Consider the following 144179-nt stretch of genomic DNA (forward strand, 5'->3'; position numbering starts at 1 on the left):
TCAAGGTGAAAGGATATCAGTAATAAGATACGCTAATGACATTTCTATCCTCAGTGAAAGTGCAGAAGAATTACAGGATCTGCTGAATTAAAGTAACAGGCTAATGAGTACTCGAACATGGCTTAAGAGTAAATAGAAGAAAGCAAAGGTAATGGGAAGTAGTAGGAATGAGAACAGCTAGAAACTTAATAACAGAATTGGGGATCACGGACAATGTTAAAGGTTGTTATTATGTAGGCAGCAAGATAACCTTTGATAGACGAGGAAGGAGGACATAAAAAGGAAACAAGCACTGGCAAAAACATCATTCGTCGTCAAAAGAAGTCTGCTCGTATCAGATGTGATAGGCCTTAATCTGAGGAAGAAATTTCTGAGAATGCACGTTTAGAGCACAGCATTGTACAATGGCTATACATGGATTGTGGGAAAACTGGAGTAGAAGAAAATCGAAGTATTTAAGATGTGGTGCAACAGAAGAATGTTGAAAATTAGGTTGACTGATAAGGTAAGGAATGAGGAGGTTCTGCGTAGTATCTCTGAGGGAAGCGATAAACGGAAAACACAGAAAAGGAGAAGGGATGGGATGACACATCAGCTAAGCCCATAAGGAATAACTTTCATGTTACTAGAGGAAACTGTAGAGGGTAAAAACTGCAGATGAAAACAGAGTGGAATATATCCACCAAATAATTCTATTTAGAATGTTGCAACTGCTGTTCCGAGATGAAAAGTTTGGCCCAGGAGAGGAATTCGTAGCGGACTGCATTAAGCCAACCAGAAGACTGACAACAAAAAACAGATGAATCTGCGGCAGACACCCGTCATCCAATGTAACAGCTGTGTTTGCAACGAACGTTATAGGACTCGCGTTAGGCCGGTATTACACTATCAAATTTCTTTGTCAGATATCTTTGTCGATTATCTTTGTCAAAGATATTTGATGGTGTAATAGGGAACTTCGACAAATGTCGTACAATATTTGATCAAATCCAGAGCCTCGCTGTAGATTTGATCAAAGAAGTCGCTTGTCTTCTGTTCACTGCAATGTGACATGTTACCACATGGAGCGCTAGCATCGCTGCATTCTGTCGTCTGTAGTGTTTTTGTAAATGTTGTGGGTAAATACAATTGGCGTGTGCCGATAACTACAAAGATAACAGAGATGTATGAAGCTGATGAGGCTCTTTACAACGTGAGGCACGCTGAATATAAAAATAGATTACAAAGGTTGGTGACCTAACCTAACCTACTGTAGCAAGGAATCGGAGTGTTACAGTGGGACTGTCTTCTGCATATGTAGCAGTTCTTAAGTGAATATTGTGCTTTGTTATATGAGGATACACTTCATTGAGCACATACAGAAACATATTTAACTACAGACCTATATCATTGACGTCGGTTTGCAGTAGGGTTTTGGAGCATATACTGTATTCAAACATTATGAATCACCTCGAAGGGAACGATCTATTGACACGTAATCAGCATGGCTTCAGAAAACATCGCTCTTGTGCAACGCAGCTAGCTCATTATTCGCACGAAGTAATGGCCGCTATCGACAGGGGATCTCAAGTTGATTCCGTATTTCTAGATTTCCGGAAAGCTTTTGACACCGTTCCTCACAAGCGACTTCTAATCAAGCTGCGGAGCTATGGGGTATCGTCTCAGTTGTGCTACTGGATTCGTGATTTCCTGTCAGGAAGGTCGCAGTTCGTAGTAATAGACGGCAAATCATCGAGTAAAACTGAAGTGATATCAGGTGTTCCCCAGGGAAGCGTCCTGGGACCTCTGCTGTTCTTGATCTATATAAATGACCTGGGTGACAATCTGAGCAGTTATCTTAGATTGTTCGCAAATGATGCTGTAATTTACCATCTAGTAAGGTCATCCGAAGACCAGTATCAGTTGCAAAGCGATTTAGAAAAGATTGCTGTATGGTGTGTCAGGTGGCAGTTGACGCTAAATAACGAAAAGTGTGAAATGATCCACATGAGTTCCAAAGAAATCCGTTGGAATTCGATTACTCGATAAATAGTACAATTCTCAAGGCTGTCAATTCAACTAAGTACCTGGGTGTTAAAATTACGAACAACTTCAGTTGGAAGGACCACATAGATAATATTGTCGGGAAGGCGAGCCAAAGGTTGCGTTTCATTGGCAGGGCACTTAGAAGATGCAACAAGTCCACTAAAGAGACAGCTTACACTACACTCGTTCGTCCTCTGTTAGAATATTGCTGCGTGGTGTGGGATCCTTACCAGGTGGGATTGACGGAGGACATCGAAAGGGTGCAAAAAAGAGCAGCTCGTTTTGTATTATCACGTTATAGGGGAGAGAGTGTGGCAGATATGATACACGAGTTGGGATGGAAGTCATTACAACATAGACGTTTTTCGTCGTGGCGAGACCTTTTTACGAAATTTCAGTCACCAACTTTCTCTTCCGAATGCGAAAATATTTTGGTGAGCCCAACCTACATAGGTAGGAATGATCATCAAAATAAAATAAGAGAAATCAGAGCTCGAACAGAAAGGTTTAGGTGTTCGTTTTTCCCAATCGCTGTTCGGGAGTGGAATAGTAGAGAGACAGTATGACTGTGGTTCGATGAACCCTCTGCCAAGCACTTAAATGTGAATTGCAGAGTAGTCATGTAGATGTAGATGTAGATGTATGCTCATTCATTCTTAAGTAATTTATGTACGACTTGACGTCCTCCACTATAAGCTCACGTAACAAGTATTGTTGAATGCTTTTATCATGTCGTCGTAAAACCCACGGCTTCACCCAGGTTTGTTTCCTTTTTTTCCCCAGCTTCTCATCGACATATGCACACAGTGCAATTGTGGTACATACAACTGCTGCGGTTAATAACCAATTGTTGTCAGCCATCTTGAACTTTGACGAAAAATATGATGACAGTGTATTACCCCCTCTAGCGCTACGTCAAAGATCTTTGTCAAATATATTTGACGGAATATTTGATCTCATCTTTGATCAAATGTTTGACAAAGAAATTTGATAGTGTAACACCAGCCTTACCCATTACACACCTGACACGGATTCGACAGAAAATGTTTGTAACTACCTGGTATCTGGAGTAGAACCTAATAAACAAGTTTGCTAAGTTAAGAACATGGCACTGTGAGCTTCACTCATTATGTGCTCCAGCTGCGTTCATGTTCAGCGACACTAGATGCAATGTCTCTTCCTGGTTCATTGTTCAGGCTTTTACTTCTCTAATTGCAAAAATGGTTCTGAGCACTATTCGACTTAACTTCTGAGGTCATCAGTCGCCTAGAACTAATTAAACCTAAGTGACCTAAGGACATCACACACATCCATGCCCGAGGCAGGATTCGAACCTGCGACCGTAGCGGTCGCTCGGTTCCAGACTGTAGCGCCTAGAACCGCACGGCCACTATGGCCGGCTCTCTTTAATTGCAGTACCACCGCACTGCCGAAGATGACTTTTGCCTTGTGCTGTGCTTCAGTCTATATAAGTAACGTGCCGGAAGAATGAGATATAGCTATTTAAACTGTATGTATATAGTACGTATTCCCATAATTTATAAAGGTGTCGAGCAGTGGGACTTCCGTATGTTACGCTCGGTGCCACTGTTGTGGACACACAGCTGAGAAAGATTCTTGGAAAAAGCCAACGGCCGGAACTGGCACGCAGCTTACGGGCAGCAGATAAGCCAGAGCCGAACTAACGCTGACTCAGACCCCTGCAGTACAAAGACACTCCTCGGAAACAAAGCGACCGTGGGCGTAAACAAGCGACCGCCGGAGTGCGCGCTGGCGTGGCAACTGAGCAACAAGTGTCTGGCGGCCGGTTGCTCCCACGGACGCACGTGTGTAGTCCACAGTACAGTAGGCGCAGGGCGTAGTGCGGTGTGGAGGAAGAGGGGAGGGGTTCCCCCCCCCCCCCCTCCAAGCCCCTCCAGAGTCTTCCTGCCGTCGACCCCGCCCCCTCTTGCGGCGTTCCATATCTGGGTCCCCGGGCCGGCGATGACACGCGTAGCGACATGCCTCTTCAACGACAGCCGAGTAGCTTGCCGGGACGACGATAAAGAGGAGAGGAGGTAGTAGTGGTGGGAGGGTTGGAGGGGCGCCGGGGCACCGTCGCAGCTGCTCAGGCAGGAGTGCAGTGCATACCAGTCACCGACGACGCAGCCCGCGAACAGAGCAGCTGACACCGCAACGCTGCTATGACGCCAGCTGCTGTTCTCAGCAGACGCCGCCTGTAGGTGAGTATGAAAGACGCCACGCTTACCTTGCCCCAGTATATGCAGACAGTCATTCCTGCTGTAGTTCAGCTCCACCCGCTCTGTACGCGCTGTTGTTACTACTGCAGAGAAATTACAGTTTTCATATGTTGTCTGTACTGCTTGTAGTAGAGAATAAATCTACATCTTCACGTCACAAGCCACCTTACGTATGTAATGAGGGAACTTCGTTAAGGTGGCCGTATTTCTGAGAGTCGAGGCTGGGACCAGTTTTATAATTGCTCACTGTTCGGAATGTAACAATCCTGAACTATTACACATTATTAAAGCTTACAACGAGATCAATAGCAGTCACTAGAAGCTAACGTAACAAACATAATTTACAACCTACGCACATTCATATTTATTATATAGTTATGTTGTTGTTGCGGTCTCCAGTCCTAAGATGCAGCTGTCAAAAATGGTTCAAATGGCTCTGAGCACTACGGGACTTAACTTCTAAGATCAGCAGTTTCTTAGAACTTAGAACTAATTAACCCTTACTAACCTAAGGACATCACACACATCCATGACCGAAGCAGGATTCGAACCTGCGATCGTAGCGGTCGGGTGGTTCCAGACCGTAGCGCCTAGAACCGCTCGGAAACTCCGGCCGGCATGCAGTTGTCACCACAACTTGTAGTCCTCTGAGTCGGCTTACTGTATTCATCTCTTCGTATCCCTCCAGGACTTTTACCCACCACTCTTCCCGCCAATACTAAATTGGTCATTCCTCTTATGTCTCTGAATGTGTCCTATTATCGATCCCTTGTTCTAGTTACATTGTGTCACAAATTTCTCTTCTCCTCGATTCAATGCAGTACCTCTTCATTCACTACATAATCCATCCATCTAATCTTCAGCACTCATCTGTAGCACCAAATTTCATAAACTTCGATTCTCTTCTTGTCGGAACTCTTTATCGTCCACGTTCCACTTCCGTACATGACTACAATGAAAACGAATACCTCCAGAAAAGACTTTATAATACTTAAATCTATATTCAATCTTAAAAAATGTCTCTCCTTCAGAAAGGCTTTTCTCCCCATTTCCAGTCCACATTTCGTATCTTCTCTACTTCGGCCATCAGCAGTTATTTTTCTGCCCAAATAGCAAAATTCGTTTACTACTTAAGTGTCCCATTTTCTAATCTAATTCCCTCAGCATCATCTGATCTAATCCGACTAAATCCTTATCCTTGTCTTGCTTTTGTTGATGTCCATCTTATATCCTTCTTTCAAGGCTGTCCATCCCGTTTAACTCCTCTTCCAAGTCCTTTTCTGCCATCGGTAAACCTCAAAGCTTTTTTTCCATATTTATTTAACTTCAGTACAGCAGTCAATCCATAGTGGCACTAAATTACGGAACGTTTACATGATTAGTTTCGGTAAAGTGCAGCCACCATTACCAAATGCAATATTTATGAAATATTCGGGTTCTCATAGTTTATAACCGACTTGATCCATACTACCAACATTTGGTAATGGTGACTGAGCTTCACCGAAACTAGTCATGTAAACCTTCTGTAATTTAGTGAGAAAGGAAATTTGTGGTATGGTCTTATGGGACCAAACTGCTCAGGTCATCGGTCTCTAAACGTACACACTACTTAATCTAACTTAAACTAACTTATGATAATGACAACACACACACACACACACACACACACACACACACACACACACACACACACACACACACACACATGTCCAAGGGAGGACTCGAACCTCCGACAGGAGTAGCGGCGCAGACCGTCACCAGATGCCTGAGACCGCGTGCCGAAATTTAGTGCGACTATGGCTTGACTACTGAGCTGAACTGAAATAAATGTGAAAAACTTACATTTAGTCGCACTCCTTAACACAGTCATGTCTCCCTCAAAGTTTTATTTTTTCTCCCTGAACATTGACTACTACCCCGCAGTTTTCTTAGCTTTTCTTTACTGTATAATTATAACACGCCTAAATGTTGTAAGTTAATAAACGCGACAAATCTTTTGCTTAGGTGTCGACACATGGCTCTTAAGACTCATTTATGCCACCATACTTCTGCGATGAATTAATTTGATTCGGCTGATATTCGTTGTCCTTTAAGTTTAAGAAGTCATAGAACTCCGAGCAACTGTATTTCAAATTATCTTTCGCTATCATTATAGTTTTGACGTCCGTATCTTATTCGTTAAAGGAAGTGTACGCTCGACTGTTGCATTTGTACCAGGAACGCATAGCACAATGTCCACAATGGTAAAAATATCTTCATAATATACATGTTCGAATATGAAATGATATAACATTTGTATCCAATGCTCATCAGCGGCAGTTTTTCCTATGATCCATTTCCCTATGTGCTGCATGTTAATGCGCTTTGGGAAAAAGTTATTGTCATTAGTTTTGCAGTTCGGCAACACATTTGTAAGAGCCTCTTAGCATTTTTGCACTTCAGTCAATGGAGGTAAGTACTGCGAAAGACCCAGTTACAGTCTGAAAAGACGTGAAAAGATCCGTCCATTGCTCAGTGTACTGCTGTCATAAAATTCTCACTCCGTTTCACTGTGATTAATAACGTTTGTACCCCCCCCCCCCCTCCCCCTCCCTCTCAGACCCCAGTTTGCTTAAAGTGGCTCTTCTAACGCGTGGCATCAACCTGGTTTTTCGTTTTTCAGTCATATTCATTCTTAAATCATAAAGTGCTTCTCCAACCTCTAACGTTGTTACATGGTGTCCAGCCTTAAATGCACCTGCATAAGTACTACAACACTCTTGCGAAAAGAATTACATGTGCAACCATTAGCGTTCCCGTTAAGGAAATCCAGCTCGGTAATGCCAACTTCAACCAAAGTTCTATTGAAGACCTCGAAAGAAATTTGTAATACGGCGCTTCACGTATGTTAGGTTAGGGTTACTATGCTGAAATAAAGCTGGAAATAGTAGCCTTTGCGGAAACCTCACGTGACTGAGAATGTGATTTGATTTCAAAAACCGGAAACATTGAGACGTCCCAGCAAAGCCCGATGGGGACAAGGGAACTGGATTGCAAAAATCGGAACTTTCCCAGCCAAAATGCGATGTCTCTTCACTTTAACTCTGTGGACTGCTGCCACATCTACCCGTTTCCGTTCCATCTGCGAATGTTTCGCGAGAAAAAAGTCTTTTGCTAAACCTCCGTCTGTGTTTGAACCTCGCTAATTTTCGGTTCATGATCTCTTCGCGAGACAAAGGTAGGGGGAAGATTGACTCGTAGGAACGAGTGCTGACGGAGTTGTGGCAGGGAAACCATGCTGCGATTCAAAATGCCTCTCTTACAGTGTTTGCCATTAAAATTGGCTGAGATTCATCTTGACGCTTTCGCGCTTTCGAAACGAAGCTCCAAGCTAAACGAGCTGCTCTTCTTTGGACCTCCTCTATTTCACCTGTGAATCCTATCTGGTGTGGATGACATATTGACGAGTTATGTTCAAAAATTGAAGGAACGTGGACTTTGTAAGATACCTATTTCGCTTATGGACTACACATTCTGATCATTCCTCCAATGAATCTATCTGCGATTAGTTTTACGTGGTCATTCCACTTGAAATTGCTCCCCTTGATATGCAATGGACGCCACTGCTTCCAGTAGTTATTCGAAATCGTTTAATAATAAAACAAAATAATGACTTTCAAAGTGATGGAGAACAACAACCAGTCATCCTTTTCTTTAGGGCATTATTAGAGTAAACCTATATTTCGCCTAGTAACCACCCATTATCAGTGCTAAAAAACATAAGAAGTACACGGTCACGCGATACCATAAAAAGTTACAACTCGTGGCATAACTTATATCGGTTATGCATTATATTAGGTACCAGTATTTCAGGGTTTTAATACATGTTGTAGTACGTGAGTCCTCTGTTCTTCGGGCTCCTGTCACAGGTCGTTGAAAACTACTGACTGTATAATGAAGTTAGGCTTTACGGAGAACACATGGCGCCTTCTTAATGAACTACTTAATATGTAACATGGATAGTAAAGCAATTATGGTTTCTACCGACAAACAAAATTGTTCATAGGAATAATACAAAATAATATATAACTAAAATTATTTGTGTCTGTGTCAGACTTTCTGCCACTTCGAAGTTTGTTGTCATGTTCTCCTGCCAATTGCCGTAGAAACAAGACGACCACTCTAGACTGACTTTCGCAATAGACTCATCAGACCAAGCGAGAATCCTCTACACAAATCTAAATGTTCCGGATCATTGTTTGCAGTGCCCGTTCCTATTCGCATAGGCTGCTTTTTTATCAGTGGTTATCTTACGACGAGACCGTCTCAAGTTCTTACCCTGATTGGTCCCAATCAACAAAAAATACATTGTGGGGTTTATATTTCCTCTTTCTGAAAGAGGTAATACATCATGCGAAACAAATATGTATAATATGTACTTATCCACGAAAAGAAAATAAATCACTGATGCCGTCAACATTGTCTTCTTATAAAAGGACATTGCGTTGTTTTTTATCAGGCAAAGTACTGGTTTCCCTCTTCATAGTAATTTCTGAGTTTACTTTCTTTCGCAACATTTGCGTTGAGAAATTATACTACAACAGCATGAGGTGACTTGTATATCTTCGCCCGGTAAATTTAAGCAGTATGAATTCCCACTAAGTATCTAATCTACATCTGTTTCTATATAGATAGTCTGCAAACCACTGAGAACTGCAAGGCAGAGCGTACTTTCATATGTACTACATATTATAGTTTCCTCCCGACCTATTCACATACACTATGTGATCAAAAGTATCCGGATACCCACAAAAATATACGATTTTCATATTAGGTTCATTGTGCTGCTACCCACTGCCAGGTACTCCATATCAGCGACCTTAGCAATCATTAGACATCGTGAAAGAGCAGAATAGTGCGCTCCACGGAACTCACGGACTTTAGGTGAGTCATGCGTCTGTACGCAAGATTTCCACACTCCTAAATATCCCTAGGTCCACTGTTTCCGATCTGATAGTGATGTAAATCGGAGAAAGACGAAGGTAATGAGAAGTAGTAGAAATGAGAACAGCGAGAAACTTAACATTAGGATTGATGGTCACGAAGTCAATGAAGTTAAGGAATTCTGCTACCTAGGCAGTAAAATAACCAATGACGGACGGAGCAAGGAGGACATCAAAAGCAGACTGGCTATGGCAAAAAAGGCATTTCTGGCCAAGAAAAGTCTACTAATATCAAATACCGGCCTTAATTTCAGGAGGAAATTCTGAGGATGTACGTCTGTAGTACAGCATTGTAAGGTAGTGAAACATGGACTGGGAAAACCGGAACAGAAGAGAATCGAAGCATTTGAGATGTGGTGCTATAGACGAATGTTGAAAATTAGGTGGACTGATAAGGTAAGGAATGAGGAGGTTCTACGCAGAATCGGAGAGGAAAGGAATATGTGGAAAACACTGATAAGGAGAAGGGACAGGATGATAGGACATCTGCTAAGACATGAGGGAATGACTTCCATGGTACTAGAGGAAACTGTAGAGGGCAAAAATTGTAGAGGAAGACAGAGATTGGAATACGTCAAGCAAATAATTGAGGACATAGGTTGCAAGTGCTACTCTGAGATGAAGAGGTTAGCACAGAGGAGAATGTCGTGGCGGGCCGCATCAAACCAGTCAGTAGACTGATGACAAAAAAAAAAAAGTGATGTGGATAGGTGAAGGGACACGTACAGCACAAAAGCGTACAGGCCGACCTCGTCTGTTCACTGACAGAGACCGCCGACGGTTGAAGAGGGTCGTAACGCGTAATAGGCAGACATCTATCCAGACTATCACACGGGAATTCCAAACTGCATCAGGATCCTCTTCAAGTACTATGACAGTTAGACGTAAGGTGAGAAAAGTTGGATTTCATGGTCGAGCGGCTGTTCATAAGACACACATCACGCCGGTGAATGGCAAACGGCGCCTCGCTTGGTGTACGGAGCTTAAACATTGGACGATTAAAATGTGCTCTCCGCTGGCAGGGTGTGGGTATGGCAAATGCCCGGTGAACGTTATCTGCTAGCGTGTGTAGTGCAAACAGAAAAATTCGGCGGCTGTGGTGTTATGGTGTGGTCGTGTTTTTCTCTGCTGAGGCTTGCACCCCTTGTTGATTTGCGTGGCACTATCACTGCAGAGGCCTAAATTTATGTTTTAAGCACCTTCTTGATTCCCTCTGTTGATGATCAATTCGGAGATGGCCATTGCATCTTTCAACATGATCGAGCTCCTGTTCATAATGCACGACAATATGATCCCTGTAATGGACTGGCCTGCACAGAGTCCTGCCCTGAATCTATAGAACAATTTTGGAATGTGTTGGAAGGCAGACTTCGTGCCAGGCTTCATCTAAGTGCAGCACTCCGTGAAGAATGGGCTGCCATTCCCGAAGGATCCTTCCAGCACCCGATTGAACGAATGCCTGCGAGAGTGGAAGATGTCTTCAAGGCTAAGGGTGGGGTACAACAAAGTATATGAGTAGACTTCCAGCGTTACCGATGGAGGACGCCACGAACTTGTAAATCATTATCAGCCAGGAGGCCGGATACTTTTGACCACATAGTTTATGATACAGCGAAAATAATGAGTGAGTTGGTTGATCTAGTGTATTCTATGCTGGGGTGCTATGTACTGCAGACAGAAACCGCCATTATCATAATCACACCTTATGTGTAAATTATCGAGGATCAGTTCTGTCAGCTGCAGCGGGACATTACGCGGAATCAGTGGCGACGAGCAAAAATGAATACTGGACCGGCATTCGAACCATGGATCTCCTGTTAAGTTAACAGATGCGGTAACCACTGTGCCATCCGGGACAGCGTTATCGGAACTGCATGGACTATCTCAACACGCCTCACTGCCGATCCACTCTCCCACCGAGCGCCACCTAACCGTAGTCCCTGTCCATTGTACTCCAGCTCGCTACTTCGAGATTCCCACAGGAGATCGGGCGTATTTGTGCATCCGCACTGTAGATTGTGCATCCATTGACCAGCTAGTCGTATCAATTAATATACACTACTGGCCATTAAAATTGCTACAACACGACGATGACATTACTACAGACGCGAAATTTAACCGACAGGAAGAAGATCCTGTGATCTGCATTTGATAAGCTTCTCAGAGCATTCACACAAGGTTGGCGCCGGTGGCGACTCCTACAACGTGCTGACATGAGGAAAGTTTCCAACTGATTTCTCATACACAAACAGCAATTGACCGGCGTTGCCTGGTGAAACGTTGTTGTGATGCTTCGTTTAAGGAGGAGAAATACGTACCATCACGTTTCCGACTTTGATAAAGGTCGGATTGTAGCCTATCGCGACTGCGGTTTATCGTATCGCAACATTTCTGCACGCGTTGGTCGAGATCCAATGACTATTAGCAGAATATGGAATCGGTGGGTTCAGGAGGGGTAATATGGAACGCCCTGCTGGATCCCTATGACCTAGTATCACTAGCAGTCGACATAACAGTCATCTTATCCGCATAGCTGTAACGGATCGTGCAGGCACGTCTCGATTCCTGAGTCAACAGATGGGGACGTTTGCAAGACAACAACCATCTGCACGAACAGTTCGACGACGTTTTCAGCAGCATGGACTATCAGCTGGGAGACCATGGCTGCGGTTACCCTTGACGCTGCATCACCGACAGGAGCGCCTGTTATGGTGCACTCAAATACGAACCTGGGTGCATGAATGGGAAAACGTCACTTTTTCGGATGAATGCAGGTTCGTTTTACAGCATCATGATGGTCGCATCAGTGTTCGGCGACATTGCGGTGAACGCACATTGGCAGCCTGTATTCGTCATCGCCGTACTGGTGTATCACCCGGCCTGATGGTATGGGGTGTCATTGGTTACATGTCTCTGTCACCTCTTGTTCGCATTGACGACACTTTGAACAGTGGACGTTACATTTTAGGTATGTTACGACCCGCGGCTGTACCCTTCATTCGATCCCTGCGAAACCCTACATTTCAGCAGGATAAAGCACGACCGCATGTTGCAGGTCCTGTACGGGCCTTTCTGGATACAGAAAATGTTCGAATGCTGCCCTGGCCAGCACATTCTCCAGATCTCTCACCAACTGAAAACGTCTGGTCAATGGTGGCCGAGCAACTGGCTCGTCACAATACGCCAGTCACTACTCTTGAACTGTGGTATCGTATTGAAGCTATATTAGCAGCTGTACCTGTACACGCCATCCTAGCTCTGTTTGACTCAATGCCCAGGCGTATCAAAGCCGTTATTACGGCCAGAGGTGGTTGTTCTGGGTACTGTTTTCTCAGGATCTCTGCAGCCAAATTGCGTGAAAATGTAAATACATGTCAGTTCTAGTATAATATGTTTGTCCGATGAATACCCTTTTATCATCTGCATTTCCTCTTGGTGTAGCAATTGTAATGGCCAGTAGTGTGTAAATGCGTGGCGTCTGTTCTTTTGGACATGTCCGATGGAACACACACCGCGGATTCATGTAATCAACATAACTATTTAGTACACCGTTCCTCCCCTTGCCCCACTCCCAGATCTCTGAGATGCAGCAACATATATGCGAGAAGTTGGCAATAACTAAGTGACATAAGTCGATAAAGAAATTTCAAGTAGAGTAGCATTTTGCAATTTTGTGCAATGGCTGATAAAAAATGATGCACCTAGAAGGGGAGGAAGAAACGAAATGAAACTCCATGAATTGAAAGGGTTTTTGATATTATTTCGGTAACTACATAGGTGGGTTAAATTTATAAAAAACTTCAGTATGAGAATACTTTCCAGTTGGACGTTGCAGCCCCTCTGTTATGAATACATGCACTGATTCATTTGACAAGGATATCATAAAGCCCTTCTATCCTTTCCTGAGGCGAATTAACGCACATACTTCTTGGATACTTGCACTGGAACGTAGTTGACGTCGGAGTATATTCCATATGTTCTAACGATGTCAGATTTGGGAATCTTGCGGGGCACGTGAGTGCCTCAACATCACGCAGACAGCTAAGGTGTCGGTGTTTTCCATACATCCCTTCCCTCGTGCGTCTGCTTATCATCTCCTCATGGCTTACCCTATCAGTCCACTTAATTTTCAACATTCTTCCGTAGCACCACATATAAAATGCTTCAATTCTTATCTGTTCTAGTTTTCCCACTGTCCAATGTTTCAATACCACACTATGCTGTCCAAATGTACATGATTAAAAAGTTCTTACCCAAATTAAGAAGTATGTTTGATAGTAATTGACACCCCATGGTCAGGAATATCCTTTTTGCCACTTCTAGCCTTCTTCTTGTGTCCTCCTTGCTCCATCCGTCGTGAGTTATTTTTCTGCCTGGCTAGCAGAATTCCGTAAATTCATCTACATAGTGATCACTAATCCTCATGTTAAATGTCTCGTTCTTTCCACTTCTGTTACTTCTAATAACTTTCGTCTAATTTCAATTTACCCTCAGTCCATATTCTGTACTCATGAGACTATTCATTCTGTTCAGCAGATTCTGTAATTCGTCTTCACCTTCGCTGAGGATAGCAATGTCATCAGCGAATTTTATCACAGAAATCCATTCACATTCAATTTCAGCCTTACTCTTGAACCTCTCTTTTATTTCCGCCATTATTTCTTCGATGTAGAGATTTCAACAGCAGGGGCAAAATATTACATCCCTATCTTACACTCTTTTTAATTGGAGCACTTCGTTCTTGCCCCCCACCCCCCTCCCCAATTCTGATTGTTCCGCTACGCTCTAATACACATTGTATGTTAACTTGTTGCCATTCAGTTTACGCTCACTTTTCTCAGAATTTGCTCCACGTGGCACTGTTGTTCCTATGAACGTTTCTTGATTTTTCTTTAATGCTACTTCCATTATCAGACGTGCCTTTATCTTTCTTAAAACGAAATTTGTTCGTCATGTAACACATCGTCAGTTTTCAGAATGAGATTTTCACTGTGCAGTGGAGTGTGCGCTGAATGACATATTAACTGTGTGCCGGACCGAGACTCGAATTCTGGACCTTTGCCTTCCGCGGGCAAGTGCTCTACCATCTAAGCTACCCAAGCACGACTCACGCCCCGTCCTCACAGCCTTACTTAAGCCAGTCCCTCGTCTCCTACATTCCAAACTTTACAGAAGTTCTCCTGGAAGACTCGCAGGAGAGCTTCTGTAAAGTTTGGAAGGTAGGAGACAAGGTACTGGCGGAAGTAAAGATGTGAGGACGGGGCGTGAGTCGTGCTTGGGTGGCTCAGATGGTAGAGCACTTGCCCGGGAAAGGCAAAAGTCCCGAGTTTTAATCTGCCAGGAAGTTACACATCATCAATTTTCTTTTTCATTCATTTGCATTTGTATATTATTTTCGTCATCAACTTTTATGCATGAGCTGTTAAGCTCATTGTATGACAATACTGGCATTTGTTGGCTCTTACAATCTTCGGAATTGCGTGGAAGATACTTTTCCAGAAATCAGATGATATATCATCTTACTCACACATTCCACACCAACGGAAATAGCCGTTTTGTTGCAGCTTCCCCGAGTGACAAGTCTTCCCCCTAATAGAGGCCTTCAGTGTGCTCCTTCCACCGATACACTCTCTCCGTTACATTAAACAGTGGAATTCCCATTGATCTCTTAACGTCAGTTTCACCGAAGGTTGATTTGACTTTGAGATATGCTGAGTCAGTCCTTCCGACAATCATTTCTTTTTAGATTCCTTCACAGTTATTAGTCAGCTTAGCTTCATTACACCTCTTATTTATTTCATTTCTAAGTGACTTGTATTTTTGTAATTCTGAATTCCCCTGAACTTCCTTCTTTCACCTATTAACTGATCTATTTGTACTGATACCCATGGTTTCTTCCCAGTTACCTTTGTAGTAGTTATGGTTTTCTTTCCAATTTCTGTGATTGCCTTTTTAGAGACATTCACTCCTCTTCAATTGAAATGCCTGCTGACCTATTCCTCATTGCAGTATCTGTAGCCTCAGAGAACCTCAAGCGTATTTCTTAGTTTCTTACTACTTCCGTGTCCCACTTCTTTGCGCATAGACTGTTATCGGATTAGTCTCTTTAACCTCAGCCTATTCTACATCGTTATTAATTTGTGATCTGAGTCTGTATCTGCTCCTGGGTACGCCTAACAATCCAGTATCAGATTTCCGTACCACTACCTGATATAATCTAAAAGAAAGCTTCCCAGACCTCAGACGTGTTTCCATGCGTCCCTCCTCCTCTTGTGAGTGAACTGTTATTAGCTGAAATTTATTGTGAAATTCAATAATTAGTCTTTCTCCTCTCTCTGATTCCTACTACTAAACCCCGTAACTATTAGATTTTCATCTTCCTTTATGTACAGAATAACCCGTTCAATATCCTCAAGTACTTTCTCTATTTCTTCATCTGCTGCTTTCGACGCCGGCATATATTTCGGAGCTATCATTATCGGTATCGGTTTGCTGTCGATTCTAATGAGTAGAGTCCAGTCACTGAACTTATCACAGTAAATCACTCTCTGTCCAGCGTTCCTATTCATAACGGGTCCTGCTCCCAATGTATCATTTTGACTGCTGTTGATATTACTCTATACTCATCTGACCAGAAATCCTTTTCTTCCCATTTCATTTCACTGACTCTCACTGTATCTAGACTGAGCATTTGCATTTCCCTTTCCAGATTTTCTAGCTTTCCTACCGCATTCAAAATTCTCAAATTCCACACCCCCGAGTAGTACAACGTTACCCTTTCTTTGGTTATTCAGTTTTTTCTGTTGGTCCCCTCCTCATTGGTAGTCTCGTTCCAGAGATCCGAATGGGTTACTGGTCCGGAATCTTTTGCCAATGGAGAGATCGTCACGAGACCTTTTCACTGATAGGCCACATGTCTTGTGGATACATATTAAGTTCCTTCAATGTAGTGGTTTCCATTGCCTTCTGCATCTCATGCCGTACATCATTGCTAATTCTCCCGCCTTTAGGGGCAGTTTCGCACCTGAAGGGCTAGAGAGTGCCCGAACATGTCTCTTCGCCTCCTCTCTCTTTGATGAGCTCATTGGCTGAATAAGGGTGACATCTTATGCCGGAAATCTTTGGCCGCCATAGCTTTGATTACTGATAAAAGACGCCGCCCCTAAACCACAAGTTGAATCAGAGGTAGTACAGATCTTCAACTCTTCGGTGTGCATAATGAGACGCCATTCATCAACAGCCCATTATTTGCGGTCACGTATCTCTTCATGGCTTGTATGCATGGGACTATAATTGCCTTGTTCGCCTGCTCCTAGTCTGCAACTAATGACAGGTGTCCGTTACCTGTCATCGGATGGTAGGAGCAAATGTGAAGAGGTTACGATGTGCTTGGTGCGCAATACGGCGATCTTTCCTTGTGATGTTTAGTCATTTTCAGCGCTAACTTCCCCATGTAGTCCTACACCAGGTCGTTGTGACATATGAATGCCGACGAACCTTGATATTGAACGATTCGACCAGTCAGTCAAATGGAGACCCACAATGGGACTTGTTTCACACTCTGTCAGGTTGTCGCACACGAGTATGCTGCATTGCACTTTCTGGCCTACCTTCACATTTAGAAGCAATCCTACTTCAGTTTTATCATTTTCCGCTGCTGTTAATATTACCGTTTATTCGTGTGACCAGATATCCTTGTTTCCATTTCACTTCACTGTCTTCCAAGATATCTATGTCAGTGTTTGCATTTTCGTTTTCAAATCTTCTAGGGCAGGAGCTTGTGGCAGGTCCATCAGACCAATCAAAATGTAGCTGGTGACTATAAAAAAAGGAAAAAAGTTTAAAAAAAGACCTCTCAATGTTACCTCCCTCTTCGCAGTCACCTCTTAGGGATCCAAATGGCGTACTAATCCGGAAACTTTTGTCGATGTCCAATAACTGACCACAATCTTGCGAATATTCACGCTCCAACCATATCAATGTGACACCTGTCATTAGCCTGAATAACCACGTTTTGCAGCCCGGACGCGCAGCGATATAGTCAATGAGGTCCTGGTATCTACCGAGAGGGAAGTAAGAGTCAAGCCGACTGCAATTCCGTGACATAATTCACTAGGATCAACAGCTGAGGATCCACGGCGCAAGTATCCTCATTGAGGTGATCACAGAGGTCCTCGACTGGGTTTAAATCTGTGGGGTTAGGTGAGCAGGGCAGTACGGTAAACTCACGCTGTGAGCTGTGTGACGTGTTGCATTGTCCAGCTGCCATCGTGCCGAGATGCATACTTGTGTTGATTGATCATGAATTCCAGAATGGCGAAACCACCCCAGGGATGCCACAACATTCCCTAGACCATAACGCTGGACCCATCTCTCCGATGGAGCACAACACGTGATTCTTCTGGAAAGGTCACCTGTTGTCACTCACTGGACGTCCAGTTCCTGTATTGGCGGGGAAACGCCTGCCTTCGTAGCTGATGAACAGCAGTCAGCATGAGTGCATGCACCAGGCGTCTTCTTTGGTGGACCAACGCTCACTAAACGTTTAGGGGACACTGTTGGTAGCTCCTGGGTTCATATGGGCGCTCAATAGTTGCACATCTATTCACCCAGTCACCCACCTCGTGGGGAAACCATTGATTACCCTACTTAGTACACTTGTGATGCGCATTGTGCTTAAACATTTCGGTGTGATCTTCTTTCCTAGGAAGCAGAAGGCTTTGAATCATTCTACTTCTCCTCCAGAACTGACCAATCATATGTCGTAATTTTACCTTCTAATGTCCTTTCTCGCATTCATATTCGATATGTGCGCATTTAACCTTGGTTCTATGCCAAGGAAGCAATCCGGTCCACTGAAAAACTCTTCACATATACTCCTTAATGTTAGGCAAAATGGGTAAGTCGCCTTCTAATCTGAGCGTGGCATCGCTTATGAAAAGCGGAAAGATTGTCTCTGGAGCAGTCGATACCCTTTACAGGCAGCATTTTAGTCTTTTATAAGGGGTTGTTCGCTACACCGTCAAGTTGCGTGTTTATAAATGGCCGCCTGTGGCGAGGAATAAATAGCCATTATTTGAGTCAATGAATGAGAGAGGCCATGGAAGGTAAATTAGTTATGCCACAGCACTACTCCTGTGCAAAATAAATGAGAGTGAGGGAATAATAAAATGCTCACGATACATTGCCAAGCTATTGGGAATATTCTTAACTGAATAGACTATCGTGCACATGTGGCATTTTTATAACTACAGAAGACCCTGGGGACATGTAAGCCAGATTCTTTCTGAGATGTAGTCAGCCCAGAAGGCGGTGGTCGCCTTTAGGTAACGTAGTTTCGTAACACAACGTAACGTAACGTACTGCCGTGACCCACTTTCGCCGGGACAGTCCCGGCGCGACTGCTTCCTACTTCCCCTGAGCCTCGCGTCCGAATACGCTCTCTTCCTTGATGGATCCACTTTTCTCATCATGGAAGAGCACCACTCCACAGGGACCACCAGTCGCAATACTTGTTCCGCCACACGTGATACGGTTCCACGAAAAAAGTCGTTAAAGTTAGGCGATAGAAGTACACTTCAGGCAAAATAACGCAACATCCTCATGGACAAGGATGTTTTCTTGACAAGTGAGGTGACGAGTAGTTATTGGAGGAATATACGACAGCAAATTCAGAACAATGAAACACAAATGGTAGAGTAAAAGGCGCCCAGAAAGTCCCACCAATTCACCGTGTATAGTTCAAATGGCTCTGAGCGCTATGGGACTTAACTTGTAAGGTCATCAGTCCCCTAGAACTTAGAACTACTTAAACCTAAGGACTTCACACACATCCATGCCCGAGGCAGGATTCGAACCTGCGACCGGTTCCAGAGTGTAGCGCCTAGAACCGCTCGGCCACAATGGCCGGCAATGCACCGTGTACCCACCCCCCTAACCACTGCCCTCCCTGTCCGCCCCCCCCCCCCCCCCCCGCCCGACCACTGCCTCTTTCGGTAACGCAGGCGTGTATTCTCGGATGTAAACAAAAACGATAGTAAGGGTACCAGATGGACTCACCGAAGTGTTGCGACTCGGAAACGCTTCTTTAAGGGAGGTGGTCTTCAGTCCGAAGACTAGTTTGATGCTGCTCTCCATGGTGCACTATCGTGAGTGAGCATCTTCATCTCCGAATAAACTGAATTGTAATTAAAGTTCAGGGAGAAGAAATAGGAAGTTTGAGGATGGCCGATGACATTGTAATTCTGTCAGAGACAACGAAGAATTTGGAAGAGCAGTTGAACAGAATGGACAGTGTTTTGAAAACAGGATACAAGGTGAACATCTACAAAAGCGAAACAAGGGTAATGGAATGTAGTAGAATCAAATCAGGTGATGCTAAGGAAGGTAGAATACTAAACGAGGCCCTTAGAGTAGGAGAGGAGTTTAGCTATTTGGGCAGCAAAATAACTGATGATTGCCAAAGCAGAGAGAATGTAAAATGTAGACTGGGAATGGCCAGAAAGTCATTTCTGAAGAAAAGAAATTTGTTAACATCGAATATAAATTTAGGTCCTAGCAAGTCTCTTCTGAAGGTATTTGTATGGAGTGGAGCCATATTTGGAAGTGAAACATGGATGATAAACAGATTAACAAAAAGAGACTTTAAGAAGTTTAAGATTAGATGGGTAGATTACGCAACTAATTGAGAGAAACTGAACAGGATTGAGGAGACAAGAAATTCGTGGCACAAGCTGTTGAGAGAACCTATTCTCGAACATCGAGGGATCACAGTTTAGTGATGGAGGGAAATATATGTGTGTGTGTGGGGGGGATCGTAGAGGGAGACAACGATTCAGAAGCATATGGATGGCAGTAGTTATTTGGCGTACCCACATCCCACACGGCGGGCTGTTTACTGCTCTTGCTGGCAAGGGCAGTTGCTATGCACCACGAAGAGCAAGTTGTGTCGTAGCAGCTGTATGTGGACGTGTAGTGTCATGCTGAAAATGCACATCTCCTTCCTGTTGAAGAAACTGCAGCAGCAGTGTAGTAACAACCTTTGCAATGTAGCAGCCACTGGATACTTTACCCTACCCGAACACCGAATATTAAATCACTGAATGAGACCGCAGTCTGTAATTGATGTCCTTCCCCCTACCACCTGCCACGCACACACACACACACCATAAAGCCAGGGATGGGATTTGGGTGACGTGGACAAATGTGCTCTGGAATATGGTATAGGCAACTCACCGTGCTTACACCATAGACGTGTGTATCCAATCACTTACTTACAGACAGACACTCTTCACTGAAGACAACAGGGCGTCATTCCACTCTACAAACAATTCTTTCACGATACCAGATACCATGCTTGGCGGTGTCGTGGCCGGAGGCACAAGTGATGATCTTGACGTGTGTCTGAACTACGCGGACGTCCAGAACATGGTTTACCTGGTGCAGGAATGTTCCATAGGCCAGTACTGAAAGCAGCGGCACACAATCGATATACTGTGCCCAACACGTGCAGCAATCCATCGATGCATCCATCTATCTTCCGGCAGGCCCACAGTGCGATCCCCATTCAAATGGCTGTTACTGTTCAACAGGAGTACGTACTCGGGCCGGTGGCGCATAGCACTACCCTAGAATGAATGTTGCAAACACTGTTCCGGTCAGCGCAGCTAGTGCCTGCAGAGACAAAATAGAGGACGCACAGACGGCTACCCTGAGAGCCACATGATCGCCGACAAATTAATCACTAGCACTACAACTCCTCAGTTTGCACATATTACACCCCGGTGCTTCTGAACGCAGTACTGTTGGGTGTTGCACGTTTTCCCTGCTGTGTATATTACAAATTGTGTGTAGTTGACAGCATAGGGTGAATGGAACATTGCATACAAGCGTGAAGTGCTACTTCACAACTAAATATTTGTGACGGCCAGAATATCGGCAAAGCTGTCGAACGTACAGTTTTAATTATGGACCATATATAGGGTGTTTAACGTTCAGTGTCCCTATTCTCAAGGAGGATAAGGCTAATCAAAAGCAGAAATATACGATATATCATTACCATCATCATTATCATACTCCTTCCAAGTATTAGGCCTCGTTACTGTCTCTTCTTTTCACTGCCATGTTTTCATTGGACCACCTAGAGATCTTACACCACAGGAGTCTTGGTGTAACAAGAAGTGTAGGATCCTCCTTGAGCTCATTCGCTGTACATGTTTTGTTCAGTTGGTCTGGTAGTTTCCAACATGATGTATGATGAATTACTAATGTCATGAAATTTACCAACAGCCGTGTAACTTAAAATGTTATTTTATTTTGAAGGCTACCAGTTTCAGTATTTCACTATGCCATCTTCAGGCCGCATATGCAACTCTCCAAATAAACGAAAATGTCATATAGAGCCATAAAAATCTTGACATCGTGAATTTAGTCGTTATACTAGTGCTTCAATCGAAAACTTGAGAGCAACTCAAGCTATCAGGTCTTCAAATGAAGCACTAGTGTAGCGATTGAAATCACGAGATCTAGTGATTTATAGCTCTATATGACATTTTCGTTTATTTGGAGAGATGCATACGGGGGCCTGAAGATAGCATAGTGAAATGCTGAAACTGGTAGCCTTCAAAATAAAATAAAATAGCATCTTAAGTTACCCGGCTGTTGGTGAATTTCATTGACGCTGACAATTCCTTAACCAGTCGATGTCTGCCAGAGATGTACCAACAGAGATTGATACATGATGGGTTCCTTTCTAAGTTCCTTCAATATATCTTCATTTCTCTTGTGATTCCATTGGGTCTAGCTATCTATTCGTCTCAAGACTTTCATTTAACGGGCTGTTAGTTTTTGTCCAGGCTTGTCCAGCCTAGATATTACAACGATCGTACAAAAGAGTATTCCGGTGTGCTTCTGTGGTAGGAAAAATTTCATTACATTAATAATGACTCCCATTGTTTTTGTATACCTCGTTACTTTTTCAGCTCGGTTTGTTTTCTACAGAAAGGGCAGTTCATAGCTTAAATCTATGAATGATTTCACTCCTCCCAGAATTTCATTTTTTTGGCATATCTTACTTTGTCATTTACCTTTGAGACCGTCCTGTTGCCGAGGCTCATTTGGGTACTGGGAGTAGTCTGTGTTTCCTGACAGTTGGTTACCAGCCATCTGCTCAACCCATTCAAGGAGGACCAGGATTTTCTTTCGGTGAAAGAATGGAGAGTGAGAGACTTCCCTTAAAGGCAAGAAATTAAATTTGCCATGAGAGAAGAGACAGAAGAAGACCCCGACAGAGATGGGTACCGTAACAGGCAATTCCTGCCTAATACCTGAAGAAAAGATGAAGATGATCTTACTTTGTAGCGAATATTTTCCGCAGAAGGCCATAGTTTTTGTGTTTTCAGGGTTGATATCCAAGATATGTTACTCGGATACCACCTGTAAATTGTGTCCAGAACACTCATCGCTTGCAGATGGTATAACAGCTAAATCTTCTACATAAAGTAAATCATCTAGCTTTGTGTACCGGTTCAGTGGAATGAAGTCGTGTGGCATTTATCTCACTCTTGGATGATTTTACTGATATGACTAATAAATAAGAGTCGTGAAAGGTCACATCCTTGTTGCACACCTGCATACCTTCCTTCTTGGCACTATTTAATTTTGTTGTGCAAATTTTGATTGTAATTTGTTCCTAAACTGCAACCTAAAGAAGGCGCAATACCTCGTTTTTGCTGACGTTAAAGCAGTTGATTATTCTTATGGCTTCTGAAGGAGCCTACATACCAGGTACTCGGTTTTTGGAAGAACAGATCTGGCACACAAAAATGCTCTGTTTCATCCGAAAGGAAATTTTTTGATTCCACTGTTTGACGTGTGTTTAACTGTTTCAGTTAAAATTTATGCCTGAAAATGTTTATAGCTTTTGCGACATGCAGAGACAAATGTGTGTGTGTGAAATCATAAAGGACTTAACTGCTAAGGTCATCAGTCCCTAAGCTTACACAGTACTTAAGCTAAATTATCCTAAGGACAAACAGACACACCCATGCCCGCTGGAGAACTCGAACCTCAGCCGGGACCAGCCGCACAGTCCATGACTGCAGCGCCTGAGACCGCTCGGCTAATCCCGCGCGGCTCGCAGAGACAAAAATCTTCCACCTTACAGCAATCGGAATTGTAGCTGTCATTGCTGAATTTAAATTGGGAGTCAGAAGCTAAAATGTGGGCCTTAAAAAATTTTGTGTGTGGAACCCATTCCCTCGAACATACCGAAAGAAATTAACGTAAAGTGGCACCTGTAAAATGGGATGGCTGCCCTTCACCGCCAGGTTGGAAACGTTTCAGTTTGCCTTTATTCAACGTTTCTTACACCATGTTGTTTACAAGCAGACTGTGTACTGCAGAGTTGTTACAAGGGCAGTGTGCAATTGGAAAGAGTCCAGGGGAAGAAGGGCACTGGCTTTTGTCACTTAGATCTCGGGCAGCGGTGTGAACCAGCAGCAGTGAGATGTTATGTTATGTTATGTTAACCGTGGACCTAGAAACGACGGAGAGGCTCCGCCCCCGCTGCAGCCGCTGTTGTCCGCAACCCCACGACGACTACCGCAGTCCACTTCACCTCTCCGCCGCTCCACACCGAACCCAGGGTTGTTGTGCGGTTCGGCCCCCGGTGGACCTCCCAGGGAAAGTCTCAGACCACACGAATGTAACCCCTATTATTGCGAGGTAGAGTATGGTGGTGTACACGTACGTGGAGAACTTGTTTACTCAGGAATCGCCGACATAGTGTAGCCCGCATTTGCCGAGGCAGATGGAAAACCGCCAAAAAACCATCCACAGATTGGCCGGCTCACCGGATCTCGACACAAATCCGCCAGGCGGATTCGTCCCGGGGACTAGGCGCTCCTCCCCGCCCGGAAAGCCGTGCGTTAGACCGCACGGCCAACCGGGCGGGCAGGGCAGTGAGATGAGTCACCCGCGTCGACCTTCGGACACAATGAGGCTGACACCGGTAACCACCAGTACGTACAGAGACTTTCTGTTGCGGCGGTGGCGCCTGCTCTGCTTATGGGTTTGTGCGTCATTTGTCGCTATTAAGCAATTAAATACCAGGTGGTTACTTTTAAAGTTTACCTACTTATGAAGGTCCAGTGTGGGTTGTAATTGTGTGACAGCGAAACTTGGTAGATTTCGTTCAGATGGCTCTGAGCACTAAGGGACTTAACATCTGAGGTCGTCAGTCACATAGAACTACTTAAACCTAACTAACCTAAGGACATCACACACATCCAAGACCGAGGCTGGATTCTAACCTGCGACCGTATCAGTCGCGCTGTTCCGTACTGAAGAACCGCTCGGCCACCGCGGCCGGCCTGGTTGATAAGCTAATGTGTTAATACGTAACCGAATTACGCTGAATATTTTAGCCACTACGTGCAAATCTGATACTTCACAGCATGTCGTCTATGTATTTGTTGCCCATATTGAGCAAATGGTGTAATAACAGAATTGACATTATACCTTTCTCGCTTTTTGACCTTTTCTGCCTGATTCAGTTTCTAATCCTTTAGACGTGGAGACATTTCCATACGCATTTCTTGCATTCATAGTTCAGATTCGCACCTGTGGCCAAAATTAGAACTAATTTTCTGTCCATCGTAAATCCGTTGCGCGTTAACGAGCTAGAATAGGCCTATCTGTCGACTTTCACTGACATATGATAACTACAGCCCATACTGTACTTCTGTGATTACCTGTAATTTAATTGTAGCCACCCAGCAAGTATTTATTAACTCAATCGAGAATGGGAGTCATTTTACTGATGACTAACTTCTGTTTCTCTCTCTAGGTGGAACTCCCTTCGATGGCAGTCCCAGACAGATCGCCATCCGGACCCTTTCGTGTTCCATGACTCATACGTGTTCCTTGTTCAGATGAAATACTCGTAAGAGGCGCGTCAGTAGTGTAGGTCGAGTATACGAATCTCACATGATTGATACTCGTAGAGAAATTCTCGCGAAGTTTCCATTCCTAACTATTAGCTTTGTGACGGAGAACGAAGAACAACTTGTCTCTGCCGACGTTGTACGCGTTTCTTACTCTCTTGGTACATTCGCTCAGAGGAAATGCGCTTCTCATTTATCCGTAATTCTCTTATCGATTCTAAAAGTAGTAAGCACTGTTCCGAAAGCTTAATTTTGGTTCAAATGGCTCTGAGCACTATGGGACTCAACTGAGGTCATCAGTTCCCAAGAACTTAGAACTACTTAAACGTAACTAACCTAAAGACATCATACACATCCATGCCCGAGCCAGGATTCGAACCTGCGACCGTAGCGGTCGTTCGGTTCCAGACTGTAGCTCCTAGAACCGCTCAGTCACTCACGCTGGCAGCTAAATTTCCAGTACATTTATTGCACGAACGGAAGCTTTGTGTACGGAACTTAAGAATTTGAAAGTGGAAGATTTTACTACACAATATTCGTTTCACTGTACACAGGAAGACATTGCAGTAATTTAGTGCTTTCTGCTTCCATGCTGCACTCATGAAACGTAGTGACTCAAGTCATAGCTATGTATTCTTGATTCTGAATCTGCGGAAGTATAGCCTCGCTTAATCACTCTCTCTGTCCGCCCGAGTAGCTGAGTAGTCATCGAGATTGAGCGTTTCGGAGGACCCAGGTTCAATTGCCGATACTGCCAGAGAACTTTCCTTTGTGAAGAAATGGAAAAGAGTGCACGTAAGCCTTGTGATGCTGAGAAGCTACTCGAGCGATTAGTAGCAGCTCCAAGTCACGAAACACGGTTGTGGCCTGGAGAGAGGTGTGCTGCAACCAAAGACGCCACTGGCGAAAGATCGCACGGGGGTCGGTCTAAACCGACGAACCTGTCAGGCCTTGTGAACGAAGTTTACGTTTCTGCTTCAGCCTCTTACCTGCGGCGTTTCGAAATCTTGTCGTGAACGTCACGTTATCATTGGACCTTGCCTATGGCCACAGGATGTGTCAAGCCTGTTTGTCTCTTCGATAGAAGCCCACACAAATAAACCCGAACAGCTGATGACAGTAGTTTTCCAAACTACAGACCGTTAATCGCCAAACCAGCATAGCTTCTGCGGTACGTCATCTAAAAACTTACTAGTCTCTTGAAAACAAGGTGTTATTTTCAGAGAAATACTTTTGATTACACTAAAAACTCATACTTGCGGTACATAGCGAATTGGAGTAAATTTTCTTTGTTGCTCGCATGACGACGAGTGGGAACCGAACATTCGCTTTCACCTTCCAGCCTAAAGGCCATCATTACAGGAATATGTTTCCTTTTTTCATTTTTACTTAACCACTATACTTCGTGCTTCATATTCCGAAATATATAACCTGCAACGATGAACCAATAGCTTATTAGGTACAGACAAAGTCGTACGGCATGAACGTCTGGGAGACGCCGAAGTGCAGGCGAGCCACCTAATTGAAAAGGTTTTTCCTATCCTTCGCGCCCGCAGGCACCATTTCTTCGCGAAGTATGAGCTTTGTATGGAACTGTAGCTATTAACTGCAGGTGACTGTAATAGTTACGTGTGTGTGTGTGTGTGGTTAGTGCAGCGTCGTGTTCGTGTTGGAGTTGATAAGAGAACGAGAGGGTAAAATGCGGTGCCGACACACAACCTACTCCTCTCGGAGACCACCAAATGGGCCTCCGAGCTTCTTAACATTCAGACAGGACGGAGGGATCACCTTCAACAGCGTCGCGTGCCTTCGCTTCGCGAGACACTGCGCAGAGGTTTAAATGTTTGAAACAAAGGCTAGGACATCTGCGCCGGTCGGGTTGACAGAGCGGTTCTAAGCGCTACAGTCTGGAACCGCCCGACCGCTACGGCGGCAGGTTCGAATCCTGCCTCGGGCATGGATGTGTATGATGTCCTTAGGTTAGTTAGGTTTAAGTAGTTCTAAGTTCTAGAGGACTGATGACCTCAGAAGTCCCATAGTGCTCAGAGCCATTTGAACCATTTAGCACATCTACTCTAAGATTGGTGTGTGGGACTCAACACCACCGCCCTCTCGCCTCTGTCATAAAGGCAAAGGTAAAATTGTCAACAGCAAGCGGCGTACCAGGGCGTTCGAAATACAAACACTGGCCACACCCAATGGTGCTTCACTTGATGTTCTGACGGGAAATCGCTTATATTTATGTTGCACAAAATAAGTTACAGCACAATCGTAACACGAAAAGTGTCAAAGCGTGACATAGGTTCTAGTATTTTCAGAATTATACATATAAATCAAAATCTGTGACCTGAATATGTCTAGTATAGTGAGCTTCTAACATATTATTGCACAGAGTGAATTTCGTCATCTTTCTTTACATTTACCTGCTCACTTTCGTTTTAATCCCGATTTCCACTGTACATACGTGTCTACGGCCCAAACTGCGTAATGGCATCACAGCCTTTAACGAAGTAAATTTTTTTTTAAAAAATTTCGAATTTTCTCCTTAACACAACTAGGAATAAGTTCCGTTCCCCATTCACTGGAATTAGTATACTGTTTTACGCCATGCCTATTTATATGACAGAGAAAGAGAGGTCATCTCGTGTCAACAAGTTTGATTGAGGCAAATATGTCGACGCTTGCAGCCGTACTCGATGCTTCATACACACACACACACACACACACACACACACACACACACACACACAAACGCGCGCGCTCGCGCGCTACCCAGTATCTTATATGATACTATGGCGCGCTGCTCGGGTGAGATTCCCTCAATGAAACTGAGAGGAAGAAGGTGCTAGAGCCGACCGGAACATCCCGTACTCAGAGGTTGCGACGACATGGTCGACCACATCCTTACTCGTTATCCTTCCGTTATTCCCCGAGGATGTGCAACAACGCATAGCATTATGCAATATCCTTTCAGTTTAGTACATTTCGCCACAAGGACAACGTGCTTAGTATGTTTTCACGTGTTCCAAAAGTATCTTACTTCCTGCTGAAGTGAATAACGACACTGAAAGTACACCGTTTAAGTTTTTATATTGGTAACGCCACGTAGCGCTCTGTATGAAGATCACTGGCTGTGCTGTGTGCAGTCTGTGGCTGGTTGGCATGAAGATTTTTGTGAGGTAAGTGATTTGTGAAACGTATAGGTTAATTTTAGTCAGGGCCATTCTTTCGTAGGGATTTTTGGAAGTCAGATTGCGTTGCGCCAAAGATATTGTGTTTCAGTTTAAGCACAGTCGTGTATAAATTTTTCTAAGGGGACGTTTCAACACTATCCCCATTATAACCTACACTTCTGCTCCCAAGTAGGTCCAAGAAATACACAAAGGTTTTTAAATCTTTACAAGACACACCAGTTTTTACGTCTGTAATTAACTATCAGATTGCCTATCGTGGAGGGTGCGTGATGTGGGAGGGGGACGGTGGAATAGAATAAACACTTGAAACGAGGTAAGGCGTGACCCTGACAAAGTGAAATCAAACAGTCTATGCAGAAGACAAAGATTTTCTACAAAACGAAGGATTTCGTTTATTACTACAACGGCATACTTCCTGAACAAGAGAGTACGCTATTACTGGAAGCAGAAGATATGCAATAAAAGTGACACGATTGCGTAATCGTGACAAACACAGTTCTGGATTACCTAGTGGAAATAAACAGGTGGAAAAACGTCTTATAATAGTGGAGAAACTGAGAGACACCTTTATCTAGACAGGAAGATGGCCGTAAGATATTGCTGAAAATAACAGACGACCACTTCTGTTGCGGACTTCAAAAAAAAAAAAAAAAAAAAAAAAAAAAAAAAAAAAAAGGCTCTGAGTGCTATGAGACTCAACTGCTGTGTGCTGTGGTCATCAGTCCCCTAGAACTTAAGAACTTAGAACTACTTAAACCTAACTAACCTAAGGACATCACACACATCCATGCCCGAGGCAGGATTCGAACCTGCGACCGTAGCAGTCGCACGGTTCCGGACTCCGCGCCTAGAACCGCGAGACCACCGCGGCCGGTGCGGACTTCAAAATTTTGGGAATCTTACTTGACGATATATTCGAAGATTTCTGCAATAGAAATTGTTATTGTTGTGGTCTTCAGTCCGAAGGCTGATGTGGTGCTGATCTCCGTGCTACCCTATCCTGTGCAAGCCTCTTCATCTCCGAATAAGAACTGCAACTTCTATCCTTCTGAACTGCAAGCCTTTCGGAAAAATTACGGTTGTAGTTTCGCCTTGCTTTCAGCCGTTCGCTGTAGCACCACAGCAAGGTCGTTTTGGTTGATGTCAGATCAATCATCCAGACTGTTGCCCCTGTAGCTACTGAAAAGGCTGCTGCCTGTCCTCAGGAACCACACGTTTGTCTGGCCACTCAATACACTCTCCTCAGTTGTGTTGTACATACACTCGCCGTACTGAAATAACATAAAATATATCTGCTATATACTGAAAGTTTGTCTTAAAGCCAGACAGAATATATGTAGAGCTTAGAAGGTCACGGTAACATAAATCTCATTCATCGTTACTTCATTTCATTTATTTAGTTTCTTGGGATATTTGTAAATAATGGATACCTGTAATTGTGTACTCGCAAAAGCAGTAATTGCAGTGAGGATATGAACGTTTATTATTTCGCAACACCAAATAGCCTACTACTTTATCCAATCTTCTCCTATCTAATTTATTGTTATGAGCTTCATGCTAAAAACAGATAACACGTTTTGGCCACCTATTATCCAACTACATACGATGATCTCTCGAAAGACCACATATCGTCGATGTCGCAGGAAGTTCAACATAATGTTCTCAATTTGGTCTCCGCGCAATCTGCAATTTCAAAGGAAGATGAGGACTTTAACGTCCCTCCGTCGACAAGGCAGCTGGAGAAGGAGCACAATCCCGTTTGGTGGACAAATGCGGAAGGGAATAGGCTGTTTCATTTTAAAGCAACCGTCCCAGCGTTTAACTTGAGCGATGTAGGGTATCGAAGGGAAACCTAAATCATTGACCGGAACCGCTACTGTACCCGAAGCGAGTCCGATGTCCGATCCTGTAAATTCTGTGTTTTCTCTATGAACGCGATCTATGGCTCTTCGGACCATACTGTCGGTGTTTATCCTGTATGTCTGAGCTACATTCCACAAGTAGCCGCTCTTCAGATCGACGCCACACGAACAAACGAAATCTCTGACCTGCTCTAAACAAGACAATCATGTCTCCATTTCGACTGTAAACCCTAGCAAGCGGTACGATGATGAAATGCTCTGTATCTGCGTGTACGCTATTCAAGCTAATTTACGGGGTGTGGCAGTGTGTGCTTCGTGTCCACTTGCCGCTTACACTAAGCTGACTGGTTGTAAAGCTCTGTACGACCTCTAATCTCTCAATTTTACGTTTATGGTCTTCTCGCGTAACCTAAGTTAGAGGAAATAATATACAGGTTAGTCAACAACAGCATGAGAAGATTGTAAAGGTGTTGCAGGGGAGGTTGTGCTGAGAAATAATTCTTAAGAAAAAAAATTCCGTTGTGCCATTTCCGAGATATTTAGCATTGAAGTTAGAGAATCAGGTCGTCGGGCACAGAGATTCAAGCAGCCACCAGAGACAGTGTCACAAAAAGTGCTCCCCGTTTTGTTTCGTCAAATGGAACAAGTATAGTTTTGGCTCACCTACCTTAAATGCATCACTTCCGAAAAAGGCATATTTTAACTGGTAATGAGCATTTAAACAAGTGGTAGGTCACGGAACACGGATGTCTGTGCGTTACCACATTTTAGCTCGTGCAAATGCTTGAATTTGTGCATCCAACGACGTGATTGACTTACATCAGTGCTTAACAGCTCTGCAACGGTGCAACGTATCTACACTGAGGAGGAATAGGAACTAGTACAGCTGCCTAATATCATGTAGGACCCCCGCGAGCAAGCGGAAGTGATGCAACACGAAGTAAAATGGACTCGACTAACTTCTGAAATAGTACTGGAAGGAAATGACACCATGAATCCTGCAGGGTCTGTCCATAAATCCGTGCGTGTACGAGGCGGTGGAGATACCTTCTGAACAGCACGTTGCAAGGCATCTCAGATACGTTCAATAATGTTCATGTCTAGGGTGTTTGGTGGCCAGCAGAAGCGTTAAAACTCAGAACAGTCTCTCTGTAGCAATTTGGACGTGTGGAGTGCCGCATTGTCCTGCTGGAATTCCCCAAGTCCGTCGGAATGCACAATGGACATGGGTGGATGCAGGTGATCAGACAAGATGCTGACGTATGTGTCACCTGTCATAGTCGTATCTAGACGTATCAATGCTCCCATTTCACTCCAATTGCACACGCCCCACGAGATTACTGAGCCTCTGCCTGCTTGAACATTCGGCTACTGCCATGCATGATCCATGGATTCATGAGATTGTCTCCATTCCCGTACACGTCCATCAGCTCGATACAATTTGAAACAAGACTCATCCGACCAGGCAACAGCGGAATGTCGGTGTTGACGGGCCCAGGCGAGGTGTAATAAAGCTTCAAGGATACACGAGTCATCAGGGATAAACGAGTGGGCCTGCGGCTCCGAAAGCCCATATCAGTGATGTCTCATTGAACGGTTCGCACGTTGACACTTGTTGATGGCCGAGTATTGACATCTGGAGCAGTTTGCGGAAGGGTTGCATTCTGTCATGTTGACCGATTGTCTTCAATCCTCGTTGGCCCCGTTCTTTCAGGATCTTTTTCTGGCCGCAACGATGTAGGAGATTTTTTACCGGATTCCTGATACTCAGGGTACGGGAAAATCCCCACCTAATCGCTACCTCGGAGATGCTGTGTCCCATCGCCCGTGCTCCGTCTGTAACAGCACTTTCAAACTCACTCCAGATAACTTGTCACTGTAGCAGTAGTAACCGATGTAACAACTGTGCCGGGAACTTGTCTTATACAGGCGTTGCCGATCGCAGCGCCATATTCTGCCTGTTTACATAACTCTGTGTTTGAATACGCGTACCTATACCAGTTTCCTTGGCGCTTCAGTGTAATTTATTTCGTAAGATTTATTTCTCAGCATAACCTTCCCTGAAACACACTTCCAAGGTTCACAGACTATTTCTGACCATCCTATATTAGCTGACTTTCTAATAACTTATGCTTTCCAAATTTTCTAGTAGTAAACTACACCACAACGCCGGTCCTGTGGCATTTGCCATTGTAGCTGAATGACTTTCCTCATGACACTTTCGCACTTTCTAAACAAACTCTTGACTACTTCCGTTATGCAAAAGGAAGCTCGCGAACTGCATGTTTTTATCGTAGCTTATGCTTCAGCAAACTACATAGTACTCAAAATCTTCAACTGAAAACGGAGGACTAAGTGAGCAATATATTATCCAGTATGTTGTCCTTGTGTTTCCATTTGTTCTTTGACAAATCCAGTATATGAAGTCCAACTCAGGACTTCATGTTTACCTGAATGGTACACTGTGGCACGTTTTTGAACATTTTTTGAGGAGAGAAAGTAGATTACCCTATAATACGTACATGATGATGTTTGAAAAAACGACGTACTACTGTAGGCTCGTAATGAACAAAATTACAATAAATGTTAAAATCATGTAGTTTAATGTTACCCTGGAAGGTGAACGTCTATTCCTTCATGCATTATTTTATTTTCCTTCCGGAGAAAAAGTTATTCTAAGTGGCATCGATAAAGGGGGCGCACTGGACGTATATTTGCCGTCGACTTGTGTAGTTCTTGTTCTTCTTCCATATGAGTTTCTCCGTAGTATAATTGAAACGGAACATTGCGCTTTCCTTCTATCAGTAGAAGGACTGAGGGCCGGTAGACCATGACCAGTCTGTGTGCTTCAGACAGAATCACTCCCCTTATCTCTTAATTCTTCTAAACATCCAGATCTCTAGGTACACCACAGAGATCTATCCTTTTGATGCCTCAGCAACAGCTGCATTCAAAAAAGTAGCTTGGTCAGTTGGGATCAATTTCAATGTGCAACGAGAAATAAATGTGTGTATATCTTTATTACTCAGTTTCACAAAATAACATCGTTCGCTAAGTATTTAACTACCCAACACCACTGCATTCAGTTATTCCAGAAGTGCTTCGTACGTTGCTTGTACCTCTCACGTTCGATTTCTTGTCATGTGCTTTTCATAATTCTTTTTTAAAAAGGTTTCCTGTTAGTAAAAGTCCCCTTGATTTTACCGCAATAAAAGATAATTTCCTTTTCAGTATCTTCGTCTCCGTGGCATTTTAAAGATTCCGCGAAGCGCTTTTCTAGACCGGCAGCATCTTCCATCTCTTTTGGAGAGAAACGTTAGGCTGTTTACGTAGCAGCAGGTAAGAGCAATAGACCGGGCCTCGTCTTCGATTTCCGAAGACACGGCTCGGTAAGAAGGGGCTTTTACTATTGGCGACAAACACAGGAGTCCCCGCTTGTCAAACAGGGCGTTTCAGTTTCTCGGAGAAGCAGCTCTCTTCAGCTGTTTCACCTATATAGCTACTATCCATTGTTTTCCATGTGCTCTAGCAGAACTCTGTGCAAATCCTGCATTAAAAAGTCGCATATTTCGATGTCTCGACGGTTCCTTCAGCGTTAGCGTACGTCATTAATACCTGAAACATTTTCCATTGAAATGTATTAATCGTTTCTCACTTCAATAGATGAAATGTACGTCATAGCAGGACTCAAGAGCGAAAATTTAGTTCTACTAATGTTATACACACAGCAATGAAACGGATAGTGATATTATAAGGAGAACTTCGTACCCTACCACACAATGTCAAATGTGACACTAATGTGAGAACACTGAACGATCAAAGCAAGAACTGTTACAGTAAAGTATATTATCGTTAACAACCGCAAAAAGTAGTTGCCTAAGGCACAGATACAGTAAATACGTTAGTGCCCCGGCAGTAATGTAATAAATAACAGTTACTTAAATTACATACACCGAACACTCACGGCAGCTGCAGAAAACTCATTACGATGTTTTCAATGAACTTACAGAGTCTCATTTCCTGTTTCTGTTATTTTTTGTGTATAATTTTTCCTCTTTACAGGTCTCGTGAATAAGGGACAAGAGTGACAACACATGTTTCTGTTTTACAGGGAACACGTTAGTGAGCTTCATCTGATTGTTTGGCCTCAGTGTACATCATGCTGATGCTCGACATGACTCTCAAGGTCAGTTATAAAATCTGTTTTCATTTTTCCTTGAGAAGAAGTGAAATGAAGAATAAACTGATATCTCCCTACCACCACACATCTTTTAAAATGATGTTATCAGTGTCTTTTTCATGAAACTAGATTAAAAATGGCCAGAGATTTTCAAAAACTAGAGCCAAACTGACGGAAAGAAATCACAACTCGAAGGAGGAGTTGTGCGACGTAAACAGAAGTTGGTAGACATGTTTCTACGTCTGAAAGATGATGTCCATTCAAGCATGGCGCCGGTCACGTAAGAGTGGCGCTAGTACCGCCCAAAAGACAACGATACATTACTCTCTTTTAAATTCTAAAGGTGGCAGGGGTAAAATACAGGGAGCGAAAACCTATTTACAATTAGTACAGAAACCAGATGGCAGTTATAAAAGTCGAGGGACATGAAAGGGAAGCAGTGTTTGGGAAGGGAGTGAGACAGGGTTGTAGCCTCTCCCCGATGTTATTCAATCTGTACATTTAGCAAGCAGTAAAGGAAACAAAAGAAAAATTCGGAGTAGGTATTAAAATCCATGGAGAAGAAATAAAAACTTTGAGCTTCGCCGATGACATAATTCTGTCAGACACAGCAAAGGACTTGGAAGAGCAGTTGAACGGAATGGACAGTGTCTTGAAAGGAGGATATAAGATGAACATCAACAAAAGCAAAACGAGGATAAGGGAATGTAGTCGAATTAAGTCGGGTGATGCTTAGGGAATTAGATTAGAAAATGAGACACTTAAAGTAGTAAAGGAGTTTTGCTATTTGGGGAGCAAAATAACTGATGATGGTCGAAGTAGAGAGGATATAAAATGTAGATTGGCAATGGTAAGGAAAGCGTTTCTGAAGAGAAATTTGTTAACATTTAGTATAGATTTAAGTGTCAGGAAGTCATTTCCGAAAGTATTTGTATGGAGTGTAGCCATGTATGGAAGTGAAACATGGACGATAAATAGTTTGCACAAGAAGAGAATAGAAGCTTTTGAAATGTGGTGCTACAGAACAATGCTGAAGATTATATGGGTAGATCACATAACTAATGAGGAAGTATTGAATAGGATTGGGGAGAAGAGAAGTTTGTGGCACAACTTGACCAGAAGAAGGGATCGCTTGGTGGGACATGTTCTGAGACATCAAGGGATCACCAATTTAGTATTGGAGGGCAGCGTGGAGGGTAAAAATCGTAGAGGGAGACCAAGAGATGAATACACTAAGCAGATACAGAAGGATGTAGGTTGCAGTAGGTACTGGGAGACGAAGAAGCTTGCACAGGATAGAGTAGCATGGAAAGCTGCATCAAACCAGTATCAGGACTGAAGACAGCAACAACACATTAGTTTTAACAATTCTTCTTACTTCTTGACCATACATATGTTTCTCCAACAACCTTATGCGTTTCGACTTTCCGTCATTTTGAAAGGTTACAAAATACAACGCAAGAACTGCTATCAGAAGGTATGGAAATATTATACATTTCGCCCTTGATACCAGATATATCATAACGACTAAAATATGGCTTCCTAGCTTATCAGTGTTATGTCAGTCATATAAAATTGATCGTTAGACATATAATATCCCATAAAGGTTCCCAATCACGAGACAAGTGCAAACTGATACCAAGGGAAAATTTTGGAAGTTAAGGGGTGTAAACCGCTAGGTGGCGTTGAGTACGTGGTACACGCAGCAATTTGTTTCTGTTTACAGCCACAATTTTCATCGTATAAAACAGTTTCATCTGCATCTGGATGGATACTCTGCAAATCACACTTAGCTGTCTGGCAGAGGATTCATCGAACCAAATTCTCTATTATTCCAATCTCGTATAGGGCGCGGAAGGAACGAACATGTATATCTTTCCGTGCGAGATTTTATTTTCCTTGTTTCATCATGGTGATCGTTTCTCTCTATGTAGGTCGGCGTCAACAACATATTTTCGCATATGCAGGAGAAATTTGGTGATTGGAATTTCGTGAGAAGATTCTACCGCAACGAAAAACGCCTTTGTTTCAATTATGTACACCCCAAACCTTGTATCAATTCAATGACACTCTCTCTCCCATTTCGCAATAATACAATACGTTCTGCCCTTCTTTGAACTTTTTCCATACACTCCGTCAGTCCTAGCCGGTACGGATGCCACACGCCGCAGCAGTGTTCTAAAAGGGGAGGGACAAGTGTTGTGTAAGCAGTCTCCTTTGTAGATCCGTTACATTTTCTAAGTGTCCTGCCAATAAAACGCAGTCTTTGGATAGCCTTCCCCACAACATCTTCAACGTGTTCTTTCCACTTTAAGTTGTTCGTAATTGTAATTCCTAGGTATTTAATTGAATTTACAGCCTTTAGATTTGACTGATTTATCGTGTAACCAAAGTTTAACGGATTTCCTTCAGCACTCATATGGATGGCCTCACTTTTCGTTATTTAGGGTCAATTTCCAATTTTCGCACCATACAGACATCTTTTCTAAAGCGTTTGGCAATTTGTTTTGATCTTCTGATGACTTCAATAGACGATAAACGACAGCGTCACCTGCAAACAACCTAAGACGGCTGCTCAGATTATCTTCCAAATCGTTTATATAGATAAGCAACATCGAAGGGCCTATAACACTACCTTGGCGAACGCCAGAAGTCACTTCTGTTTTCTCGCTGCTTTCCGTGAATTACTACGAACTGTGACCTCTCTGACAGTAAATCACAAATCGAGTCACATAGCCGAGCCGATATTCCATAAGCAAGCAGTTTGTGTGGTACAGTGGCGAAAGCTTTCCGGAAATCCAGAAACACCAGATCACCCGTAAACTTGTGAATCTCTTTACAATATTTTACAAGAAGGTATAACACTACAAAACAATGTGCAATAGATTTTTTAAATTAATGCCATGGGAGAATGTTCTGATTAGCGTTGAGGCCAACTGTCTGTTAACTAACAAACGTTATGTTTTTTACAGCTTACAGCACATAAAATACTATCATCAGTGAAAGTACGCGAATAAAAGTTAGTCATGGAGCTAAGTAGGGAATTGGAAGGGAACTGGTTAAACGTGGCATACGTAAAATAAAGTACCTAAGATCTTTTGTGGTTGTATGACCATAAGACTCTTTTCTATGAACAATAACATTGCAGATGACCACGACGTAATTGAAGTACAGGGCGAGGGGTACTTTGGTACACTACATTAATCTTGACATATTAACAATTCTTTTAAAGCTATATACGATACTGAAGCTACAAACGTTTATAAAGTGACAACTTAAATAAAATAACGCGAAGCCTTTATGAAACAGCTATACAGGCGCTGTTGTAACAGTTTCTAACTTGTGTCATTCATCGTGAAGCCCTGAGCATCTGCTTATGACACTAAATATGACACTAAATATGTAGTAAATAATTAAACGTTTCATCATCTTGTGCACAACACGAAATGCGGGAGAAAGCCACACGAAACTGTACAGTCTTGGGGGTAAAATACAGAATGGGAAGCCACTTATCACAAAAAGAATACTGTCTAGCGGCCAGCTGTAGTGCGTCGCCCTCTACTGAGGCCCCAGGATAATGGCAGAACTATAAGTGTTCCGTAAACAAACCGAAAAGCCAGTTCTTGGTGAAAATTATTTGCTCGTCAACTATTTACACGAAAATTTTGTTTTTCTCTGAGAAATCTCCACTTCCTGAAACGCATTTAATAGCGGCCATATCGGGGCGTTGTGCAGAGTTTTAAACAGTTTTACAGGATTTTTTATGTGTCAAGATTAACATTGAGTATTCCAATCACCCCCCCCCCCCCCCTTTAATTTGAGTAATGGTGTTCTCCAATGCTTGTTATTCACAGAACACAGTTTTATGGTCATACAGCCACAGAAGATCTTATGTATGTTATCTTAAGTGTTCCAACTTTGGCCAGTTCCCTTCCAACCCTCTAGTGATGCCTAAAACATTTATTAGTGTACTTTCACTCATGATAGTAATTTATGTGCTGTAACTTGCGAAAAAGGAAGATTTGTTAGTTAATAGACTGCTGGCCCAAAGGCCAATCAGCGCGTTCTTCCAGTGTAGTATTTTTGTAGAGTACTGTCTTTTACAAAACACTGTAAAGTGATTTCCATGTTTACTGATGAAATTGGTTTACGCAATGAAAATTGTGGTTGTAAAGAGAAACAAATTGCAGTGTGTACCAAGTACCCAGCGCCGCTAAGCGATTTAGTACACCTGGCTTCCAAAATTTTCCCTTGGTGGCAAATTGCACTTGTCTCGTGATCGGAAATGCTGATGTGACGCAATATATCTAAATACCAAGACAGACATAACACCAGTAACTAGAAATCCACATTTTAGTCGTTATAATATTCCTCTTATCAGTGGTGAAATGTATCGTATTTTCATACCTTCTGATACCAGTTTTGTGTTGTATTTTGTAGCCTTTGAAAATGACGGAAAGTTGAAACGCGTTCTAAGATAATTGGAAAAATAAAAGTGTGATGAAGTGATAAGAAAGGTTGGTAAAAGAGCATCCAAATGGCAGTGTCGTCTGACAACATTTGAAAGCTAGTTGCAGCAAATCAGCTTTGTTTTAAATACACGTTGTAAAGGTTGTGACTATTAGTTACTTTTGAGACCGGACGTGGTGAGTTGCTGTTAGGCAACAATTCCTTTAAGGCGACAAAAACGACATTATCGACATTTCACTGAGCTTAAACGAGGTCGTCAAAACAGCTCCTAGAACTTACTTAGCGGGAATGTAGCCACTGTACGTTCTTCCTGGTAGTGGTGGTGACGTGAATGTACGGTCACAAGAAGTTGAAAGAAGAGAGGGATTCGTACGGCCACGTGACACTACCGAGAGGGAAGACCACCGTGTTCTGCGCATGGTTCTGGAGCATCGCACTGCATCTGCAGCAACAATTTGAGCAATAGCTGGCACCAACGAGACACAAAGAACTGTTATAAACCGCTCAAGGACAGCTCCGAGCCAGACGAACTGTAGTGTACATTATACTGACCCCAAGCCACTGCTGGTTGCTACTTCAATAATGTCAAGCGGGAGCTCATCGGAGGGCAGAGTGGAGGTTTGTTGTATTTTCTGAAGAAAGCTGGTTCTGCTCCGGTGTCAGTGATAGCCGTGTGATTTTTAGAAGGAGACCTACTTGAGGGCCTGCAACCAACATTGTTGCGTGGTAGACACACTGAGCCTACGCCTGGAGTTAAGGTGTAGGGTGTGATTTCGTATGACAGCAGGAGCACTCTCATGGTTATCCCAGGCTCACTGATTGAAAATTTGAATGTCAGAGAAGTGGGAGACTTATTGCGCTGCCATTCATGAACAGCATTCGAGGAAATGTTTCTCAACAGGATAACGCTCGCCCTCATACCGCAGGGGGCCCATATCGCTCCAATTGCACACACCACACACTATTACAGGGCTTCTACCATCTTGAACAGTCCCCTGCTGGCATGGAGGTCCATGGATTCATAAGGTTGTCTCCATTCTCATACACGTCCATCCGCTCGATACAATTTGAAACGAGACTGATCCGAGCAGGCAACATGTTTCCAATTATCAACAGTCAAATGTCGGAGTTGACAGGCATAGGCTTTGTGTCGTGCGGTCATGAAGGGTACATGAGTGGGCCTTCTGCTCCGAAAACCAATATCGATTATGTATCGTTGAATAGTTCGCACGCTGGCACTTGTTAATGGCTCAGCTCTGAAATCTGCAGCAACTCCCTTTAGCCGCTTTCTTGTAGGATGTTTTTTTCTGGCCGCAGCGATTTCGGAGATTTGACGTTGTACCCCACTCCTGATATTCACGTACTCTCGTGAAATGGCCGTGCGGAGATGCTGTGTCCCACAGCTCGTGCGCCGACTATAACACCACTTTCAAAGTCACTTAATTCTCGATAACCTGCCATTGTAGCAGTAGCAACCGATCTAACAAATGCCCCAGACACTTGTTGTCTTATATAGGCGTTGATGGCCGCAGCGCCATATTCTGCCTGGTTATATATCTCCATATTTGAATATGCATGCCTATATCAGTTTCTTTGTTGCTGCAATGTTATATGACACGTTCCACATAGTTACCATTAATCGTGACAATGATACATTATTAATGGACTGAGATCCGCCTCGATTGCGAAAAAACACCTAGTGTTTACCTAGGTTTCGGTGTAGATAACTACACCTTCTTCAGAACAATAAACTCAAAAGTGTCTATAAAGACCTTTGTCAATAATTAAAAGCTCAGCATAGCTATATATTTATAAAAGAAAAAGATGACACATAAAAGTACATGTGAACAAAGTCAAAAGAATAACTTAACTTAATGGTGTACACTCCACCTCACATCAGCATGTGTTCGATGGGCCGTGTCCCGTCGCAAACTGCGGCAACCAAACGGTAGCTCGCTTACCAGCTAGACACGCTATCTATGCACATGCGCAAGAAATAGGAAGTTACTTAATCGCAATCGAGGCGGATCTCAGTCCATTAATATATTAACAAACGATTGCTGACGCGCTGCAATGTTGAAGGTTCTTAAAATGATACATTAAACATGTTGTTGTTGTCTTCAGTCCTGAGACTGGTTTGATGCAGCTCTCCATGCTACTCTATCCTGTGCAAGCTGCTTCATCTCCCAGTACCTACTGCAACCTACATCCTTCTGAATCTGCTTAGTGTATTCATCTCTTGGTCTCCCTCTACGATTTTTACCCTCCACGCTGCCCTCCAATGCTAAATTTGTGATCCCTTGATGCCTCAAAACATGTCCTACCAACCGATCCCTTCTTCTAGTCAAGTTCTGCCACAAACTCCTCCCCAGTTCTGTTCAGTAGCTCCTCATTGGTTACGTGATCTACCCACCTAATCTTCAACATTCTTCTGTAGCACCACATTTCGAAAGCTTCCATTCTCTTCTTGTACAAACTATTTGTTGTCCATGTTTCACTTCCATACATGGCTACACTCCATACAAATACTTTCAGAAACGGCTTCCTGACACTTAAATCTATACTCGATGTTAACAAATTTCTCTTCTTCAGAAACGCTTTCCTTGCCATTGCCAGTCAACATTTTATATCCTCTCTACTTCGACCATCATCAGTTATTTTGCTCCCCAAATAGCAAAACTCCTTTACTACTTTAAGTGTCTCATTTCCTAATCTAATTCCCTCAGCATCACCGGATTTAATTTGACTACATTCCATTATCCTCGTTTTGCTTTTGTTGATGTTCATCTTATATCCTCTTTTCAAGACACTGTCCATTCCGTTCAACTGCTCTTCCAAGTCCTTTGCCGTCTCTGACAGAATTACAATGTCATCGGCGAACCTCAAAGTTTTTGTTTCTTCTCCATGAATTTTAATACCTACTCCAAATTTTTCTTTTGTTTCCTTTACTGCTTGCTCAATATACAGATTGAATAACATCGGGGAGAGGCTACAACCCTGTCTCACTCCCTTCCCAACCACTGCTTCCCTTTCATGCCCCTCGACTCTTATGACTGCCATCTGGTTTCTGTACAAATTGTAAATAGCCTTTCGCTCCCTGTATTTTACCCCTGCCACCTTCAGAATTTGAAAGAGAGTATTCCAGTCAACATTGTCAAAAGCTTTCTCTAAGTCTACAAATTATAGAAGTGTAGGTTTGCCTTTTCTTAATCTTTCTTCTAAGATAAGTCGTAAGGTCAGTATTTCCTCACGCGTTCCAACATTCCTACGGAATCCAAAGCGATCCTCCCCGAAGTCCACATCTACCAGTTTTTCCATTCGTCTGTAAAGAATTCGCGTTAGTATTTTGCAGCTGTGACTTATTAAACTGATAGTTCGGTAATTTTCACATCTGTCAGCACCTGCTTTCTTTGGGATTGTAATTATTATATTCTTCTTGAAGTCTGAAGGTATTTCACCTGTGTCATACATCTTGCTCACCAGCTGGTAGAGTTTTGTCATGACTGGCTCTCCCAAGGCCGTCAGTAGTTCTAATGGAATGTTGTCTACTCCGGGGGCCTTGTTTCGACTCAGGTCTTTCAGTGCTCTGTCAAACTCTTCACGCAGTATCTTACCTCCCATTTCGTCTTCGTCTACATCCCCTTCCATTTCCATAATATTGTCCTCAAATACATCGCTCTTGTATAAACCTTCTATATAATCCTTCCACCTTTCTGCCTTCCCTTCTTTGCTTAGAACTGGGTTGCCATCTGAGCTCTTGATATTCATACACGTGGTTCTCTTCTCTCCAAAGGTCTCTCTAATTTTCCTGTAGGCAGTATCTATCTTACCCCTAGAGAGATAATCTTCTACATCCTTACATTTGTCCTCTAGCCATCCCTGCTTAGCCATTTTGCACTTCCTGTCGATCTCATTTTTGAGACGTTTGTATTCCTTTTTGCTTCTTCATTTACTGCATTTTTATATTTTCTCCTTTCATCAATTAAATTCAATATTTCTTCTGTTACCCAAAGATTTCTAGCAGCCCTCGTCTTTTTACCTACTTTATCCTCTGCTGCCTTCACTACTTCATCCCTCAGAGCTACCCATTCTTCTTCAATTGTGTTTCTTTCCCCCATTGCTGCCAATTGTTCCCTTATGCTCTCCTTGAAACTCTGTACAACCTCTGGTTCTTTCAGCTTATCCAGATCCCATGTCCTTAAATTCCCACCTTTTTGCAGTTTCTTCAGTTTTAACCTACAGGTCATAACCAATAGATTGTGGTCAGAGTCCACATCTGCCCCTGGAAATGTCCTACAATTTAAAACCTGATTCCTAAATCTCTGTCTTACCATTATATAATCTGATACCTTTTAGTATCTCCAGGATTCTTCCATGTATACAACCTTCTTTTATGATTCTTGAACCAAGTGTTAGCTATGATTAAGTTATGCTCTGTGCAAAATTCTATCAGACGGCTTCCTCTTTCATTTCTTAGCCCCAATCCATAATCACCTACTATGTTTCCTTCTCTCCCTTGTCCTACTGACGAATTCCAGTCACCCATGACTACTAAATTTTCGTCTCCCTTCACTACCTGAATAATTTCTTTTATCTCATCATACATTTCAACAATTTCTTCATCATCTGCAGAGCTAGTTGGCATATAAACTTGTACTACTGTAGTGGGCATGGGATTTGTGTCTATCTTGGCCACAATAATGCGTTCACTATGCTGTTTGTAGTAGCTTACCCGCATTGCTATTTTCCTATTCATTATTAAACCTACTCCTCCATTATCCCTATTTGATTTTGTGTTTATAACCCTGTAGTCACTTGACCAAAAGTCTTGTTCCTCCTGCCACCGAACTTCACTAATTCCCACTATATCTAACTTTAACCTATCCATTTCCCTTTTTAAATTTTCTAACCTACCTGCCCGATTAAGGGATCTAACATTCCACGCTCCGATCCGTAGAATGCCAGTTTTCTTTCTCCTGATAACGACGTCCTCCTGAGTAGTCCCCGCCCGGAGATCCGAATGGGGGACTATTTTACCTCTGGAATATTTTACCCAAGAGGACGTCATCATCATTTAATCACACAGTAAAGCTGCATGTCCTCGGGATAAATTACGGCTGTAGTTTCCCCTTGCTTTCAGCCGTTCGCAGTACCAGCCCAGCAAGGCCGTTTTGGTTAATGTTGCAAGGCCAGATCAGTCAAACATCCAGACTGTTGCCCCTGCAACTACTGAAAAGGCTGCTGCCCCTCTTCAGGAACCACATGTTTGTCTGGCCTCTCAACAGATACTCCTCCGTTGTGGTTGCACCTACGGTACGGCCATCTGTATCGCTGAGGCACGCAAGCCTCCCCACCAACGGCAAGGTCCATGGTTCATGGGGGGGGGGGGGGACATTAAACATGAAGCTAACTAACTAAACGTAACATTTTTCGGTGTAATTTTAATGAATCACACTATACCGTCGAGAGCAAAAGGAAGGTAACTGAAATTAAGTATATATTACAAGTTAAAGCCATGACAGAATAAATTACGTCTACATTAAATGTGACTATTAGGATTCCATGTGGTACGAAGCCCCCACGCGAACCAATAAGGACACGGAAACATGATGAGAATCAGATGTGTAACTGGAGAACCTGCCTCCACGCTGTTTGTATGAGAGTCCATAAGACATAAACGGTGGTATCTGGTGGACCTTGACGAACATGTCAACCATTGACAATGTCTCTGATGTGGCTGGCTATCAGCTTGTCAACGAGTTGACCAAAGAAGCATTACGTACTCTTCCTTCGCGGAAAGTTTGCCTACATTGTTTTTCTAAGATATGATATATATGTAGTTAACTGAAGGAACGACAGTATCTGAGCCTTTAAAGCTTCTGTAGCATGGCGGTAACTGTTCAGACAGCCCTTGATTTCAAGTCTATTTCACATGTTGTACGAAGTGACTTTAATCCACATTGCCGGATAACGGCCATCGCGGATGCATATAATACGTATGCCACCATGGCTAAGACCGATTGCTCTTCAGAAAGTATCAGACTTAAAAAACAAAAAACGAAAGTTACGACAACGGTCGGTATAAATCACTTTTATTATCTTCTATCACGTATTTCGATAGCATACACCCTCGTCTTCAGCATCAATGTACTATATAAATATTTCTTTCCTTGGATGTAGCCAGATATCTGACATAACGATATTGCCATTAAGACAAACATTAAAGACTATCACAACGCTAGTAATAATATCTTGCAGCAAAAAGAAACCTAAATAGGCTTGTAGAACATATATGTAGATGTTTACTGCAGCTGTACTTTCGCACATTTCCGTAAATAAATCTCACAAAAATAAAAAGAAATTAAAAACCTGTCAGAGCGCATTACTAGCTGACATTGCTAATTTGATTTTTATTTGCAATGTAAATTAGTAATACTCTTTAACTCATTGTGTTTCCATACATGAACGATCTCTGAACACTTTTTAACTATTAATTTAATTTTTTTATTCAGTGGCACAGGGGCGTGTTAATAATGACCTACAGGGACCATTTGCTGGATCATCCTGTCAGTAGTTCTGCTATCACGGAAATGCTGCATTATGATAGAAAGTAAGAGGTAATAACTTACAATATAAAGTGAGAGCTAATAACTAATGATAGAAAGTGGGTGGTAATTACTCATGACAGAAACTGAGAGGCAATTACGCTCCTGGAAATTGAAATAAGAACACCGTGAATTCATTGTCCCAGGAAGGGGAAACTTTATTGACACATTCCTTGGGTCAGATACATCACATGATCACACTGACAGAACCACAGGCACATAGACACAGGCAACAGAGCATGCACAATGGCGGCACTAGTACAGTGTATATCCACCTTTCGCAGCAATGCAGGCTGCTATTCTCCCATGGAGACGATCGTAGAGATGCTGGATGTAGTCCTGTGGAACGGCTGGCCTTCCCTTTTCCACCTGGCGCCTCAGTTGGACCAGCGTTCGTGCTTGACGTGCAGACCGCGTGAGACGACGCTTCATCCAGTCCCAAACATGCTCAATGGGGGACAGATCCGGAGATCTTGCTGGCCAGGGTAGTTGACTTACACCTTCTAGAGCACGTTGGGTGGCACGGGATACATGCGGACGTGCATTGTCCTGTTGGAACAGTAAGTTCCCTTGCCGGCCTAGGAATGATAGAACGATGGGTTCGATGACGGTTTGGATGTACCGTGCACTATTCAGTGTCCCCTCGACGATTACCAGAGGTGTACGGCCAGTGTAGGAGATCGCTCCCCACACCATTATGCCGGGTGTTGGCCCTGTGTGCCTCGGTCGTATGCAGTCCTGATTGTGGCGCTCACCTGCACGGCGCCAAACACGCATACGACCATCACTGGCACCAAGGCAGAAGCGACTCTCATCACTGAAGACGACACGTCTCCATTCGTCCCTCCATTCACGCCTGTCGCGACACCACTGGATGCGAGCTGCACGATGTTGGGGCGTGAGCGGAAGACGGCCTAACGGTGTGCGGGACCGTAGCCCAGCTTCATGGAGACGGTTGCGAATGGTCCTCGCCAATACCCCAGGAGCAACAGTGTCCCTAATTAGCTGGGAAGTGGCGGTGCGGTCCCCTACGGTCTTGGCGTGCATCCGTGCGTCGCTGCGGTCCGGTCCCAGGTCGACGGGCACGTGCACCTTCCGCCGACCACTGGCGACAACATCGATGTACTGTGGAGACCTCACGCCCCACGTGTTGAGCAATTCGGCGGTACGTCCACCCGGCCTCCCGCATGCCCACTATACGCCCTCGCTCAAAGTCCGTCAACTGCACATACGGTTCACGTCCGCGCTGTCGCGGCATGCTACCAGTGTTAAAGACTGCGATGGAGCTCCGTATGCCACGGCAAACTGGCTGACACTGACGGCGGCGGTGCACAAATGCTGCGCAGCTAGCGCCATTCGACGGCCAACACCGCGGTTCCTGGTGTGTCCGCTGTGCCGTGCGTGTGATCATTGCTTGTACAGCCCTCTCGCAGTGTCCGGAGCAAGTATGGTGGGTCTGACACACCGGTGTCAATGTGTTCTTTTTTCCATTTCCAGGAGTGTATAAAAAGTGAGAGGTAATAACTCATGATAAAAAGTGAGAGGTAGTAACTCATGACAAAAAGTGAGAGGCAATGATAGAATGTGAGAGGTAACAACTAATCTGTAGCGAACTGAAATGTAAGGCACGCAAGAAATTCTCATGCAGTCCACAGATGTAGCACAACATGACGGTGTAAACGCGTCGTGGAAGAATGTAGGTGATTGACGCCGATAAGTATTTCAATTTATCACTCGGACGAAAAGATTTCGATAGCGTAGTCTAACACGGACAAAATAAGAGTAACACTACATTTTTACGCTTAACCTACCAGTGATGGCATGAATCTGACCTTTGCACTTTTAGATGATTATGTTTTATGGAGAGTAGATACAAAGCCGTGTGCGCCACGTAGCAAATGGCGTCGAACTGTCCTCGTAGACACCATGGCGCTCTTAATACTACGATATAGCTGTCAAGATCATCACCTAATCGCCGCCATGTTTCACTCGTGGGACGTAAACTCGACTACAAGTAGGAAACAATGTGAAACAAGACTAACCCGATCAAATTACTTCCTTCCTTTGCTGCAGAATCCAGGTATTATGGCTTCGGCACCACGTTTTCCTGTAACGAGCCGTTGCATCACTGATCAGTGGTTTTGGATTTCCAGCTCACTTTGCAGTTCCCTGCTTACGGAGTTCACTTCCTGTTGTTTTGGTGCTGACAAGGTTTGCGAGTGCGACATTCAGTCCTGCAGACACCTTGGCAGGTCCTCTTTAGTGACTGTCCCTCACGACCGCTGAACATACACTTCCGTCCGCGTTGTGACTTAGCAGTAGATGTTTCTCCACTGTTGCTGGATGTCGTTTTAAATCTCCAATAAGGTGCCAGTTTCAACGTCAAACACCTCAGCTTTCTCGGTTGCGGAAGCTCCCACCGTACTTGTCTAAGTTAGAATTTACTTACCTTCTACGTAATCCACTCACAACAGAACACTGTTCTGTCCGCGACTGACACTTGCAACGTATTGAGGACATTGGTGGTCAAATACAATAGTGCAACCTGCAGGGTTGCCTGTCGTCTGTATTTATGTTCAAGCATGCATTTTTGCAGTGTTTCCAGACTTTTGTCCAGACACTCTATCTCTTTCGTTGATGTTGTGCTCTGCCAATGCAGGCACCTCAATTTGACCAAGGCGAATACTTCTCACATGTTGTGAACAGTGTCGCGATATGGATCTCTGCGTATGGCCAATGTCTTGCATACCACTCTCATAACTGATGTTGTAGACGCCAGGAAGATCTAGCTCCAATTGGTCCTTGACTGTCAAAAGCATGTTATTGACTTTAACTGTTGAGTGGAAAACGGTTTTTGTGTTGTGTTCTCTATTATTTCCCCCATCTAACAGATGCATAAGATAGGCCATGTAGACACTCGAACTCTGGCCTTTGCCATCCGCGAACGACTTTGTTTCTGCTACAGATTTCTTCGCAGCTTTAGATACAATAATAAGAGGTCCCCCTCTGGAAAAAATTTATAGTAAGCGATATTACGTAAAAGTTACTATAGGAATGCCTGCTATAATGAAGTGGATCCAATATCTGTCGAAATCTGTCCACATTGTTTACCATATCAAATATGTTCAGAGAGTTTAACCGAATCTCAGCCTCGTATTAAATCACCCGGTAAGTAACTGAGCAGAATGTTTTTATCGGACTGAACAAAGCTCCTAGCTATCACTGTGAATACATCGCCTATCTTAATCGTGTAGTTCAGAGAAGGTCATCCACAGCAACTATATAAAACAACTCCAAATAATAAACTTGGAAGTTTATGAAAGTTTTCTGTTAACAAACATTTAAGGTACGGCAGTTGTTTATCGTCAAAACTGTATCGCTTGTATGTCAAAAGTGTCACGAAGGAAGGGAAGAAAAATTAAAGAAGAGCCATAAAAGTGCGGTGGTAATTTGCAATTTGGTTCTGGCAAAAAGCGTGCGGAATATAGAACAACTGCTGAGTTTGGTGGACATCATAAATATGAAAACTGATTTAACATCAATATTGAGAAAAACATAATAGTAGTGGGCAAATAGTGCTTTACTGAAAGCGATTTTACACTGTGTGATAGGTATAAGGAAGATTTTAAAAATAGATTTCCACAAGCAAAATACCTACTTTGAAAATCACTACCAATAATACGACGAGTTACAGAGGAACAAAACCTTGAATGTATGTATATGATGCACAGAACTATGTGGCAAACGAATGTGGACCGTGGAAAATTCACAGAAAAATTAACTGGAATAATTTCGGGTAAAGCTTATTGGAAATGCATTCAAGTTACGTTGGGATGTAAAGTGAAAAGGAAGACATTTACCAGAAGAAGCGACGGATTGGTGGGATAGGATTACAGCGTAGTTAATTTGTGGTTGATACGACGCCGGCTGTTGGTGGCCGAGCGGTTCTAGGCGCTTCAGTCTGGAACCGGCCCAGCGCTACGGTCGAGGGTTCGAAGCCTGCCTCGGCCATGGATGTGTGTGATGTCCTTAGGTTAGGTTTAAGTAGTTTTAGGTTCTAGGGGACTGATGACCTGAGATATTAAGTCCCATAGTGCTCAGACCATTTGAACCATTTTTTTAATTGATACGACAACAATTAATTGTAGAGGCAGGAATAATTTTCGTTACTTATAAATCAAGTCTGGAGTGCAAAGCGGACAGAAACTGTTCTGACAGAATTTATTCCTCATGGAAATAGTTGTAAGATGACGTAAAAACAATGAAACCGAAAACTGCATCGAAATATATGTGATTCATCGCCCCATCACACGTTATACATTTCACTTTTATATGTGACACACTGCCAAACTTACGAGCAGCCGACGTCTACGGTAAGAGACAGTCATATTAATGGAGTTACCATGAAACTGACGTCATACGTGTTTGTTACAGGTAGTCTGCTGAAACCAGTTCATAAATGATTGCCAATTGGAGTTAGCACCTCAGCGTCAGTTAAGGCCTGAAGATGGTGTACTGAAGCGCCACATAATAAATAACATCTTAAGGACAGTTGTAGTGTTCCATTTTATTACATTAGGGGACGGCCGAAGTCACTCAAAGCTCCAAGCAGAAGTATGGACAAAATATACATAGTAAGGACGGCTGCAGTGTTCCATTTTATGGGGCCGTTCAAAAACAAACGAGCCGGAGGCATAATTACAGAAACCAGGACCTGTAGGTTAGAATTATTGACCCTGGCTGTTGAGACACTTGTCCCACTGTGACAGAGGTGGTGAATGGCTGACTCATAAAACTCCCGTGGCTGCGATGTTAACCAGTTGCGCACGTACAGCTGGACGTCGTCGTCCGAGGTGAATCGTTTATGTCTCAGATCCTTTTTAAGGGGACCATGAATGGCCCCCTTCTGATTCACTTCCTGCAGCACGCGACAACAGTGAACGCCCAGCGTTACTCACAAACCTTGACCACCCTTCGCCAAGCGATCAAATCAAAACGACCAGGCAATCACACCCGTAGGGTCATTCTGCTCCACAACAATGCAAAGCCTCATACGACCAAGAAAGCCGCAGCACTCCTGCAGAAATTCAAATGTGAAATACCCGGCCACTCTCCATACATTCTGGACCTGTTTCCCTGTGGTTACGCTATTTTTGGACCCCTTTAAAAGGCTCTGAGGTGCAAACTACTCACCTCGGACGACGATGTCCAGCTGTACGTGCGGAACTGGTTAACATCGCAGTCCCGGGAATTTTACGAGACAGCAATTCACCGCCTTGTGTCACAATGCGACAAGTGTCTCAATAGTCAAGGTCAGTACTCCTATTATAAAGGTATTGAATACATTATGGGAGCGGCAGTGATCAATGTCTTACAAATATTTACTATTAAAAACAGTCTTGATCACGATTTATTTATCAAGGTGACCGGTTTCGACCACTACTGTGGTCATCTTCAGATCGTTGGTTCAAATGGCTCTGAGCACTATGGGACATAACATCTATGGTCATCAGTCCCCCAGAACTTAGAACTACTTAAACCTAACTAACCTAAGGACATCACACAACACCCAGTCATCACGAGGCAGAGAAAATCTCTGACCCCGCCGGGAATCGAACCCGGGAATCCGGGCGCAGGGGTGCGAGAACGCTACCGCACGACCACGAGCTGCGGACTTCAGACCGTTGACTAGGAACCTCTTTCTGTTGGAGAATCACTCCAACAGAAAGAGGTTCCTACTCAATGGTCTGAAGATGACCACAGTAGTAGTGGAAACCGGTCACCTTGATAAATATCGTGACCAAGACTGTTTTTAATAGCAAGTATAAAGGTATCGGTTTCTGTAATTATGCCTCTGGCTCGTTTCTTTTTGAACGCTCCTGATACATTAATAAACGGCCGAAGTCCCTCAAACATACAAGCAGAAGGATGGACATACAAAAACAATCATAATTCTCCGATGGTGGACATAAAAGGATAATTACAGTCGATGGGGAAATGTTGTCGTTTCAGAAATTTTATACGGCAGCGATACTTGGCAGAAGGAGAATTTGAAAATGTGACTGACTTATGTTATTACAATTTTTAAATGCACATTTAAGAGAGCGAACACTGTACAGACACACATTACTTGGAATGTTGAAGGCACGCAGCAGGTGGTTCTCTCCCTGAGACAGTGAAGCCGCTAGGCCGGTGCTGTCGCCGGCTGGGGCACCGCGGTCCCTCGGGGTCGCCACGGCGGCGTCCTCCTCGCCGCACAGTGCGTACGTACGCGGCGGAACAATTTCCGGCGTGACGTCACCGCCCAGTGCGTGGGCGCGCCGACAGCGGCACGCTCAGCCGCTCCGGCAGCTTCCGGCCGCTTCATCACGCTCACACTCCTTCCTGCCGCCCGCCGGCACTCTAATTCGTCGCTCCGCCAGAGCGAGGTGGCGTGGCTCTCACACAGCCTCTGCTCGCGGTCAACGTTGTTAAAAGCAAGTGCCGCTGCTCGGTCAATGTGCGCTGCATAACAGTACGTGTGAACTGATTAAACAGCCTCAGAGCTCGTGTTCAAGTCGACATTACCGATGGCGTCTGAACTCCTGTGAAGAAACTGAACTACTGCGGCAACGTGGACCCCACCAGAGACTGTTGTAATGAAGTATTTAGTCGCAAAAAATCGGTTTTACAGCCTCAGTAGCTCAGTGGTTAGCTTCGTTGCCTTCGGTGCGTAAGAATCTAGGTTCGATTCCAGGTAACTCGTCCAGATTTTGATAAGGTAGGGGGCTGTAACACGGCTTCCCCTCGCTCTCGAAAAGCCAGATGAGGAGCTGCTTGATTAAAGAAGCAGCAGCATCACCAGGACTCATCTACAGGAAATAACAGCTGGATGGGTTGGCGCAATCTGACCACATGTCCCACTGTCATAGATCGCTCCTCGTGCTGCTTTGTAGGCGGCAGTCGTTCAGCCGGAACAGGGCTAAAGCTTAATCCAGGAGTGGTGTAGTTTCGGTTCAGTAACTACGTTCTACTCGTGCAATACGACTGTATTAAGTTTAAGGAATGCACCGTGGTGTCAAAGAAATAACTCATCACACATATTACCAAACAGTGGAGACATACACAATGTGATCAAAAATATCCGGACATCTGGCTGAAAGTAATTTACAAGTTCGTGGCGCCCTCCATCGCTAATGCTGGTATTCATTATGGTGTTGGCCCACCCTTAGCCTTGATGACAGCTTCCACTCTCGCAAGCATATGTTCAATCAGGTGCTGGAAGGTTTCTTGGGGAATGACACCCCTTCTTCACGGAGTGCTGGACTGAGCACGGCCTTGATACGCTCAAATTGCGTGAAAATGTAATCACTTTTCAGTCCTAGTATAATTTCTTTGTCCAATGAATACCCGTTAATCATCTGCATTTCTTCTTCATGTAGCAAATTTAATGGCCAGTAGTGTATGTACGTGTGTAAGGTTCAGTGACAGCCAGAAAGAATTACAGGAAAATTGAATTCAATGAAAAGATAAAGAGCACAGAGTAAACCGAAGAAAGACCGAAGTCAGGAGCAGCAGATATGTGATTAGTAAGACACTTATCATCAAACTTGGGAACCACCATGTAGATGAAGTGAAGGATCTGTGCTACACTCAGGGGGAAAAGACACACGACGAGCGAGGAAAGTAGGACATAAAAAGTAGTTTAGCAAAGGCACAGACGGGATTTCTTGTCAAGAGAAGTCAGTTAGTCTCAAGGAAAAACTTTGTATAACGAAGACCGCGTTAATTAATATTCATTACCTACAACTGGTTTCGACAGTTGAAACTGTCATCATCTGATCTTCAAAACGTTTTTCCTCTCGCGCCGGAGGTTTGAGTACTCCCTATGGCATGTGTGTGTGTGTTATTCTTAGCATAAGTTAGTTTACGCTATCTTAAGTAGTATTTAAGTCTAGGGACCGATGACCTTAGCGATTTGGTCCCTTAGGAATTCAAACACATGTGAACATTTTTCTGGCAGTATCGAGAAACAACTATTAACCGCCCGGGCGACAGTTTTTAATCGAAAGCAAGTAGTGTGATCTGTGCGGAATTTATCCATGTCAAGACGTCCGATTGTCTTCAGAATTAGAACTATTTTATCTACCTTAAAGAGGTTGGGAATCAAATCCCCCCGGATTATCTGATTTACCAGTGACGCAAGGGTATCGCCTGTAAGAGGCCAAAAATGTACATAAAATTCCTTAAGAATACCGTCGGCCCCTAGATCATAAGTAGAGTTACTCAAACATCTACGACATATATACGCAGACTGAAGCGACAAATGAAAATTTTTACCAAAGACAGAAATACCAAGTCGGCTGAGGTGTAAATAACATGTTGGGGTAGGCCGTGCATCTGGGAAAATCCGTTATACCAGTCTAGAATAGTGGTTAGCGCACATGCATAGTGAACAGGATACACGGGTTCGAATTCCTGCCTCGGTACAAATTTTCTTTCGGCGTTTTAGTCTGCACATACACATCATAGATGTTTGAGACTTGGAAAGATCTCTATCATATAGCTTCATTTGATTAAAGAACGTATGCCCGGATTTCAAGCAGGATCCCCGGTTTCGTTCGATGCTGAGGTACTATTCCAATGCAGCTGGAGAGCCTCTGAAATGCTGTTCGAGTTGGGGAGGAATACTTTGTGGGCTGAGGCGTGACTGAATTTTAGATTGAGGAGGGAGGTGTGCTGGGATGAACGGTCAGTCCAGCCGTCAGGCGGGCAGTGCTTTGAAGCAAAGCCGCCTTGGCACAATGCTGTTATATCTCCAGAACGTGCAGGGACATCAGAGGCCGGAGGCCATCTTAGAGTGCTGTGTGTGGTCGTTGCATACATGCAGTATTTGGCAGAGCCCTGAAAGGACAGCAATCGTGGAATGAAATGAAGGCATGCATGACTCGCTGAACAACAGAGGCTGTTAAGGATAACATATTAGAAAGTGAAATGGGAAAAAAGAAAGTCTAGTGCTCATTCGCAGAGACAGAGACACCAACATCGCGCTCAGATCCCACAGAAACAGAAACGCTTGCGAAAACTGAGCAGTGAATGGCTCACATTTGTCCCATTTACTGTTTGTCATCTTCCACATGGTCTTGCGGTAGCGTTCCCGCTTCCCACGCACTGGGTCCCGGGTTCGACTTCGGGCGGGAATTTCTCTGCTTTGAGAAGACTGGGTGTTGTGTGTCTTTCATCATCATTCCATCCTCATTCACTCGCCTGTGCATTGAGACAAACAGAGCTTGGACGGCGTGTACAGGTACAGATGCCCATGCTGCTTCAACAGGATGCCATCAAGAGTAGTGACTGGCACACTGTGACGAGCCAGTTGCTCGGCCACCATTGACCACACGTTTTGAATTGGTGAGAGATCTGGAGAATGTGCTGGCCAGGGCAGCAGTCGAACAATTTTTGTATCCAGGAAGGTCCGTACAGGACCTGCAAGATGCGGTCGTGCATTATCCTGCAGAAATGTAGGGTTTTGCAAGGATCGAATGAAGGATAGAGCCACGGGTCGTAACCCATTTGAAATGTAACGTCCACTGTTCACAGTAGCTTCAATGCGAACAAGAGGTGACCGAGACGTGTAACCAATGGCACCTCATACCATCACGCCGGGTGATACGCCTGTATGGCGATGACGAATACACGCTTCCAATGTACGTTGACCGCTATGTCGCCAAACACGTATTCGACGATCATGATGTTATAAACAAAACCTGGATTCATCCGAAACAATTATGCTTTGCCAATCATGCACCCAGGTTCGTCGTTGAGTACACCACCGCAGGTGCTCCTGTCTGTGATGCAGCGTCAAGGGTATCCGCAGCCATGGTCTCCGAGCTGATAGTCCATGCTGCTGCAAACGTCGTCAAACTGATCGTGCAGATGGTTGTTGTCTTGCAAACGTCCCCATCTGTTGACTCAGAGATCGAGACGTGGCTGCACGTTACAGCATGCGGATAAGATACCTGTCATCTCGACTGCTAGTGATACGAGGCCGTTGGGATCCAGCACAGCGTTCCGTATTACCCTCCTGAACCCACCGATTCCATATTCTGCTAACAGTCATTGGATCTCGACGAACGCGAGCAGCAGTGTCGCGATACGACACACCGCTATCGCAATAGGCTACAATCCGACCTCTATCAAAATCGGAAACGTGATGGTATGCATTTCTTCTCCTCACACGGGGCATGACAACGACGTTTCACCAGTCTAGGCCGGTCAACTGCTGTTTGTGTATGAGAAATCGGTTGGAAACTTTCTCATGTCAACATGTTGTAGGTGTCGGCACCAGCGCCAATCTTGTGTGAATGCTCTGAAAAGCTAATAATTTGCGTATCACAGCATCTCCGCATCTCGTGGTCGTGCGGTAGCGTTCTCGCTTCCCACGCCCGGGTTCCCGGGTTCGATTCCCGGCGGGGTCAGGGATTTTCTCTGCCTCGTGATGGCTGGGTGTTGTGTGCTGTCCTTAAGTTAGTAAGGTTTAAGTAGTTCTAAGTTCTAGGGGACTGATGACCAAAGATGTTAAGTCCCATAGTGCTCAGAGCCATTTGAACCATTTCACAGCATTGTCTTCCTGTCGGTTAAATTTCGCGCCTGTAGCACATCTCCGTAGTGTAGCTATTTTAATGGCCAGTAGTGTAGATGACATGTGTGTAGTATGATGTGTGCGCTTGTTGCAGTTGCTGCTGGTGGCTCTGGCAACGATGAGGGAGCTGGCCTCCGGTGAGGGCGGCGTGGGCCCGGCGTGCGCCTGCGAGCCGCAGGGACACCTGGCCACCTGCAGCTTCATGGACCTGACGAGGGTGCCGGCCTGCTTGCCGGGCGAGGCGGTCACCCAGCTCTACCTGGACCACAACAGCATTGAGGAGCTCACCGCCGACCAGCTGCGGCCCTTCTCGCTCCTGAGGTTCCTCTCTGCAGAGGGCAACCTAATCACCGACCTGCCGCAGGACCTGTTCCGCTACACGCCGCGGCTGCGGGAGATTTACCTGTCCGACAACAGGATAAAAAGCATCTCTCCGACGACGTTCCTTCCCGTGGCAAATCTGCAGAAACTTGTTCTCAGCGAAAACCATCTGTCGTCTCTACCACCGGAAACATTCAGGTAAAAATAAAAGATTGCCAGAGACACTTTTGTAGTAACATCTACGGGGCCCGCCCGGTTGGCCGTGAGGTCTAACGCACAGCTTTCCGGGCGGGAAGGAGCGCCTGGTCCCCGGCACGAATCCGCCTGGCGGATATGTGTTGAGGTCCGGTGAACCGGCCAGTCTGTGGATGGTTTTTAGGCGGTTTTCCATCTGCCTCGGCGAATGCGGGCTGGTTCCCCTTATTCCGTCTGTTACACTATATCGGCGATTGCTGAGCAAACAAGTTCTCCACGTACGCGTACACCACGCAAACATAGGGGTTACACTCGTCCGGTGTGAGACGTTCCCTGGGGGATCCGCCGGGGGCCGAACTGCACAGTAACACTGGGTTCGATGTGGGGTGGCGGAGGGGTAAAGTCGACTCCGGTAGTAGTCGTGGGGTTGTGGACCACTGCGGCTGTGGCGGGGACGGAACCTCTCCGCCGTTTCTAACTCCCCGGTTAACATACAATACAACATCTATGGGATGTAAAAAAGAAATTATAGCCAAAGTTTCAAGAAACATTCCACAAACATCTAGGAATACAATGTGTTACGCTTACGTGTCCCGGAAACGATTTATTTCAGTGTTAGATATCGTTTTCTACTTCAAATTCGCGTTAATCATGAGAAACACAGGTATAGAATCTACCAGCATTACATGAATCGTCTTCTGACATGACATGTTCAAAATACGTTCTTCGTTTCGTTCGGTTAGAGTGTAAGTTGTATTTCTCAGGTTAACCGCCAGTGTTTGTTTTTCCAACTGAACAGAAGTAATGCTGACGTGTGACTCGCTACATTGCTTGTGTTTACATGTGACAGACTTCATTTTTCTATTAGCATCAAGCACTTAGCATCGCATTTTACAACACTAGTTATTTATTTAAGTAGCGCCGTTACCGGTTTCGAACAGACAGGCAGATCGTCAGACGGTTAGAAGACATTTTGCATTAGATTTTCACCTTTCGTTTTTTCATCTGATGAAATTTCCATGGGATGGTGGTCCCCTACAACCAAAACAAGATGTGAGACAATGCCTTTTTATGTGTAATTGTGCGTCACAACGATTTTATATCATGTAAACAAATTATTAGAGCTAAGATGTTTCTTCCATTTAATATTTTGTTCACATCACTTAAAGGGAAGAAACATTTTTCCTTTAATAATTCGTTTGCATCACTTAACGTTGTGAGGCACAATTACAGTTAAAAAGACATTGTCTCACATCTTGTTATGGTTGTAGGGCACCACAACCCCAAGGAAATTTCAAAATGGTTCAAATGGCTCTGAGCACTATGGGACTTAACATCTGTGGTCATCAGTCCCCTAGAACTTAGAACTACTTAAACCTAACTAACCTAAGGACATCACACACATCCATGCCCGAGGCAGGATTCGAACCTGCGACCGTAGCAGTCACACGGTTCCGGACTGAGCGTCTTAACCGCGAGACCACTGCGGCCGGCAAGGAAATTTCATCCGTTGCGATAACAAAAGGCGAAAACTAATGTGAAACGTGAACTAGCGTCTGAAGATGAACGTGTGGGTTCGAGTCGGGTAATGACGCTGTTTAAATAAATAAATAAGTAAACACTCCGTCTACAGGCCACAAGTGGCCCATCGGGACCATCCGACTGGTGTGTCATCCTCAGTGGAGGATGCGGCTAGGAGGGGCCTGGGATCAGCACACCGCTCTCCCGGTCGTTATGATTGTATTCTTGACCGAAGCCGCTAATAGCGTTGTAAAAAGTGGCTGTTTGCTGTTGTCTTCTATATGAGATGAACCTGTATTTTGGTCACAGCCACTGGCTCATAATGTTTGTTTTTGACAAAATAGCGACGTAGCATCAAGTGTTTGGTGTTCATCACAAACTGGGTTTTCGGCACAGTGCAATGGAAACGTACTCAAATGCAGAATTACCAGACGCCCGTTTGCTGTAAGGATTAGAAAATGACAGTAGCCGAGGTTCTCACCGTTTGTATCGGGAGACATTTCCAGAACGATGGTGCCTTGGCAGGAGCATTTTCGAAGCAATTAATCGTCGTATAAAGGAGCATGGGACTTTTAAACGTTCTACTCGTGGCTGCGAAAGGCCTAGAAGGACGAGGGCACCTCAACTGGAAGACGAACATCTCCGTCAACTCTAGTGTCAGCGCAAGGAAATTAACTCCAACAGTTAACATTGATCACATTGGTACAGCGTACGCAGTCATTATCGCGACCTGGTATTTTGCACGGGTACACTTCTGCAAATGGTTTTTCCAACAATACGTAAGCCCTAAAATGTTTGTAAATGCGCTGTTCACGGACGACGCTTCATTCCTAAGTAGATGATAAATGTGTTGAAAAGTTGCAGAAAATGAGTTCTAACATTGAAATAAAGTTCTTCCGAACCGATGTCCAAATAAAATAGTTTCTTTCTCTATGTGAGAGACATCTTTTCCGCAAGTCTGGCCATACCCTTTTTTACAACCTGTGTTATTTCCTTGCATTATCTAGGAGATCCTTCAGAGCTTCGGCGATACACTCACAAGATTATATAAGAAGAACCGTCTCTTGAGCATGATGTATTAACTGTTACTTGTCATTTACGACTTATTACCAACACTGTAGAGCACTGATCACGACGTTCACGCCGTCGCTCTCTTCTATTACTTCAGTGCATGTAACAGTTATTGGCTGTATGTTAGGTTCTGTACCCCTAACATCTTACATTCTCTGGCATAGAACGATCCGTTTCGCATAACAGGGGCAGATCACTTGGGTCAGCAGTTGAGGGAATCAAAGAACCTCTGTTGTGATGACGATCTTGCCTGGCACTTAGGCCGCAGTGATTTATACTTCAAGAAATCAAGAAAATATGTTCATGAAAAATTAGAGAGAATAATTAAATTGAAGGGGTGATCTATAAGACAGTAACGATTCTGTCTTTCGCGTACACGTGCTATTCACATACAGTGACTGGACTGATGCTAGTGTTCTGATCACGGAACAGTTGATGCAGTAACACGTGTTCCTAGCCGGATGGATGTTCAGCGTATTAGAGTGCTGATCCACAACTACAGCGAAATGTATTTTTTGAACACTGAATGTGTCGATCAGTCTCTGATGCGTATGGGGCATTCTCACATGATTTAAAATCTTTTCATAACTTGGAAAATTTTGTCAGGGAGAGTGGGGGGGAGTGAGTATTACTTTAATTATCGACACAGTTGAGCTGATTTACTCATACACTTTACATGACGAAATATCCTGTCGTACTTATTGCTGCGATGTCGTACAGCACATAATACCACTCTGACCGGACAAAATTTCTATTGTAAATTTAGTTTAACACAGCATTAAGGAAGTGCAGTTATAGAAATAGGTTTCAATTACAGGGGTAGAAGCATTATATACAACGTGATGTACATCAACACAGAGGGAACATTAAGAATGGAAGGGCCAGAGAGAAATACTAGATTAGTAGGTAGACGAACAAACAAGAGCGGTGCTCCCATTAAAAAGGGAGGAAGACAATTATGCAGCCATTCGCTCCTGCTGTTCAGTATATACATCGACGAAATTACGGGAAAAAGAAAGGTTCAAGTGTGGGATTGAAATTCACGATGAAACGTTATCATTAGTAAGATTCACTGATAACATTGCTTTCTTCAGTGCATGTGAGGAAAACAGGACCTAGTGAATCGAATGAACTGCCTAATTAACGCAGAATATAAGCTGAAAGTAATGCAAGGAAAGAGCAACGTAATGAGGACTAGCCCGACTTATAGTTTTAACATCAAAACTGGGGACACCATAATAAACTAAGTAAAAGAATTCTGCTTCGCTGGAGGGAAAATAACTCACGGACTGAGCAAGGATGACAAAAGATGCAGCCTAACAAGCAAAAAGAGCATTCGTCACTAAAATAACTCTACTAGAATGAAACATAGATATCAAAGACAGGCCTTAATATGAGGAAGAAATTTTATGACTCTACATCCAGTGTATAGCATTATATAGGTCAATAATTGTGGGAAAACAGGAAAAGAAGACAATCGACGCATGTGGGAACTGGCGTTTCGGAACGCTGGACATGAAGCGGCCTGTGATAAGAAATGACGAGATGCTCCGCGGAGGAAAGAAATTTTTGGAAAACACTGACTAAAAGAAGAGACAGGACGATAGGTGTGTTGCAGCATACGGGAATCAAGGTGATAGGAGATGATACGGGAATCAAGGTGATAAAAGGAGATGCACAGTGAAAAATCTGTAGGGAAGATAAATTGCCTGAAATGTGTGTAACAAATAATCGCAGATGTTGCTACTCTGAGAAGAAGAGATTAGCACAGGAGAACAAGTTGTGGCAGGCTGCATCGAATCACTGAAAGATGGAATAACAGCAAAACTCACAGCATGTGAAGAAGACAATTGGGTCAGCCGTCCAAACAATGTGCATAAAATGAATACAAGAACTCGACTAGCAACCGGTTACACACCATTAATCAATCACACAAAGAAAATCTGAGAATTCAAAACACATCTAGTCTGACGAGACATTGGACCTACATAAGGAGCACTACTCCGCGTCCATTCCAATTCTGATTTTACCTTCTCTCAGTGAATCGTATCCGATGACTAAGTCTGCTTTCATCAACAAGAACTCTTTAAATGGCCCGTGAATACTGCAAATGAACTACCGCCGTTTGCCATTAGGACAGCTGACGTAAAAAGGATAAATATCAAGTTCTTGGCTGTATCGTAAATTCACTGGTTTTTATTTATACATAAATGCGTTACTAAGAGATTGGGATTACCTGGATCTCAGAGCTTTGAAATTTTAGATTTACATTAATTTTGTACGTTCTTCTTTTGCAAAGAATTAGGAATAACACTGTTAAGTGCGATTTTACAGGAGTGCTCTACCAAAGAAGGTACGTGGGACAGGCACGAGACTGACGTCACCAGCGGGCGGCTATCGGAAGCGCGCGCCGTGCCGCTGGATTCCACGAAGCTTCGCCTCACAGCACAAGGTCTGCACAGTGGTGGGGGATTCCCCGAATCACCCAGCGCGCTGTTCGCCTCATTGGTCGGGACGTCTCGCGCGTGGAGTCTTCCGTCAACAGCTGCACGTAGGGACCACTCGTGCATTAGGCCAGGTTGCAAACGATACGTGATCTTCTGTCATTCTGCAGCTCGAAAATTCTGGGGAGTAGTATCGTTTGGGAAAAAAATATGAATACCGTTACTGAAACTTCCACAGCGAGGTCACTTTAGAATGAAAGAGTTTCTCCCTCCGCATAAAACGTTTAAACGGCTGATGGAGAAACAGCCGCTTAACGTCCTCGACAATCGCTGATATTTCGACTGGTGAGGAGCCCGTCATTTTCAACTCACATATGCAACGAGAGATTAGCGGTTTATGCAGAAAGCCTGCCGAGGTGGCCGAACAGTTCTAGGCGCTACAGTCTGGAAACGTGCGACCGCTACGGCCGCAGGTTCGAATCCTGCCTCGGGCATGGATGTGTGTGATGTCCTAAGGTTAGGTACGTTTAAGTAGTACTAAGTTCTAGGGGCTGATGACGTTATAAGTTAAGTCGCATAGTGCTCAGAGCCATTTGAACCATTTTTATGCAGAAAGACAAACGCACGCACACACACACACACACACACACACACACACACACACACACAGTATACAACTAGGGCGATGACACAATGTAAGAGAGCAGGATTCTAAGCAATTCGAGCAAAACCCTCCATTTCTATTAATGAGATGTAACGTCCCCTTATAAAAATTAATGAATTACTGTGCTGATAAACCTCTTGCATTATTTGATTTTCAAACAGCTGAGCAAAACTGAACGTACTCAAACATTCCGCATTTCGCTCTTTACCTATTCTGATCAACACTACAATGACACACAATATTTTCTGCTCAACGCAATCTGACTTCAATAATCCCTACAAAAGAATGGCCCTGACTAACAATAAAACTATACCTTTCACAAAACCCTTACCTCACAAAAATCTTCGTTACTCAAGCTACTGCAATACAGCGAGCGCCACTACTGTCAGCTAAATAAAAGATTCAAACTACTGGAGGCACTAACTACTGATAAGCATAATTAGCAAATGAAAGATTTTGATAGAGAACAAACAATGTATTGACCTTAATAGTGTTCAAAAGTCATTATATATATATATATATATATATATATATATATATATATATATATATATATATATATCAGTTCATGGCATCCAGTCTTACAAATTTACTGTCTCTGTCCAAAACTCCGCCATCTCACTCCCCATATCCTCCAATGCTGGCGACTCACCTCCAACTGCGCAACGCTACGCGCTGTTAACAGCCAACTGCCGAACACTACAATAGCCAACAGCAATGCAAACCAGCCACAGACGGCACACAGCACAGCCAGTGATTTTCATACAGAGCGCTACGTGGCGTTACCAATAAGAACCTAAACAGCCTACTTACAGAGGTTACTTGCTAATTAAAATTTCAGCTGCTTCCTCACTATCACTAGCGCAATAGTTGGAGGTGCACGGAGGATGAACTGTACCAAGACAATGTCCTACAATAGCAGATTTGCCCAACTGCTGTGAGCGTGTGTGATGCTCACGCCCTGTAGACGGGTCCTCCGCCGTCCATGCACTGAGCAATGCGTGACATGGCAAAACTTCGACGGATACGGTGGGCACCTTCCTTGCGCTAACCAACATCATCCTTTACAGAACCTAAAACGACACTAATCGTAGATGGTGATCGAAGAAATACGTTTCACTGACAGTTGTGGAAGATTTTAACCTGCCACATTCCTGTAAGTTGTCTGAACATCCTTTCCAGTATTTGGCTGCGTCAGTTGTGAAACAGACTGAACAATTTAGATAGCCTGGAAAGGAGATCTGCAGAGACAGATAAGTCCGTTTTATAGTTTTTAAGAGATTCATAATGAAGAACTGTTATATGAGAAGAAGTTTGGCTTTAGGAAAGAGAAAGCCAACACAGAAAGAGTTGTGACGTGGAGAAGAAAAATCGAGATATGTTCATAGGATTTTTCGAGCTAGGAAAAGCCTGGACAAAGTTAAATCTACATCTACATCTAGATCCATACTCCGCAAGCCACCTGACGGTGTGTGGCGGAGGGTACCCTGAGTACCTCTATCGGTTCTCCCTTCTATTCCAGTCTCTTATTGTTCGTGGAAAGAAGGATTGTCGGTATGCTTCTCTGTGGGCTCTAATCTCTTTGATTTTACTTCTCTGTGGGCTCTAATCTCTTTGATTTTATCTTAATGGTCTCTTCTCGAGATATACGTAGGAGGGAGCAATATACTGCTTGACTCTTCGGTGAAGGTATGGTCTCGAAACTTTAACAAAACCCGTACCGAGCTACTGAGCGTGTCTCGTGCAGAGTCTTCCACTGGAGTTTATCTATCATCTCCGTAACGCTTTCGCGATTACTAAATGATCCGGTAACGAAGCGCGCTGCTCTCCGTTGGATCTTCTCTATCTCTTTTATCAACCCTATCTGGTACGGATCCCACACTGCTGAGCAGTATTCAAGCAGTGGACGAACAAGCGTACTGTAACCTACTTCCTTTGTTTTCGGATTGCATTTCCTTAGGATTCTTCCAATGAATTTCAGTCTGGCATCTGCCTTACCGACGTTCAACTTTATATGATCATTCCATTTTAAATTACTCCTAATGCGTACTCCCAGATAATTTATGGAATTAACTGCTTGCAGTTGCTGACCTGCTATTTTGTAGCTAAATGATAAGGGATCAATGTTTCTATGTATTCGCAGCACATTACACTTGTCTACATTGAGATTCAATTGCCATTCCCAGCACCTTGCGTCAATTCGCTGCAGATCTTCCTGCATTTCAGTACAATTTTCCATTGTTACAACCTTTCGATACAACACAGTATCATCTGCAAAAAGCCTCAGTGAACTTCCGATGTCATGCACCAGGTCGAAACTCTGAGAAAAATAGTAGGAAACTTTAGGGAAAGACAGGTAACATAAAATATGATCCAAGTGTGAACAATAAGACTGGAAGACAAAGAGCGATGTGCTCTAATTAAAAAAGGGAATAAGACAGGGATGTCGTCTTTCACCCCTACTGTTCAATCTATGCGTCGAGGAAGTCACGAAGGAATCGAAAGATTCAAGATTGGGTTTAAAATTCAGACTGAAAGAATATCAATGACAAGATTCACAAATGGCATTGCTACCCTCACTGAAAGTGAAGAAGAGTTACAGGATCCGTTCAATGGAATGAATAGTCTGATGAATGCAGAATATGGATTGAGAGTATATCGAAGAAAGGCGAAAGTTATGAATACTAGCGGAAATAGGAACATGGAGAAACTTAATATCCTAATTGGTGATACGAAGTAGATGAACTGAAGGAATTCTCCTATCTTGGAAACAAAATAACTCACGGTGGATGAAACAGAAAGGACATAAAAAGCAATCTAACAAGGTCAAAGAAGGCATTCCTGGCCGAAAGAAGTTTACTGGTATGAAACGTAGGTGTTTATTTGAGGAACAAATTTCTGAGAAAACACATTTGGAGCGCAGCATTGTATGGAAGGGATTCACTGATAGTAGCAAAACCGTAACAGAAGAGAATCGAAACATTTGATATGCGGTGCTGCTGAAGAATGTTAAAAAGTATGTAGACTGATAGGGATTGAGGATAAGCGCTGCAAAATCTGCGAAGAAATGAATTTGGGAAACACTAAGAAGAAGGAGGGACACGATGACAAAATATGTGTTAAGACCCAAGGGGTTAGCTACCATGTTACTACAAGGGGCAGTAGAAGTTGAAAACTATACAGAAGGGGAGAGATGGGAATACATTCGATAAATAAATGAGTAATTAGTTTGTTAGTTTAACTCGGAGATGAAGAGGTTGGCATAGGTGTGAAATTTATGGCAGAGCACATCAGACTAGTCTGAAGACTAGTCTGCACAAAAAGGAGAAATAAAAACCTGACTTGCCCTAATACTCAAAAGAAATTTATTCGAAATGCTTTTTTTGTTCGACCTATTACTTATTTCTTATATCAGATTTAAAACAATTATGTACTAAGTGTAACAACTTAAATCTAAACGGAAATGATTCTGGTGGAACTTATTTTAATTGGCATATAATTTATGGCTCAACGTAGATAATCTCGTTGTAAAATTTACTTTTCAAGTTCAGCCACAGAAATTCTTCACAGTGCTAACAGACCGATCCATGTGGCCCAGTAGTAAGACGCTGGACCAGTGTTCGTGTGTACGGCGGTTCAGATCATCCGTCATCGATCTAAATTTAATTTTTTCGGGACTTCCTTACATCTCTTAAGGCGAATTCCGGGATAGTTCCTTTCAAAGGTGGTGACATATTTCCTTCCCATATTTCCCAAAAGCAAACTTTGTGCTACACCTTTAATGACCTCTTCGTTGACGGGACCGAAACCCTAATCTTCCTCCCTGAAAAAAAAAAATAACAAAATGTCCAGGGTAACGTAATCAGAGATGATACAGCCAGAGTGTTGAACTGCGGTAGTCGAAAGCCAACGGGTACCTGACCGGGAGTGAATAACATTTCCTCACCTGACTCACTTTTCCATTACAGTCTATTACTCCAGTTGTTTTCATTAACACAGGTTTCGAGATGTGAAGCTTGTCTGGCAAAGCCCAAATGTCTGCCTAAACGTTAACGACCCTTGTATTACAAAGACGACTGTGATATGTGCTTGAGGGGTTGTAGTGACATGTGGCGTGCAGTGTTAACACAAACAATGTAGAATTTCTTGCATGGGAATAATTTTGGATGCTAATGTTCTACAAATGATTTTTCTAGAACAATTTTATAGAAATTTCACTTTTTAGCATGGTGATAAATTTTGACTTTGTCATCTTACAGAATCTGGTGTACTGCGGCTGTTCCACGTCTACTCAACACCACATTTCGTCGTCGTCGTAACTCGGTGTCTTCATGAGGTGTTTCCTGATGCTTTATGATATTAGCTTTATACAAAACTGACAGGTTTTAGAAACAGTTCTAAATGACTTACTTTGTCCAAAAATTAACCTATTCAAAATGATCTCTATTTTTCACAAAATATGTATGTGGGGGACGACAATTAAATTCGCCATGGGTGAGCAATCCATGAGACAAATACTTCAAGAAAATCTCGGTACGAGAATTAGTTTCCCAACAGAATTTTAACTACACGCGGGTATACAAAGCTGCGAATTTACCTTGAACCGCAATTCATCACGAAACTCTTTAAAATTCATAAATACTCCCATCATCGTCTCACTCAATAATTTAAGCAAAACTGTATTCATTATTTAGCAGCTCGATTACAGGCAAAAATTTCCTGACCATTCAGTTCCACGTCTGCTTTCTAACACACACCGACTAGTAATAACCTTTATTTAACAAAGAAGTTCGCCAAACAGTCGTGCAAATTGAGAAGTTCTGTTGGCTTATTTTCGCTACCAGTTTCGGCAGGCTTCTAACAAATAACCGATATTTGCACACTGGGGCCATATGTTTCTAGATATCGTTAATCCTCACGTTCTTCATTCGAAGACTGGACTACACTTGCAAGAACTAAAAAGAACTTCTTAATTTGCACGGCAGAGCGGTCTAAGGCACTGCAGTCATGGACTGTGTGGCTGGTCCCGGCGGAGGTTCGAGTCCTCCCTCGGGCATGGGTGTGTGTGTTTGTCCGTAGGATCATTTAGGTTTAGTAGTGTGCAAGCTTAGGGACTGATGAACTTAGTAGTTAAGTCCCATAAGATTTCACACAGATTTGAATAAATTGCACGGCTCTTTGGCGAATTTCTTTATTAGATATTTGACCAGCCGCTGTTCTCCGTCCACAATGGAAGAACAGAGATTAGTAATAATTTCTCTTATAATCTTTCTTTTGGCGCCCTCAAGCAGAGACGGTGTAACAACACAACCAAAGGTCGTAGATCAACTTGGCGTACTCTCAGATATGTGCATATCGATTTATGGAAGTAAGAAACTAATAATTCTGTAAGAGCCATGATGACATGTACACATCACACATTTCATTTCTCTTTGTAGCGTTACGGCTAGATATTTAATCGAAATACTGTGTCAAGCATCAAGCCGCTATTAATGTATTTGAACATTATGGGGATAGTCTTTTCTATTCGCCCTCATACGTGTTTTCACATTTACAAAAAACTACCATTCATTACACCAAAGAGGCATAAGCCTTCTGACCGGTTTGAAGCGCTCTGTGACATCCTTATCATCTCAAAGCAGTAATTGCGCCCAACCTTTTCAGTTATGTGCTGAATGTATTCTTCCTCTACAGCCCCCTCTAGTACCACGGAAGTTATTCCCTGATGTCTTAACAAATATCCTATCAGCCTATACCATCTTCTTGTCAGTGGTTTCCGTATGTTTATTTCCTCGCCAACTCTGAGGAGGAAACATCCTCATTTCTTACCTTGTCAGCCAACCTAATGTTCAACGTTATTCTGTAGCACCACATCTCAAAGCCTTCCATTCTCGTCTCTTCCGGTTTTTCTACAGTATATGTGTTGCTAACATACAATCATGCTCTAGAAACATACATTCTGTAAAATTTCTTCCTCGAATTAACACCTACGTTTGATATTAGTAAACTTCTCTTGGATGATAAGCCCTTTTTGGCGATGCTAGTTTGCTTTATATGTCCTTCTTCCTCCGTCCGTCATGAGTTGGCTTACTGCCTAGCTAACTGAATTTCTTAACTTCATCTACTTCGTGATCAAATATGATGTTGAGTTTCTAGTTGTTCTCTTCTCTGCTGCTTCTCATTACTTTCGTATTCCTTCGATTTACTCTCAATCCATATTCTGTACTCATTAGACACTTCATTCCATTCAGCACAACCTCTAATTCTTCTTCACTTTCACTGAGGATAGAAATGTCATCAGCGAATCTTATCATTGATATCTTTTCACTCTGAAATTTAATCCCACTCTTGGACGTTTATTTTTTGCGTCATTGCTTCTTCGATGTATAGAATGGAAAGGAGGGGCGAATGGCTGCATCTGTGTCTGACACACTCATGGTTCTTGCATTCTCCCCTTTGGCTCCTCTTGCTTTTGGTACATATTGTACACTATCCGTCTTTCGCTATATCGTATGCCTAATTTCCTCAGAATTTCGAACATCTTGCACCATTTAACATATCCGAACCCTTTTTGTAGGTCAACAAATTCTACGGACATGTCTTGATTATTCTTCAATCTTGCTTCCTCTATCAACGGCAACGTCATAACTGCCTTTTTGGTGCCTTTATCACTCCTAAAGCAAAACTGAACCACAATTATTTTTTCCATTCTTCTGCATATAATTATTTTCAGCATCTTGGATGTATGAGCTATTAAACTGATCGTGCGGTAAGTTTCGTACTTGTCGGCTATTGCTGTCTTCGTAACTGTGTGGATGACGTTTCTCCGGAATTCTGTATTGCCAAACTGACACATTCTACGCGCCAACGTGAATTGCCATTTTGTTACCACTTCCCCCAGTGATTTTTTGAAATTCTGATGGAATGTTATCTATTCTTGCTGCCTTATTTGATATTAAGTCTTCCAATACTCTTTTAAATTAGGATAGTAATACTAGATCCCTTGTGTCATCGCTGTTGACTCCAGTTTCATCTTCTATCACGTCATGAGACAAGCCTTCCCCTCGTAAAGACCTTCAATGCACTCTTTCCACCTATCCACTATCTCATCTGCATTTAACAGAGGAATTTCCTTGCATTCTTAATGTTTCCGTTCTTGATTTTAGTTACACTGAAGGTTGTTTTGACTTTTCTATGGGTTGAGTCCGTCCTTCTGACGGTCCTTTCTTTTTAGATTTCTTCAGATTTTCCAATCAGTCACTGTGTCTTAGTTTCCCCGCACATTCTGTTTATTTCGTTCCTTAGTGATTTGTACATCCGTATCCTCCTACAGAACTATCGAGTAACAGCCGCAGATTGCTGTTTACCATACCCGTCAGATCGTTTACTCGAATAGAGGAGGCGAGCGGTCCTTATACATCCCGGGGGCATTCCTGACTGTACTTCTGTCTCCTATCATCACTCGCCATTAAGGACAACGTACTGTTATCTGTTACTTAAAATGTTTTCAAACCACTCACACATCTGACAATTTATGTTAACAGTCTGGAATGTGGCACTATGTCAAATGCTTTGCAGACAACTAGGAATATGGTGTTCATCTGTTGCCCTTTATCCTCCGGTGAGGAGGATAAACAGCGGGAAAGGGGTGAGCCGATCATCACACGGGTGATGCTTTCTAAATCTGTGTTGATTTGTGGGTAAAAACGTATCTCACTCAAAGAAGTTTATGAAATTAGAACTTAAAATATGCTGATGAATTCAGCAGCGAACTACAATTAAGGATTTTCGTTGGTATTTTGCAGGTGACTTCTTGCACTCGCATTATACAGGACTATAACTGTTTACCAAAGTGGTGTGGTTGAAATCGAAACGAACAAAGTAATACAACCTCAAATTGACCTAAAAAGCCACCTAAGCTACATTGCATGACAGTCACGCAATACTTTGGCCAAAAATTTACCTCATAATACTATGAATATTAACACCATAAAATTAACAATTAAATGTGTTAATTTGTCTGGCTCGGAAAACTACTGTGCTCTTAGGGGTTATATTTAGATGGGACAGCAAGCGTGTTTCTGTATGACGTTCTTGGGTTTCCAAAAATATATTCAAATGTGTGTGAATCCCTAAGGGACCAAACTGCTAACGTCATCGGTCCCTGGATTTACACACTATTTCAACTAACTTATGCCCTCTGTGGCATTGTAGCGAGAAGGAAGCGACTCTGCCTCACTTCTCTGGTTTCGGTATTACTCTCATGGTGTCTTGCTGCTTCGGTAGACCCTCGTCGCACAGTGGTAGCTCTCAGACGCAAGGTTCAATGTCGGTTTGTGGTCATGCTGAAGAGGGGTGTGTCGGGATGCCAGTTGTTAAAGGTTAACAACGTTTTTTGTAATATATTCGTTTTAATGAAGAATATTTTGAAACACACGTCACAGAATTTCCAATATGGCGGCTCATGGCTACGCCGCTATATTGAACCCTTTTCAACACATTTATCACTTTCCATACTCCTGATAGACACTGCCCACGACACGTGGCGTTCACTGATAACTAATACCTTCACTTTAACTTGATATCTTGTTTAACAGCTGGAATATTTCCTCGTAACCGTTCTTTTGGAGCCGCCCCCGGTTGCTCGACCGTGAGTTTTGAGTGGCCTCGCCATGTCTTACGATCTGAGACACTGTTCCGAGACAAACGTCCGTTACAATGTCCACAAAGTGACGTCAGATCCGCCTGGCAACAGCGATCTAAAAGCCTATTGGCTGAAAGTTGTGATATATATAAGGGTAACAGGTGAATACCATATTCCTAATTGTCTGTAAAGCATATATATATATATATATATATATATATATATATATATATATATATATATATATATATATACAGGGTGGGTCACCTGACGTTACCGCTGGATATATTTCGTAAACCACATCAAATACTGACGAACCGATTCCTCAGACCGAACGTGAGGAGAGGTGCTAGTGTAATTGGTTAATACAAACCATAAAAAAATACACGGAAGTATGTTTTTTAACACAAACCTACGTTTTTTTAATGGAACCACGTTAGGTCTGTTAGCACATCTGAACATATAAACAAATACGTAAACAGTGCCGTTTGGTGCATTGTAAAATGTTAATTACATCCAGAGATATTGTATCCTTAAGTTGACGCTTGAAACCTCCGACGTTCAGTTGCGTGTTGTAACAAACACGGGCCACGGTCGGCGAGCAGCATCTGCAGGGACATGTTTACGATGACGACCGTGTTTACGAGTGTGGCTGTAGTGCACTGTTGTGGTTTGGTCTATCTGTCGCAGTGTCCGCATGTAGCGCTTGCTGATGTTGTTATTCTGCATTCATCTCCGCACACAGACCAACTGTAGTACACCGTGTTACCAGACGTCTGTGATAGCGTAGTGTTGTAGGAACTGTGACCATGGTGTATTCGAACTCTGATGATACTCATCTATGATGAGTGTCTACGAAATGCAGCTGAAGCCTGTAGGGTGTATGCAGAACGGTACCCGGACAGAGAGCATCCAACGTGCCGCACATTGCAAAACACCTATCGCCAACTGTATGCAACAGGTATGGTCGTAGCAAGCAAACGGGTCCGTAACAGGCCCGTTACAGGAGGAGCGGGTGCAGTTGGTATGTTAGCTGCTGTTGCCATGAACCCACACATGAGTACACGGGACATTGCGAGAGCCGGTGGACTGAGTCAAAGTAGTGTCATGCGCATACTGCATCGTCACCGCTTTCACCCGTTTCATGTGTCGCTACATCAGCAATTACATGGTGATGACTTTAATCATCGAGTGCAATTCTGTCTATGGGCATTAACAGAGAATGCGTTGCAGTTCTACCTGTTTACCGATGAAGCGGGTTTCACAAACCACGGGGCAGTGAATCTACGGAACATGCATTACTGGTCAGTGGACAATCCTCGCTGGCTCAGACAAGTAGGGCGACAGCGACCGTGGACTGTAAATGTATGGTGCGGAATCATTGGCGACCACCTCATTGGTCCTCACTTCATTGCAGGGGCCCAAACAGCTGCAACATACATCACATTTCTACAGAATGATCTGCGAACGTTGCTCGAAAATGTCCCTCTGGAAACGAGTCGACGTATGTGGTATCAGCATGATGGTGCACCTGCACATTCCGCAATTAACACTAGGCTGACCCTTGACGGGATGTTCGACGGGCGTTTCATAGGACGTGGAGGACGAATAAATTGGCCATCCCGTTCTCCTGATCTTACACCTCTGAACTTCTTTCTGTGGGGTACGTTAAAGGAGATTGTGTACCGTGATGTGCCTACAACCCCAGAGGATATGAAACAACGTATTGTGGCAGCCTGCGGCGACATTACACTAGATGTACTGCAGCTTGTACGACATTCATTAAGCCTGAGATTGCAATTGTGTGCAGCAAATGATGGCCACCACATTAAACATCTGTTGCCCTGACATGTCGGGACACACTCTTTTACGCTCCGTAATTGAAAACAGAAACTACGTGTGTGCGTGTACCTCACCCCTCATGGTAATGTACATGTGCGTCAGTGAAAAATACCAATGGAAAGGTGTTAGCATGTAGACGTAATGTGCTGTTCCAGTCTCTTCTGTACCTAAGGTCCATCACCGTTCCCTTTGAATCCCTACGTAATTCGGTGCTCTCCAATACACACGATCCAACAGCAGAGGAGTGCTACTCAAGCGTCAACTTTAGGTTACAATATCTCCGGATGTAATTAACATTTTACAATGCAACAAATGGCACTGATTATGTACTTGTTTATATGTTCAAAAAATGGTCCAAATTTCTCTGACCACTATGGGACTCAACTGCTGTGGTCATCAGTCCCCTAGAACTTAGAACTACTTAAAACCAACTAACCTAAGGACATAACACACAGCCATGCCCGAGGCAGGATTTCTAACCTGCGACCGTAGCAGTCGCACGGTTCCGGACTGCGCGCCTACAACCGCGAGACCACCACCGCCGGCTTATATGTTCAGATGTGCTAACAAAACTAACGGGGTTCCATTTAAAAAAACGTAGGTTTGTGTTAAACAACATACTTCCGTGCATTTTTAATGGTTTGTATGAACCAATTATGCTCGTTGCTGACGCATAATTGTCTGATGTACATGTAGCCTGGTTGCTATTGAGCATTCCCGAGCGCATAAATGTGGGTCATACTTAGCATAAACACGTGAATGGAATGCACGGATGCATCACAGCGTCAAATGCTTAAAATATCACGACTTACGGCCAAGCACTCTTTGAGCATTGTTAAGTTGTAGGCCGCTTGTACGCCCTTATGTATATACTGCTAGCTGTAACGTCACAGGTGCTCACTGTACCGCCGTATATTGGCTTATGTTAAATCGGCGTTTAATGTGCCCACTTCAACCTCGCGTTCGATGGATACCATACCGCGATGAGCTGCAGTACGCCGTAATCTATTAAGGGCGCTATATGTGATTTTTATTCGATGTCTTCTTTAATTACAGAATCCGAGGCGCCCTTAGACCGAGCCATGAATACCAATCTGATCGTGTGCCTTTGCAGCAGGCGACTTATCTTGCCCTACAACGGGTGAAGGAACGGTTAGTTTCTTTCCGTGCTCTTCGCCAGTGGTCTTAGTGCGATTCTTGCTTGTGTTCATTTCATTCACACGGTAAACGCTGTAGCCGTTGCCCCTGAACACATTGATTTGGAGACTCAGCTTATGTGGCACGTAATCGGTGTGAGTAGCTGGGAATCGACAAGATACCTTGCGAGTGTGGTCAGTCGTACGTGGGACGAATAGAAAAAACGCAGGAAGGAATATGACGGATTTTGTTTACGCTGGTTCGAGAAATTCGCTTTAGCAGAGCATGCTTTACGGAACGGTCACCAGATCAAATTTGACGAAACGGCTTCTCCGACGGCGTAATTAAAGAAGCCATCGAAATGAAAATCACCGATACTACCCTTAATACAGACGGCGGACGGCAGCTCACGGCGTCGTGGAATCCTGCGACTGCGAGGTGGCACATCGAAGGCCGAGGCAACGTGTGTCCACACACGGCGGTACCGTGAGCACCAGTGACTTCACAGTCGGTGGCTAGTATACATATGAGCCTATCAATCTCTTGACAATGACCTAGGAGTGCTCGGTTTGAAAGCTCATGGAATGTTAACCACTTGACGGGACTCGAAACCAGAGAATATTTTATTCAGTTGGAGGTTCTTCCAGGATTGATCGATCGCAAATGTCCAATACAAAAATTTTGTCCCTCGACTTTCCCTACACCCCCTGATACGTTGTAAACTGTTGTCCCTTACATCCTTCACACGAGATCACGCCTGTTTTTTGCAGTTGGTTGCTACTCTCCGCTGGGCGGGAGATTCATATGCTGTGTCGTCCCTACGAACAAATCCTCGTTTGATGCTCCATATAATTGTGATGCTGATCTTGTTCTTCCTCTTCTTCTTCACTTCATGTATTAGGGAAACTACCTGTTACACTAATCATCTCTAATATGGTCTTCATACATTTCTTCTTCCAGAGCCTTCATTATTTAGAATCTTGATAAGGAAAGTGTTTGCAATCATATTGCTTCCATTTTCTCCTATTATCCTTTATTTTCTCGTTTACGTTATATTTTCATAAACCTTTCCTTATATCATCATTTCTTTTGCGGCCATCCCTTGCGCATCCTTCCAGCCTTCTAAGAACTGCCATTATTTGAGCCTGTATTCTATTTTCTAAATATAAAACGTCTCAAAAATGAGTTCGACAACAAGTGCAAAATGGCTAAGCAGAGGACAAATGTAAGGATATAGAGGCTTATCTCACTAGGGGTAAGATAGATACCGCCTACAGGAAACTTAAAGAGACCTCTGGAGAAAAGAGAACTACCTGTATGAATATCAAGAGCTCAGACGGAAACCCAGTTTTAAACAAAGGAGGAAAAGCAGAAAGGTGGAAGGTGTATATAGTGGGTCTATACAAGGGCGATGTACTTGAGGACAATATTATGGAAATGGAAGGGGATGTAGATGAAGATGAAATGGGAGATATGATAACGCGTGAAGAGTTTGACAGAGCATTGAAAGACCTGAGTTGAAACAAGGACCCGGGAGTAGACATTCCATTATAACTACTGAGAACCTTGGGAGAGCCAGTCCTGACAGAACTCTACCATCTGGTGAGCAAAGATGTATGGAAAAAATGGCTCTGAGCACTATGGGACTTAACTTCTGATGACATCAGCCCCTAGAACTTAGAACTACTTAAACCTGACTAACCTAAGGACATCACACACATCCATGCCCGAGGCAGGATTCGAACTTGCGACCGTAGCGGTCGCGCGGTTCCAGACTGCAGCTTCTAGAACCGCTCGGAAGATGTATGAGGCAGGCGCAATCCCTCAGACCTCAAAAGAGTATAATAACTCCAATACGAAAGAAAGCAATTGTTGAGAGTTGTGAAAATTAACGAACTATTAGTTTAAGAAGTCACATCTGCAAAATACTGACGCGAATTTTTTGCAGACGAATGGAAAAACTGGTAGAAGCCGACCTCGGGGATGATCAGTTTGGATTCCGTAGAAATATTGGAACACGTGAGGTAATACTGACCCTACGACTTACCTTAGAACATAGATTAAGGAAAGGCAATGCTACGTTTCTAATATTTGTAGACTTAGATAAATCTTTTGACATTGTTGACTTGAATACTGTCTTTCAAATTCTGAAGGTGGCGAGGGTAAAATACAGGGAGCGAAAGGCTATATACAATTTATAATTTGTACAGAAACAAGATGGCAGTTATAAGAGTCGAGGGACATGAAAGGGAAGCAGTGGTTGGGAAGGAAGTGAGACAGGGTTGTAGCCTCTCCCCGATGTTATTCAATTTGTATATTGAGCAAGCAGCAAAGGAAACAAAATGAAAATTCAGAGTAGGTATTAAAATGCATGGAGAAGAAATAAAAACTTTCAGGTTCGCCGTTAACATTATAATTCTGTCAGAGGCAGCAAGGGACGTGGAAGAGGAGCTGAACGGAATGGACAGTGTCTTAAAAGGAGGATACAGGATGAAAAACAAAACGTGGGTAATGGAATTGAGTCGAATTAAGTCGGGTGATGCTGTGGGAATTAGATTAGGAAATGAGACACTAACGTAGTAAACGAGTTTTGCTATTTGGGGAGCAAAATAACAGACGATGGCCGAAGAAGGGAGGATATGAAATATAGTCTGGCAATCATAAGGAAAATGTTTCTGAAGATGAGAAATTTTTTAACATCGAGTATAGATTTGATTGTCAGGAAGTCGTTTCTGAAAGTATTTGTATGGAGTGTAGCCATGTATGGAAGTGAAACATGGACGATAAATAGTTTGCACAAGAAGAGAATAGAAGCTTTTGAAATGTCGTGCTACAGAAGAATGCTGAAGATTATATGGGTAGATCATATAACTAATGAGGAGGTACTGAATAGAGTTGGGGAGAAGAGGAGTTTGTGCAAAACTTGACTAGAAAGGTGGATCGATTGGTAGGATATGTTCTGAGGCATCAAGGGATCACATATTTAGTATTGAAGGGCAGCGTGGAGGGTAAAAATCGTAGAGGGAGAACAAGAGATGAGTACACCAAGCAGATTCAGAAGGATGTAGGCTGCAGTAGGTACTGGGAGATGAAGAGGCTTGCACATGATAGAGTAGCATGGAGAGCTGCATCAAACCAGTCTCAGGACTGAAGACCACACCAACAAAAACAAATATAATTTTATATGCGGATAACATAACTCTACTTACAAGGAACGTAGATCACTTTCAGGCGGGAGTGTATAAGTTGGAGCAGATATATGACGTTTCAGTGTAGACAACAGTAAGATCTAGAATAGTTATGAATAATAATATCTTGGAGCAAGTAAAAGGTCTTAAATATGCAGCATGCGACATCACGTATGAGTATAACCATGACGTTTAGCAAAAATTAAATAAAGTTACTTCCATGTGTGAAAACATTGTAAGACTTTTGCAGAATACTGTCACGAAAGAAATGAAGTTGAAGTGTCCTACAACAATAGCAGTACCATCCCTTACGTATGGAAGTGAAGTGCAGGCAATAAGAAGACAGTGTGACGTTTATGCCCCCTGTCATAGTATTGTGATATTGTTGCAGTGGGCTGCCGAAGCTGCTGGAAATGGACCTGAGCGGCAACCAACTGACGTCGGTGCCGGCGGACGCGTTCCCGCGATCGCTGCGGCTGCTGCGGCTGCACAAGAACCAGCTGGAGAGCTTGCCTGCCGCGTGGCCCGCAGCGCTGGAGGAGCTGGACCTCAGCGACAACATGCTGCGGCGAGCGGACGCGGCCGCCCTGGACCGGCTGCCGGCGCTGCGGGAGCTGCGCCTCGAGGGAAACCCCTGGCACTGCGCGTGCGACGCCACCGGCGACCTGGCCGCGCTCGTCGCCCGCCGCAACTTCCTGGAGGACATGGAGGACCCCATGGTGTGCGCCTCGCCGCCAGACCTCAGGGACTCGCAGCTGCTGCACGTTCTGCGCTACTGCTACATCGACCCCAGCGCCACAGCCGTCTCCACCACGTCAGCCACACTGCTCGGTCGTGTACCGACAGGTATCCGAGAGACGAGTGCAAGACCTTCTGCAGCGGCTGCCAACTTTTCAGTGACACTCGCTACCGTCACGAATACAACGGACGCCCCTTTCAATCCGGCGTACAACCACGCGCAGGACACGCTCGCCTTCAGTTTCATCCTCCTCGTGTCGATCAGCCTCGCTGTAGTGGCCGTCATCCTGATACGCAAGATCTACGTCCTGTGCCGCGAGAAACGCTTCTGCGTCAGGCACGACGCGGAGAAGCTGACGTCAGAAGACGATGAGTCAGTAGTCTAGCACCATTATCCATAGAGCCGCCATGGTGCCGCTCATTGCCGCATGAGAAGAACAAACCACTTGTTCATATCTTTGTTCTGTGTTGTTATTGAAAATCTGTCTCCTGCACGCAGCGTCAATGAAACGATACAGCACAGAAATTTGACACAAGAACCTAAACAACAAAATTGTGTTTTATATTTCAGGCATTAAAGCGAAGTAGATCCTCCGCAATGGGCTTTACTCCGACCTAATTGCAGTCGTTAACTAGTCTGCAACTCGATAGTATCAGATTCTTCTTAACCCGTTCTCCATAGAATGGAACTGAAGTTCCTGCTAAACAGTGGAAGTAATTTTTCAATGGCAGTGAAAATTGTGGTGCATTCTTTTTGCTGATCCGCAGTATAGAGACCTCCATAGATTGCAGCAGCCTGTCTAATGCCGATTGTAGAAAGAGGATACGAACGCCGTCAACTATGGAAGATACTGAATGAAATATTTTCTATTCTTTTTACACTTAACGACAAATAAACTGTGGGCTACTTCCTTCAAACTATACAACTGCAGGCGAAAGGTCTCGTGTGAGTTTTGCTGTTGGTAGAATAATGAATTTCTCGTACAAACAGATGTTTCAGGTGCAAAAATGATAAATAACGTGACGTTTCTATATGTGACATTCATTAAAAATGGCAGACCATTAAACTGTTACCGTTAGAAATAAACCATTCTCTTTGCAGTAAAGTGGTAAATGTTTCCACGGAATGAAGGAGATTTTCTTTCATAAACAATTAATTAATTAGTCAATATCTGTTTGTTGTACTCTTCTTTGAACACATGTGACCTGTGAATAATGAGATAGTCATACAAACAGTTGACATTTATCTGCTAACAGTACCGTGACAATGGTACATCATTCAAAAAAGCCAGCTATTGAGATGTTTAGTATGTTGTAGTACTTCTCGTGATTAAAACCGAATGCAGACATTTATGACGTGTGTTATAACACTTAGAATATCATCTCTGGTACTGAAATTAGAAGGAGAGAGTTGGAAAATAACGTGAGCAGTTGTTACCGTAGTCTTAAATTTTTATGTATTCTGAGATGGAAGGCTCGTGAATTATCAGCATATGTAAGACTGAGTGTAAATAAAGATTTTCCTATTTATAGTAAAAGAGATGTTTTATTTCAGTAAACTTTCAATCAATTACAGAATTTTTATCTACGTGTGAATATTTATTTAGATAGTGAAAACTGTGAATTTCAACCAGTCCACTCCATGCTTTATTTGTTCGCGCTTTTCCATATTTTTCTTGCATAATTCCGCAGCTCTGCACATTTAAATTCTACACAACTGAACGGCCTTCAGACCGGCGCAGCGAGTTTGCACACAACTGACTGACACAAATAAGGCTTCCGCGACTTGATGTCTAAGATGCTGGTGAGTTTTCCGGGTTTTATGACGGTAATCTAAGGAAATTTTCGCGCTTCCATACGTTCCGTCCAGAGCTGTGGAAGTCATTTCGGATTAACTCATGGCGATGGCTGTCTCAGTCGACAAGGCCCCACCACCATGAGCACCTCCGATGATTTCCGGCTCTGCTCTGCACGAATCGACAGGGCCAGAAAAGTTTTTAAGACCAACGACATACAACCCGGAAGATTCACCAGCAGCTGTTTGACACCCACTGTTGTTTCCATTGTGTCCTGAGCCCCGTTATAGAGTGTACCCATTGTAAATGGCCGTAGCAGTGATCCCAGTGAACAGCAATAAAATATAATGTATAACAGACAGAGATTTAGGAACCAGGTTTTAAGTTGTAAGACATTTCCAGGGGCAGATGTGGACTCTGACCACAATCTATTGGTTATGACCTGTAGATTAAAACTGAAGAAACTGCAAAAATGTGGGAAATTAAGGAGATGGGACCTGGATAAACTGAAAGAACCAGAGGTTGTACAGAGTTTCAGGGAGAGCATAAGGGAACAATTGACAGGAATAGGGGCAAGAAATACAGTAGAAGAAGAATGGGTAGCTCTGAGGGATGAAGTAGTGAAGGCAGCAGAGGACAAAATAGGTAAAAAGACGAGGGCTGCTAGAAATCCTTGGGTAACAGAAGAAATATTGAATTTAATTGATGAAAGGAGAAAATATAAAAATGCAGTAAATGAAGCAGGCAAAAAGGAATACAGACGTCTCAAAAATGAGATCGACAGGAAATGCAAAATGGTTAAACAGGGATGGCTAGAGGACAAATGTAAGGATGTAGAAGCTTATCTCACTAGGGGTAAGATAGATACTGCCTACAGGAAAATTAAAGAGACCTTTGGAGAGAAGAGAACCACGTGTATGAATATCAAGAGCTCAGATGGCAACCCAGTTCTATGCAAAGAAGGGAAGGCAGAAAGGTGGAAGGAGTATATAGAAGGTTTATACAAGGGTGATGTACTTGAGGACAATATTATGGAAATGGAAGAGGATGTAGATGAAGGCGAAATGGGAGATACGATACTGCGTAAAGAGTTTGACAGAGCAATGAAAGACCTGAGTCGAAACAAGGCCCCCGGAGTAGACAACATTCCATTAGAACTACTGACGGCCTTGGGAGAGCCAGTCATGACAAAACTCTACCAGGTGGTGAGCAAGATGTATGAGACAGGCGAAATACCATCAGACTTCAAGAAGAATATAATAATTACAATCCCAAAGAAAGCAGGTGCTGACAGATGTGAAAATTACCGAACTATCAGTTTAATAAATCACAGCTGCAAAATACTAACGCGAATTCTTTACAGACGAATGGAAAAACTGGTAGATGCGGACCTCGGGGAGGATCAGTTTGGATTCCGTCGAAATGTTGGAACACGTGAGGCAATACTGACCTTACGACTTATCTTAGAAGAAAGATTAAGAAAAGGTAAACCTACGTTTCTAGCATTTGTAGACCTAGAGAAAGCTTTTGACAATGTTGACTGGAATACTCTTTTTCAAATTCTAAAGGTGGCAGGGGTAAAATACAGGGAGCGAAAGGCTATTTACTATTCGTACAGAAACCAGATGGCAGTCATAAGAGTCGAGGGGCATGAAAGGGAAGCAGTGGTTGGGAAAGGAGTGAGACAGGGTTGTAGCCTCTCCCCGATGTTATTCAATCTGTATATTGAGCAAGCAGTAAAGGAAACGAAAGAAAAATTTGGAGTAGGTATTAAAATTCATGGAGACGAAGTAAAAACTTTGAAGTTCGCCGAAGACATTGTAATTCTGTCAGAGACGGCAAAGGACTTGGAAGAGCAGTTGAACGGAATGGACAGTGTCTTGAAAGGAGGATATAAGATGAACATCAACAAAAGCAAAACGAGGATAATGGAATGTAGTCAAATTAAATCGGGTGATGCTGAGGGAATTAGATTAGGAAATGAGACACTTAAAGTAGTAAAGGAGTTTTGCTATTTAGGAAGTAAAATAACTGATGATGGTCGAAGTAGAGAGGATATAAAATGTAGACTGGCAATGTCAAGGAAAGCGTTTCTGAAGAAGAGAAATTTGTTAACATCGAATATAGATTTAAGTGTCAGGAAATCATTTCTGAAAATATTTGTTTGGAGTGTAGCCATGTATGGAAGTGAAACATGGACGATAACTAGTTTGGACAAGAAGAGAATAGAAGCTTTCGAAATGTGGTGCTACAGAAGAATACTGAAGATAAGGTGGATAGATCACGTAACTAATGAGGGGGTATTGAATAGGATTGGGGAGAAGAGAAGTTTGTGGCACAACTTGACTAGAAGAAGGGATCGGTTGGTAGGACATGTTTTGAGGCATCAAGGGATCACAAATTTAGCATTGGAGGGCAGTGGGGAGGGTAAAAATCGTAGAGGGAGACCGAGAGATGAGTACACTAAGCAGATTCAGAAGGATGTAGGTTGTAGTAGGTACTGGGAGATGAAGCAGCTTGCACAGGATAGAGTAGCATAGAGAGCTGCATCAAACCAGTCTCAGGACTGAAGACAACAACAACAAAAACAACATATAACAGCATTTATCGCATAAAAACACTTTCATTTAAAAGTGGCACACGGTTTCGACCCGAGGTCGATCATCCTCGGACCATGCTCCAGTGACGACGTATAGATACGATGGCACGAAATGGGGGTACCACCTACTGATGGAAGCAGTCAACAACATTGTGTGGTATTCGTAGTTTCTGCTGCAAGCCAACGTCTCCACATGTCGTCGCCGGAGTATGGTCTGAATATGATCCCCATCTGGTTGAAACCGGTCACCACTTATAAATAAAAGTGTTTTTATGCGACCAAGATTATTTTATACAATATTTTATAACCGAATCCATTGTTTATCCTACACTGGACACACCGTCATTGGAACAAATAGAACATTTGTCTTTGGCATGAACATTAACACGGTAGTCTCTTGCTTTGCCATTAGGGGCTCCTGGAGTATCGGTTACGTTTGGCAGTTTTATAGTATTATAAAATATATTGAGAATAAGTTCCAGACAGTGAAGTGACATTGCACTAACTTCTTGTCAGTCTCTGACGTGAAAAGATGGTACAGGTGATTGCCAGAATTTATTTGGCCTTAGGGCTTTCTTTGCGCACTCAGAAAGAAAAGATGGAGCATACTAAGTCAATTGAGAATAAACAAGTCAAATAATTATCGCAACTGCCTATGGAAGGACACTCACTCGTTTGTTATACTTCTGCAAATGGTTACAACTACAGTCAAGAAAATGGGCAGTCATTTCATAGACAATGCGGCCAGTAATTCACTATAGTGATTCAGTTTGCAGAAATCAAAAATCCAGAAAACAAAGAGTAAATAATTTTAAATAGTGAAGTGAGATGATGAAAATATACTATATCAGAGAGAGAACATACACTCCAACTATTTTGCACGATAAAAATCAAATTTCAGTATGTTGACTAACATACTGAAATTATCCACATTACAATATTTTACACAATAGTACTGATATTCTAGGCGCTTCGTTCCATTTTTTCGGTGGACGCTAAGGTGAGCGCCGAAAGTTTCGTGGACGCTGATTCGATGCAGATCTGATTGCGTCTGGATGTGTTTGCGGAAACATTGGTGGAAGCTGCCATTTTACGCAGCTATAAAGTCACGAGAAGGAGAACTGAAACTGAGTAGCGGAGTGGCCCTCGAGACCGAAATCGCGCATTCTTTTCTTGCATTCTTGCAGGAGTGCTTAGCGTATGAACTACGCAGGAGAGTTTTTTTCTTGTTTGGCAAGTAGGAAAGTGGAATTTAGTAAGAGCACTGTCCACGAAAGGTAAGGTTTCGAATCGTGTGTTGGTCTGGAACACGGTTTTAATTTGTCAAGGAGTATTTTAAAAACGAAAAAATATGAAAATTAAAAGAAAATGGTAGGACTGTGACAGGTAAAGTAACAGATGCATCACTGTTATAAAAACTATACTTTAGTACCGTTATCAGGAGTTCGCACCGAAAAATGTACTGCGGGAAAGAGGAAATGCAGTTGGTCAAGCATTGTACTGTATTATAAATTCATCATTAATCAGTTTTTAATTACTCTGCTATTTTCAATAATATAGCAAAACGCAAGGCATCAGAATTGAAGCGGTATGAAGATCACATTCAAGAAATGTAAAACTGGCATGAAATAAGACAGTCAGTCAGGCTCCAGCTCTCGGCTGATATACAGCTACAGAGCCTCAAGTTTTTGCGTGTGTGTTCCTGTGTTTAAGAGGCTTACACTTGTGTTTTTAAGCGTAAATTTATTCAGTCTGTAGCGCAATAGTTGGTCACTAAACAGCCAGCTACGTTGCTGATTAACGCATCAGCGTCCATTGGTGACACATCAAGAGGGTAGCAAAATGCGTATCTAGAATTGTCTGCTTCTATAGTTCACTTCTTCAGTCAGTCTTGCTGGTATGGATAGGGTGTGTCCATGCTGTGTGCGGACGCAGGTTGAGCTAACCGCAGTTCACCAACAGCTGACTATGCTTTCGGCTACGGTTGGTTACATTCACGCTGCTGCCTTGGGGCACAGCGATGACGGAGAATCTGGAGCGTCGCCTGGGAACCTCAGATGTCGCTTGTATTGCCCACGGTTCTGCTTCAGAGGCACCTCCTAGTACATCCGACGCGGTGTATCCGTCCTCACGGCAAGGCGAGTGGCCGGTAATAACGCATTCGCGTCACTCGAGGCTGTAATATCTCTTTGTATTCGATGAATTATTCTGATACAATTCTACCCTTGAATGACGTTTACAAATTTTCTATCTTCATACTCGCAGAATCCATGAGCAAAATAGTTTCATACAATAGCTATGCCATGAGCGCATAATTATTCTTTGGAGTACTCTCTCTGGTGGTTGTTAGATAAAGGGCTTCCGAGATTGTCTTCGTGCTGATTAGTCTGAGTTTTTTGTTTGAAGAATGGTAATCTGATTAATGAGATTTATGACCGAAGATAACTGGTACGAAATTGTACAATTAAAAGGGAAACATATATATTGTTCCTTCAAACAAAAGGTGTGTATTTAACATTTGATAATTAATGATATTCATCGATATATTGCTAGTTGTTAATCAGAAGGGAACTTCCGAAAGACTGGATACGAACCTGCATTTAATAATCGAAGAGCTCCATTACTTCTTCGGAAGGTTAAACTTCATCAAAGCCAAATATCCGCTTGATCTGAGATTTCCCGACTGATTATACAACGCTCCCAAAATTACGAGGCATTTTATTTGTACAGATTAGCAGACTGCCGCAAAGCACGAGCCTGCAGAGAAGACGAATCATCGCCTGATTTCATTCTAACAAGTAAAATTTCAGAATTATTTTGAGTGACTGAGCTATGACTGTGTTTCTTATCATGAATGATTGATAGCTCGAACGAATTGGGAACTACATAGATAGGAGGAAAAATTACAAGGCGGGGGTCAATGTGGAGATAGGCCGGCTCGCCTCTCCCCTTCACCTTACGACTGGACAGGTGGCCGCTCCTTCAGCAGGTTCAAGGAGGGGAGGGATTTACTGATTATTGGGAGTTCTAATGTTAGATGCTCTATGGGGTCCTTTAGGCAGATAGCGTACAGGGCTTAAACGGAAGCCAACTCGATATGTCTGCCGGGTAGCCTCATCCCAGATGTGGAGGTGTGCAGTCTTCCGCATGTTGTGGCTCACATCGGAACCAACGACGCCTGCACCATGGGTTCTGAGGCGATCCTCAGATCTACGGGTGGCTGGCGGCGGTGGTGAAGACTGTTGGCCTCACGCGCGGAGTGCACGCAGAGCTTCGAAATATCAGCAGCTTTCCCAGAGATCATCGGAGTATTTGGTTTGGAGTCGAGTGGATGTTCTCAACTAAAGCCTTCGTCACACTGTGGCGGCCTTGTCTTCATGTCTTCAGATTTGAGACCTGCGTTATCGGTCAGGTCAGGGGTCCACAACACAATGGGCGCAGCTAGACGGGAAGCAGAGTACTTGTGGAGAGCGTATGAGGGGTTTTTAGGCTAGGCACTGCTTTGAGGTGGTCTGATGAACACTCGCAGGCCTATTTGCGGCAAGTGAACTCAAACGGGGCTCAGAATAAAGACACTTCGACTGTCATAATTTTATCAGTAAATTGTGGACATAGTTGTAGTTAAGTTCCCGAATTTACTGCCCTCCAGGAAACTACTTGAGCTCAAATTAATCTTGTGACCGAGAGCTGACTGAAACCCGAACTGAGATATTTAGCGAGTCGTGGAACTTGTGTCGGAAACACAGATTAGAGGCCATAGAATATTGTTCTGTTGAGGTCAATGTTTACTGTCAACTGCCGCATATAGGCTGGGATGTCTATGGATTCATTGCGGGAGGTAGAAGCAAACAATCATGCGAAATACTTTTGAACATTTTTGCTGAAAATTGTCTTTAGCAGCTATACGGCAACACACACACAATGGATATCTCTTAGAACTTGTAGCTACAAATAGTCCCGACATTATCAACAATGTCGGTACAGAAACTGGGATTAGCTATCATGTTGTCGTTATAGGAACTATGATTATGTAACTTAATCGATCAGTCAACAAGCTTAGGAGAGTGTTTCTGCTAAATAGAGCAGATCAGCAGTTATTAGCATCCCACTTAGTCAGTGAATTGGCATCAGTTGATGAATGGAAAAGACCCACAATGGTTTAATCACGAAATTCGACGAAGCTGAGGAAGCAGAGGCTGTTGCACTCTCGGTTCATAAGGGAATGCACAGATGGTGACACACGAAGGTTAGTAGAGATTCGCGCGTCTGTGAAAAGACATATGCGCGAAGCGTACAATTACCACCGCCACAGAAAAAGATGTGGCAGAGAACTCGAGAAAATTCTTGTCTTATGTAAAATCGCTAAGCAGATCTACGGGGTTCCATTCACTCCCTTGTTGACCAGTGTGGTGTGGCAGCTGAATATCGCAAAATGAAAGCCTAAATTCTAAATTTCACATTCAGAAAATCGTTCACACAGGAGGATCCTACAAACATACCATCATTTGATAATTGGATGTCATATTCATAAGCATACAAGGCATAGAGAAACAGCTGAGAGTTTTGAAAGCAAATAAATCAAGTCCGGATGGAAGCCCAGTTCTATTTTACAAAGATTACTCCGCGGCATTAACTCTCTACCTAACTTGCATTTATCATGAATCTCTCGTCCAACACAAAGTCCCGAGCGATTGGAGAAAAACACAGATAACTCCCGATTATAAGTAGGGTAAAAGAGCGGACCCGCAAAATTACAGACAATATCCGTAACTTCTCTTTGCTCCAGAACCATTAAGATATTGTCAGTTCGAATATAATAAACTTTCTTCAGACTGAGAATCTTATCACCACGAATCAGCATCGTTTCCGAAAGTATAGCTCGAGTGAAACTCAGCTTGCCCTTTTCTCACATGACATACCGCGAACAATGGATGAAGGGAAACAGATAGTTTACATATTTCTAGATTTGCGGAAAGCGTTTGACACGATGCCCCATTGCAGGTTGTTAAAAGAGGTACGAGCTTATGGAATAGTTTCACAGACATATGAGTGGATCGAAGACTTCTTAAACAACAGACCCCAGTATTTTTCCCTCGACGATGAGTGTTCATCGGAGACAAAGGTATCGACAGAAGTGCTCCAGGGCAGTGTGATAGGACCACTATTATTCTATATATACGTAAATGATTTAGCGGTCAGAATGGGCAGCAATCTGTGATTGTTTGCTGATTACGCTGTGATGTACAGTAAGGTGTCAAAGTTGAATGACTTCAGGAAGGTAGAAGACAGACAAAATTTCCAGTTGGTGTGATGAATGACAGCTAGTCTTAAATGTGAAGAAATGTAAGTCAGTGCGAATGATTAGGAATATCAGGCCAGTAACAATCGCATACAGAATTACTAGTGTCCTGCTTTAGACAGTAAAGTCGTTTAAATATTGGATGCAACGTTGCAAAGCAATATGAGGTGGAACGAACATGTCAGAACTGTGGTAGGGAAGGTGAATGGTCGACTTCGGTTTATCGGGAGAATTTTAGGAAAGAGTAGTTCATCTGTTAAGGAGAATGAATTTAGGACGCTGGTGCGACATATTCTTGAGTACTGCACGAGTGTTTGGGATCAGTGCCAGAACGGATTGTAGGAAGACATCGAAGCAATTCAGAGACAGGCTGCTAGATTTGTTACCGGTGGGTTCGAACAATATGTTAGTGTTACGGAGATGTTTCGCGATCTCAAATGGGTATCCCTGGAGAGAAGACAACTTTCTTTTAGAGAAAAACTATTGAGAAAATTTAGAGAACCGGTGTATAAAGCTGACTGCCTCACGATTCTATTCCCGGCAACATATACTGCTAGTAAGTACCACGAAGTAAAATACGAGAAATTAGGGAACAATCGGAGCCATATAGATAGTCGTTTTTCCCTCGTTCTATTTGCGAGCGGAAGAGGAAAGGAAAAGACAAATATTAGTACAAGGTGCCCTCCGCCACGCACCGTTCGGTGGCTTGCAGAGTATATATAGTATTCCACGACATGCCTACGAAAACAAGTGGCCTGGAGATCAGAACACATGCACAAAGCAGACGTTGCAGTTGAAAATTACTTGCTTGTGAGAAAGTGATGTCATTGGTGAAAGAAGGAGCAACGAAAACTGTCACGCGTCAGGATTCGACAACAACGGAATCGCGGCCTGACGAGTCTGTAGTTCATCGTTCAGCGCCGCGATATTTCCGGTCCCACGATTTCAATGCGAATATGGATTCGGCGGGTTGAAGAGGACCGTACTCAACGCAGCTCCAGAGCGACGCCACACGACTAGCGCCCAAGAAGACAGACATACTGTTCGTACAATCATTTATGTCATGTACATTTAGGCAGGGAATGAACTTGTTTACAGGAAGCAAATTACTCACTCTTACAGTGCGGCGTACAGAGCACCATGAATTGCCAACGAGTCCACCACTGTTGCAGCTTCTCTTGAAATGGCAACAGAAAGACGCCGACAATAGTGAGCACAACAACAATACTGGACAAAGCTGTCCTGACTAGTTCAAACGTCACAGTGGACGAATCAGTGTGTACAAGCTACGACAAAACCAAACGTTGCCAGGCTGTATTCGGGCCCAGCACTTCGTGTGATGGTATGGAATGCCATAGGGTGCACGACACTGTCACCTCCAGTGTGCATAACTGCTTTTACATTTTGAAAGTGTTAAGGCCGGTCACTATGCCCTGTCGTCGAGGGATCTGTAACGTTGACTTTCAACAAAACAACGCCATTACTGTGTTATCCTATTCCGATGTAGAGGGTGATCGACTGTTTCCACGTCCAGCACGTTGCCTACGTCTCTCATTGCTGCCAGACTGGCATGCCACTACACGACAGCTATTTTGATTGGCGTTGCCACAGCGTGGAATGACAGCAGCATGACGTCTGTAATTCAAGGTGAGTTCGACACGCTGCCCAACAGAGTCAGTCCTGTTGCTGCTGCCAGGCTGGACTGAGACAGCCCGCTACGAATTTTTCTCTAGTTCCAACGTGTCCATCTCAAAATAACTCATGCATCCATCGTCCGAATAATTTATTAGACATGTGCCAATCTCTAACTGTCTCAACAGTTTTTACTCTGTACGGCTCCCTCTAGTACCATTACCTGATGTCGTAACATGTCCTGTCATCCAGCCATTCCTTGTCAGTATTTTCCATACGTTCCTTTACTCGCCGATACCGTGAGGACTTCTCACTCATTATATTTTCAGTCTACCTAATTTTCAAAATCCTTCTACAGCACCACACCTTAGACTCCTCGATTCTCTTCCTTTCCAGGTTTCCCATAGTCCATGATTCAGTACAATACAATACTCTACTCCAAATGTACCTTAAGAAGTTATTTCCTCAAATTAAGGCCGATGTTTGATATTTATTTTTAACACTAGTAGGTTTCTTTCGCCCACGGGTGCCCTCTCCGCCGGTGCTATACACATTTCTTGTCCCACGTTGCTTCATTTGTAATGTATTAACCTGCTTGCAAGGTAGCGTAAATCCATCATTGCACTACTTTGTGACCCTTTGTCTTGATGTTGAGGACATTGCTGAACTCATGTATTCTATTTCTAATTATTTTCTTCTATCTTTAGTTTACTCTCAATCAACGTTTCGAACTCATTAGAACCACTGAGTCGCTGAACTCATTTCTGCCATTCGTCATAGCTTTCTTCTTCGGCTAACGCTCAATAAGTATTCTGTACTCTTTAAAACGTTGATTCTTCTCAAGAGATTCTGTGCCTTCTCTTCGCTTTTGCTAAGGAAAGGGATGCCATCACCAAATCTTATCATTGTTATCTTTTCACTATGGATTTTAACCCTACACTTTAAACTTCATTTTGTTTCCGTCATTGCTTCTTCGAAGTATGGAGCTATTAGTAGAGTTGAAAGTGTATCCCAACCTTACACCCTTTCATTTCTGACCATTTCTATTCTGGCCTTAAGATCTTATTGTCCTGTCTTGGTTTTTTACGTATCATGCGAGCATCCTCTAACAGATCATCATTGGATGACATATTCTCGCCCTTTCCTGACATACTGTCTTCGAGGCTGCGTGGATGGCATTTTTCTGAAACTCTAATAGAATATCTCCGGTTTGATAGATTCTACTTATCAACTTGAACAATCATGTAATTGCCTCTTCCTCCAGAGATATTTTAAATTCCAAAAGAATGTTATTTATCTCTTCTACCTTATTTAATCACTAGTCTACCAAAACCCTGTTAAACTCTGACTCGTACCGGATATCCTACGTCTTCCACACCGATTCCTTTTCTTCTCCTATGAAGCCCTCAGGTACTTTTTCCTCATACTGGCCTTCAATGTACTCTTTCCAACTGTCTGTTCTCCCATCTAGGTTTAACCATGGAATTATTATTTCATCACAGTGTTATGTCCTAGATAGGTTCTTTGGGCTTTTGTACTTGCTGAATCCGTCCTTACATGACCATTTCGTTTTCGATTTCTTCAGATTTTTTCCTGCAGTAATTTCACATTGGCTCCCGGCGCGTCCCATTTCTTTCAATCCCAAATAATTTGTAATGCAGTTTTCCTGTCTTCCCCAGAACATTTTTGGTATTTCTCCTGTCACTCATGGTTTCTTCACAGCTACGTTCCGTGCACCTATGTTCGTCTGCCCAACTTCCATGATTGCCCTTTCTTGGGAAATCCATTCCTACTGTGGTATTCATTATCGCCGGCCGCAATGGCCGAGTGGTTCTAGGCGCTACAGCCTGGAACCGCGCGACAGCTACGGTCGCAGGTTCGAATTCTGCCTCGGGCATATATGTGTGTAATGTCCTTCGGTTAGTTAGGTTTAAGTAGTTCTAGGTTCTAGGGGTCTGATGACCTCAGAAGTTAAGTCCCATAGTGCTCAGAGCAATCTGAACTATTTATTCATTGTCACAGTATCAACAATCTAAATCATTCCTCCATACGTCACTATTCCACTTCATTCCGAATTGATTATTCACGACTGTTCTCTTCAACTTCATTACTGAATTTTGATCCATGTACCTGCTCCTTGTTAGGCCATACAGTCTAAAATCTGATTTACAAATCTCTGTCTGCGTGTGACGTAAACCAGGTGGACTCTTTCCGTGTCTAAAAAGTTGTAGCAACTTTCATGTCCACTTGTTGACGTAATGCCCTATGGCTTCCGTCCCGGATTCTTCGGTCGACGTTTTTCCGATTATACGAATGGCTGGCATTGTCAATGCTTGACCCTCCGTTGCTGAAGGCGGAGTGTCTGCTCACGAAATGTCAGCAAAATTATAAAAGAAACGTCGGCCGTAGAACCCAAAACAGAAGGCAACATGCAATATGCCTCCCCGTGTCCCCTAGCCTTTTCCAAGTATACCTCCTCCTCTTATGATTTTTGAATTATACATTCGCTATTACTGGCTGAAATTTATTGCAGTACATTCTCTTGCTCCCCTCCCATTCAATATCAACCCCCCATTCTTCCGTAACTTATTGTTCTATTAATTCCCCTACTACTGCGTTCCAGTCCTCCATAAGTATTAGACTGAGATCTTTTTGCATATAGAATTACCCTTCTAGCATCCTCACTTAATTACTCTTCCTCTTCAGCACCTGCTTTTGAAGCCGGAATATATACCAGAACTATGATTCTGATGTCAGAAATTCTGTTACAGATCCGTTCACCGTACGTCACACACTTACCTGCATTCCTCTTCATAATGAACCCTATTCGCGTTATACTATTTTCTGCTACATTGATGTTATCCTACATTCATCTGATCAGAAATCATTATTTTGATTCCTTTTCTTATCAGAGACTCCCACTGTATGTAGATCTAGCTTTTACATCTTCCTTTTCTGGTTTTATAGTTTTCCTACCGCATTATTTGAGTCGTAGGAGATTACCTTTTCGTTGATTAGTCTTTTTCTCATGGTTAGCTATCTTTGGAGGTCTCCATCCTGAGATCTGAATGACGGATTAGTCAAAAATCTTTTGCCAATGAAGAAATAATGCAATAACAGGCCATATTTATGTTGACACATACATTGTGTCTTTTATGCAGTAATTAACATCGCCCTCTGAGTCTTTATGTCGTTGTTCACTGCTGATTATTCCAACTTTCAGGGACAAGAGTATTCCATGTATGACGTCTTCGGGAAGGCCACTGGCAGAACGAGGTTGAATCTTTATACCAAAAATGTTCGGTCAAAACTGCTGATGACTTTCATTGAAATTTAAGCAGGGGCTCATTTCACCCGAGACCTAGGTAATTTTCATTATTTGTTGAACGTGCTGCCCCTACAGTATACACTGCCGGAAAAAATATTATTACAACTGGAAGGCGACGTAGAGCTAAAGCCGATGACGGCATATGGCGCCTTGTGGATAGTAGATGTACTGATAATTGTTTCAACGTCGTCCGCCACCAGATAGTGCTGTGGCATACCTGCAAGACCGCCATTTGTGTCTTCAATAAAGAATGCTTACAGCCAGAGAGGGCTCAGTGTGTGCAAAAGTTTGAAGCAATCAGATAACGGCGCCACATAGAGGCAATCGTGCTTCCTACAGCAAACTGAGAGAGTTTCAAAGGGATCAAATTGTGGTCTTCCGAGTGGCGGAATGACCCTTATGACGAATTACCACACAAGTTGCGCTACGATGCTGCTATAAGTAGGTCCGTGAAAGCACTCACACTCGTAGAAGAGGCTCTGGACACGCATGCAGTACAGACATCCAACAGGACAGTCGTATTATAAGGGTAGCAGTCACAGGTCTTACAGTTGCCACAGCACAGATAAGAGACTTGTGGGTCTGGACCAGAACGAAATGTTGCGAACCGATTATTAGCAATGGCACTACGGGCACGCACACCTCTGACCCGTATTCCACAGCATCGATGTGCATAGCTTGACGGGTGTCGTAAGACGACCAGTTCGGCGATGGAATGGCGCGCCTCGGTTTGCAGCAATGAAAGCAGGTTCCGCCTGTGCGAAAGTGATGGTCGCTTGCGCATTCGACGTAAACCTGGTGAGTGCTGCCTCCTAGAGCGCATTCGTCCAAGGCAGACTTTCCCCACTCGTAGCCTTATGGCGTAGGATACTATAAGATACGACTCTTGTTCACCTTTGGTGTATCTAGAGGGAAAGCTAATCAACGTTCTGTGCGTGTAGAATGATGTATTTAGCCTTTCTTGGAAAAAGAAATTATGAGTTGTTCCAACAGGATACTGCTCGCCCACACATTGTCCTCGGAACAACGTTCTCTGCAAGACGTGCAGCAACTTACCTGGCCAGCCCAATCTCCAGACTGTGGGGACCGATGGGTTGAAAAGTGTCTCATGCGACTCGTCAACCAACAACTCGCACAGAACTGCGTGAACAGATCGAGCAGGTGTGGCATAACGTATCTCAGGACAGTATGCGCCATCTGTACGATAGTCAGGAAGCTAGATTCAGTGCCTGTATTGCCACAGGTGGAGACTACCAAACGTACTAATATGGCTGTTTCAGCATGGGTTGATAGCTGGTACAGCAGAACCGTTTGTACTATTGTGCTATTTCGTGTACTCCATAGGCACTGTTGGAACAATAAATCTTGAGCCAACAGAAAACCTATAAAAGGGTGAATAATTTTTTCCGCCAGTCTAACAAAATAAGAAATATTTCATTGTTTTCTAACCTTCCTGATGTTAATGACCAGTTTGACATGTGCATGTGTAAAGTCTACAATATATCTTAGTTTAGAAGGCAAAGAGATATCTAGAGTGCCCGTTAGGTTGCATTTGAACCTGTTTCTTCTTTGCTTCAGTAATCTGATAGCGTTGAACCTGCAGGATAATGTACCTAGGAATAGATGACGTTTTCTGTTCGGTATTTCAATACACTGACTGATGTTACAATTACATGAAGTAATACACACTGTAAACCACCATAAACAGTTTCCAGCATTTGTGATGTTGGTTGGTTGGCTGGTTGATTTGGGGGAGGGAACCAAACAGCGAGGTGGTGGTGGTGGTGGTGGTGGTGGTGGTGATTAGTGTTTAACGTCCCGTCGACAACGAGGTCATTAGAGACGGAGCGCAAGCTCGGGTTAGGGAAGGATTGGGAAGGAAATCGGCCGTTCCCTTTCAAAGGAACCATCCCGGTATTTGCCTGAAACGATTTAGGGAAATCACGGAAAACCTAAATCAGGATGGCCGGAGACGGGATTGAACCGTCGTCCTCCTGAATGCGAGTCCAGTGTGCTAACCACTGCGCCACCTCACTCGGTGTATTTATGATGTTGTGGGATATGGCAGCGTTTGTAAATACTACGTGATTAAAGTGGTGTGTAATTTATTACAGTTATTTGGAGGATATGTTAATTCTTCAGTTATAGACTTTTATTATGAGTAAAACTCTGCATATATTTAAATCTAGTCACGTAACGTGTGTACGGTTATCCATACTTCGTTGGTCGTGCACATTTGGAACCTTGAAAAGAAGGAACGTCTTTTACAGGGAACAGTTGATATTTGGGAAAAAAATGAGTTATTTCTATTTAAAATTTTTCCCGGTCATCAAGATGGAAATTCGTATTAGCCACCAACAGATTTTTATTTCACAATGCTTTAACCTGAAACACTTTGCTATAATTCTTAATCTGTCTTGGCTTATTGACTATTGATGTGTAGTAAAGTAATAATGTAACATATATACTATTAAATACAGTGTTGAGAAGATTTTCTCGATGGCAACACGGGTGGAGCAATTTGCATACTAGGTGGAGACCAGCAACAAAACGGTACAGCAGAAGAAGGACACAAATAATCCTTAAGGAACTAATGCTGAATTTAAAGTGCTTACTAATCTGGTAGTGTGCACGTTACCTCATTCAAGCGAGCAGAATTGCAACAAATGGACTTCGTTCCTTCGCCCGTTGTGGTGTGTCGTTACACTATCTACTGCACGCTCATTAGACTTGTGAACGTACTGGAGAGACTTGTGTTTTCCGGAAGCTTATCATAAAATGCATTCCACACAGTCACAAGCGTTTAGCGGTACACTAGCCTTGTTGAGCTATGCCTAAAATTTACATCCTTGCACAGGTGGTTACGTCATTGCTGAGCGAGGTGAAGTTACGCTTCTGGATGAGCACAATGGACAGCTTTATCTGCAAGGCTGTTGGAAGGCGTTGCACATTTTTGTCCCGCACGTGCTTGTTGGTGTAACTAGGCAACAAACGCGGGACGACACGCATAGTGTTTCTTTCTGTGGAGGTGATGACGTTCGGGAATTTTCCGGAAGTACAAATCTACTGAAGCAACAAGGCCTCAAAATTGTGGGCTCCATCAGAAACTGTTAGAATTTATTATCGAACTCCTCTGTCTACTCTGAGCCAGTGACCGGAAGGACACAAAGAAACAGGTGTTACATACCTGTTTCATGCGTTAGCAGATACTCTTATGTCACCTGCGTTTATGTCGACGTGAACGATAAATTTTTTCCTGTCGGAGCAGCCATTCTTATGCGCCACTCATCCGCCGTTAGAATTCTTGCTTGTTGTGCTAATTGTCTGTCGAAATCCTCACTAATATCCACAGTTACCGGAACTGTAGATTATGCAATAGAAGGATAATGTCTTACCCGAGGAATTAACAACAATTCGCACCGAACAGTTTGCCGTGTTGAAAAGCTTTACGTAGTGGTATAACATACTGAAATTAAGAGAATAAACAAATACTCACAAAGCAAGCCAGCAACCTGTGACTGATTCTATTCTTGCCAGTAAACAGCCATAGGTTTCAAGTTCACAGTGATCAAGATATGAATACTTACCTGTCGACTGAAGGTCTAGAAATGGTATAATGACATTCTTTAAAATTAATTACCCTCGCCTCATTTTAAAAATAGCTCTCTATAGTTTGCGTTCATTAAATTATCGACTAGCAAACCAAAATACGTCACTCTATCCTCAGAAGATCGATCGAATGTGGAGTATATAAGATTCACAAAACTGCAAATTAAGCTTGTTTATTTCTGCGGTGAAATAGATGTACGTGATTCCGAACTACTAGCCATGATGCAGTTATTCCTCCATATATGAAAATCGATCAAAAATTTTAACATTTGCTCTGTTGATCTACATTATTTTTCTATTAGTCAGTTCTTCTATTAAACAGATTTGTATTCTGTACAGTTAGACGAGAAAAAGAGAGAGAAATTCAGTAATGTACAAGTGGTAAACACACGGGATTCTTATTGTGAAGTAGTGGCATCTTTATTTTACACTTTCTGTGATTGCACATATCGATTGAAGGCTAACATCGTACATATTGCGCAATAAGAAGAAGCTGGATGGCTTCTTTTTCCATCGTTATCAGCGAGTGCTGCATTTATAACTGCTTCCCAGTCGACATTACATATAGTGAATCGGCTTGTCTAAAATGGTTAAAGTTTTTAAATTAATAATCTACACTGATGTCATGCTCACCATCTTTTCAACTAAAATACTACACCCAACTTCTTTTATAAACTTTCTCGGCATATTCTAGGATTTAACCCCCTTAGTATTTTCTTAGAGCATTTATCCTTTCAGCTCCAAGTTATTTCTGGAAGGTATGCCAGATGTCCCACCAACTTGTCTGTCTTCAATAGCCTTGTTACCCACTGCCCCACCAACTAGACGTCCTTCCACAGAGTTTCTTCCCGATATATTTAACATTCAGTGTGGTGCCTTGCCTATCCATTAAATTGTCTCTCCAGATTCTCGATGGTCCACGTTTCACTTCAGCACAATGCTGCACTTCCAGCAACCGCTTCCGTCTGTCCATATCAATGTCTACTGGCAACAGAGCTTTCGTATCGAAGAGAGCTTTCTTCTTCTTCTTCTGTTCCCTATTGTTAATCTAGTAAAGGGTCCGCATTTTAGGACTTCGCAGATTTTGTTTTAAAATTTACCTCAGTCGCCGGTTGCCCTTTCTGGCGCCACAGTCTTTAAGCTAACCTACGGGACGGAAGTCCTGTGCGCCGTTTCTCTGTCAGTCGTGTAACCACGGGTCTTTTCGTGTGTGACCGTTTTTTAATTGTTTGTGTAGAGTATTCGCTGAAACTCAGTGTTGGGATCAGCTCAGCATTTGCGTAAATTAGAGCGGGACACAGCCGAAAAATCACTATTATGCTGTTGGGAACACCGTATTCCGCCGAGCAGACTCGAACTGTGTCGACTCACCTACCTGTTTCGAAAGTTTGGGCGCTGCTCGTTAAGCTACGAAGGCAGATGGCGATTGCTTTCTTTGACAGTACCAATCTGATACTCACATGTTCCTTACTCCTTGTATTCTGCGTGAATTTAGTACCTAGACAGAATTCATTTACCTCTTCCACCTCGGTGTAGTTGCCAATTTTGATGTTAGTTATTCTACTTTCTACTAATCTTCGTCAATTCAATTTCTGCTTTGATTGTCGCTTGGACGTATAGTGAGCTAAGTATGCTGTCCATTTCTCTGACCAGGTTTCCTAAGGCTTGCGTACATCCGTCCAGAAGCATCATACGGTCTGCGAATCACTGGATTTGTGTATGTTCCCCTTGCACTTGGATTACTGTTCCAAACTTTCTGTGATTATTACTACTTCTAAAAACACTCATTTGCAGATAAATATTGCTTTACATTTGACGTATTTTTAGAGTGGTTTCCAGTGACATTGCATAGACATCGTCTAACCATCCAGGTTTAGATTTTCTGTACTAGATATTTCCTTCAAAAGTGTGACACCAATTTTCTTCAATTTCACCATCACAAATTTAAATTCGGAGCTTCACGACAAGTATTCGCAGTTGCGAATGTGGACATACCTCAGCTTTATTATAGAATGAAAACAATGAAAATTTATTCTGGACCGGGACTCGAACCGGGATTTCCCCGCTTGTCATGAAAGGACGCCTTACCAATTTATTTTCTTTTGTGTGGGCTAGCGCTCTGCCGACTTCTTCTTCTACGCTACCCTTTTGTTTCTTTTGATTTTTTATTTTATTTTTTTAGGTTGTCCTAATTGAGCCAAGAAAAAGACTACTGCGAAATTCAACAAGCGATCGATAAACTGCGCTTTTTTGTTTTTACTTACTGAGTACGGTAGGAAGAAACAAAGTCACATGCTGCATCGATCCTTTACGAGCGCCGCAGCCTATCAAGTTATTTGATTTAAAAAAAAAAATTCAAATGTGTATGAAATCTTATGGGACTTAACTGCTAAGGTCATCAGTCCCTAAGCTTACACATTACTTAACCTAAATTATCCTAAGAACAAACACACACAGCCATGCCCGAGGGAGGACTCGAACCTCCGCCGGGACCAGCCGCACAGTGCACGACTGCAGCGTCTAAGCCCGCTCGGCTAATCCCGCGCGGCTCGGGATGAAAGAAGTCCAGGGGCACAGTCGAAGCAAAGCGGCGGCGTAGCAGGAAAGTCAGTATCTGGCAGATCAGTTTCCAGCACATGTGTGCGGGGCCACAGTTCAATCTGTGTTCGTCCAAATCTACCATCGCGGAACGGAGGTATGGGGTTGTCAGTTAGGTAACTGGCATGATGACTTCTTCGGGTTGGAAATTTATCGTTAATGACCACATACCATGTCGACAGCAGTAAAGTGGACACGGACACTCTCTATACGGCGCGGCCCACTGGACTCACGTGGGGACCACACATGCGCCGACGATCGAAGCGGACAAGTCATCTTGTGTCTCAGTGCGCGACCGACCAACCGACCGATCCAACAGCCAATGACCGTTGGCCGAGCAACTCGAGTAGACTGGAGAGCTAACTCTCAGACTCAGATGCAGGAACTCAGCCCCGACCAGGGGACCACTAGCTGAGTTCTGTTACTGGCGGAGTGGCAACTCTCTCATTTTCTGGCTTAACGTTTTATCCAAACGACAGACATACTCGCACTCAGACACTAACTGCCGCACAAATGCGAACGAGAGACAGACCAGCAGCTCGTGATGCGACACCGACCTAGCCTCACTCCGACTGACCAACTGAACAGACTCGCCGAGACTGCCCATTTTCCGAGCTCTTAGCGCCCCTTACATGCACGTGAACAGGCAACTTTTCCCCTTTCACACCAGAGGGAGACACCAAAGCTGCAATAGCCACAGCGGAGCCACGGCTGGAAACGGAGGGCGACTGCTTTACACTACGCGCTGCGGCGCGCTCTTCAAAACGATATGGTGCTCCTGGACGGATGTACGCAAGACTTAGGAAACCTACTCAAAGAAATGGACAGCATACTTAGCTCACTAGACGTCCAAGCCAAGTGGCCAGAAATCCAACAGTAAGAACTGAGGGCTCACCAGTAATTCGGCGTCGCGAGGCCCGGCATCTGGGAACGATAATTGATGAAAGATCGAGTTTCGCCAAACACATTGAAACAGTAACTCAAGGATCATTAGAAGCTCTGAACAGTCTCATAATGATAGGACACAGCACATTTCATCTTCCACCGGAACTCATAAAGCTATACCACAACACCATTCTTGCTTCCATCGTGGGTTACGGATCTGGAGTCTGGGCACACAGGCTCACGAGGGTCGTGCCTGCTATGGCTGTGAGGAGGGTGCAATGCAACATGCTTCTACGTTCCATCGTAGCATACAGAACATCTCCGAGAGGGGCACTACTAACACTCATTGGGCTGTGTCCCCTGGTCATCAAAATCCGGGAACAGGCGACCTGGTATTGGGTGAAAAGGGGAGATGTAGAAAAAACTGAGAGCATTTTGGCAGTGCGGGTGGGGGACAAGTTTGCAATTAAAGAAGAGGAGGAGAGCTATCGCAAGAACTGTGGGACAGAGAGGAAACAGACAGAAGGACTTACCAACTGCTCCCGAACATCAAAGAACGCCTCCAACATTCGCATTTCCAACCGAGCAAGGGACTGTTGCACTTCCTGACATGTCATGGACCGTACCCGGCATATCTTTGCCGGTTCGGGAAAAGGGCTACCCCCTCGTGTGACTGCGGAGCCGAACAGGGTACTCCATATCACCTGATCTAAGAGTGCCGTATCTTCGATGATGTAGCCAGCGACCTGAGAAACGAGCTACCAAACAACGACACCTATCACTTAATCAGAAACCCGACCACATTCGACATAATAAACCGCATTTCCAGCGACGTATCAGCAAAGGTTCCGCGAGAATATCGAAAGGAAAACACATGAACCACTGAAAATGACATGACTCAGTGAGACCTATCCCATTCCTCCAGGGCGTGGACTGGCCAATCGCTGTGTCGGTAAGAATCCGTCACACTCTGGAATATGGGGAAAGTGTGCTAACACCCGAATTTGACAATTGCTCACAGATAGCGACCTAGTAGTTAGTTAATTTCTCAGTAGATAGTAGAAAGAACATCGCCAAGCAGAACCTGCAGCGATTCTCTAAGGGCCAACCCGGTGCCAGGGCATGGCCACTGGGATTAGCTCGGTGGGCGCGGCCACATAGTAGGTTTATACAACAACTGGCACGCCTGTAACGCTGCAGGAAGTAGCCTTTAGAATAGCTAGTTAAGAGTAGAAAGTAGAACTTACCCATTAAGAAACTAATTCATTATTTCCAGTGGCATGTAAGTAGACTAAAACTAGAGTTAAAAAGTAAAAATGCTGCTAACATCATTGAAGTGCATTGTAGATATTAAGACCCAGTAAGTTATGATGTATGATATTATTGGACTGAATAAAGAGTTAAAAAAAAAACAAGTCGTTTACGAGCACCTGACTTGACGTGCACGTGGTATAATGCGCCTTCGGGTTGGATGGTCTGAGCACACAATTTAAATCTCCGCCAAGCTCCTTCTCCCATGGCTGAAGGAATTGTGCAGGCGTCATATCTGTAGGTAACGAGACAGAGGCCTGATCAGACATCTTGAAGGAAAACAACGCACAGATCCGCGGCTCGTAATTTATCTTGCAGCATTTGGGTTTTGAGAGCAGAAGTAATGCCATTGACAGAGATCGTCACGATTTTCCATCAAGTCGTATGGCCTTTCCATGGTATTAGAGGCGGGTACAAGTCGCGGTGTGGAGCGTTTTCAGGGAGAAGAGACCGGTTTAGATGGTTCAAATGGCTCTGAGCACTATGCGACTTAACATCTGAGGTCATCAGTCCCCTAGAAGTTAGAACTACTTAAACTTAACTAACCTAACGACATCACACTCATCCATGCCGTAGGCAGATTTCGAACCTGCAACCGTAGCGGTCACGCGGTTCCAGACTGAAGCGCCTAGAACCGTTCGGCCACAACGGCTGTGTTAATGGATCAAGGATGAACTTGAACGCCTGTCATGGTTCGGCCGCCCCGAATAAATACAAAAAACAATAACGAACAAAATGAGATTTAAGAAAGAAAAGAAAGAAAAAAAGAAAAGTGCGTACAGTACTGGGACATCAAACACACATCCAGCACGCAGCATGGGCATATTGTTCGAATGCTCGTTAGGTTCGTGTCTTATCTTTTAGACGTTCGTGCCGTTTATAAGCAGGATACCTTTTTGTTACACGATAGTGGCCTACCACATAATAGTGCGATCCATTAAACTGTCTTCCCAGTGGTGTACACGAACGATGAATATGTCGATATCCTTTCGGTGCTGGGTGCATCCGATAACCAAGCAGCCGCTGCTGCTCGAGCGTATGCTGAATTGTACCCTCAAAGGTGTCACCCCAATAAGAATAGTTTTCGTCGCTTGGAGCGAAATCGCTAATCTACGTACACAGGTGATGGGCAGAGGTCGTACAAGGACTAGAAGTACCCCACAAGCTGAGGACGCGGTTCTTGAAATGGTTCACCGATCACCTCGGCGAGGTACCTCTGATATTGCAGGGCAGCTCCTGACATCTCAATAATGGTTATTGAAGTGTTGCACGATGAAGAACAGCATCCGGATCATTACACGTTAACACAGCGGCCAGACGTCCTCACGCGACCAGTACAGTTTTGTGAATGGATTTTGCACCAAGTGGAAGATACTGAATAGTTTATAAATAACATGATATGGATTGATGGATCTATCTTCACTCGTGAAGGTATTTTTAACCTTCACAACAGACATTATTGGTCGGAACACGACCCACATCCCACCCGTGAACGTGTCTTAGAGGCACGCTAATGTATAAACATCTATCTTGGCAGGAATGGTTGTAAGAGTGCTTTTGGGTCCTTACCACTGGGAAACGAAAAATGGTCTTACATTACCGAACAAATAGCTTATTTACCAGAAATGTCAAAGTCTATCAGTGTTATTTGTACTGTAACATCACATTTTCGCAACACTAAAAGCGACTTCAGAACATAAACATCAACCATTAGAAGACAACGGTTGAAGCAGAATCAAATGCGTCGGTTTTCAATTGTGTAAAGACGGACACTTGCTATTTGTCGATTAAGTGCTAATTACCACGATTTGGAAAAAAGTTTGATCACGCTGTATGTACTTTTTGGGAGAGCGGATTCTCACGTGAATATAAGAAGTTCACCCTGCCCACGCTGGAAGGGTGATTAAGACAAAAAATGTTTCAAATGGGTCAGAGCACTATGCGACTTAACTTCGGAGGTCATCAGTCCCCTAGAACTTAGAACTACTTAAACGTAACTAACCTAAGGACACCACACACATCCATAACCGAGGCAGGATTCGAACCTGCGTCCGTAGCGGTCGCACGGTTCCAAACTGTAGCGCCTAGAACCGCTACGCCACTCCGGCCGGTGGTGATTAAGTTGTGGGAATTTGTAGCACAGACAGCTGTCGCCTTTACAAAAACTGACTTTCCAACTAGAATAAGCTTTCCGTACGATGCGTCGTATTCATGATATTCAGTTTTCTCAGAACAAACATTCTGTACAAAAATAACGAGAAATTAAGGGAGAACATATCAAAAAGCTATTTTCCATCACTCTAAAACATGTGGCAGAGTGCACTAAAAATACCCGAAGCTGCTAGCAAAGAAAAACAATTTAGAGATAACACAATCAGTACGCCACAGAGAGCTTTCCGGATTAGAGTGCTGACAAGGAATTAAGAGAGTATGCGTGTAAGCTTGAAGTGGAAAATTCAGTATACTGTTGCTGCGTACATTTAATTTACCTGCAGCTGTCGTCACTTAATGAAAATGGAAGCTGCTTATTGTTGGGAGCACTCTAAACAAAAGCATCTCCATTACGCAATCACGGTTCAATTAATCTCGGCGCCGCATTCTGGAATAATTCTTTTCTCTGCCTGCGAACACTTCCACCGTTCGAGATTAGATTAATGGCAGTCAGGAGAATTTATATCACGAAATCTGCTTCTCTGACACAATTAATTTCCTAACAAGTTCTGAACTCAGAGTAAATGCTTGAGAATAACGTGCTTTATTAGAGGGTTTGTTTATCTCCGTGGACATAAGTTATAGTAAAATACAGACAGACAAACACACACACACACACACACACATACACACACACACACACACACACACACACACACACATACAAACACATACACTCACACAAATCAAACAAATAAGCAGTCGTAATTTTATCGTATCTCGAACGCAGAGTGTATCCCTCTTTCACCCGCCTTATCATTTACACAACTGTATATGTTTTTCAACCTTACTTACATTTACGGATGTTTTATACCACAGTATGCAGCACGATGACGAGATAGCTAAGCATCGAGATAAAGTTAAAAGAAAAAAGAAACATGAGTTGAATGAAAACGGAAGTGCTCCACAAGAAATAGTGATTTGTAGATGGTGTGTCCTTACATTACTGAGATCTTTACAAGGGCCATTCATTATATTTTGGTAGGTCTGATGTTTGTATACTCCTAATCGTAGCAACACAACATTTACAAAGAATTCAAAGTGCTGACAGGTATTAAAACTCTAGAGCGAGAAAAAAAAAAAAAAAAAAACAAGACCACTATTGGATGAAACAGCAGACCCCCAGAAGTAACTCAATTATAACAAAGCGATGAGTCATAACGAATAAAACGATGTACTCGCGTTCTGGTGCCCTGGAGACAAATATCCACCCAGCTACCTAGATTTAGAACTGCAGAGGTTTCCTGTAATTAATACTTTTCGAGAATATTTCTCTTGGCGTACATCAGTTTTTTTTATACAGCATCATAAGAAACGAACACGAACAGTCACAACTGCAAGAAACGTTTCCTTTCCTTTTTATTTCGTTGGCTTTCTTTTTGCGGTTACCAGTTTCAGTCGGTTTAAACCATCTTCAAACCTCACACCCTGAATGTAGACGGTGGTTGTGAACGGAGCAGGCACTACGACTCCAAGAAGGCTAACTCTTCATTTTCTCTGAGAAAGAAATTCCTAAAAATGTACGTTTGGCGCACAGCATTGCGTGGTAGTGAAACATGGACTGTGGGAAAACCTGATCAGAAGAGAATCAAAGTATTTGAGATGTGAGGCTACAGACAAATGTTGAAAATGAGATGGACTGATGAGGTGAGGAACGAGGAGTTTCTGCGCAGAATCATAGAGAAAAGGAATATGTGGAAAACACTGACAAGTAAAAGGGAGAGGAGGACAGCACCTCTTTTAAGACATCAGGGAGTCACTTCCATGGTACTAGAGGGAGCTGCAGAGTGTAAAAAGGTAGAGGAAGACAGAGGTTGGAGTACAGCGAGCAAATAATTGAAGACGTAGGTGCCAGGAGCTACTCTGAGATGAGAAAAGTTAGCACAGGAGAGGAACTAGTGGCGAGCCGCATCAGACCAGTCCGAAGACTGAAGACTCAAAAAAAAGTATAATATAAGTCATGTTAACACTCAATAATACACTCGTATAAACATACAACTACCTTGCATGTTACTGAATGCATATATCGTACTTTTTGTTGCTTAGTGGTAAAGAAAAATGTGAATTATCATTATGGTGTAACGTCCAGTCAACGGTTGGAACATTAGAGAAAGTGGAAAAATGAAATAGCAAAAATGCAGAAGGAAGTTTCCATATTATTTCAAAGTAGTAATCGCTATAATTTAAGGAAAAATGAACATGAACAATCACAACCGCAAGAAACTTTTCTTTAATGATGTTACAGGTTTCTGTCTGTTTTAGACCATCTTCAGAACCCATACCCTGATGACAAATGGTGGCCGTGAACGGAGAAGGCTCTACGACTCCCAGAACGCTAACTCAGATTAAGACCAATGTTTCATACCGCATACTTGTCCAGGAATGCCCTTTTTGCCAGTACTAGTCTGCTTTTGAAGTACTCCTTGCTCTGGGTCCGAAGCTCGTGTTCTAGCGGCTGGCATTGCTGCCTGTGAGTCACGGGGCCTCGGGTTCGATTACCAGCCACGTTTGGATTTTATCTTCCCGGGGACTGGGTGTCTGTGTTGTCCTCAACATTTCATTATCATCATCATCATACGTGACAGTGGTTAGATTGGACTGAGTTAAAAACAGGACTGTGAAAACATTGGGACTTTGTACGGGCGTTGATGACTGCGCAGTTGAGCGTGATATTTTGCTGCCTAAGTAGAAGAATTCCTCATCTTCATCTGCTTCGTGACAAACAATCCTGATGTTAACTTTCCCGCTGTTCTCATTTCTGCTACTTTTCTTTCCTTTCTTTTTTCTCTGATTTACTCTTCGTCCATAATCTGCATTCCGTTCAGCAGATGATGTAATTCTTCTTCACTTTCACTCTGGGTAGCAATGTTATCAGAGGTTCGTATCATTGATATCCTTTCACATTGAAATTTAATTCCACTTCTAGATCTCTCTTTTATTTCCGTCATTGTTTCTTCGATGTACAGATTGAACAGTAGGGGCGAAAGACTACATCCCTGTCTTACAACTTTTGTAATCGGAGAACTTCGTTCCTGGTCGTCGACTATTGTTAGTCCCTCCTGACTCTTGTACTTATTGTTTATTACCTGTCTCTTCCTATAATTTACCACTATTTATCTCAGAATTTGGAGCATCTTCCACCATTTTACACGTCCGAACTCTTTTTCCAGGTCGACAAATCCTATGAACGTGTCCTGATTTTTCTATAGTCTTGCTTCCATCATCAACCGTATCTCCAGGATTGCCTCACTGGTGCTTTATATTAACAGGGTCCACTTATTTAAGAGAGAGCACTTTCCGTTCAACATACGTGGTCTTAAGGCAATAACAAAGGACTATTCGGAAACAATAGTAAAGTTATCGCGTATCCAGGGACTATAGATAAAGAGTCGGCAAAAGACTTGCAGGAGTGACCGAACGGAATGTATAGTATGTTCAAAAGAGGTTATAAGATGAATACCAACAAAACAAAGGTAATATAATGTAGTGGGTGTTAATCAGATGATGATAACGTAATTAGGCTGGGAAACAGACACAAAATTAGTCGATTAGTTTTGCTATTTGTGCAGATAAATACTTGATGAAGGCGTTAGTAGAGACGATATAAGACGTAGACTGGCAATAACAATGAAATCGGTTCTAAAACTGAGGAATTAGTTGAGATCGAATACAGATTTAAGTATCAAAAAGTTTTCTTCTTGAGATATGGGGAGTGTAGCTTTTTGCGTCAGTAAAACGTGGACAATAAACAGTTCAGAGAAGAGAATAACAGAAGCTTTTGAAGTTTCGTGTTGCAGAAGAATGTTGAAAATTAGATGGGTAGATTAATTATAGAGGTGCTGAATGGAATTAGTAAAGAACAGATTTGTAAGCACAAGTTGACTAAGAAAAGGCATTGGTTGAAATGACACTACATGAAGCATCAAGAAAACGTCAGTTTTTAACGGAGTGAAGTGTGGTGTATGTATAAGTGCAGACAGGCCAGTGGCTGAATAGAGTAAGCAGTGCCAATGGGTATAATTATGCAGTAGTTATACGGAGACGAAGTGGCATACACTACTTTTGCAATTTGCATCCGTTTGGTGCTCAAGAATAAGACCATGACAGAAAAATAAGTACAATATGATAATTCTCATGTACAGGGTAACAGAGAGATTCTCGTAAGAAAGTCTGCGGCACAATCTAGTCAGTTTCTATGCAAGTCAATTGCTGTTAAAACACGAATGTATTATTCCACTGGAATAATGGGCTCGGAGAATACTTGTCTAAGCCGGCCAGTGTGGTCGAGTGGTTCTAGGGCCTTCAGTCTGGAACCGCGCTGCTGCTACGGTCGCAGGTTCGAATCCTGCCTTGGGCATGGATGTGTGATATCCTTAGGTTAGATAGATTTAAGTAGTTCTAAGTTCTAGGGGACTGATGAGCTCAGATGTTAAGTCCCATAGTGCTCAGAGCCATTTGAAACATTTGAATACTTGTCTAGAGAGATGTTTCGGCGCTTGATAAAATAATCCGGACCTATCTCCGCTATAACCGTTACCTCCACACAAATTCTGTCTGTGGAGCAACTTAGCTCACGAAGGAGGTAGAGAGTTGCCAATGGTAAATATAATGATTCAGTTTTGGGTGCTATTAAAGCACGCTGCGCTGTTGTTGCTGCTCGACCGAAGGCAGCCGGTGAATATGCACCTGCTTAATCTTTGGTTCGAAAGGGAAGGTACGAAATCGACCGAGTGGACAGCCCCGTAAAGCCGGATTTTCCTAATAGCACGGATGTATAGCTGCACAGTACGCAATGCACTCGATGTAGCGTGTTTTGCGCTGGACAGTGAGAGGAGTGAAGGTCTTTGGCGGCGCTCTAGAGCGCAACGCCTAGAACGCCAGCGCTTTAGGTCAGGTGTGCAGCCCAACAAGTTGTGTGCGAGTCTAGTGCGTTGCACCCTGGGGAATAGTGACGCAATTACTACAATTTATTATTTATTTATTTATTTATGCATTTATTTTACCTGGCAAGATTAGGGCCTTCAGGACCTCTCTTACACCTAACCAGGTAATGCTCTTGTTCAAAATGGCGAAAACGTGTGCTAGGAAACTACCAAGTGAGTTGCAGAGCCGAGGAAGATGAATTAATAATAGGCGAGCAAACCGACAAAAGGGTAATTGTAAGCCCATCCTTGTAAATGGAGGTCTGAGAGACTTCCGCCGTTCACTAATGCAATAAAATGGAACACTTAGAGCCTTCCTTATGATGATTTTTTTATTATATGGCTACCAGTTTCGGTACTTGAGTGCACCATTCTCAGGTCTTAACTGATGCCGAAGGGGTTAACATCATTTGCATGAACGATTCACCAGTGGCCTTCATCTACAACTGATTTTCACAGACTACCTGCTACAACGATGTTGTCTCTACAGCCGTCATCTATAAACTTGATAGTTCAATAATCTTCCCAAACTACATGTGTGGACTGTAATGCTAATGTGTTTGCTGTTACATTTTCTAGGAAAGAACAAATAACTGACTATTTAAGATCTGTGTCTCTGCAGAAGCCAGACACCCTGTCTTGCTCATACGTCGCAAAATTCCTGCTGCTGGAAAGAGACAGGTTAACCGCAACTGGGCGTGAGCATGATTTTGCGTTCTGATCAATGTGGAAGTATTGCTGGACGTGGTGAATCTGCGACAGCACTGCTGCGTCACCACTAGCAGCGAACAGTTATAAAGTTGAGAGGAACGTTTGGGGGCAATTTTCTTATCAAGAAGGAGTTCCTGAAAGCAGCCTGTAGCTTAGTCAGAATCATTCTAACATGTGTCAATTGTAATTTGGAGAAATTAGTATAAAGCTTGATCTTGATACTGTTTTCTCTTTTTTTTAAATAGTTGCTGACGCCTGAGTTTAATATGTTTTTAAATGGGCGGTTTAGTTTGATAATTACTGTGGATAATTGCTTTTTTATTCAAAGGTAGTGAAGGATAACCCATGTCATGAATCCTTCCACTCACCATATCCCCTGCTGTACTAATAACGAAATGACGCGTGGAAGAAGGTGTTCTATTCTCGAGAAAGGGGAGTGTCCTCTTCAAGCAAAACAGTCGTCCAGAATAACAGAGCTCGAGGATCGTTAAAATGCCACATCAAGAACGACACATAGGCCTCGAAAGAGACATTAATTTTTGTTCCTCGAAAGAAGCATTTCGAGTTTAGGTTAAGAGAAAAATGTTTGCTGACACAGGGTTTGTGTGTGCGCAGTCAGGACTATGCACCTGGGCCAGACGAGGTGTGGCCGTTTAAAACAGCCCCGGGTCACGGCAGTCCATCAAGATAGGCGCCACAGTGGTGGCAGAGGAGCCGTTAAGCCAGCGCGACTCCACCGGAGGTGCACCAGGTACCGTTGCAGGCAGCCGCTGCAGCGCCGTAAATCCTCTTTATTACCAGACATACAGTTTACACCGCTACACGTAACAGCTCTGATAGAACTGCACTGTATGCTACCAAAAACCGGTTTCGTACGAGATATAGAGGGAATAGAGTTTAATGTTGGAAATCGCTGACCGTGCGCTTGAGACAGAGGTATAGCTGTGCTCATGATATTTTCCAATCACTTGCTTTGTGTTTCTCCCTGGACCTGCAAGTGTTTTCGTATCAGAAAACATGAGAGATTCATAAAGAATACAAGTATCTACTTTACTGGGAGCTATCGATTCAAGAATCGGGGCACAGAACGACTGACATGTTCCGGCATCCCGTCATCTGAGACATACGTCTACCTTTTAGCGAGTGGCACAACATTTAGCAATTCTGGCAATGCTCTGAGGAGGAAACTGTAATAATACCTGCCTTTTATTGGTCTAGGTAGGAGGACTGGCCCAATTAAACAAACAACATCAACATCTGCCCACGCACTCAAGTACAGCCGCAATTTACGAGTGTGAGAAAATGTGGCATGTGGTTTAACGTCGCTCAAAACAAATGAATTGAGAATGTTGAACGCCGATCACGTTGCTCCTTCTGTAAAAAGCACAGACGATGGATGTGTAGGATGCATTTGACACTGCTCCAGGTACCACTGCGAAAACTGTGGTCTTAGTGGATAATCATGTGGTTCCAAGTTATGCACATGCTGTAAAATGGACTAACAACTGGTCATGAAGGACGTTCCTTACAGTCGTCTGATTCGTTACTGTTTTATGTGCAGTAGCTGAGAGCGATTAAATTAAAAAAATCCCACAGATAATTACGACATTAGAGTAATATGTTTGTTTTGGTGTCCCGTTCAACCTGTAGAGTCGGCCGGTTTAAATAATTTTCGCCCTGCACGTGTCGCAGTATGCGCATACATCCCTATCGCTTCGTTATGTTTTGTTCTCGGATACGTAAATCTTTCGGGCCGCATCATTTCAGTTTTACATACATTTTCGGGGATTGTCCCAAATCGTTGGCAAATTCTAGCAGAAAATTCCACATATGACGTGCGTTATTTTGAGGGGTAGTATATCAGCACCGAGGATGTGGCGAAGTGGTTAGCACACTGGACTCGCATTCTGGGGGACGCCATTTCAAACCGGTGCCCGTCAATCCTGAGTTAGGTTTTCCGTGACTTCTCTAAATCGCTTCAGGCAGATTCCGGGATGGTTTCTTTGAAAGGGAGCGGCCGACTTCCTCATCCTTCCCTAATCCGGTGCGACAGATGACCTCACTGTTTGGTCCCCACGCGAAACTCAACCAACCAACCAACCAACAAACCAAAATTTCAGCATTCCTACATACAATTCGAATGACCAACAAACGGAGGGCACGACGGCGAGATCACGGATTCACTTCAAATTTTGTACTACTCTGGTAGGCCGTTATAACAACATATTTTGCAAATAGTAAAGTGCTCTACTCTGCAAATTCTCAGAAAATTGCGAGAGAAGATATAACTCATCAACTTGAGCCACATGACAGTAAGAAGTAATTGTGGCCATATGGTTAGGAGTAGAGCGTGGTAGTAAGGTCGTAAACAGGGTGACGATTCGAATTTTTGTTGTTGTTGTTTACATAGCAGACGCTCTATCCATCTTTTTTTTTTTTTAAATTTATAAAGAAAACATTATACAAGATTTGTATTCGGAACCTTTTGCTCAGCAGTGAAATACTTTTTTTTTCTTTATAACAAAATGCGTACGTAACACAAATAGGCATTTTTTTAATAGCCAGCTATCCTAGCCACTTTTTTAACAAAAATGAAAAAAAAAGGATTTTGGAAGGTTTGTTTTTCTGCTTTTTTTACTTTTATTTCATTTTATTTTTATACAAATGTATAAAAGGAAGGCCGTTCCTCTTCGACTACATAAACAGAATAACAGAAGTCGACCCGTTACGATTAAGGATGCTCCATACTATAGCCCGCTGCGAATTTTTCGATGACTGTCTTCTCGTTGCTGTGTTGTTTCCGCTGTTTGTTCAAATCTCATTAAAAAAAGGAACTTGGAAGAGGTGCTATGGTTATCATCTCATGTCATCGATAATCCAGCTGCGAGGCGGATTATGGAATGCGCTCCAAAGGAAATTAGAAAAATATTGGCTATATTTAGGGTTCTTGACGATCGCAGAATGTCGTTCGTTGAGGTAATACCAAAAATCGGGTACTGTATTTTCGCCATTACCGATGAGGTAGTGAACAGCGTGGCCGCTGATCCACATCACAGAGTTCGTTTTTGCTCGGAAATAAATCTTATCGGGGAAAAGAAGTGATCGGGTAGTTATCCTGTCAGGAGTCGTGCGTGTGAGAAAAGCCAATATCTGACGCACCAAATACCATACGTGGTTTCCCGACCCGCATTCGAAACGATGTTCATCTGTGTAGAGTTACTTGGCATGTGGCACACAAGGGGGAATCAGCGAGGTGGATGCGATGTAGGCGGGACTGGCACAACTGTTTCCCATTAACAGTTACGTACCATGCAGATTGCACCTCAGTATCAAGGGTGGTGGCATTCACTGCCTGCCACGCAGCGCGCCACTTTGTATTGGGGTGTTTGCTTTCAATCACATTCGGAGTCATGTTCATTTGCATGGCAGCATATATCGCCCTCGTCATCATCAAGCGTGTGGGTAGTAGTGCAGTGCGGATGTAGCTTAATTCAAGGAAGAATTGGCTAATGTAGAAGAAAGGTGCTGGGATGTCCGATATCATCACAGGCGGTGCGAGTGAGATTGGTCGTAAAGCTTCCAGTAAGAGACTTGTGAGGCACGTCGGACTTCGTCGCCACAGTTGCAGGTGACAGCTGACGAACAGGGCCTTCGTTCTGTTCTGAACATGACAAAGGCCTAAACCCCCTCTACTTCTCGGGAGGGTTAGGGACACGTAACGAATCTTAAATAACATGCCCGTATTAACAAAGGATCCCAAAACCGCCAACATGCGGTGAGCCAGGGTAGGTGGTATGGGGAGTATCTGTGCAAAATGGGGGATATGTGACGCCAAATAGACGTTAGCATATCTTGTCCGTTGCAGGAGATCTAGATGTCTCAGACGGTAGTCACTTATTCCTGCTCTCATCTGATTCAATAAACGCCTGTAGTTAAGGGCTGTTGAACGTTTCATGTCAGATGTGAAATCAATGCCAAGACAGCGGATTGTGTCACTGATTCGTAGCGGTGCGACGCTCTCGCCGGGTAGGCCTCTGCCTATAGACAGAACGTGTGATTTGTGGAGATTGAGATGGCTCCCCGATGCCGCGCCGTAGGTCGCCACCCACGCCAGTGCTGCACGAACATCGTGATTATTGCGAAGAAGGAGTACCAGATCATCTGCATAGGCAGTGCAGCAGAAAGTGTGTCCACCAAGGGACATCCCGGTCAGGCGTTGTCGGAGGCCGCAGAGGAGTGGTTCCAAGACGAGGGCGTACAATATCGCCGAAAGAGGGCAGCCTTGTCGCACCGATCGCTGGATCTGTATCGGCGGCGTAAGACGGCCATTATATAACACCTTGGACGTCACGCCGCGTAGGAGACGCATCAGTACATTAACTATGACGTCCGGATAACCCATGTGTCGCAGTACCTCCATCAAAAATGTGTGGTCGACTCTGTCAAAGGCCTGGCTAAAGTCGAGTGAGGCCAAAACTCCTGGCAGTTAGCGAGCTTTGGCTAGAGCGATCATATCTCTACATCGGCACAATGCAGTGCGAATATTATGGTCACCACCTAACGATGCCTGGTCCTGCGACACAACACATCGTACTGATCGCTTTAGGCGTGCCGCCAGAAGCCGGGTGAAAATCTTCAAGTCACTGTTGAGTAAGGTCAAGGGCCGATAGTCACTGATCCTGGATCCGCCTCGTGGTTTGTGTATGGGCACAATCAGTCCTTCTAGGAAGGCCCCAGGTATCTGCGTCGTGGGAGACATGAGATCGCGGCAAATATCAGTCCACGCTGGTGCCAGCAATTGTTGATAGGTCCGGTAAAATTCCAGAGGAAGGCCATCAGGTCCCGGGGACTTATGAGCAGCCCCAGCCTGTATTGCTTCAATGATTTCCTCTTCCGTTACATCAGCAGTCAAATCCGCCGCCGCTGTCGGAGAGATCGAGCCATAAGTGAGTTGAGAGACTTCGGCGATCACCTCTGGGGGATGTCGATGTTCCGAGTACAGCATAGTGAAGTGAGCATGAAGGACGTTTCTTATGTCGCGCTGGGTATCAAGGCGTCGTCCGTCTTCCGTCGTGATAGCTTGGATCAGTGTCCTGCGTCGGCGGCGTCGTTCTGCAATGACGTGGTACATAGACGGTTCCTCCTGTGCCACTCTGTCTTGAGTGCGCGCTCTGACGATCGCACCCTCAAGGTGGCAACGTGTTAATCTGATGATCTGTGCCTTGGCACGGTTCACCGTCACCTGCCGTGCAGGTGAGTACGGCAGTGTTGCACATTCCCTTAAGATGCTGTAGTAAAAGTCCATGGTATGTCTCTTCCATGCTGCAATATCTCGGCCGTAGCCTATCAAGGTCTTCCGGAGGGCTGGTTTGGCGCAGAGTAATCACCACGACAGTGTAGACCGGTAGGTGCCACGCCGGCGGCTACGAGAGTCCCACGTGTTCTCTATAAGGCGGCGGCGTTCCTGAGAAGCTAGGTGGGCGACGTTCAACTTCCAAGGACCACGGCTGTGCCATATCTTCTGGCGGCCGAGGGTAATAGCGCAGATGTAGGCGCCGTGGTCAGAAAAAGCTGTCGGCCAAACTTCGGCAGCTCTTGACCCCACAGCTATGGAGCGCGAGATGTGAACCCGGTCGATGCGGCTGGAGGAATGGCTGGTGTACTGAGTAAATCCGGGCCGATCGCCACAAACATGTTCCCACGAGTCCACCAATTGAAGATTATTTATAATTTTCGTAAGTTCTGCGCAGGGTGAATGATGTGGTAACTGATCCTTAGGTGCTTGGCTACAGTTGAAGTCCCCTCCCATTATCAAGGCGTCCTGACGGCCCACAAAGACGGGCGTGATTGTATGAGCGAAAAAGGTGGATCGTTCGCGACGCCGACCAGATCCTGACGGTGCATAGATGTTAATAAGTTTGACTCCTTGGATAGTAAGAGCCATTCCTCTGGCGTCAGGGAGATACTCGACGTCTTCTGCGGATATACCGTCGCGGAGGAGGATCGCCACACCACTGCCATTGGCAGACGCATGTGAGACACAAGTCTGGTAGCCATAGGGTCCCTTGAAGTCGGCGACATACACCTCTTGAAGGAGCGCAATGTCGATGTCTGTTGCGTTGAGTAGATCCTGTAGCATCGCTAGTTTATGTCGGGCACGTATGTTGTTTATGTTAATCGTCGCTAGACGGTATGTTTGATCAGCCTGGTCGGCAACTGGGTTGTGTATGAGGCCAGGTGTGGGCGGCAGGGGCGGCCCCACAGAGGCTGACGATACAGCCGTAGTCACTGTTGTTGGCTGGTGCCGGGTACAGCCGAGGGAGCATCTCTGCCTTCGGCATCCTCCTGGTGCTGTGGCTCATCCTCGACATCATCCGCCCAAGAATCAGATGCAGCAATTGGTAACTGTTGATTAGTGCTGTCAGTAGAGCGCTTGCTCGTATGTTCAGTAGCAGAAGTGATGTTGTCAGACCGAGGCTCAGAAATTGTATCCACCGTAGCATCGTGATGGGAAGGTTGAGTTGCGGTGGTAGAGTCCTGAGCGTCGTCCGACGCCGAATGTTCGTCTGGGTCGCACATCCGAAGCAGGCAATCATCGGACGGCGTATGGTGCCGTTTCTTGCGTTTTCGAGGGGACCGGTGTTTCCGGACATGTTGTTCTGTGTCAGAGTGCGGGCGACAATCGTCTGATGCGGTCTCCATTGGTAGGAAGGCAGAGGTCGGGACAATTTTAGTTTCTACTTCCATCTTCTCTTTAGGCTCGTCTTGGGGCCACAATTGATCACCGTCTTGAGGCAAGTCTGCCGAAGTCGTCGTAGAGGGGGATATGCTGTCCGCCACACTGTCATCGACCACTGACTGCAATATGGTGTTACGATCCTGGGCAGGAACAGCTGTTGCTGTTGCAGCCGCTGCATACGTGATGGGGAGTGATGTAGGCGTCGCCGGGGATGGAACTTCACCAACCGGTGTCTGAGTCAGTCGGCGTTGAATGCAGGCCGATCGGACATGTCCTTCCTGGCCACAGGGGGCGCAAGTACGCGGTTGTCCGTCGTACATGACAATGGCTCTGCAGCCGCCAATTACAAGATAGGATGGCACATGCTTCGTCAGTTCAATCTTAATTGGTGTCACTCCATTTAAGACGGGGTACGTCTCAAACGTTTGCCATTTTTCAGCCAAGTGGCTTAGCACGTTGCCGTACGGTTTGAAAGCTGTCATCACAACATCTGGCTGGACTTCGAATGGCAGCTCGAAGACCCTCAGAGTGCGAATGCCTAATCCAGCGTGGTCGATCATGACAGTTCCTATGTGACCATCAGAATGCTTAAATTTAAGTCCATGAGCGTGTCGGCACACAACATCAGTGCACGCCTTTTCATTGATCATTTTTATGTAGACGACACTTTGTGTTATAGAAAAGTGGATCCCAATGATGTCTTGAGGTGGAATATGAAGTTCTTCTCGGATGTAACGTTCAACGTCAAGTGCTCGAGGTCTTGCGTAGTCCGCTTGAAATGTGATCTTAATTGTGGACTTGCGATACGAGTGCGCCATGGCACTACCAAGACACGGACGCGTGACACTCGCCGCAGCGGAAGGTAAACAGTAAACACTGGCGCGCGTGGTGCGCTAACAGGGGGACGCAGGCGCGACGACCTGGCCCCACCGCTGCTAACAGCGGACTGTGAAAAATCGCGCAAACACTGATTTTTTATCTATATTTTTCGTATCACTCGTCACATTATTCAATTTATATTACATTTTAGAGGTAATATAATGAAAAAAATATCTCCAAGTGGCATTTTTATGAAGTTTAGTAAATTTCACGTGTTACTAGACAATTTTAATTAAATTTTCAAAGGACGAGAGACAGGCTTGGAAAGCCCAAGTGAAACCTCGAGAAATAATGATGCGAATTACGTTATTCACAATTTAATATGTCACAATGTGCCAGATCACAAGAGTAACGTGCAGTTACTCGTCGGATATGCTCTCGACATTACACGTTGCGGGATGGTATTTGTCATATAGATATGGAAAGCACAAATTGAAACGGCGTCTACTACATCGAATGGATGTGTTTTCCTGCATTTACAAAGAATGTTCAGAGTTTCTATGGAAAACACAGCTCGCTGACATTTTGAAGATTTTCTCTTTCTTATGATAGTTTAGCTGCAAATCATGTGTAACGCAACGTTTTGGCAAAGGTAGGTGCTGACATTTGGTGATGTACGATGGAATTTAACTAAAAATAGTAAGTAGAAAAATAACATGAAATGCACTAAAACTTAACGCAAGTACACGTGGTTTTTATAAAATTGTATTACCTATCAAATTGTAAGTAGGCTGTTTAGGTTTTTTTATTTGTAACACCAACTCTGTATGAAAATCACTGGCTGTGCTGTGTGCAGTCTGTGGCTGGTTGGCATTGTTGTAATACTCGCCATTGTAGTGTTGGGCAGCTGGATGTTAACAGATCGTAGCGTTGCGCAGTTGGAGGTGAGCCGCCAGCAGTGGTGGATGTGGGGAGAGAGATGACGAAGTTTTGAAATTTGTAAGAATGGATGTCAAGAACTGCTATTTATATTATGACTATTAAGGTAAATACATTGTTTGTTCTCTATTAAAATCTTTCATTCGCTAACTATGCCTATCAGTAGTTAGTGCCTTCCGTAGTTTGAATCTTTTAGTTAGCTGGCAGTAGTGGCGCTCGCTGAATTGCAGTAGTTCGAGTAACGAAGATTTTTGGTGACGTAAGTTATTTGTGAAAGGTATAGGTTAATTTAGTCAGGGCCATTCTCTTGTATGGATTACTGAAAGTCAGATTGCGTTGCGCTAAAAATATTGTGTGTCAGTTTAAGCGCAGTTATGTATAATTTTTCTAAGGGGACGTTTCATATGGCGACCCTCTAAGGGGACGTTACAAAATGTCGTATAAATTAAAGAATATGACCAATGACGAAAAAATAGATTAATAATTAAGTTTGAGCAGAAGTCGAACCGTCGCTTCATACACGTTCGTCTTACGTAGCTTGCGTAGCTTTACCACCACGAAATTTAACGTTCAGCACCTACGCAAAGATACGTAAGCCCCGTAATAGATGCGTCAGACGTCTCTTGCAATTTTCTCGTAATTGCCAGAGTAGTGTACCTTACTACATGCACATTAAGTTGTTTTAATGGACTAATAAAGCTGCACAAAGTTTGAAGTAAATCTGTAATCCCGATTTCCTGGCCTCCCTTTGTAAGCTGCATTTTGTAGAGGTTTTCTTTCATCGGAAATTTGTCTTCGACGATGATGCACCACTTAGATTTCGCGAAAGACGTGAAGCGAATGTTGTGTACATTTCTCTCTAAGGTGTTCCGTTTCGCTCCAGGACATTGTTCTTCGATTCGGTTACAGTGATCTGTTGCTGTCAGGATATTGTAAATGTATTTTTAGGCCAAGAACTGACCATTTGAACAAGTATAGGAAGGGAACACTTTCCGGTCACAGGATTCCACAGCATTCATTCCCAGGATGCTATGCAGTCAACTTGATTCGTCGTAGATGCAGAGCCGTTGTTGGTTGGTGACATCAGTGTAGTATAGCTTGACCTGCAGAGAAGCTTAATGTCTATTTTCCAGCTTTCGCAGTTAGCGATCTCCTGTGTTATGAGTTAATATTTTAATTACATTATTGAAGTAAATGACTGTGTAAATTTTAAATAAGATTTTTCTTCTGAAAACCACAAGGAATTTAGCCTAATGAATAATAAATCTTTCGTTATTTGATGTATTAATACTAGGTATAGTAAAGTCACTGCTCCTGTTATCTGATGCGTTCTGAAGCTGCGTCACGTACTTTATACTGGAGCTGAGCGGCTCTTCTATAAACTTCTTGGACCTCAATGTAGATATTGGTAAAACAAAACACATATTTAGCATTTACAGAAAATAATTAGCTTCTGATACAGTAATCTCTGCAAGTTCCCAGCATCCACATACCACAAACAGACAGCTTTACATTCAGTAGTGTATCACATCATACCTGTTCCGCTATCAAATGTTCAGATGTGTGTGAATTCCTAAGGGACCAAACTGCTGAGGTCATCGGTCTCTAGACTTACACACTGCTTAATCTAACTTACGCTAAGAACAACACACACATCCATACCCGAGGGAGGAAGCGAACCTCCGGCGGGGGGTGCCACGCAGTCAGTGACATGACGCCTCTAACGGCGTGGCCACTCAGCATGGCGTTCCGTTATCCAGATATCCAAATCACCCTTCAGACGGAATTACAATCCAACAAACAAACTGCTTCCAGCAATGGCTACATTTCTGGCTTCACTCATAATATTCTGCGAAAAAAGAAAACGAATAAAATGGCACTATAGTATGCGGCCAACAACAATCACTAACTAGTTTCAAATCCTGATGCTAAATTCCACATCTTGGCAACATTTCCGACAATCTTGCAAAAAAATTAAAGTCTCGCAACACTAGACCTGCATTTTATGACACCAATAACAAATAAAAATATTTTGTTCAACAGTGAAGACAAAATGCACCCCTTGTCACAGAGTGGTATATACAGGATGGTCCATTGATAGTGACCGGGCCAAATATCTCACAAAATAAGCATCAAACGAAAAAACTACAAAGAACGAAACTCGTCTTGTTTGAAGGGGGAAACCAGATGGCGCTATGGTTGGCCCGCTAGATGGCGGTGCCACAGGTCGAACGGATATCAACTGCGGTTTTTTTTTTTTTAATAGGAACCCCCATTTTTATTACATATTCGTGCAGTACGTAAAGAAATATGAATGTTTTAATTGGATCACTTTTTTGCTTTGTGATAGGTGGCACTGCAATTGTCAAAAACGTATAAGTACGTGGCATCACGTAACATTCCAGCATTGCGGACGGTATTTGCTTCGTGATACATTACCCGTGTTAAAATGGACCGTTTACCAATTGCGGAAAACGTCGATATCGTGTTGATGTATGGCTGTTGTGTTCCAAATGCACAACGGACGTGTGCTATGTATGCTGCTTGGTATCCTGGATGACATCATCCAACTGTCCGGACCGTTCGCTGGATTTTTATATTATTTAAGGAAGCAGGAAGTGTTCAGCAACATGTGAAACGTCAACCACGACCTGCAACAAATGATGATGCCAAAGCAGGTGTTTTAGCTGCTGTCCCGGCTAATCCGCACATCAGTAGCAGACAAACTTCGCGAGAATCAGGAATCTCAAAATCGTCGGTGTAGTGAATGCTACATCAACATCGATTGCACCCGTACCATATTTGTATGCACCAGGAATTGCATGGCGAATACTTTGTACGTCGTGTACAGTTCTGCCACAGGGCACAAGAGAAACTACGGGACGATGACAGTTTTTTTGCACACGTCCTATTTAGCGACGAAGCGTCATTCACCAACAGTGATAACATAAGCCGGCATAATATGCAATATTGGGCAACGAAAAATACACGATGGCTGCTACAAGTGAAACATCAGTGATTTTGCCGGGTTAATGTATGGTGCGGCATTATGGGAGGAAGGATAATTGGCCCCCATTTTATCGGTGGCAACCTAAATGGTGCAATGGATGCTGATTTCATACGTAATGTTCTACCGATGTTACTACAAGATGTTTCGCTGCATGACAGAATGGCGATGTACTTCCAACATGAGGGATGCCCGGCACATAGCTCGCGTGTAGCTGATGCGGTATTGAATAGCATATTTTATGACATATCGATTTATCGTCGAAGCACTATACTACGGCCCGGACGTTCACCGGATCTGACGCCCCCGGATTTCTTTCTGTGGGGAAATATGAAGGTTATTTGCTATCGTGATCCACTGACAACGCCTGACAACGTGCATTGTCAATGCATGTGCGAACGTTACGGAAGGCGAACTACTCGCAGTTGAGAGGAATGTCGTTACACGTTGAGGTTGACGGACATCATTTTGAGCATTTATTGCATTAATGTGTTATTTACAGGTAACTACGCTGTAAAAGCATCCGTTCTCAGAAATGATAAGTTCACAAAGGTACATGCATCATATTGGAACAACCGAAATCAAATGTTCAAACGTACCTACGTTCTGTATTTTAATTTAAAAAACCTACCTGTTACCAAATGTTCGTCTAAAATTGTCAGCCATATGTTTGTGACTATTACAGCGCCATCTATCACAAAGCGAAAAAGTGGTCCAACTAAAACGTTCATATTTCTTTACGTACTACACGAATATGTAATAAAAATGGGGGTTCCTATTAAAAAAAAAACGCAGTTGATATCTGTTTGATCAATGTCAGCGACATCTTGCGGGCCAACTATAGCGCCATCTGGTTTCGCCCTTCAAGCTAGACAAGTTTCGTTCTTTAGTTTTTTCGTTTGACGCTTATTTCGTGAGACATTTGGCCCGGTCACGATCAATGGACCAATCTGTATAGTGTGAATCACTAACTATTGCCACCAACAATAACTCTGAAAGTATGGTAGTAGCATGCGTCGACGGGAGCCATAATGCGACGTTGGTTTTTGGTTGCTAGGTGTCGCGTCAGAGGTATGAAGTTTAACTTAATTTCTTTAAATGGGATGCTGTAGTTTGGTACTTTTTTCTGACAGCGACTACCGAGACGAATCCAATGATGTGGAACAGTAAGGTCTTTGACAAGCAGACAAATTATTTATCCATTGCGATAATTTAATCCTTACCAATTATTGTTCATTGTTATCACGGTGAGATGTTAAGATGTATCAAGCATGCGACAATACTTTATATCGTGGTCACTTGCGTACATGAGGCCATTTAAAACCAATTACGGAGAGTGAAATAGAGTATCTGGGTTTAGAAAATAAAATCTGAGCATATGCCTGGTCTGACAGCGAAAGCAGGACAGCCGGCCGCAGTGGCCGTGCGGTTCTAGGCGCTACAGTCTGGAACTGAGCGTTCGCTGCGGTCGCAGCTTCGAATCTTGCCTCGGGCATGGATGGGTGTGATGTCCTTAGGTTAGTTACGTTTAATTAGTTCTAAGTTCTAGGTGTCTGATGACATCTTACTGCTCAAGTCGCATAGTTCTCAGAGCCATTTGAACCATTTTAAGCCAAAGCAGGACAGGTACCACAAAAAGAAGTTAACATGTTTATTTATATAGATTTAGGATATTTCCATTCAGTATAAACTGCTCAACCACATATCAAATAGTAGAAAACAGAGTTCGTGTCATGTAGAATGAACTGCAACAACTGCAAGCTAGTTGATAGATAAAACTACTTAATGTAGAACCTGTTTAATAGCCGAGGTAGCAATAACAACAATAATATGTTAGTGGGATTGATAGATGTGTTGACTTGGAGGAGCGGACTAAACAGCGAGGCCATCGGTCCTAGCGGATTAAGGAATTCGGCCATGTCCTTTTAGAGAAACCACCCCGGCATTTGCTTAAAGCGATTTAGGGAAATCACGGAAAACTTACATCAGTATGGCCGGACGCGGATTTGATTTGTCCTCCTCCCGAATGAAAGTCGAGTATGGTAACCACTGTGTCACCTGGGTCGGTAGGGTTGATAACTGAAGGAAGTCAGTTAGGAACGTGTGTCCAGTGATATTATTAGAGACAAACCAGATGTTCACACAAGCAGCGAATGAATACCACCAAAACTCAAGTATAATATTGTGATCGTTCACTGTACATCAGCATATGGTTACGTTACCGATGTTTACAAGTGCGAACGGGAATTTGTGCGCCGTCTTCCAGTGATTAGCAGCGTTTTTGTCGAAGATAGATCTGTGGAATAACATATTACAGTATCTGGAATACATTTCAGGCACCACCAAAGAAAGACCCCATCGTGCAGTGGAAAAACATATTGCTTTTAGGGGTTGATATGATATCTAAGGTTAAGTACATAATTGTGTTGATCCGTAATGTCTTCTAGAATGATGAGATCTTTCAGGGAATGCCACGAAAACATTATCCAGTCCATAAAGCTTCCTCTTCCGGCCGGAACCTTACGAAGGGTGTTGCAAGACCGTATATGCCAACAACCATCTGTCCGATGAAGCGTAAAACATGATCCACCTGAAAAGGGCACTTATCATCACGCAATGGACTTTCAGTTGCGATACTGACGAGAAAATACGAGCCTTGTTCTTCTATGAATAACAGCATGGGTGGATGAACCAGGAGTCTTCCAGAGGTTGATATGCAGCAACATATTCTGAACTGTCGTTCAGAAGACACTATTGGTACCCACTTAATTCATCTGGGCTCCCAGTTAATCAACAGTTGGACATGTGTTCGTCCATACAGAACAGTTTACAGACTCAGGCCTTTCGGAAACCCTTGGTCCAGAAGCCAATGATCATGCCCTTTGCTCGTCGCATAAATCGCTTCACTGTGTTCGGCGGCCCATCGGACATGCCTTATATATCCTACACTGCTAGTACTGCCGCCTGCTGTCTGTGAGAGCTTACTGCACGTAGAGGCGTACGTCTGTCGTTTCGGATCAGCGATGGTGGAGCCTTTGAGATCTTGAGTAAGATGATCCTGAGCTTATCATTCCATATTCACAGGACAGTTGTGGGGTCCTGACCAACGCGAACACCTATTTGTCGGATCGATAACGGCAATTCGACAGAGTCGAATTTCCATACTATCATTTTAGGCGTTACTCCTTGCACGAGACGTAACTCTAACTTCTCACAAACAGCCAACATTCTTTAGCCGTGGCGTGGTTGCTGGCGTCGCCTTTCGAATACCTGCCACCACTAGCTCGAACTGTGGTCCCTCTGGTTTGAGGCCATTAAGATCTTTGCTCGAGGTCCTTGATGGGGCAGGGCGCGTTGTGGCGTGACGAGTTGGGGGGTGGTAACGGAGCGAGGAGGACGTTGTGAGAGGCCCGCCGGACGAGTAAGACGACCGCTTCCGCAAGCATCTTGGGCACGGAGTCCGGCGAGTTGTTTCTGGGCATATTTGAGGACCGATTCGAATCAGTGGCTGACTTCGGTTGCCGTCTTCGTGCGTAGTCTGACCACCCGGTTCTGGGGCGTGACACACCGATGAGAGAGTTCAAACCAGTTTCGCTGTGCTGAGTTCTGCGCCACCTGTGGAACTGGCAAGTTTCAGCTTTGATTCGTGAAATTAAATTTTCGATTTCGAGGTCTTAATTGTTATTTTCTTATTGACATCTATAGGTCTGTTGGGATTATTGCGATTTCTTAGCTGATCTAGTTCACCACGAATTGGCTACTTGAACGTCATGCAGTCACTAGATGGTAGAGTTTCAGCCGACCTCACTGCAAAACGTCTTCGAACAGCAGATAAGTACCTTTCTCTTATAATACGGCCGGGTGCCGGTTTCCAGATATCTTCGGGCATTGCAGCCTTCATCGGTCTGTTAATAATATTGGCGTAGCAGGTGCCTGACTCTCAAAATTTGCAATTTCTGAGAATCAGGAAGCCTAGTTTTCGTATCCCAGTCGTTGTAGAGGCGGTATGTTGCAGTGACGCGGGTATACTGTATGGCTAGTTATTGTTGCTTTCGCGTAATTAACCTTGCTGTCTCAATATTTTTTTGCCAGTCCAACGATAAGGGCCTTGGAAGGCCGGTCCTTTTGTTGTAAGCTTTCTTGGCATTCTGATTTGTTGTAGTCCTGCGCGCCTTGCGTATAAACCTTCTGGTGCACCCCTTGTGAGGAGGCAGTTCAAACTCTTGGTTACCTAACTGAAGCAGCTACTCATGAAAACCTACTGCTTTCTATTTTGTAGTCTTACTTACCTGAAGCTGTTACTGAAGAAGGCCCGCTTCTTTTTTATTTGGTAATTTCACTTAACTGAAGCTGTTATTATTGGAGGCCGGTCTGTTTTCTACTTAATAATTTTTCTTAACTGAATCTGTTATCATTGCAAGCCTGCCTGTTTTCTACTTGATAATTTTAATTAACTGAAGCAGATATTTAAGAAGGTCTGCCTTCTTTCTGGTTGGTAATTTTGCTTAACTGAAGCTGTTATTGAAGAATGTCTGCTGCTTTCTATTTGATGATTTCATTTAACTGGAGCTGTTATCATTGAAGGCCTGCCTGTTTGCTGTTTGGTAGTATTACTTAACAGAAGCCATTATCAAAGAAGGCCTGCCTGTTTTCTATTTGGTAATTTCAATTAACTGAATCTGTTATCATTGAGGGTACCTGTTTTCTGTTTGGTAGTTTTACTTACGTGAATCTGTTATCTAATAAGGCCTGCCTGTATTCTTTCTGGTAATTTATTTAAGCCTCACGTTGTATAAGGATATCAGGCGATTAATGGGTGACTATAAAGCCTGTAAGGCTAAAACTAGTAACACTCCTCTGAAGGGATTGTTACAATCCGATCATGATGAGAATCCTGTAGGCGAGCTCTTTATCGATTACGTAGGACCTATTCCTTGCACCAAGAAGGGGATCCGATATATTCTTCTGGTTGTTGACACGTTTTCCAGATTTGTATGGATAATACCTAATCGTGGCCTATGGCGGCCATTACCACTGCACATCTGACGAACGTCTTCAGCTAGTTTGGACACACTAAGGCTCTTGTTAGAGATGACGCTCCGTCGTTTGTTCCCGAACAAAACAAAAAAAAATATTGTGTGAAATCTTATGGGACTTAACTGCTAAGGTCATCAGTCCCTAAGCTGACACACTACTTAACCTAAACTATCCTATTGACAAACACACACAGCCATGCCCGAGGGAGGACTCGAACTTCCGCCGGGACCAGCCGCACAGTTCATGACTGCAGCGCCTGACACCGCTCGGCTAATCCCGCGCGGCTGTTTAATAACAATTAAAGCTGTTTTTCTTTCGCAACGTTGTTAAGCATGTAAGCACCACATTAGATTATACCCAGGCATCTTGGTCGCGAGAGTAAATCGCAACCTTAAGCCAGCTTTGATTATTTACGATCACACTTATCCAAGTAAGTGGGATACGACCTTGCCTTGGCTCGATTTGTCATTTAACACTGCACAGCACGAAGTACCCAAGGCAGTTCCTGCCCCTCTCTTGTTTGCGTATCACATCAATTCCCCTCTATTCAACTTGCGGAATGTCAACGACCGTCTGCCTTCGTCAGTTACTCCTGAAGACTTAAGGGAAAATTGGAAACAGTACAGGAATTAGTTTAGGTTAGTCCACTGCATCCAGGCACAGCGATATAATAGGAATAGACGCTAGGAGATGGGGTTTTCGTGAAGGTGTGTTGGTAGGCCCAGGATGTGTCACTCATCGTTTATAAGTCCATGATCTATCATCACAATTGTGGGCCCGATTAACTTACTTGTCAAGAACATGTCCACTGGTAAGATCCTCAGGGTGCACCTTAGTCAACATAAGCCCATTAATTAAACTTCCTTTTCTCCTTCTGTAGCATGGACTGCAGGGATCACTATGTTTTAAAAAATGGCTCTGAGCACTATGGGACTTAATATCTGTGGTCATCAGTCCCCTAGAACTTAGAACTACTTAAACCTAACTAACCTAAGGACAGCACACAACACCCAGCCATCACGTCACTTTGTTTTCAGGAGGCCAGGCTGAGCCCTCGCCGGACTGCTAGCGTCGCCTTTCGAATTCTTGGTGCCACTAACTCCATCTGTCACATGATGTCCCTCTCATACAATGTAAGCTTTCACGACGCAGTGCTCCATGGTTCCTATTTCTACCGCTATGTGTCTAATTCTTTCAATTAGGCCCGATAAATTGAGATGTGGGTAATCGAACCCGCTAGAAAATATAGTATTTTAATATAAAAATGAAGCAAAGGATAATGCAACGTCGGTGAGATGCCATGGAACAATACGTGCACATTCGGAGTTGTACGACTTTCTTTTTTTTTCTACTATGAATTCAGTTAGTCGCATGAAGTGCATAATGTATACAATGGATATGCCTGGTTTGAAAATTCATAGAATATCGTCATTATCTCAGTGGTATGGATGAAGGATATTAATTAACGATCAGACAGAATTTCAATAATCATTCTGATTTATTTCTATAATATTTAATAAAACTATTACTCTCTGTGACAAAACATACATGAGGTCTATTATATTTAAGAAAACTACCACTCCCAGCGACAAAACCTTCGTGAAGCACTCACTATCTCTTGCATCTTGTCATACCGGAAACATAGACAACACTTCGTTGTCAATTACATCCACTAATGATTAAAATGGGTAAAAATGAATGTTTCTGAATGGTGGCCTCTTAACACCATTTAGTTATTGTCACACCTATTGAACGCGTGGAGAAGGAAGGATACGACCTTTCACTGACTCAAACATTACTTGCGTTATTTCACATGCAGTACCATGCGGATAAGTTCATGTTGAAACCGCTACTATGCAACCGCAGTGCAACGTGAGCAAACCAGCCCAGGCTTCATGACTCCACGTCATTCATGCTATGATTAACGAAAGGCAAATCTAGTGACTACCGTTATGAATGCTGCCAACACGTGGCCAAGTTCGACAACAAAGAAACGAGTAAAATAAATCGTTAAATAATGGAAAGTTTATATTGATTGTATCTGTAACTAAACTATACAACAAATGAAACATTAATGAACCTATCTGCTATTGACCTAAGAACAAGAACCTTTGGTTCATGCCCTCTGTCACCTCGCGCCAAAGTCCGCTAGTTGAAACACATTAATCTGAAAAATTTCTACAAATACAATATCGCTGAACGTTTCCCGGTATTAATTCTCACTTGATCATGTTTCATAATCAGTGTTACCCCAAAAGACCTACATTATGAATAACTTTTCTCACCATCCATGACGAGCGCCGCACCCGTGCGTCCGTCTCGTTCAATCGGCGGCCCCAGAGTGTCTTAACATGGCGCGTTCAAGGACCAACCACCAATCGTTCAAAAAAAACTGGTGGTGGGGGTAGGACCCCAGTGAGAACCAATCTCACAAACTCTGCCCTGCTCACCCCCACTGTCTTTGGAACCACGAACTCTCTGCCGAATCTGCTCACGTTGTTATGTTGGTGCTAAACTACCCTACTGCTACCATCTTTGACTAACCCAGATTATTATATATTCCATGCATAATTACGTTTATCCATCCACATACATCACGGGATCGAAGGATGAGAGAGGAGGTGTGATATCAACAGAAGAAAAAATATACACGGACGCGTTCTTGAATCCAGAGGTTAATTAACAAGGCGGAACATTGAAAGGACGCTCTCGGCGTAAAATGAATTATTAAACATGTAGAAATTAATCAGTTAGTTAAATGAAGCGTAAACCTGTGACGTTTCATCTGGAACCGGCAAGTTTCAACTTCGATTCGTGAACTTAAGTTTTGGATTTTTAGGTCTTAATTGTTATTTTCTTTTTTTTACCGAAAGGTCTGTTGCGATCATTGAAATTTCTTAGCTGATCTTGTTCACCACCAGTTGGTTTTTCGATTTGTGGCTATTATTAAAGAAGGCCTGCTTGTTTTCTATTTCGATATTTCGATTAACTGATTCTGTTACCACTGAAGGCCTGCCTGTTTTCTCCACGTGACTGAATGAATCAGAACGATTTACGTTTCAGATCCTTTTTGTTTCATCTACTTTATCAGTGCTATCGAGTTTAACTTTTGTCAATGCTTGCGGCTGTTCAAAGCTTTAGTCGGCATTGTTGACTTCTGGTACTGTTTGACATCGTTTTAGCAAAATCGTTATTATTAGTACTCCATAGCAGCAGTATTCTCTTGTGTTTTGTGTGTAATGCGTCCAACGAATTTAAAAGATGATGTGTGACTGCAGGGGAGGAGCATAAATATCGTGGAACCAGAAAAAGAATTAAGAAGAAATCAAAAAGAGAAGTGGAAAATGAAATCAAGTAAATCTTCTGTTTACAACCTTCATATTAGAAAAATCGAATTTGGTTCCGTAACATTCATCAGCAAATAATGTCACGATAAATAGTACTTTCTGATTCTTTTTGTCCTAGGTATCGTGATAAGGATCCATATTTAATGAATTTTGATCCTCCCTGCCAACAAAGAGAGAGTCATTTTAATTGCTGCTCTGACTCAGTAAACGTTCTATGTGGAACCAAAAGAAACGTCTCTCTGCACCAAATAAAAAACTCGAAGGTCAAACAACTATCGTTTCTTCTGGATGTAAGCAGTCCAAAGCTTCGGCACGTTTGTGGAGAAAGTGCCACAGTAAAACCAACAGCTGTCACAATGGAATATCACATGAGATGTTGATTTGTTACAGATTCACACAATGTTTCATTTTAATTTTTCTTCTTAATGAAATTTGTTTTTGTAGTCATACTAGGCAGGAAATGATCCAACAGACACTGCAACACTTGCAGTTATGTTAAAGTTTCTAAACAAAGAACATTACTATTTCAGAAGTTGAGTAAGTAACTATCTATAATACGTTAACATCGGTTTTTGTAAATTGCAGATGAAATCATGAGGTGAGAAAATTCCTGTATGTGCTGCATTTTTTCGCAAGCTCTTTGGTCCTGGACAAACAAGAGTAAATAGCATTGCGAAAGGAATTACATCTGGGAAAGGACTAACAGATAAAACAACCGGTGATTATCAGATTGCAAAGTATGAAACTAAAAGAAAACATGTGGTAGAATTATTATGAAAATTGATACTCACCGAAAGTCATTACAATAGGAACAAAAGCCAAGGACTGAATCTCTAGTGTGACTTAAATGTAAGCAAGCTTTTATAATTATATAAGCCAGCAGAAACTGATATTAAAGTTAAAAAATAATTCTTCACCAGAATTTTCAACCCCTAATTCAGTTTGGATTTTGACTCCCCTGCCAATGGTAAATGCAGTTATTGCCTTAGAATACGACGTGAAATTCAAAGTGAGGTAGATAAAAATCAGAAAAAGAAATTAATGACGGAAATTCGTGCTCATAGGCTGAAAGTTCGAGCTTTTCATAAATTAATGAAGCAGTCACCACATGGAAGTAAAACCCTTGCATTTGACTTGCAGCAAGTCCAGCCTCTGCGAAAACTGCATGTTGGAGAGGCATATTACGCCTGACAAATTGAATTTTATAGCTTCTGTGTAACAAGTATAGAAACCACACACCCTGTTTTCTATGTATGGAATGAAGCTCAAACAGGAAGAGGACCATAAGAAATTGCATCAGACATCACTGATTTTCTTTATGAAACATTCTTTGATCGGACTACCCTCTCTCAGACTCTTTGCTGATGGGTGTGGTGACCAGACTGAAAATCAACATCTCATTCATGCTACTGCATTCTGTCTACTGAAAAATTCTCCATTACCCATAAGGAATCTTAAAATTCGAGGGCATCCCTTTTTACCAGCAGGCAGAGTATTAAACGAGTTGAGAGAATTCCAGAAATTTTGAATCCAGAGAAGTATGTACAGATCTATAATAAAGATAAAAAATGGGCGTAAATGGAAAACACTGGGAGATTGAGAACTATAAATAACTCTGAAAGGAATGGGAAAAGATAGATGGTATCAGTGAAGTAAGAAGTCAGAACTGAAGAGTGTTAGTGCTCAGAATATAAAATCTAAAACAGAAATTAACTATTACTTCGATGGCCCTTTTAAACCATTCACAACATTGGGAAAACGTGCACATAAGATGTTCTCTGTTACTGAAAGTCCTACACTAGCGTTGTCAAACATGCGAAGAAATTTCACACTTCAATTTCGGCACGCAGTGTAAAGAGAAAGGACAACTTAATTTTGTACGGACTTTAAAGATTCAATGCAGCAGCTTCACTCCAGCAGACATCGAATATGGTTGTTTACAAGAAGAACTAGGAATGTACAAGAATTGGTTAATTCTGGCTGTAACAAATTATTATGTTTAACAGCTTTTTAAGTAATTTAGGGCTTTGTAGCATTCCTTCAAGTAAATATTAATGTTACATTGTGTTAAGTTTTACAATTAATGCAACGCAATTAAAAATTACTGTAAGTTGGTAATTATTTTCAGGCATTGAAGTTCAAGTGTAGAAATGGAGGTTTAATACTGAAACCAATCAAAAAATGTAATATTCTAGGTGACCGATTAAAACGTATATTGTCCAAATCAAAATAGATTTTACTGCCATCCCAATCAAATTTTGATCTGTTGGAAGGTGGGATCTAATTCAATATCGCAACATGGAACTATTTGTGAAATCAGCATTATGTTCCATGGAATAGTTTAGTAGATATCAGTTTTTCGCATTTCGTGAAAATTTTGAATCAATCGGTGCAATACATTTTGATTAGCTGCTCATCATTTGGCAGTTTTGCCATTGAAGGCCTGCCCGTTTTCAATTTGGTAACTGTACTAAACTGAAACTCTTATTAAAGAAGTCTTGCGTGTTTCCTGTTTGGTAATTTTACTTAACTGAATCTGTTATTATTAAAGACATCTCTGTTTTTATTTGGCAGTTCTTCTTAACTGAAGCGGTTACCATTTAAGGCCTGCCTGTTTTTTATTTAATAATTTTACGTAACTGAAGCTGTTATTACTGAAGGCCTGCCTCTTCCCTTTTATTTAAATTAAGAGCTATTTAATAATTTGGGTTAGCTGAAAGTTTTATTAATCAAGGCATACCTGTTTTCTATTTCTGTATTACTGATATCTGATATCGTACTGAATCAATGTTGTAATTACCTGAAATTCTGATTGCCAAAGGCCCGCCTTTTTATGTCAATAAGACAGTAATAGCAAATGGCACGTGATGGTACATGAGCACTAACCTTTCGCCTTACAGCCCTTTATCCATAGTTCTGAGTTTCAGTTCCTATGCGAGTTCTTTAAAGCTCCTACCGACTTCATGTGGTTGCAGTGTAATGAAAATAATTTGCACACCCTAATATAAAGTACACTCCATATCATTTTGACGTTTTTTGCATGCCATATTCATGGTGTTTCAATTGTAATCGACAGCAGACTACTACGCTCCTGTTCACTCAACATAAGGCTCCAGATTAGCTTTTTCATAATACTGATGTTAAGGGGCTGTTTAGTTTCTCCGGAATACACTTAGCACACCTTCATGGTATTTGGTTACCTTATGGAGGCTGTGAGTACATGTAGGTTCCCTTCGGCCGATCTGAGGGAGTCGCTGATTTTCTTGGACGGTCATATAGCTTTATATGGCACGGACTTCCATCTGCCACGATGATTTTTTGCCGGGTGTTGGACTTTGTAACTCTTTCGGTGCATTTCATGCAACATCCAATGTCCCTGAGAACATACCTCAAAAATAGCGCCTAGCGTGGGAAATGCAGCAGCTAACATATTCTTCTCTCACGTGTTCATATCCCAGATTGGCTGTAATTATTATAATCGTCTTTATATACATTGGAATACATGTTCCTAGGATTAATAACTTTGATGGTAAGTCTCGTTCTTTCAGTTTACAACCAAATCGTAACGGTTCTAATGTTCCTGAACTCAAGTTACAGAAAATATGACATCGATACGTTTAAGTGAGAACTGAAAGCTCGTCGCTAAAGAACGCTGTCGAAAATGACCTAGTTCTTTATTCTTTAAAATTTTCTATTCTGTATGAGCTTCCCGGCCAACCTTAGCGTGTCCATTTCTGTATGAAGTGGTATCGGGACATTTGGGTCCTCAGTGTTTCATATCTTCATCAATCCTCGACGTTACATTGAACAGCTGTTGTGAAATTTGAAGGTGATTTTACGTGCGAAATTTCCGGGACAGTTTTAGCAGGACCAATTTATACTCTCCGAATTTGAAACAACAAGCAGTTGGAGAGTCTTTCATTGAATATTACTGAAGAAGTTGGAAATAGCTGACACTTAGAAAAAGGAAGAACAGCCGATGCTAATTTGAGGTGAAACACGTATCCAAACAGTTGCAGAAGCAGTAAAAAAAAAAGAAGGTTATGAACGTTTATTCTGTGGCCGAATAATTTCTCCGCCGAGCGTAATTGCCGCAGGAGCTCATGACACACACGCGACCAGTTTTCAACAGTACGAATTCTGAAGAGGGTCAGAAAATAGCCATTACGTACATTGCTGTTGTACGTCTACCAAAAGCAAAACATGCACCCAATATTTATATTGTTCCTCACTGAAACGGAATGATGCGTTGAAAATACTGCCCTTTGCCGCCCTACTGCTGACAGAGGAACACCATGGGTAAATGTACATGGCGAGTCCCGTTTTGTAAATTAGTAGTGTGGCCGGAGTCAGCACAGTCAACGAGCCAATAAAAGCGGTGTCGTTCGAAGCCATCTGCTCAATGGGAAAGTATATTTGCGAAAATATTAAATATGACGGACGCGTTTGTCTGCGCACAAAACACACGCAAATGGGGCGGCCGCCTGCTGGCGACCGAGGGCAAGGTTGTCCAGCTCCGCGCTGGAGGCAAATGAAGCCAATTAAAACAGATTCACTATGGTAAAGACCACTTTACATAAGCGGGCGCCCGATGAGATTCGCCGGACTCAAACAAAGGGGGCTTTGCATTGCAAATAAAAGCATGTGTAAATAAACTTCTCACTACCTCTGCGTATTCACGCTGCGAGGGACGACGCGTGTTGCTGACGTTTTCCGATCCTCCATTACCATGCACGGTTCAGCTGAATACATAAATAGGGGAGTCGGTGCTTCGGTAAAAACATTTGTTTGAAGAACTGTTCATTTTATTTCTTATAAAGAACTGGTAAGGTTCAATCTGTGAAGGAATTCTTCAATAGTTTCGAAATCATAATCAATACTCGAGAAGTCCGGAACCATTTACTATTGCTGTCTTCTCCTAGTTAAGATATCTCTTGTTCTCGAACAGTAAGAATCAATTTTCTGCAACTAAAGAGCAGTTTCTGCTAGTAGGCAGCGAACGCACCGAATACAGTCGTCTATCAATCATTTCAAACGACTCCCACGTATAACAAGTAATTAATTATTAGGCCAGGTTCTTGATGGTTTCCAGCTTCACAGGTAACTAAGGTACGTTCGACAGATGCAGCGTGAGTAAGACGGAAAGCTCCTCCCCCCTTCCGCCCGGGAACGTCTCGTACCAGACGAGTGTAACCCCAAACGTTTGCGTTGTAGAATAACTGTGGTGTACGCGTACGTGGAGACAGTGTTTGCGCAACAATCGCCGACATATTGTAACTGAGGCGGAATAAGGGGAACCAACCCGTATTCGCCGAGACAGATGGAAAACCGCCTTAAAAACCATCCACGGGCTGGCCAGCACACCGGACCTCGACACTAATCCTCCGGGTGGATTCGAGCCGAGGACCGGCACGCCATCTCGCTCGGCAAGTAGCGCATCAGACCGCGCAGCTAGCAGGGCGGGCTGGGATAGTTTAGTAGCAGAAAGACGACGCACCACCTCATTTTTCACGAAAGTTCTAAAATGGTTCAAACGGATCTGAGCACTATGGGACTTAACTTCTGAGGTCATCTGTCCCCTAGAACTTAGAACTACTTAAACCTAACTAACCTAAGGACATCACACACATCCATTCCCCAGGCAGGATTCGAACCTGCGACCGTAGCGGGGGCGTGGTTTCCAGACTGAAGCACCTAGAACCGCTCAGCCTCTCCGACCGGCCACAGAAGTTCGAAGTTTACTCGATAGTCGCTTCCCAGGTCGGCTTATTTGCCGGCAAATGCTTATCGCATAGTCACCTCCCTTTCAAGACTTTACACCACTCGATTTCTTTCTCTGGCGTTCCATGAAAGAACCTGAATAATCCAATCTACGCTGCCGTTCCACAAGTTACGCTCGACCTGTTGTATCGAGTGTGGTGAGAATCTTAATACCGGCGGGATGTTTGCTGCATCACGAACGGTAGTCAAATAGAACCAAAATGACACTTTCATGTGAAACTTCAGGTTGTTTTCTATAGGGGAACACATCCACCGATTCTGTATGTTATCTCAATAAATTTCTATATCATTTAAAAGCTTTAAATTCCTATTTGACTCACGCTGTATTGCTAACTATTTATCAAAAACGGTTCAAACGATTCTGAGCACTATGGGACTTAACATCTTAGGGCATCAGTCCCTTAGAACTACTTAAACCTAACTAACCTAAGGACATCACACACATCCATGCCCGAGGCAGGATTCGAACCTGAGACAACGGTCGCGCAGTTCCAGACCGCTAGGCCCAACTATTTATCACTTGTTATAATACTATATGTTCATAATTAATATATAATACTGTATCTTCGTCATTTATACTACTCCAAAAGCGAGAAATATCGGTTCGAGGCCCACATGGATCTCTCATAATTTAAGCTACGTCAATCTTATAATAAGAGCGACTGTGGCTCTCAGAAATATACAGGGTAATTTTTCCCACCGTGAACAATCCTTAGGGATTGCTCGATGAGAGGATAGGGAACAAAAACAAGTCTCTGACGTCCGTAAATGCATGGTTTTCACGCTAGAGACCATTTATTTAATCGTACATTGTTGCCGAAACTGTGGTCTAAAACGCACTGTTCCACGCTGCCACAGTTACGGTATGCATGGTTTCCTGCTCGGGGCTGTACTGTTCCTCGTACCTGATGTCCTGGTGCCCTCTCCTGCCATAGAAACTGGTAGCGTTTGACTCACCTTGTAGTGGATGTGATACAGAGTTTTACAGAATGGTTCCGATTTCGAATCGAGAGCTTGCCGAAATGGTATTTACTTAAGGAAAGGCAGATGGCAACGAGCGGTGGGCAGCAAGGTTGTACCAGGACAACAACCACAGCATTCAATGTTTTGCAACAGTATTTCGCTGTTTGTTCTAAGACACGCTTGTTGCAGGGAGCACAAGATCATGCAGGATGTACCGACAATGTTCGGAGACCAGAAGGAAAATATGGTTAACACTGTGGATGGCAACAGCCGTGTAAATACCAGGCAGCTGTCCTGCCTGTCCTGGGTAAGCCAGATGGTCGTGGCGAACATTCTCCGTGACAGCTGTTACTACCCTTATCAATTACAGCGCGTGCAGGGCTTACTTGCGACTTTCCACATCGGGAGCAGTTTTGTCACTTATTTCTTCACCACGCAACCACGATTCCTCGGTTTGGGCCATCCATCCTATTCACAGAGAAGTCCACCTTTACGCTGAGTAGTGTCGTCAACCTTTATAACAGTCGTCTGTGGGATAGTATGCAGAAACCCAGTGGGATGGTGACAGTGAATCATCAACATCGATGAATCTGGGATGTGTGACCAGGATAATTGGCGACGGTATTTCGGGACCAGTAATCCTTTCATGTCACCTAACAGGCCGAAACTACCGCCGTTTCTTACGGGAGACTTTGCCTCCCCTGCTGCAAGAAGTTCCATTGATGATTGGAAGGGTTAAGTGGCTGTTACATGATGATGCTCCAGCACAATTCTGTGTTAACGTCCGGACGCATCTCAATCGTGTCTTCTCTCGTCGATGGATCGGACGAGGGAGTCAATTTGGATGGCTTACTCCTTCACCGAATCTCAACCCGTGCGATTTCTGGTTATGGTGCCGTCTCAAAAGTATCGTGTATGCAGAGCCCATTCCAGATGTTGAGACACCAGAGCAGTGTATTCGACCTGCCATTGACACTGCTCGGATGCAACCTGCCCGATATGAACGTGTGAGACAGAAAATGCGACGGCACGCACACGCGGGCTTTTGACTCACATGGAAACCATTTCCACCATCTAATGTAACTGTGACTGCATTCTACAGTGTGTATTAGACCGCAATCTCTGATAAAAATGGTCCAAATGGCTCTGAGCACTATGGGACTTAACATCTGTGGTCATCAGTCCCCTAGAACTTAAAACTACTTAAACCTGACTAACCTAAGGACATCACACACATCCATGCCCGAGGCAGGATTCGAACCTGCGACCGTAGCGGTCACGCAGTTCCAGACTGAAGCGCCTAGAACCGCACTGCCACAGCAGCCGGCTAATCTCTGAAACAATGTACGATTGAGTAAATGGTCTCTAACGCGGAAACAATGCATTTCCGATGTTCATTAAACCTTTTTTGTTCCACATCTTCTCATCGATTCTTATAGTTTGTACAAGGTGGAAAAATCACCCAAATATGTTTATATCGTCTCTCCAAGTTCAATAAACACGACAGATACACATAACAGACAGTTTATTCATCAATAAAAATATTCTCCTTACCTATTTTCAAAAGTTTTCGAACGCGGGGGAAACTTTAAGATTCCGCGTGTGTAGAAGTCACGTGGTTTTGAGATGAAGAACTCGTCGAGCAATATTCGGGGCACATTTCCATCTGGAAAGGAAGTTCCTTAAAGACTGTTCGTCAGAGAGCGGAAAGGGTAAATATCTGAGCTTGCGAGATCAGATGAATAAGGTTGGTGGGGATGACTTCACAACTCAACTCCTGTACAGCGGTCTTTGTCAGTCTATCAGAACGCGGGCGAGCCTTACCGTGCAGTATTATCACTTCATACAGCCCTAATGGTCGTTGTTCTTGGAATGCGTCTGCAAAATACGTTACAGGCTGGTGAGAGAAAGGTCAGGGAGAGAAGAAGCTAGTTGTGGTACGAGGTACGCCACGCACCGTATGGTGGATTGCGGAGTATGTATGTAGATGTAGATGTAGAACCCATACCAACCTACAAAGCAAAAACTCTACAAACTTGTGCACCAGCCTAATAATAGCAAAGTGCTTGATGGTTTCCAGCTACACATATGACTAGTTACAATTACGAAAGAGTGTTTCATCAGCGAAATTTGTTACAAAAAAATTTGTTTCAGACACCGATACAAGACAGAAGCAGAGACTAGTTTCCAGCTGGCGGCTGTGGCCGAGCGGTTATAGGAGTTCCAGTCCGGAACCGCGCTGCTGCTACGGTCGCAGGTTAGAATCCTGCCTCGGACTTGGGTGTATGTGATGTCCTTAGGTTAGATAGCTTTATGTAGTTCTAAGTCTAGGGGACTGATAACCTCAGATGGTAAGCCACATAGTGCTTAGAACCATTTGAACCATTTTTTTACTACTTCCCATTGCCTTATCTACGCGATAAGCTACAAACTCCTTGTCAAAAATGTTCAAAAGTGTGTGAAATCTTATGGGTCATCAGTCCCAAAGCTTACACACTACTTAACCTAAATTATCCTAAGGACAAACACAATCACCTATGCCAGAGGGACGACTCGAACCTCCACCGGGACCAGCAGCACAATGCATGACTGTATCGCCTGAGACCGCTCGGCTAATCCCGCGCGGCTATACTCCTTGTCGTTTAGAGAAAGCTAGCAATTGGCTCTGTGAAAAATTTAATTAAATCAGTTTGTATTCCAGCTATCAGTTTCGATCCCTTCTCCGCAAACTCTGCTCCTGATGTCACCTATGAATGCAGATATTCCTTGCTTATCTGTATTTCGCCGTTAATCGATGACAACGTGCTTCGAAACGCCCTCCGTTTGGTGGAATTTGCATACGGTCAGGGACTGCGCAGTATCAGTTGCCATAGTATCATTAATTACAACTGTCCCCGCAAGTTTTCATTACCAAGCCGTCACTTGGTGTCTTATCTGCAGTACCGGTTAATTTCTCCTGTCAAAATTGCGTTTCATTTTCCCTTTTTCCTCTATGTTTTCCATTTGTAACGCCTGCGGCCTGGCGGACGTGACGCGCCAATGTTGTTGTCCGTAGTCCCCCGTTTACAAACAATCTGTCACACGGTTATCGCGGCGGCCTTTTCATGGATTTAGATAGCCGGACGTTTCCTGCTGGAAGCAGGCGCTGCTAACGGGTCATCAGCTCTGGGTTGCCCCGCCCGTCCCCGATGTAGTAAACATGTCGCGCGACGCGATAGCGCCGGCACAGAACCTTCCGGGGACAGATCAATGTGAGACTCTTGCAGTATTTTCACAGCTTCCATCAGGAAACCATCGTCCGAAAGTCTGTAGAATGAAACAGTTGTTACAGCCCCTGGAGTAATATTTAACAGTTTTGTGAGAGCACTCCTCTTTCACAAACACAGTAGGGGCAAAAGTAATTGAGTACTAACCAAAACGTTCAACTTTCAATATTTCTCAGTGCTATCGGATTAATTAATTATTTATCGTATGTCGCGCGCTAAGGGGTTTGGAACCGCGAGAATAGCTGTAAATAAACAAGTTTTACTAAACTACTACACATCAACAAAGCAACACAACTCTACAGCATAATACATTGAGGTGACATACGAGGGGTGAAGCAGTAGAAACCGGATTGTTGTCATAAAAAATTTATTAATGAACCTTTTTACAAAATTACTTCCATCACCTTCAAAATATTCTCCATTACATGCGATGTACATGTAAAGTCTCTTTTACCACTGTTGGAAGCATGTTTGGAACTCTTCAAGTTTGATATTGTCCAGTGCCCTTTGCGAAGCTGTTTTTAGCGCCTCCAGATCGTCATAACGCTCCCCTTTTAGCCTCTTTTTCATTCGTGGAAATAGGAAAAAGTCGCAAGGGGCTAGGTCCGGAGAATACGGAGCGTAGGGAACGACAGACCACCTCTGAGATGCCAAATAGTGGGTCACTCGTAAGGCCGTGTGTGCTGGAGCGTTGTCGTGATGCAGAAACCAGTCACCTGATCGCCAAAATTCTGAGCGTTTCCTCCTCTCATCCTGTCGCAGACGCCTTAAAACATCCAAGTAAAAGTGCTGGTTAACAGTCTGGCCAGGGGGTACGAATTACCGATGCACAATTCCACGAACAGCAAAAAGACAATGATGATCGTCTTCACATTTGACCTCACTTGCCTTGCTTTTTTTGGTCTGTTGGGAGTCGTCCACTGGCTTGATGCTTGCTTGATTTCTGGGTCATACCCGTAACACCAGCTCTCATCCCCTGTAATGACTTTGTTCAAGAAGTTTGGATCACATGCAATCTCTGTTTTCAAGTACTGACACACATTCTTGCGGATGGTTTTTTGCTCCTGTGTGAGAAGGAGCGTAACAAATTTAGCAGCAACACGTCTCATGTGCAAATACTCATTCAAAATCCGCTTCAACACACATCTCACCACGTTTAAAGCGCCCAAACCACTCGAAAACCTGTGTGCCGCTCATAGCGTCCTCCTGGAAAGCTTCCTGAAGCATTTGGTGTGTCTCCGTTGCAATTTGTTTAAAGCAGGAAACAAAATTTCACACACACAATTTGTTCTTTTAAAGTTGCCATAACGACTTCGCAGATGTAACCCGCCAACAATCAGACAAACACAATACCACACTTGCACGTTCAGCTCTGCACTGACGCCGTCTGCACAGCTGTTTCATGAAGGTCTCTACTAACACCATCTAGCGTGAGAACACTGCACTACGTCTACGAGTGGCAGCGCCCTCGGAATCCGGGTTTTTCTGAGTACCCCCTCGTAAGTCATGGGATACCACCTTATATTGTGTTGGACCTCCTTTTGCCCGGCTCAGTGCATTTGGAAGTGGCGTGGATTCAGAAAGTCATTGGAAGTCTCCTGTAGGAACAGTGAGCCATTCTGTCTCTAAAGCCATCTATAATTGCGAAAGTCTTGTCGGTGCAGGACTGTGCGCACGAACTGACCTCTCGATTATGTCCGATAAATATTCGATGTAACTCGTTCGATAGATCTGGATAGCCAAATCATTCTCTCGAATTATTCAGAACGTTCTTCAAACAAGTTGCAAATAATTATGTCCCGCTGACATTGCTCATTGTCAGTCACAAACATTCATATGGTCTCCAAGCAGCCGAACATAAATATTTTAAGTAAAAGGAGCGGTTCAGTTTGGCCGGAGGACCCTTACATTCCATGTAAACACAGTCCACATCACTATGCAGTCACCACCAGCTTCCACACTGCCTTTCTGACAACTTGGGTCCATGGCTTCGGGGTGGTCTGCGCCACAGTCTAACCCTACCATCACATCTTAACTGATAGAATCGGGACTCCATCTGACCAGGCCACGTTTTCCAGACTTTTATGGTCCAAAGAGTATTGTCACCAGCACAGGGGAGGCGCTGCAGGCGATGTCAGCTGTTAACATAGGCATGCGCTTCGGTCGCCTGCTGCCATAGCCTATTAACGCCAAATTTCACCTCACTGTGCTAACCGATACGTTCGTCGTACGTCCCCATTGATCTCTGCGCTTGTGTCGCCCAGTGTTGCATGGCTGTTATCACCGACATCACTACTAAAATACTGCTGCTCTCGGCCGTTAAGTGAACGCCGTCCCACAATGTTGGCTGTGGTGAGAGGTAATGCCTGAAACCTGGTATTCTCGGCACAACTGTGGACAATGAGCACCTCAGAATGTTGCTTTCCCTAACGATTTTCGAAAAGGACTGTCCCATGCATCTAACTCCAATTACCATTCCGCACTGAAAGTCTTCTAATTCCCGCCGTGTGGCCATAATCACGTTGGAAGCCTCTTCACATGAATCACCTGAGCGCAAATGACAGCTCCGCCCACGCACTGCCCCTTTACACCTTGTGTACGTGATGCTACCGCCATTTGTATACTGTGCATATCGCTACCTAATGACTTTTATCACTCCTGTGTATAAGAACTATCTATTTTCATGACCCTATTTACGATATAGTGTGACTGCAAGAGGAGACGTTATTGAAAGAATTTACGACACGCTGTAACTAGTATTGAGCACTGAATCCCATAGTCTTTACGCTGAAGTGTATCTTGATCTGACTTCTACACTCGGAATCAAGCTTTCCGGAACACCCGAACAATGTTCCCTGTTTTACCTGTGTCCCGACAGCAAACCCTGGTTGATTCTGCTGTTACTTTCGTGGTGACGTCACTCTGAATTTTCGTTGCAATAGCCTTTTAGGGGAGGATGATTAAATTAAAGAGGGCACCTACGAATAGGCTTTCTCTAAATAAATTATTATTGCTCACTTGGCTTCTAGGCAGCAGCTTTTCTTTTACGATACATTTTTTTTCCTTTTATTGGAATTTTAAAACCTGTACAACAGGCAGGCTGTCAGCAGCGTTCTATGCTGCTCTTCAGCCAGAGGATACAAGATGAGAAAAAACAGAAAGATTACTCATATGTTACAGAACGGTGGGCAAGAAAGTTGACACAGAAAGGCAAACACGGAGCCGTTCACACTTGAAGATAGTCCACACTTAAAACTGGTGACACGACGCACAAACACGGAAGACGTCGATGGCACAGGTGAACGATGGAGTGCGTTACGATACTTTTATTATCAAGCATATATATCAAAGTAGAGTTGAGTTAGGGGCGAGTTCATATATTCTTTTACACAATAAGAATAATTTTAAACATTTGAATTAAAATACGAAGTGTGGTCTTGCAGAGTCCGAGAATATGATCATCTTATAGAGTGTTAGAATACGTCTCGGGCTGCCACTATATTAAATTTTCAGGGAACATAAAAGTATAGCTTTACATTACACATATCTATACAGTTTAGCCATTCAGGAGGAAGTGTAACGTGGTGTAACATTCTACTGCAACTCTATCAGGCTCTAAAGCTCCGAAGATGTAGTGAATTGAGATTATGCTTAGATAATTTGAATATTTGCTGGGTGGCCTGAATTTCTCAGTCAAACAGTACGATAACTATTCTCTGAAACAAGTCTTCTAATCCTGAATGTGAGCTACAGATCGGAATGTAGTCTGTAGAGCAGCATAGCTAACAGGTGAATACTGATAGTACTTTTAAACATGGATTAATCGAAATAAGGATGGTACCAAAAAACGTCTTTCATCACAAGACGCTTTGGTGGAACTGACACGCCTCATGACTGGATCTGTAGAATGCTAAGCGCTCCCCGATGTGCTGCTTGGCTTCTCAGATCTCACGTATGTCGGTTGATAGCTGCGGAGATATGGCGATCGGTGGACGGAAACGTGTGTTGGGCTGCTGACAGATGCTACTGCGCGAGTGGTCGGCACGGAGCGGATGATTAACGGCAGTTGGCATTTTCTAGTGATTTCTAGTACGAAGCTGCACCACTATGGAATTCTATCACCTCCACGATATTTAATGAAGTACGTTTGATAATTTTTCTGTGTGCTCATGGTGTTTACAGCAGTAGCAATTTAAAATGAGAAGGTACAAAGATTTAGTAATCGTTTCGTAGTTTGTGGCCACAGTCACGTAATATCGTTTAAATTATTCCTACATTTGGCTGTATAACCTGTTTATTCTATGGTAGAAATGAATTCTATTTTTGGCCCCTTTCAAGTACCACAATTTCTTTGATTAGTAATCGAAACGAGGTCGGTTAATAACCAGTATTGGCGTCCGAAGACTTCCGGCATAAGTAGTCTGCCGACGGCTTTATCAAAGAGGGCGGGGGAGCGTACAATGTTTCAGGGCACCTTCTTGTCCTTGGGGAGGGAAACCGACCGTAACGGCGGACGAATGATCAACGGCATGAGGATGCAGAAGGCAATGAAAACCATTGCATGAAACACATATAACGTGTATCCACAGGACATAAGGCCTGTAATTGAAAAAATGAAATGGAAAGACGATAAGGACTTCTCGTCAGATGAGTACATAGTAATATCAACAGCAGCAGAAAACGGTATTACAGGAGGAGAATTCGTTATGAATATGAAGGTAGACTGTAACTGTGAACAGTTCAGTGATAGGGTTGTTCTTGTCAGAACCGCCAGCAAACCAACACCTACAACGATAGTTCGGGCATGCATGTCGACGTCGCAAGCTGAACATCAGGAGATAGAGAAAGTGTATGAGGACATTGAGATGGTAATATATTGCTTGAAGGGAAATGAAAACGTAATATTCATGGATGACTGGCACGCAGTTGTAGGGGGAGGACTAGAAGAAAAGTTTCCAGGAGAATATGGACCTGGGACACAGAATGAGAGAGGAGAATGACTAATTGAGTTCAGTAATAAATTTCAGCTACAAACAGAGAATACTATGTAAAAGAATCACAAGAGGAGGAGATACACTTGGAAAAGTCCGGGTGATAAGGGAATATATAAATTACATTACATGGTGGTCAGACAGAGGTTCCGAAATCAGGTACAGTATTTTAAGGCGTACCCAAGGGCACGTACCCAAGAGCACACATAGACTCAGATTACAGTGTAGTAGTGATGAAGAGTAGGCTGAAGTATAAGAGATTTGTCAAGAAGTATCAATACGCAAAGAAATGGAATACCGAAGTAAATAATGAGTAGCTCAGTAGGCAGTTGAACAGTTGAAGAGGAATGGACATGTTTAAAAAGGGCAATCAGAGAAATTGGGAAGAAAAGCATAGGAACAAAAAAGGTAACTGCGAAGACGTCATTGGTGAATAAGAAATACCTCAGTTGATCGATGCAAGAAGGAAGTACAAAAATGTGCAGGGAAACTCAGGATTGT

The 144179-nt window shown here is 43.4% G+C and overlaps 1 protein-coding gene across 1 annotated transcript; it reads left to right on the plus strand.

Annotated features, from left to right (window-relative positions):
* The first annotated feature begins 4032 nt into the window (after positions 1-4032).
* On the plus strand, positions 4033-79426 carry LOC126351101 (vasorin-like). The gene is made up of 4 exons (XM_050002574.1): positions 4033-4247; positions 34359-34433; positions 56218-56642; positions 77542-79426. Exons 2-4 carry the CDS (start codon positions 34407-34409, stop codon positions 78272-78274), a joined length of 1185 nt encoding a protein of 394 aa, XP_049858531.1. The 5' UTR covers positions 4033-4247; positions 34359-34406; the 3' UTR covers positions 78275-79426.
* Positions 79427-144179: the final 64753 nt, after the last annotated feature.

The sequence above is a fragment of the Schistocerca gregaria genome, chromosome 1 (assembly GCF_023897955.1).
Source record: "Schistocerca gregaria isolate iqSchGreg1 chromosome 1, iqSchGreg1.2, whole genome shotgun sequence".
NCBI classification, from domain to species: Eukaryota; Metazoa; Arthropoda; class Insecta; order Orthoptera; family Acrididae; genus Schistocerca; species Schistocerca gregaria.

Coding starts and splice junctions, on each gene's coding strand:
- LOC126351101 (XM_050002574.1), top strand. CDS start 34,407: ATGCTGATGCTCGACATGACTCTCAAG. Junction 34,434..56,217: donor TGCTCGACATGACTCTCAAG/GTCAGTTATAAA, acceptor CGCTTGTTGCAG/TTGCTGCTGGTGGCTCTGGC. Junction 56,643..77,541: donor CTACCACCGGAAACATTCAG/GTAAAAATAAAA, acceptor ATATTGTTGCAG/TGGGCTGCCGAAGCTGCTGG.